Consider the following 144,179-nt stretch of genomic DNA (forward strand, 5'->3'; position numbering starts at 1 on the left):
GCATCGAGATGCTGATGTCGTGCCCCTTATTTGATGAACGATATTGATGATGCCCCCTCGAGAGATGAATCAAAAAAAATTTGAAAATTTTGTTGAGTTGATAATTGTTTTTTATTTGATCGCATTTTGAAATGTTGACTATGTTGAATGCATTGGAATTGATTCATCTCCCAATAATTATGTTGATAGAAATGATGAAGACTAATGTGGGTATAGCACATACATATCCCACACGTCCACCAAGGTCGCATTGATATGAATCCTGATTGTCGATATGGGTCCTGATTCGATATGGGTCCTGATTCGGTATGGGTCCTAATTTGATGCTTACGATATGGATCTTGATGTTGCTTTATTTCTCGATATGGATCTTGATATTGCTTTCGATATGGGTCTTTGATTTGATTTTGATATGGATATTTGATTTGATTGATTTCGATATGGGACTTGGATTGATTGATTTCTCGATATGGTTCTCGATTGATTTTTGATATGATATCTAGGGACTTTGGACATTTATTTGTTCTGATTGATTTCCTTTGGATCAACATGTGGTCACACATGTGCATGACGATATGATATGGATGTAGTGATCTTGATTTTGATGAGCTATATGATATACTTTTAATCTATATGGCTTTTGTAGACGATGATGTAGATCATGGTTGAATTTGATGAATGCAGATGTTTCTAACATGTTTTCGATATGATATGCTCATGTATGGGGATAATGATATGATCGATCATATGGATTAGATTGATAAGATTGATTGGAATTGAGAAGATCGAGATCAAGTCTAGTTTCAAGTATGACACCTCTTGTATAAGACATGGATGATCGAGCGTATGGTTTTAGGAATGATACCGTCTGTATAAGACAAAGATGATCAAAGCGTCTAGTTTTAGGAATGATACCACCTGTATAAGACATGGATGATCGAGCTTCTGGTTTCAGGAATGATATATCATGTATAAGAGTTGATCAAAACATCTGGTTTCAAGAAAGAGACAACCTGTATAAGACATGATAGAAGATAGTTTTGGAAGAATGATGAAGATATGAAAGTGAAGAAAGATTCCACGATGATGCGATAGATATGCATGCGAGGGATGCAATGATGAATGATATGCATTATGTTTCGACATGAGAGTCTATTAAGATGATGTAATGCTTATATAAATGCTCTTGATTTCGATTATGATGTGAATGTATGATTTATGATTTTGATAAGCGAAAATGTGATGATGAATTGCTTTTATTACTTTGATCTATGAGATGTATTTTGAAAACGAGATGTATGATGATGATAATGATGTGAGATGTTATGAAAATGAGATGTATGATAATGATAATGATGTGAGATGTTATGTAACTAATGCAAGATTTAAAATGATATGCAACTAAATGAAAGTTTTTTAAATGATGTGCAACTAAATGCAAGTGTAAAATGATATGCAGTTAATTGATCACCCTAATTTTCTCATTGTCATTCCTGTATAGTCACATGTTTTTGCTTTGTTTTTGTTTTATCATCATTGAGCTTTTGACATGTTGAAAGTTTATACAATCATAATGGTATAATTGAACCATAACGACCTGAGTAAAACTTACATGGATTTTGATATTGCAAGATGGCACAAGAGTCGAGGTATAATTGAACCAAGACGACCCGAGTGTTGCTTGCATGTAAACAGACAAGATTGAACCATTTGTATGCGCAAAGTGAAACAATGTCTTCTGTGATATGTTTATAATCACGTCTCGAGACAAAATTTGCACAGTACAAGTGATCGCCTCGCAGACAGAAAACCAAAAAAATATTAGACTCTCCAGTCATTTCCTCTAGCTCGATGCATCGTTGAGAAATTTTTAGGAGATCCAATGATTCAAAAAGTTCAAGTGCAAAATAATCAAAACCTCGTGCGAGATGTAAACAAATTATATTTCAAAAAATCATCCATCATGTGTGTTGAAGTTTTTAATTGGATCAATGTTTTGTTTTCTCGACTGATGAGCTGTTGTTGACAGGATTTTCTTGGCGTGTTGTGATTCTTGTTTGCTTGTTGTTGGAATGCTTGAAGTCAGAGGAATGATGCCCCTAGCTATAGATACCGATAGATGTGGATATTTACAGTGATTACCAAGCCATGGTGGGATATAATGAACTAATCTTCAGATAAGCAAGGAAGGTGACTATGCTAAGTGTGGCTGAGATAATGTTGCGTGAAAGGTGTTGGGCAATGGTTGTTAGCTTTGACTTCGGATACAAAAGATATGAGTAATGATAGATAGAGGATTTTTTCCCTCACAAATAGCTCCCGTTGCTAGGTTTTCACCACTTGTTTTTATTGCACCTTTTTGTTTTTCTGATTCTTTTGCATTTTTCTAATTTTTTAAATTTTTTGTATTTTTCACTTTTTCTGTGTATTAGACCACTCAAGTATAGAATTTCTTCAGATGGATGTTGTTGGTTGGTTCGTCGAGTACATCACCTTTTGAAGTTGTAAGTTGATAGATGTCGGATCCATAGGTTGATATGATAACGTAAGGACCTAACCAGTTAGGTTCAAACTTCCCCTTCTTTTCTCGATCCTATTGATTTATGGGATTTTCTTTGAGTACGAGATCGTCGACTTTAAAAATCCTAGGGATGAATTCATGGTTGTAGATTCTGCACATGCGTTGCTGGTATGCTTTGAGGTGATTATAAGCATGTTGTCATTTTTTCATCCAGAAGCTCCAGTTCTTGCAATCTATTGACCCGATACTCCTCATCTGGAATGAGGCCTTTTAAAGATACTCTGAGTGATGGAATTTCTACCTCAGAGGTAAAATTGTTTCTAACCCATACACCAATGAATATGGCATAGCTCCCGTAGGTGTCCGGATGCTAGTCCTGTATGCCCAGAGTGTCAGATTGAGTTGCACATGCCAATCCTTTCTTGCACCATTTACTGTCTTCTTTAGGATTTTCAATATTGTTTTATTTGATGCCTCTGCTTGACCATTCCCCTGTGGGTAGTAAGGTGTAGAGAAACGGTGTTGGATTTTGAACCGTTCACATAATTCTCATACATCTTGATTTTTGAAAGGACGACCATTGTTTGTGATGATAAAATTGGGGATGCCATATCTGCAAATTAGATAATTGAGAATAAAAGAGGCAATTTGCTTTCCAGTTACTATGGTCATTGGGACTGCTTTAATCTATTTTGTGAAATACTATGTTGCAGTGATAACGAACTTGTGTCCATTTGAAGAGGAAAGATGTATTTTCCCTACTAAATCAAGTCCCCACTGACAAAAAGGCCAAGATGTTGTAAATGGCTGCAATTCCTATGTTGGTGCATGGATAAGATTGCCATGAATTTGGCACTTAGGACATTTCTTTGCAAATTGATAAGAGTCTTTCTCCATTGTTGGCCAGTAACATCCCATTCTCATAAGTTTTTTAGTGAGAGTAGGACCACTTGAATGTGTGCCACAAATACCCTCGTGAAGCTCGTGTAAAGCAGAGTCAGATTCATTACGATCAAGGAAACGAAGAAGAGTACCATCTAGACCTCGACGGTAAAGGGTATTAGCAGTTAAGGTATAATGGGCGGCTTGCCGAAAAAAGTTACGTTTTTTATTTTGAGATAGGTCAATGGGTAGGATATTGGTTTTAAGGTACTCATAGATTGTCCCGTATAAAGGAGAGTCCGAACTAGTTAAGGCATAGATAACATGGGATGCAAAATTGTCATAGGTTGGGGAAAACAATTGCTCTACCAGAAACTCATAACGACTCTGTTGCTCTGGAATTTGTAGTAGTGAAGCGATAGTAGCCATTGCATTGATCACTCTGTTGTCCAACCTTGGTATTTGCTTGAAGGTGATGTGTACAAAATATTGTTTGAATTCATCCACCATTCTTTTGTATGGCAGTAGCTTGTCATCCTTTGTCTGATATTCATTGTTGATTTGATTTATAACCAGTTGCGAATTTCCATAGACCTTCAATTCCATGATTCTCCATTCCATGACCATTTTGATTCCTGTGACCAGTGCTTCATACTCAGTGATGTGATTGGTGCATGGCAACATGAGTCTATGTGATCTTGGAATGGTGTGCCCTTCAGGAGGGACGAACAAGATGCTAGCACCTGAGCCATGTTGAGTGTAGGAACCATCAAAGTACAAGGTCCATTGCTTGGGTGTAATAGTAAGGACATCCCTATCTGGAAATTTGACCTTCATTGGTTGCTTGTTTGGTAGTGGCGCGTCAGCTAATTGATCTGCAATTACTTGTCCCTTGATAGCCCCATGCTCCGTGTATTGAATATCAAACTCACTGAGAATCATGACCCATTTAGCTAGTCGGCCTATAAGAGTTGCTTTGCTGAGTAAACACTTGAGAGGAACAACTTTTGCTACTAGCTTGATTGTTTGAGCTAGCATGTAATGTCAGAACTTTTGAGAGGCAAATACCACAGCTAAACAAGCCTTCTCAATGAATGTGTAATCCAGCTCATATCCATTTAATGTTTTGTTGATGTAATAGATAGCTCATTCCTTGCCTTCTTGATCTTCTTGTGCTAACAGTGCCCCCAATGATATGTTTGTTGTTGATATGTAGAGAACAAGTGGTTTCCCCGCTATTGGTGGTACCAAAACTGGTGGGTTCATTAGATATTGCTTGATTTGATAGAATGATTATGTGCACTTGGCTTCCCATCTGAATGGTATGTTCTTATGTAGAAAATTATTGAATGGTAAACTTTTATCTGCTAATTGGGCTATGAATCGACTGATAGATTGTAGCCGTCCTTGTAGAGATCTGAGTTGACTAATGTTCTTGGGAGGTGGCATCTCCATGATGGCCTGTACCTTCGCTGGATCTACTTCAATGCCCTTTGCTGACACAATGTAGCCTAATAATTTGCCTGATGTCACCCTGAAGACACACTTCTTAGGGTTTAACCTGACTTGGAATTTCTCCAATCTTTGAAAGATTTTATCTAGTATGCCCAGATGTTCTGCCCAGGTAAATGACTTGGCCAGTAAATCATCCTCATAGTCCTCCATGAAGGTATGCATCATATCATGAAAGATTGTTGTCATTGCTCTTTGATAAGTTGCCCCAACATTCTTCAAGCCAAAAGGCATGACATTCCAACAATACGTTCCCCAAGGACAAGTGAACGTTGTTTTATCTTGATCCTCTGGAGCTATCTTGATTTGATTATAGCCAAATAAACCATCCATTAATAATAACATTGCATGGCCTGTTGTGAGGTCTACAATTATGTCGATGTTGGGCAAAGGAAAGTCATCCTTTGGACAATATTTGTTGACATCTCTAAAATCTGTGCATATCCTGATGTTTCCATTTGGTTTTGAAATTGGCACAATGTTTGAAATCCATTCAACATAGTCTATAGGTCGAACAAATCCGATATCTAATAACTTCTTTAGTTCAACTTTGACAATTAATGCCACATGCAGATTCATCTTTCTTAATTTTTGCTTGACTGGCTTAGCTCCTAGAGCAATAGATAAATGATGCATGATTAAGTTTGGATCTATTCTGGGCATATCTACACAAGACCAAGCAAAATTGATTTGCTTTTCTTTGAAGAATCTGATAAACTCCAGTTTTCTGCTAGGTGTATGTTTTTAACTGCTTCTTTTGTACTAATGTTGATTGATTGAGTGGGCTTAATCAATATGGGTGATCGCTCATGATAGTGTTCAAGAAGAGTGTCAAGTCTCCCATCCTTAGGTGCCTTAAAAGGTTTTCACCCTTAGATACGTCCTTTATTTTGACTTTTTTGTGATCTACTATTGCCATTGACTGGTTTTCAATATTAGATCCTTTGTTTCTTTCATTTTTGCGACTGAGAGACTTGGCACTCTCCCGATTGCAGATATCGTTATTTTGTTCACTGGTAGAGTCTATTTTCGGGTTGATAGTACACAGGTAATGGATTCATCATCTAGGAAAATAGGTATGTCATGGTGTTCAGGTTCATCCCAGTATATGAGATCAGGAAATACGAGCAGTAAAGAGTCATTTGGTGGGTCGAGGTCGGCTGTGGTAAGTGTCATGATAGAGGTATCGTTAGAGTTGTTTGATATATTGGTTAAGTTAACGATATTGTCAAGGTCTTCGATGGTATCATCTTCCGTGTAGACTTGCTCGTAGTGTTGCTGCTCATTTTCATTAGCTTTGTAGATATGTTGTGGACCGAATTCAAGTAATCTAGACTTTGTGCCTTGTCCTTCCTAAGAACGGGGTGTATGAATAGAACCTTCAAGGATATCTTCAACAACATTTGAACAACTGCCCCATTCATAGTCATTAGAATCAGTTTCAGAAGTGTTGTCACAGAGTCTTTCAATGCTGCTGATAGGTATGTTGTGAGGTGAAAAGAGAGCCCTGATAATTGATATTAGTATGGTAGTTTTCTCTGATTCCGTATCAGAACCTTCCTGTACTCTTTGCATCTGTTCATAAATTGTTTGTCCTTGGAGAGTAGTGATTTCTTTAGGAGGTGATTCTGCCTTGTTTTGAATAGGTTCTTGAACACGGTGTACTTCCTCATAAGATGCTTCTTCTCCTTGAATGGCCAACTCCTCTTGTTGTTTCTCTTTTTCTTGGTGTTCTCGCTCTTTCCTTATTGTGTCTGTTGCTTGGTGTAATGCCTCTTTCCATGAGCCATCGTTGTATTTCTTCTTTGCTTTCCACTGAAGTTTTTGATATTTATTTTGTTTTTGCCTTGGGGGTATGTTGCGTCCATATCCCAGTCTTGTTTTGTCTCGAGAAAACTATGAAGGAGGGTCCAATGGTTTTGTAATGCCTTCTCGTCGCTTGCCTATAGGTCCTTTGCCATTGTATCCCATCTGTTGCATGATTAGGAATCCCTTTCCATACTGTTGTGTTGGTATGGCTACCTCCAAAGTAGCAGCTCTAACTTCTTCCTCATCCTTGTATAGCCAACAAAGGATGTCCTTTTCTTCTGATTCATGTGCTAGTGTGCCCAATTGAATAAACTTTCCATCAAACTTGGTGATGGGTTGTGTTGTTGATGTGTCGATGCAAAAGGTTGTCCATGATATTTTGGTGATGCTGGTAATTTGGATAGACACATGGGTTCGAAAGAGTATTCTCCCATGCCTTGCTCTTTGATTTTCATCTTTTGTTTGAAATCTATTGATAAAGATTTGAACTTTTCTTGATGATGATCTAATGCTGAGGAAGTTTGAGCTCCCCTATTATGTGGAACCAAGCTATCTTGGGCCGCTCCCATAGCATTGCAATGTTGAAAGGGATTATTGTCAGCCGATATGGAAATATCCTGCCCATTATATGGGATTTTGACACACTGATGGTAAGTTGACGACACTGCTTGCATTTCATGTATCCAAGGATGACCCAATAAAATATTGTATGTTAAGTCTATGTCTAAGACTTGGCACATAGTGTCCCTTTGTATCGGTTCTACCTGAATAGGTAGTATCATTGTTCCCTTGGATGATCTTTCTTCATCATCATATGCCTTGATGGTGATATTTTTGTATGGATCAATAGATTGCTCAGAAAAGCCCAATGCACAGATAAGTTTTAAGGTACAGATATTGAGACCAACTCCTCCATCTATTAAGACTCTTTTAACTCGATGTTTGTAGACTAAGACTTCAATATGAAGGGGAGTATTATGTGGATGACTCAAAGAGATATTATCATGTTCAGAAAAGGTGAGATTATGAGGCCTTTTCATGTGAGCCACCATGGCTTGAAATTTTTCAATATCCAGATCTTGAGGTACATTTGTTTCATCTAGTGCTTGTTCCAATATATCCTTATGTTTTGGTGAGAGTTTGAGTAATTTGAGTATGAATATCTGAGCAGGAATTTTCCACAGCTGACTTACCAAATCATATCGAGTCTCGGGGATAGTGGTTGATGTTGATGTATGCCCTTTCAAGAAATATTTTTGAGCTCTGGTTGTTACATTGATTGATGTATGGTCTTGTTTGTCTTTGATCCTTATGACATTTATCTGATTATCCTCTGTTGATATGTGATTGATGGTGTTGTTGTACAGGTGATTTATGTGAGCTCCTCGTGTATCTTTTGATGATGAAGCTCCTTCCTTGTTGTAATTTGGAAGAGGATTTTTAAAGGCGCCATGATCACCATTCATTTTGAGATCATCAACCGTTAAATCACCTCTATCAATCATGTCTCAAATAATGTTTTTAAGCCTCATGCAGTCATTCGTGTGATGTCCTTTGTTTTGATGAAAATCACATAAATGTGAGTCATTCCACCAAAGTGGTTTGATCTAGGGTTCGATATTATTTATGGTTGGCAATGTGATAATCTTGTTCGCCAGGAGTTCTTGGAATGTTGATTCTAAGGATTGCCCCAATGGTGTGTAGATACGTCTATTTGGGAAATTGTTGGTGTTACTCCTTGGATTTGGATTAGTTCCTCGATTAATGTTTTTGCCTTGGGTATTGTTGTTGGTGTTGGCATTTGAAGGTCCTTGATTAGTATTTGGTGGATAATTGTTAGTGCCTTGGTTAACACCCTTTTGATTCTTGGTAACTTGAGGATTACCTAATAAAGCCAATACTAGTTGTTTGGACTTCATATCATTAGCATCAGTTCCTCCCTCGTTAATAATGTTTTTGTTTTTGGTCCATAATCTAGATCAATCTAAAGTGTTGTTGTGGTTTTGGTTGTTAAAGTGAGAGTTGGATGAATTAGTTCCTTCTTTGAAAAACTTCAATGTTCCTTTCTTGATGCATGCTTCCTCTACTTGGATTCTGTTTTCGATTAACTTGGCAAAAGATGGTATGCATTGGAGCTTGAGTAAATAACTCATCTCACTATTCATATTGTCGATAAAGATTTCCATCTTTTCTTTTTCAGGCACATCTCGAGGATATCTCAAAACCGTCCATCCCCAATGTTGAAGAAACACCATGAATGTTTCATTGTTTTTCTATTTGGTATTACATACATTCAACATGGTGATTGTGTGTTAAATATCGTAGGAGTATTGTGTGATAAATTTATTTACCAACTCATCAAAGGATCTGATGGGAGGTGTAAGTTTAGACAACCACTCCATTGTTTGCCCTCCCAAACTTCTTGGGAATAGCCTCATCAAATAAGTGTCATCGTGAGAAAATTCAAGGCTCATGGTACAAAACTCCCGAACATGATCATGGGGATCACTCTTACCATCATATTTATTGTATTTGGGTATATCTGAATTCGGGGAAAAAGGTATCATGTTTAATCTCCTGTCAAAGGGGTAAGGACAAATTTCATTTAAGGAGTATCGCACTGTGGTCCCCTGTTGCATGTCCTGCATTTATCTTTACAACATTTGGATTTGTTGTGTAAGAGCAACCATGGGCGCATTTGTTTGCCGAGGGAAAGCTTCTTCTCTTTCATTATCCCTAGTTCAGCCATGGGTATGTTTAGGTATATTATGTTGTTCTGGTATGTTGTGTTGTTCAAGTATGGTATGTTGTTCTTGGTCATGCATTTCTTCTTCTCTCTGTTGTTCTTGATAGACGTAATTTCAAGACCTGGTTCTGATTTTTTTTGTTGTCTATATTCCTTAAGTTTTCAATACCGAAATCTTCAGGAAGTTTAACTCCTTTGCTAGTTAGCATGAGCATATATTTTTCTTTGTCAGCTTTAACGAGTCTTTCCATGAGCTTTTGGAATGAGGTGTTTTCTTGACATTACTGAAGGAGTTCCTCGGTGATTTTAGTATCTCCCAGATTATTATACTCGAAAGGGTTTGATAATCTTTGACCCATACTTGACTCTGGTTGTGGTTCACTTTGCTTGTTTCGTTGAGAGTGAGTGACAATGGACATCTAGTAGAAACTTTCCGTGACAAAGGGGACAAACTCCTCTTCTACTTGTTGTTTGGGGGTTGGTGGTTCAAATCGAGCTATGTTATAAGTGATGTAGACTTCTGGGAAGAAAGCAGGGTTGATCTTTCCTCCACGATTCAAGCGTTGACTGAATGCTGATTTTTGGCAAAAGGCTTTGTTTTTTAATGGTTCTTCATCAAATTCATCTGACTTGTCTTGAAGATACAACAACATATGACGGAGAAAGGTGCGATTTGATTTGAAAAGTTGACAATTTATGTAAAGAAAATTTCTTTGTTTGGCAAGTGTTTTAGAACTAGGTTCTTGTTTCTTCAACTTAGTTTTGTGATGAAGACTTTTTCTTCTCAAAATATGAGGAGTGGTCATACATGAGTGATCAATGGTTTCCTTTGATTTGTTTGGATTGAGATACTTCGTTTGAAAACTTAAGCCTACCTTATCGAGTAGAGGTTTAGATTCACCTCCACGACAAAGTGCGTCAAATGATATGGATAAGAGTTTCCCGATATGGAGACTCGATTTGACTACTTAAGTTTAAACTAGGTATGTTTGGTTGATGGAATTTGTTTAGTTGGCGGACCTTTTGATCAATGTGATGGTGTTACCTGATTTTGATTGGAGAAAGTTTTATCGCTAGCTAGTTTTGGATTTTACAACTATTGTTCTAAGACTGAATTATTTTGATTTGGAAATGCTTTCTCTGGTGTTTTGGATTTAATTTCTTATGGTCGTGTTTGATATTGAACCTAAAAGGGTACTCAGGAAGTTTGATAAACTTTTCCCAAAAAGGGCTTGATTTGTTCTCTGTTTTTCCTAGTTTTGACCATGCGCCAAGCCAGAGACTGGATGTGCTAAAGAATAATCCAGATGTGCTACAGAACGACCCCGATGTGCTAAGCTACCTCTGTACGTGCCAATTTAGACAGTTTGATTTTGACTGGTCTGGTTGGGTTATGCGCTAATATGTCCTGATTACGCGCTAAATTTCAGACTCAACGCGCTAAGGTTTGCCCCCAATGTGCTAGATTGATGCTTGAAAGCGCTAATATGGTCTCCAGAAGTGGTAGTGAAATGTTTATCAGGAAGATAAGTGTTATGCTCTAACTTGACGAACAAAAATGCTAAGGTTGGGCTGGTACGTGCTAGATAATGTTTTCGATGCGCTAAGAAGTTGCTCTTATGCGCGAAACTACCCTGATTGCTCTGTTTTTTGGTCTTTTCCTAATTTTTAACACTTGTTTGATTTTTTATGGATGATTTTATGAGAATATAAAATGAAAACACAATATGAAAAAGACAACCAATTTTGCCTATGCTAAACAGATAGTGTATGTTTTGCGAGGATGTGTTCAAATCCTCAATATTTTCACAGGTTTGGATACAAAGAGTACAAATTAGACAAACTCTTTATTCAAGGGTCATCAATAATATCATAGCCCACTAGTCTCGATACTCTGTCAGCTCAAATAACCATGTCACCCCCTAGGGGGCGCCCATTTTTTTTGCCTTTTGCCAGAAATTAACCCAGAGTGAATTGCTTCGCAATTGGGTAGTTATATTGGGAGATATATGGTGAGTAATCTTGGGGGCGGATTCTTCCCCACCCCTGCACTATGATATTGAGGATGTTTGGATACTGACTCAGCTCAAGGTTTCTATTGCTAAAGTTCGTAATCAAGCTTCATGTTCGGTCTTTAGTGATAAACTCCCTCGGGAGGCTTCCCAGCCTTTAGAACAAAGGCTTTACGTATTGTAAAGATACTGGGGGAAGGATAATCGCCGAACAAAACCGTTGGAGGTACTTTCGTCATCCTCCACTTTTGATTTATAGTGGGTTGGAACACTTGGCGATAAAGTCGTTTCCCACTTAGGTTGTTCCCCTCTCACCGAACATTTAAATGGTGCTCTAAGAGAAACTTGGGAGGGCAGGCTTGCTAAAGGAATTAAGTACTTGAAATGAATAAAGCATAAGAGTGGTTTGGCTTTTTGGTCACCCAGTTAAGGGGGGAGCATATACCTTCCACTTTCGAGACAAGGCCATAAAGTTGTTCTTTTTATCCTTTCAATTCAGTGATTTGCTAAAGTCTATTTGGATATGTTGCTCCAAAAAAAAGGCACGGTGTTCCTTTTAACCTCCAAATCAATGATTTTTTTAATCTAAGTAACGAAATTCTGGTCGACAAAGCAAATTTGCGATATTGGGTCAAACAAAATGTAAATTCGAAAGGGGAAAGATTTCCCTCTTTTTGCTTAAACTTTTGAAAGTGAGGTTCTTTTACTTGCACAAAGAAAAATGGATCCTTTTAAACATCAAAGGATGGTGAGGTTAGTTTTAAACTTTGCAAGAAATAAATGCTGTCTTGTTCTTTTTAGAGCTTCCCAAAACGAAATGTTTTCTCCCTAAGAAAGCAAGAAAATGGTATTTTTGTTGTTCTTTTTACCTTGCCAATATATGATTAATTTTAAACCCAAAGGAAATATTTGATTAATTTTAGGCCCAAAAGAAAAATTTAATTAATTTCAAGCGCAAAACAAAGATGTATTCTTTTTATCCAACTTTTTAAAAGCTTAAAAAAAGTCAAAATTTATAATTCTAACTCCTTTGACTTGCAAGAAACGGTTAAAATCTACAACAAAAGAAGTTAGTGAAAATTTTGAAATCTAAGGTGGGCTTCTACAAGCCTAAAATGATATTCCTCTATTACAAAATCTTTCTTTTGTTCTATCAACCCTATGCGCTAAAGTTCGGCTTGAGTGCGCTACAGAAATGAATGGTTGTGCTGACAAACGAACTAGATGCGCTAAGTTGTTGCTTGAATACGTTGAACTGATGCTTTAATGCACCGAGGTTTATCAAGAAACAACAGAAATGTTATGCATTAAGATGATTGCGGAATGCGCTAAGTTTTGGGTCTTATGCGCTAAACAATGATCAGAATGCGCTGACAAACAACCCGAATGCGCTAACGAAAGGTACCTATGCGCTAATTCAGGTTTTTCGCGTACCTGCAATATTAGTCCTGCATTAAAAATGATGTTATAAATGGGGTTATGCCCCATGGTGGGCGCCAAAAATGCGTGCGGAAAAAGTGGGGGTGAAATGAAAAATGTGATTTTAAACTAGTCCACACACCAATGGGACTCTTGGTGCAAGTTGTGGAGTTATATTGAATAACTCAACTTCCCAAGGGATGTTCCATTGTTCTCTATCTCATAAGACCCCTCAAGCCAATGCCTTTGCTCTCAGATCACTGAGCAAAGTGACTTAAGGATGACAATCATGAAAACGAGGGATATTGATCAATCTAGCATGGATGCATTCCTAATTATTCATGATACTAAGTCTAACATAATTTAAACTAGCATGGATATGATAATAAGATGAAAGGATTAGTAACAAAACTATCCTAGCATGCTATACTAGTCTACCATGATTATTATGTGATAATGCAAATGCTTATTTAAGATGCTATGAAGATTATTTCTATCAAGGAGAGGCTAAATGCATGATTAAAATGGTTTAGATTAGATGCTTAGTAAAATGTCTATAAGTTTGATACTAAATACTTGGATATGAAAATGGAGGAATGAGAGCTCTATTTATAGGAAAAACGGGGCAATGAATGGTCAAATTGGATGATCTTATCAAGGCCCAGGATTGAAAGTTATCAATCCATGTTTACAATTCTCACCAATGAAATGGTGACAATTGTCAACATAAGACTGGTTGAGAGGATATGTAAGAAGCATTAAATGCTTGAGAAGACCTCATGGTTACCTTAGGGGGTAAGGGTTATGGTTAGGATAGGGTTATCCATTGGATAAAGCTTTTACCCAAAGGATAAACTCTTGTGCAAGGGTTAAAGGGATAACCACGGTCAAAGCAATGAATGCTTGATGAGACCCTTGGGTTAGATGAGGGTTGAGTTAGAGAGAAAGTCTCTAATCATGCAAGAAGGTTGAGTAAACAATTAATGGTTTAGAAGACTTTCAAGGTTAACTTGTTGAAGACATAAAGCCATTAATGGTTTTCAAAGACTTTGAAGGTTTGAGAAGTGACTTCCATTTGCTTATGGACGTGACAATATTTAGGAGATGAGTTAGGCTAATTTAGAAGTGATTAGAAGAATCTAGAAGGGGTTTTTAGGGAGGCAAGTAGGAGATGCAGGAGAATACAAGTGGATGGGAGGGTAATTTTAATTAAAATAAATTACTTTATTTCAACTAAAATAGATGCAACTTGCATAAATACAAGTGGGGGATTTAAATAAATAAATTAGATTTATTTATTTGTAATGAACAATTTAATTAAATGTAAATTTAATTAAAGGGGAGAAAAGGGAATTAATTAAATAAAATATTTTATTTAATTAAAGGCTATGAGAGACTTAGGTGAATTTAATTAAATAAATTGAATAACTTATTTAATCAAATTGATGAATGTGAATAATTTAATTAAATAGAAGAATGAGGTTAAAATGAATATTAAATATTCACTTAGGAAAGTGGTCATTTTTATACGTCTATAGACATAAATGAGAATAAATAGGTAGTTGTAGATAAGATATGAAGTTGTAATCACAAAGCAAAGAAGAGGAAGACGAATGAAACATGTGTCTAGAATTTGGACCTAAAAATTCAATACAAAGTAGCTTCAAGCAAATCTATCCCCCAAATGTTAGATGTAGACAAATTTTATTGATCCGAAATCACAATATTGCTCAAAATATACTCTAGAAGTTTTGCGAGAAATTTGTCGAACATTGTAATGCGGGCCGAATTTGTCCTCCACTTTTTGCACTTGCCAAAGTTGTATTCAATTGTCTTTATCTACTCTACTAGATTCCAGATTTGCAGCTCCTAAACACATCACCTGCACATAAATAGAGGAGAAAGATGTTGGGAATAGGGGTTTACCTAACTCAAACCCCGGGTTTGGAAGTAACACTATAATTGAAATTGAAATTGAAGTGTAATGGAAACACAAAGCATTTCTTTTGAGGGCAAAGGCTACATCATAATTGAAATATTGTAATTGAAATGGTATACCTCGATACGTCTTGTTTTGAAGTCTTCGTGCAAGGTTGGTGGTGTCATGTAGGATGTCTTCATAAAATCTTGATCACGGATGCCATCTTGAATGCTTGACCTCTCCTTTAATGTCTTGAAACTGCTTGATTGCTTGAATTAGATATTTCTCTTGAGAAAATTGAATTGTGAACTCAGGGAGATGGATGTTCAAATGATGGGGTAAGACTTACTTTTATACCCCACTACATCAAATGTGTTTGAGATTCGGAGATAAGTCAACACCACAAGGGAATTCCCACCCATATTTTGTGATCATTATTGGGACCAAAATTGGGCCCTTTTTGTCAAGACAATGGTGCCTGTGGTGCCAGTGTCCTAGGACAATGGCGCTTGGAGCACCTCTATCCAACCAATTAGGGCCAAACTTAGGGCCACAAACCAAGTGATAAAGTGAAGCTTGAGAGTGGAAGCCGATGTGAGCATAACCAAATAAGGTCAAGAGCACGAAATGTCAAAATACCAAAGCGAGGCCTAAGTGGGGATAAAAATGTATAGGGATACAATTTATGATGCTAAATTTAACCCCCACTTTAGCAGGAGTATGAACATACACTCATACTCTCAACAAAGTTCATAATAGCATTGAAAGGTATTAAAAAGGAAAGATGCACCAAGCCCTTGGGGACTTAGGATCTTATCAATAATATGGAGATAAAAGGAGCAACACATGAAGAGAAGAGAGACCATGACTATGTTGGGCTGGTAAGGCTTATGCTTACTATGAGTCACATTGAGAGAGAGAAAATATGAATCGAAAAATCGGTGCAAAAGATTACAAAGCAAAAGGCTTAGTTTGTAAAGTAATTCGAATATTGAGTTAACATGTCATGATGTGCGATCAAAGTGTACAAACAAAACTTTGTGGTATGTGCACAAAGTGCAACAAAGAGCAGAGTATATGACCACATGTTAAAGTGATTGCGCGCTTTACTGGGAGAAATTGCTTTAAGGTAGTATACATGCATCCAAAAGACAAGCACACTGTCACAATGATATGCCCCTAATCAAGGATAAAACGAGGACAATGGAGAACATAACAAAAATAAAGAACATAAGGGATCCACTAAATAGGGTCAATATGCGCATATGATAAATCATATAGATCAAGTATGATTGCATAAAATTGACCTCATCCCTCGAAAGTAGTGGAACTACAAGCACAATGGAAGAATAACACATAAGATGAACAACAAAGGCCTTTTTGGGTAAAGATGGTAGAGACCAAAAAGAGAGATCTCAACGCTTTGCATTGTCCCCAAGTAGACAACACAAAGGCACTTCACTTATCAATTCTAAGACAAGAATTAAAGAGCCTCTAAAGTGTTAAACTAATGCTACTTCAAATATGATCATATTGTTTGTTCAGTGACAATAAGAATTTACTAACAATGACTTGAAACAAACTCAAATTAACTGAGTTTCAATTGATCCTACCATTTTCTTAACCACCAACAATTGTACTCATACATTTACTCAATAATCTAACCATTTAAAATAATCTCACAAAATATATAACCAATATTTTTTTTTTCATTTTACATTTATTGACATGCACCCTTAAATTTCACCATTACAAGAACACCAATCATTAATAAACGTTCTCCACGTGAACTCCATAATAAGAGAAGAGTGTTGTTTTCCTCCCGCCAAAATCATTCGGAATATGTGAGACTTGAGAAGCAAGCTTGCATAGCGGTGTAAATATTAAAATACAATTTAAAATGTGTGAATAAAGAGTACGAAGATCGAATTCCAATTTCTCCTGTATCCTCTTAGGGCAAGTTTGGCACCTGAGGACGGTAGAGCGGGAATCAAAATTTTAAAATGTGAAATACCCAGAATATAGGAAAACTGAACAACCAGAACCTTGATAAGAAAGGAAAGCACATTTTTGGTGTTGGTCAATCCGTTTAAATCCGTGGATGACAGAATTTGTTCTGTAGTGTAACCCAAGTAGAACCAGAGCACGCAAGCAATGGTGAAGGGGCGGGAAAGTGAAGAAGGCGAAGAAAGAGAGAGCAGGCGGCAGCCTCAAAGCCTCAACCAGAAGAATGCCCAAGCGCTTCAGACGTTGGCTCGCCTCCGAGCGGAGAGACAAAAACTTCGCCCAATTCAAATCAATTCCGATTTGAAATCCATTCCAGACAAATGTGAATCAAAAGAAACCTCGCCGAAGAATCAGGGTTCGTAGTTCACTCTACTCCTTCCAATGAGTTTTACAATTAAATGCATTTTTCTTTCCAAATTCGAATTCCACAATTATCCACAAGCCATTTTGAATTTCAGATAATGCAAAGAATTTTGCTTCGATTTGGCTTTGCATCGAAAAGGGACTAGAAAAAACGTATGAGATGCTCTGTTCGTGTAGAACACGGTGAGATGATGGGGTCTCAAATAAGAAAAGTGTCTTTTAGGATCCATAATTCTAGGATTAGCTATCCGCAGGTCATGGTTCCATTTAGGGGCCGAAAAATAATCCCATTGATTTTTTGTACTGAAGGTTCTATTACTTTTTGCGATGCTAGACGGTTTAGCAGCCTCCATGCAATTGTAGCCTTTAGATCCTCGCAGTTTCCTGGGACAAAGGAAACACATTGTTTGCATTGTGTTAAAATGTCGAGTTTTTTCTTTTTTATTATAAACTGTTTTAACAAAATATACACCATAACAAGTTTCTCAGGACTATACGAGACCACACAGGCTCAGATATGCATGCTACAGATATACAGGACTGTCACACGTAAGTTACAAATATACAAAATTGAGCAAGCTACACTGAGACTGTCTACTTTTATACAATAGATATATGCCAAACTAAACACTTATCTAAAAAGATTGCTGCGTAGTTAATTAACATTTTTTGCTACTGCTGTAGTCATTTATCCCATTCCAATGCAAAGTCGTCACTCATCAGCCTGGTTGATATGCAATTTAGCCTTTTTTTGCAAACCCAGGTCCTTCTTTAGTGTCTCTGCTGGAACTTGGTTAATACATCTCATCTGGAATTTCAGGTAGCTTTAGAAAGGGGGTGTTCTCAGTTTTGTTGAATGGCTACATTGACCATTGAGATATATAAAATTTGAAGGTAGCCATTGTATTTTAGATATAAGATTTCAAGTAAGTAGAAGAGTACCTGAGTAAGCTTAGCCTGTGGACGCCAAAGGCCATGAGTTCTTTGTGGAGCTTTTAATGGTTGTTATTGCAATCTTACTTTTTGAAGCTTTGAGGTATTAGCTGCTTTTTAATAAAATTTGTTTTTCCTGGTTTAATTCTAATTGCTTTACTTGCCCATTTTTTTATTTCTGTGTAACTTGTGGGGATATTTCTATTTGGATTTGCTATGGGAGTGGTTGGAGAGGAATTAGGAAAGAGTTGCTTTCCGCTGGCATTTGTATACTAATTGGTTTTTTGAATAATCTGGATGGGCAGAAAAGGGCTTGGATAAGGTCAGAATTACTGGAAGACGGAGGCTGTGTAAGGTTTCTGCTAATACTGTTACTTCAAGCTCCCATAGTCTACCGTCTGATGGGTCCCAAGCAGAGGAAGGTAGTGGTGAGAATTATTTTAAAGCATGCGATGAGGAATACCATGGGTTATACAGTCATCCAATGGCCAATAATGTATCTTCCAAGAGCAAAAATGAAAGAAAGATCAGTGTGAATGAAATAAGTTCAAAGCTTCATTCTCTGAACATCAAGAATTGCGAGTCCTTCAATACAGCAGATATTGGTAAAGAAAAGTTTAATGTAGAATGTAGGGCCAGTATTAGTGATACATTTAACTCTCTCAGTGATAGTTCAGTTGATGAGTGCAATGGTGATGATGAATATGAGGTTGAGGACGAAAAAAATGAGTCAAAGGGTTGGCAGGATGAGGAGTCTGCATGTAGTGGCAAGGACACAAAGGATGAAGCCAAAAGCCCCGTTCACAGCTCTGATGCTCCAGATTTTGAGAGTGCACAATCGGCATTGTCTTCATTGTCTCATAAGGGTGACGATGGTGAAGAGAATTATGCTGAATCAACTAGAGATACATCATTCTTTATTGGTGCTGGTTTTGGGGATCAAGAAGATGCTCCTAAGCTGTTAAACACTAAAACGGATCATATGCATGGTATCTTTTGTGCAAATAATGCCAAAGTCATGCCTTCAAAGGTAGTTGAACAAAATAAAAATATGTCTCAAGTTTGTACAGCAGTAGAAGTCTCTTCTTCTGCTTCGGAGCCTGATCCTGTGTGTTCCGAGAATGATAACGATTTACTAGAATCTGCAAAGTCTGTGAAGGTCAGAGCAAATAGTCGTGCATCTCTTGTGAAGGGCAATAATGAGCAAGATGCATATGAAATAAATGCTAGTGACAAGGAAGACACTTCTTCAGCAGCAGCAGAAGATGCTATTGTCTTCACTGATGATAATAAAACTTACACACTCAATGGGAAAATTGCAAAACACTTGTATGCACATCAACGTGAAGGAATCAAGTGGTTTTGGGATCTTCACTGTAAATGTAGAGGAGGCATTCTAGGTGATGACATGGGTTTGGGAAAAACAATGCAGGTATTCTTTGTCTTCATTTGTATTGCAATATGGCTCCTAGTTTGTTTAATTATATATTCGACTATAACTCTCTTATGTATATCAAGGTTTAATTTCTTCTTCAACTGTCAAAAGGATGAAATGCATATGCAAAGTAATATACCATGTATACATTAGCAATATAACTTTTAATATGTTTAGGATGCTTTCTGATTTGATTAATCTCTTATCTGTTCTGAATTGGTGTAATGATTGTTTTGCTCTAGGAGTATGGTAAAATTGCATTTTTAACTAAAGAATGTTGAACTTTGCTTATTTATTTGTGCATAAGTTCAAATGTTTAGCACTCATCAATATTTCGTTATATTAATTGCAATTACAAGTGCTGTACTTACTTGAAATTGATCTTTTGTGTGGCCTTGTTTGAGTGATATACCATTAGTGACAACAATATCACAATAGAATTTCTCTCCTGTTTTACGAATTTCCCCCCTTAATTTTTTTTCATCCTTTTATGACTTGTTTAGAAGAGGGAAGAGACATTCAAAGCTTGCTGTTCAACACTTCTACTTGTTCCAACTCCTATGCTTTTCTCCAGATTGTTGTCAGTAGATCTGTTTTTCTGCCACCACCCTCCCTTGTTGAACTGTTTGAGGAGTTTCATCCTTATGTTGAGCCTTTGTAATGGTATTGTATGCATCGAGTAAAAACTACAAATATTTGCCATTTTTTTAAAGTACTTTCAATTGACATTTACGAATAGGGATTTAGATTCTTGGCTCCATATGTTTTTCATCTGAATATTTTATTCAAAAGTGAGAAAGTTACAAAAGTCTTAACAGGGAACTTAGAATGTTAGGTGAGGTATGATCCATTTTAAGGTCAACAATGTTTGGTGCCTTGCAGGGTGGTTTAAACTTTATGTCATGCAAGACCACCTATAAGGGGCATTGTATGTAACAGTGATACTCTGACACTGGGTGTACATAACCTACCCTCCCTTGGGACTTGAATCCATGGCATCTATTCCTTAATTACAAGTTCAAAGGAACAAAATCAGCAAGACCAAACAATAACTGGATAATGTACAGTATTTCCCAAGGTCAAAACAAAGAAGAAGCAGAAACATGAAGGTCTATGAATCTAGAAACATAGCGAACAAATAGTTTAAAGGCACCAACTACTAGAGGAAGTAACAAATTTGAATATCTTCAATGGAAAAAAAGCCGCTTGGAATAATGTTCACTGTATATTTCCTTGACCTTATGAGTTTGCACTGTTGTCCAATTTACTTGCTTCTTGTTCCTTAAGTGGCTTGTTAGGTTTTTCAAATTTCCACAGGCTGAAATTTTATTTTGCTGGATTTCTCTATGTTCAATTTTCTTCAACTCATGGTTGTCTTCAATTTTATGTATTGGATCTCTTTCTCTTCTATTGGAGGAATTGTGAGAGTTTCATGTCTTTGAGGAGTTACTCCAGATTTTGAGCCTTGATGATAAAATCCTTTGTAGTTCATCAATTGTTAACTTATTAACTAACTTTAATGCCCCACGAAGGAACCCCGGAGGACTAACAGACTAAAATAAGATAGCAATAATTTTTTTTTTAAAACATAATATATTATATTATTTAACACGTCATACAAATATATATTATGATGCACAAGCGGAAGATAACATACATTATAGAACCATGCCCTCTATGGGTTCCCTAACATTGCTACTATGCAACACATCTAAATATAAAAGGGAATACATAAATTATTAATGAAACAATTATAACATTACATAACATAAAGAACATCTATATCTACAATTATGTTCATTTTAAGCACCAAACCAAATGTTCCTACGATAACCTTTAACATGAAATAGGATAGGACATACAATCACATGAGTAGTCGATACCAACACCAATCTATCTAAACACTTTCTATTATTATATTGAGTATTAATTAAATCAATCTAAATTACATCAACCTACTTATGGAGTGTTCAAGAATCAATAACAATACAATTACAATGCTTCTCAATGATACATAACATATATACTGATTACAATTATTGAATAACTTGCAACTTAAATGAAAAGGTACTAGGATGAAGAAGACATGATCTTTCCCAAACCCACACGAACAAGTCACCGGCCCCCAATAGAGGTTGACAACAACCACCCGACCATGTGGAACCCTCAGGTCCACTCCATCATGCTCCGGAGATAGACACAAGGCCCCAAACACACAAGAAAACAAGGAAGGGAAACAAGGTCTACTCTCAAGCACAACACCAACATCTAAGGAAACATAAGGTATACACAAGTATAAAGCACATACAATGACAAGGATCCACTAGAGGCTTCCACTTACAACCAAACAAGATAGGATACTAGAGTACAAGAAAGAAAGAGTGTCATCGTATAGCCTCAAGAGATAGTTCATGCGGAACCAAATAGTCCTTTTGTGAAGACAAGGGGATTCAATTATGCTAGATCAATGCCCCTCAGATAGCCTTGCCTTCCCACCCCCATCCTTAGTCTATACAAGCACTAAGGCCATGGACGGGGCACCATAGTATCTTTTTAATGTGTTTTACCTACCCCAATTCATTAATTAGGTTATCACTTGATTAAGAAACTCTCCAATGAGTTACTTGGCAGTCTCTTTAGGGTCTTGACCCCCATTGGGAGCCACTCTCTCTTAATGCATCTAGTTACCCATACCCTAATTTAAGGAATCATAAAGCACTAAAGCATATACATCTCATATTGGACATCCATGAATCCATTTTCAAAAGATTGAACAAATACTCAGAATTAGGACTTTCACAAGACCTTAATGTTGATTTATAGCTAGGTCGGATCCCTTGCTACCAGTAAATATTTGAGACGAGAAATGAATCCGAATTTTAGGATGACTGATCCTCTTAATCCAGTACATATGATGTCCTTTTCAGGAGCTAGAGGAAGTACATCTCAGGTTCACCAATTAGTAGGTATGAGAGGATTAATGTCATATCCTCGAGGAAAAATTGTTGATCTACCCATTCAAGGGAATTTCCATGGATCCCTTGGTTGGGCCGACCTAGTACACCTAAATGTTAATTGGCCTGTTGGCCTTAGCATTTTGGCAGCTTACTTTGTATGTTAACTCAAATTGGGGCAGGCCCTATTTGGGCGATTGATTTAACTTGTAACTTGTAAGACTCATTGATATGTATCTTGTATATGGGTCCTGACCCATATGTAACTTGTGAATTCAAATTATATTTTGGCGCCAAAATATGCAAGGCTGACCAAGGGATAATGATAAGCATTATATCATATATAAGCAATGTAACCAAGGATCACAAGAGATAACACGAGCGAATTATCTGCACTGGCAAATTCGTCTAAGGTAGCGAATTGGAGTTCTCAAGCTGGGCGATCATCCTCAAGGTTGAGCGAATACCATCTTCGAATTTGTTCAAGGGCTTGTGAAGTACGTCAAGGCTGCCGAATTCTGTCTCAGATTGACAGTGACCTGCATATACACTCTGTCTTCCAGATTCAGATAAGTTTTGCTATAGTTGATGTATGCCCTAGAAGGGTTAAATTGTAATCTGGTTCTGCGCCTATTAGTAATCAGATCTGAGTTATTCTTGCTGGGTTTTTTTACCTCTAAGAGGGAGGTTTTCCCTGGGTATTGCTGTGTTCTTGTGTGTTATGCTGTTATGTGCTTACTTTACCTTGCATTCTTATTTTCTGCTAATTTCTGCTAATCTGATTACCAAAAACTAACACTTAACATTAAGGGGTCAGCCTTGAAACAACATATGAATGCAAAATTAATTGATTTCTTCCACAACAAGACATAGGAAAGAGCATATGATCACCATATCCTCTCAAATTAGATCAATTAGATCCAAAAACACAAGATTGACAAAGTACAGGACCTAATTGAGCCTCTGGGGCGACTTGGGAACCAAACAAGACCAGATAGAAATGTTGCACATTTGATCTAATGTGCTGTGCAATTGTGCCTATTTCTTGTGTACTTGCAGCCCATAATTGCACATTTGCAACCAAGAACTGTGCACGTGGAGCCTAGAATTGTGCACTTGCAGCCTGTTGACGTGTATTTTGTACACAATCATACACAGAATAAAATACCCAAAGGCATCTTATCCTCTCTTGAATAAAGTCTCTAACTGCTGAAGATTCGCATGAAGGATCAGTTAGGATGACTCCAATGTTCTGGTTAGTAGGGTCTCTACGTGTGGATAAACTCCAGTGGTATGATGTGATTTGCTGGAATCACAAGGGGACTTACATCTGATGATTGAACTTCCGATCTGCTTTGCTGGAACACAGGCTCTTACTGGCTTAGATTTGAAAAAATGGAAAAAGGATGAGGGCGAAGAGAAGATCTAATCTTAATACTAAGAATGTAGGAGCAATGATTTGATTTTTGATGAAACTCTAACTAGGTCTTGTTTTGACATCAATGGACCATCTCCACAAGGCTAGTGCGATCTTCTAAGGGAAGCTTTATGATGTTCAAATCATCACTACAGGCATAGACACCATCAAGTTGATGCATATCAATGAAGAAGCGACAAATTGAAATTGAGCTTAAGCTGAATGATTCCAGTTGACTACACAAGGCAAGTCTGCAATCAACAAACTGCTAGTAGTATGGATATACGAATTCCACCATTAATCAATCGCATTTCCTCCATTCATCTAATCATCTACCATCTAGGATTGAAGACTCAACAAGAAACCATGCAAATTGCAAGAAACGACACACTTCACCATTACTTCAATGAAAATGGAGTTTGTTTACAATCAATGGCAACAATTTCTTGCCTTGTCCTCCTATTTTACTCTAATTACTATTCTATCAATTTCTAACTACTCTCTATCTACTAACTGCTTTCTATTATTTACAACTCTCTCTCATTATTTCTAATTAGCCTTTACAAAATGAAATGCCAGGGCTTATATAGTGCCCTCAATACAATTCAATGGCTTAGATCCATTCGAGATCAATGGCCAAGATTTTACAATGAAAACCCTAATTAGGGTTTGTTACAACCATTACATAACATTTAATGCTCAACCAATGATAAAATTGTATTGCTTGGACACATGTCCCCTCTAGAAAATTCGACCAATGGATAGCCGGGGTAGGTACACCGGAGTTTGTGCCACCTTCCATGAGTTAGGTACATTGAACCTGGACATTGTTGAGGTGGACCAGTCCGACTGGATGAGCGATGACTAGGATGCCACCTCATTTGACACTTGGAACTTGGTAGATATTCAACTTGATGTTGTTGAGAAGCTAGCTTTAATTAATTCTTCTGGAACTATCTGCTTCTTCAACGAACCCTTTGCTTTGACTTCTTGTGTCCTTGATTTGCAGGATGATGATGTACCTCGCCTTGGAACGCTGGATTGGAAGAGGCCGCCCTTGTCCTTGCTTGATCGTCCTTTGAGGAGACCGTCCTTGATCTGGCTTGATTTTCCTTGAGAGTCACCATCTTGGTACCTACACAACATTTCAAAATTAGTAATAGATATTGCAATGCATAACATAGATTAGATTAAAGATTAATTTTAGGAAACTTCATGATAAGTCTTTGAGTTATCATTTCCTAAAAACGATTGAGCTACTGGAATTGAAAATTTCAAAATTCAAAATTTGGAGCAATGACGATCAAAACTCAAAATCAAAACAAGGGATCTCATTGCCATACCTCACTTGAGAACTAACTCTAAAAAGATGCAAAATAAGGAAATTCGCCTAGGCAAAATCGAAATTTGAAGCTTTCAATGTGATCCTCCTCTAGCGAACGTCCACTTTAGCAATTCGCCACCTTGGGGGAGGAGTCTTCAATGTCTTGAAGATAACAAATTCGCCTTACTTGAAACAAACACGCACTCCTCTTTGATGATAATTTCGCACCTTTTCTTCTCTAAAATCGCATATGAAAGAGGATAAAATGATGATTTGAAAATGAAATAAACACCTCCCTTTATAGGCGCTCACCTTCACATTGACCCTAGGCCGACTTTGGTGAATAAGGCAAATTTAAAATAAACTTAAAGGCTGACCTTTGTAAAATGAAACAAATTTTAAATCAAGCGCCCCATTTTATTTATAATTAATTAATTTAATGCCTATAATTTTAAATAAACTCGATTTTTAAAAGGCAAAAAATTAATTAATAAAGACCCATGCGCTAATGTTAAATGCTAACTTTAATTGGATTTCAAATTTATCGATTTTTTCCTAGCATTTAATAAAATCTAAAGAATGTTTTAGCGCCAAATTTGGAAGAGGTAAGGACACAAACCTATTGCTCTGGTCCCTGACTAAGGGACAGGAGCGAATTTTGATGTTTAGTCTTGATTCTCTTGCCTTTTATGTTCAAAACCTCCATCCTCACGTTGAGACTGGCATGTTTGCCAAAAAACTTGAGCTTGATCGTCTTGATTTGGTGGATGAATGCCCTCTAAGGTGGATATCGCCCTGGTCCCTTGGTGAGGGACAGGAGCGAACTTCATGCTCTGGCCAACATTTGCTATCGCTCAAGCTTTACTCCTTGTTCATCACCTTGCAAATGATATCCTTGATCTTGCGAACCTTGACTTTGACGTGATCTTGAAGGAAAACGAATGATTTAATGAAAATCGCCCTGGTCCCTTGATGAGGAACAGGAGCGATATAGCTTCCTTGTTCAAATTGATAGTCTTTTGACGTTTGAAACCTTTGCATATCATCATCTTAAGACGCCTTAGACCCTGTGCAACCATGTACAATCTTGACTTGGCATGAATTTTGAATGAATTGGCAAATATGGTGGATATCGCCCTGGTCCTTGACTGAGGGACAGGAGCGAACTTCAATGTCCTGGGCTCATGCTTGCTTTCATCAACTTGCCATTGCTTTCATTGTGTAAAATGAAGTCCCTTGGTCCCCTTTGGACACTTGAAACGTGATCAACATTCAAAATCTAAGCTTTCATGAAGATTTCGCTCTGGTCGCTGCTTGAGGGACAGGAGCGAATTTGTACTTTCAAGCTCAACTACACTTTGCCAACTTCCAAATTTATCTTCAACGGTCTAGTTTCACCCTCCTTTCTGGCCTTCAAACTTAAAACTTGCTTGCTTTTGCCTGAATTTTACCTTATGAAGAATTTCGCTCTGGTCCCTGGGAGAGGGACGGGAGCTACAATGGATTTCGCCCTGGTCCTTGACTAAGGGACAGGAGCGATTTTGCATTTTGGTCTATTTTTCCTCATGTTTGTGCCTTCAAATTATGTTCAACTGGTAAAAAGCACTTCCTTGGTTCTCCTCAAGTCGTCAAATCGTTCAAATCTTTCAAGGACAAGGAAATTTTGGATTTCAAGCTCCGGTCCTTCAGTGAGGGACAGGAGCGATTTTTGCCCTCCAGGCCCAAATGCTTCACTTTTCACCATGAAATGTCTTTGCTAGGGAAGATATCATCCTGCTTCATGCTATGAATAAAAGTTAATGTCCAAAAAAGGTCTAAAATTGTGCATATAAAGAAAATCGCTCTGGTCCTTCAGTGAGGGACAGGAGCGAAATTACCCTTCTAGACAAAACTCCATCATTTCATTGCTTTTGATCAAGTCTGGATGCTCTATCATGCTCATTTTGCCCTTCACTATGCCTTTGATGTCTCAATTCGTCCAAACAAGGTCAGGAATGGCTCAACTAAGCATTTTCGCTCTGGACCCTTGGTGAGGGACAGGAGCGCTTCGCCTTGGTCCTCCTGGGAGGGACAGGAGCGAAATTCGCTCTGGATCCTCAGTGAAGGACAGGAGCGAAATTTGACTTTTCGAACTCTCTATCAGGACAATTTTAATGGAATATAACATTCTTATACTTTAAGTTATATTCCATATATACTTTCAGGATGTTTGAGAGTGGTTTCAGACCTCTAGGAGTTATATTGCAAAATCTAGTTTTTTGAGGTCTTTCAGTTTCCAGACTTAGTCAAATTCAGGATCAGGACTTTCAGACTTAGCCAAATTTCAGGATCAAGACATCACTCAAGCAGGACCTGCTATCCAATTGATCTCCCCGACAACACTCAAAATGCAAAGGCCAGCTAACAAAACCCTAAAGGACCTAGAAAACAAACCCTAAAAAGCAAAAAACATGGGTCCCCATTTGCAATGGGGCGATGTGTGAAAACGTCACAACACAGCCCAAAACTGCACACTTGCTTTGATATCCAATTGGGCAATGAGACGTCTCAGGAGGCAAAATCAGAGCAAGACCCATTTGAGGGGTGCCTAATCACCTCTCAGAAAGTCAATCAAATCATTCCCAAAGCCCATACACAGAAATCAAGAAAGCAATTTGTGCAATAAACCCTACTTTAATCATTGAAAACAAGAGCAATTCCAACCAAAACTTATCAATTTCAGACCAGCAATGAAAACACATTCCAGATTGATACGAATGATATAAAAAACACCACATTGCCATTTCAGAACAAGAAATTCAAATAAACACAAGAAGAAAGCAGATCCCTACCCCAAATTCAAAAATCAAGGGAAATGAAGAAGCCTGCACACCAAAATACTCTAGGCAACACCTCTCAGAACAGCAGCGAATTCCAACAGCAACTCAAATCAATTCCAAGCAAATCAATCTCCAATTCCAAGCCAAAATAGAATCCAAGAATTCACCCTCAAAGATCTCCACAAACTTACGTTCAAAAGTTGTAGGAAGGAATCCCCGAAATTCCCCAAATCAAACAATAAATTGCTTCCCAAAACATGTACGGAAAATCAACCACCAAAACCAACAAAATAACCAAATACAATAACAAGGATGGATTATTTAATAAATAACTTATTAATTTAATCCACCATATAATTAGCTCCCCAAATAGATATTTATATTTATTTAATTACTTTATTCCCTACAAACATAAAAGTACTTACACTTGTAATAGTGCTCACATATATAGATAAATATAATTAAATAAATAATAATCATAAATATATTTACATCACTTAATGTATAAATATCACCTAAAATAATAACATAAATAACATAAAATATCACTTAATAAAATATATCATAAATAACAATAAATATAACTATCATAAATCCACCAAAATCACACAAGCTACAACCCTTGACAATGGGTAATCGGATGTTACCTCCATGACAACCCGAGAAGGTAGACTCAAGACCAAGATAATTGCCCTAATTCAGAATGATTGCTAGGGCTAGGTCAGATGGCCCTTGATGTTATCTCCATGTAAACTGCCATCGAGGATTATATAGGCACATTTAGACCTGTGAAGCTAGGAGGAGTCGATGCCTTGAACTTGCATCAACCAAAACACAAAGCACCTGCACAACATATATATATATATATACTGAATCATGATATATACATAAGAATGTTAGAAATCATAATCAGTTCTCCAATAAGATCACTTGAAACACATGTTAGTACATTGTGATCCATTATAATCATTATACATCATCTTCATGTTAGAGTTATTAAAAAATCATAAGCAATAAACCCTAATATCATCAATATGTCTTCATATGCATAAATCATCAACATCATCATCAAGTCCAGAAATATAGAGTCATCATGAATATTTCACCATCATAGATCAAATGAGTATGTCCACACACACACCGAATAGTATATCACACACATAGAGTCAAGCATAAGTCCAATAGACACAAAAGCAGAAGAAGTCATGGAAGGCATTACACTAACCGAACCAGAAGAATCACATATTTGTCTGAGATATAATATTCTCCCAGTACACTACAATGAATTACTAAGTTTTTGTTGGAAAACTGTGCAATTTTTTTGGATTTCACTTTATGGTCCTTCATTAGGACAATTACATATTTATTAAAGATATGATATTTTCGTGGTTCATTGCAACGAATTAGCAAACTTCTGGTAGAATTTGGGTGCAAGTTTTCGAATTAATTTTTTGGATCAACTATGTGATCCTTCATCAGAATGATTGCATATTTACCAAAGATATGATATTTCAATAGTCCATTGCAATGAATCAGTAGGCTTTGGGTAGAAAACTCTGTAAATTTTTTTTAAAGGATCCCAAAAGGTGGTTCAAAGTGTTGATACAAAAAACTTATCCTGATGAAGGAGCACAAAGTGTGAACTGAAATGTTGATATGAAAATTCGAAAACATGTACACAGTTTTCTACCAGAAGCTTGCTAATCATAAATTTAAATCTCTTTTAAGAAGACAAATAAAGTTTTTGTTTGTTATTTTTTGGTTTCCGATTTTGGAATTGCTTCTTTTCTTTATCAAAAAGTGACCAATAACAGCAGATTGGTTCCATCTAATGCTTTGTTTTGCTGCATGTTTTTTGTACTTTTGTTCTGTGTTTTTTAACTGTTAAGATAGCAATGGGGCTACATGATTGTAGTTTTGTTTTCTTCATTTTAAGCTATCAAAGAAAGCTAAAGGATGATATTAAATCACCACCAAGTGAGGCACCAATTTGGTGTATGAATCTCTCCCACAAAGGGGATTGTTTTTTTGTTTGTTTCTGATTTCCTTATGTACGGCTTATATTCGGTGTACATACTTTGGACCCTCATCAGATTCAAATTTTGCCTCCTTTATGGAATGCACAAGCCTTCATCATTAGGCCCACTAAGGCTGTATGAAGCACATTGGTGTATAAAAACATAATCTATATTAAATGTTTTAATATCTTGAGGGAAAACTGGAATGAAGTATTTCTCATTGTAAATCCATATAGATGAGTGGAGATAATTTGCATTTCCATAAAATTAAAGTATTGGCCAAGAGGATTATTGACAACTTCTAAAGCATCTTCTGTCCAAGAGTGAATAGGCATTTAAAAGGTTTCATCCAAAATAAGATTTTTGTCCTAATGAAATTCAAGCATAAGATTCTCTTGAATGCACATTGTAATGGCCCAAGTCAAACACCTAGGGCATTAGCCAAGCAAACCAATTTTTTTGAAAGAACAACATTGACAATGAAGATAAGGCAATGACATGGTGCATTGGACACTAACGTGCAACAAGTGTTATGTCAAGCACAATGACACACACACACACACAAGACAACATCATCCTTGCCCAAGCAAGGTGGCACATGCAAAATCCTTACCAATAACAAGACAAACCCCCATGAACGAACCATGAGAGAGTGGAATCTCACTATGACGATGATTGAGTTTTAACTTATGATTGCGTGCTCTTGCAAACACATACAAGGATGGAATGAGGGAATTATTTGTATGAATCCATTGGTCACACTTTTTTCAAACACTCTTTAACTATTTATTTTATCCTTTATCTTGATTCCTATGTAGGAAGTCACTCATATCTTTGACCTTGGATAGCTCAACAAGGTATTGGCTTCATCCCCTTTTGTCACTTCGAGAGTGTAGTGTAGTCCTCCCAACTCTAACATCTTGAGACAATAACAAAGTTGGCTCAAATCCTCGGGGTATTAAAGTTGGCCAAAATCTGATGCCTTGAGATGGATGGTACTAGAGTTTGTTAAACTAGGATACCTTGAGAGAGGTAGCATCAAAGTTGGTCCAACTTCGATACCCCAAGAGGGAAGGTATTAGAGTAGACCCAACTTCGATGCCTTAGGAGGGGTGATATTGGAGTTGGTCCTTGAGACGTAGACTAAAGCCAAAAAAAACTAATCACAAAGGAAATAGTGGTAACACAATTTCTAACTTAAATATCCCAGGTCCAGAAGTTAGATTGAGACCATTTCTTTTATACAAGCATAGCGATTATAACACAAAGTACCAAAGCTATTAGAGTCCAAGCAACTTCGATACTTCAACAAGGCATTAGGGCTCAAGGAAATTTTGCCATTATCCAATATAAAACCATTATTGAAAAGGGGGATGTAACAATTTTAATTTTACATGAGGCTCTCTTTCTTATAATTTTTTTATGATATTTTATTATGGATGTTTTGGGTTTATCTTGATTTAATTTTTAAAAGGGGCCATTATAGTCATTAATTTCCTCACGGGCTTGATTTTAAACTATTTATTCTTCTCATCATTTTTTCCATCTAATATGCCACCCGCTTCATTTGACTTCAAGGGCTTTTGTAGTAAGATTCATATAGAGCATCTTGGGATTCATTAAATACCTTATTAAGCTCAACTTGTGTAGTTAATCTTTTTCTTGATAGTTATAAGTCTACATGGATGAACTAATCCATAGCCACTTTCTTTAGTATTTAGATGTGCAGATGATATTTTAAGTAGGATTCACTACCTATGCAAAGTTTTCACTATACTAAAAGCTAGAAGTGTTGATTTTATGTTAATCTTAGCAATCAGATTGACAGTAAATAACAGAAAACACAAGAGAGACGCATAACACAGTGATACCTTGGGAAAACCTCCCTCTTGGAGGAAAAACCCAGCAACAATAAATACAGATCTGATTAGGTTATTCACAGTAGTTTAATACATCTTCACCCAGCTAGGGCACAATACATAACTTATCTGATATATGTCAATCTGCCTTGAAGATCAGATCAGAACCACTGAGAATGGAGTATGCTGTCCCAGAATGAAGTTCGTTCAGACAAGAACTAGTTCGCAGATCTTGGATAATGTTCGCTTGACTAAAGACTCAATTTGCTATGTACATTCGCCAGTCCTCAAGCAGATTCAAAACCTCTAGATGATTCGCCTAATCAGAGGAGATAATTTGCTAATCTCTGCTGGAGTAATTCGCTGCTTGTAATCAGAGATAGTTTGCTGATGATCAGAAGTGATTCACCGAAGATCTTATGTTTGATGGAGAAGTTTGCTGAATGTGTGTGTTGAATGCTCTTAAACAACTCGAATATATAGGTGATCATACATTCTAATTTCCCTTGCGTCGGCCTTGACAATTTTCCTGCCAAGAAGAATAGGTCTAGGTTAAATACAAGTTACATAGTCCGCCCACTTAGGGCCCAAAGCATTTTTTGTCTTCTAAGGCCGATAGGGCAACAAGTACGCTAGGTGTGCTAGGTCGGCCCTAGAAGGGCTCTGACCTAGCTACATACAACAACAAGAAGATTGGGTAGATTTCATTTTTGCATTCAACAAAATAATCCTTTGTGTAATTTTTTCTTTTTGATAGATAAGTTGCTATTAGTGGGGGTAGCTCCCTTTGCATTAAAATCTCAAGCATAAAAATTTACATAGGTCCTTCAATTTTGTGAATGAATCCATAAAAACTACATCCATCACTTAGCTTCCCAAAATACATACCCACAAGTCTGTGCATATTCAAACGATCTTAGGGCCATGAGTGCCATCTACACTATATGCTGTTCTTTCATCAATCAGTAGATGGGCAAGCCTGAACCAATGAGTCTCATAGTCGGAAATTGTGATGGATCAATATTTTTTGGTGTAAATTGTTCATGCTGCATGTTGAGGAAATTCAACAAAATTAAAGCCTATTTTTTCTCTATAAAGACCTCCAAAATTATAGCAAACAACTAGTGAAAACTATGAAGATCCAAATTCATTGAATTTTAATATTTTTCAGGAATCCTTGTTTGGGTGTGATGATTCTTGTGTTTGAGGAATTAATCGTATATGCAAGTGAGGAGGTTGAATAGTTCAAAACAATAGACAAAAATGTGTTGTTTTTGGTATTCTTTGACTTTATTCTAAGTTACCTGGAAATAGGCATGATAAGTGCCAATTTCTTTGGACGTGAGCTTTGGTTTGTCTCAGGAACATTTGTTCTTAATATATCGACTATGTCAAAAGTTGTAAGAAATATAAAGAAAATTAACCATTATATCAATATTACATGCGTAATCACCCATAAAATTATACAAACTAACAAAATGCTACATTATTGATGATTTCAAATAACACTATTATATTCTAAGTTACCGGTTCGGGTTCGGATTTGCAGATTCGGCAATTTTTTTTCTTCTTGGGTACAGGTATGGGTTCGTCCGTACACACACACACACACACACACACACATATATATATATCTATATATATATATATATATATATATATACACACATTATATATATGTTCAATATATACAATCCATACAAAAATAAAATATACAATGTGACTTTCCATACATAAATGATAAATCCATAATTGCCAATGCCAATAAATATTCATATATCGCAAATGTAATCAGTAAACTAATAACTAAAGTCTAACATCATATTCATAATTTGCAAAAAAGATAATATTCAAGTTTCAAGTTTCAAAATGTGAATATGTCATGACACAATAAAAATTCAAATTACAAGCCATCTATGGGATTTAAATTCCATATTCATCTTCATCTGAACCATCCAACCCAAGCCTAAGGTCATCAAGTGGTTCAAATCCAACATCAATTGAACCACTATCGAATGGAATGCCACTCCCACTAGTCATGTCTCTCTCAAGTTCCATAGCTGCCTCATCTATAGAGACTTGGGCAAGTTGTGCAACTGTAGCATCTAAATCAGCACACTCAGGGGCTAGATCCCAATTCCTTGTTGCACCCACATTATATTCAGGGTCCTTATGTGACAATAAATGAAGGTTGGAGTGTACGTAGACCAAATCCACAACTCTCTTTGCAGTGTTGCACCCAAACAATTACTTGTGATTGAGTGGATGAAGGAGTATGTACTCCAATTCCGTTCAACTGAAGAAGAACTTGCAACTTGTTAAAAGTTAAAACATAATTAGAAATTTATAAATTATAAAATAAAAATATGATAGCATCAAATGGAATTGGAAAACTATAAAAATAAAAAGATACATACTTGGGAGAGAAGTTTAATTGTAAGAGGCTGCAAGCAAATGGAGCCTTGACCATGTACATACCACCACTCATCAGCATCCATCCCATATCTAGCATTGAGAGCTACAACATCATGATTTTTTGTGGATTCAAATTGGCCAAACTCCTTCATGACAACATTTCTTGTCTCCTCATCTTGATATATCTTTTTAAAGGCTGCTCTATAGCCAGAAGCAACCTCTACATCTCTATATGGTGGTACCCTCCTTGGTGTTGCAAGCATCTCTGCACTATAAAATTTTGGTGTCAAAGCAAATGCTAAGAGATGTAAGGGATTGGTCATCTTGTTCCAACGGTCAACAATAATATTCTGCACAACTTTGAAAAATGTTTCCGTTGGGTCATTTACTTTTCTTTTTATTACTTCTCTTATTTTCTCCACCATGCAATCCATGCCATCATAAATCTCACCCAAACATGGGCAATCAGTATCAACATACCATGCTCATGATGGGCTCAGTGAAATTCAAAACATATTCCACATTATCCTACCATTTCTCATCAAGGATCAATGCTCTTACTTTTAGAGCTCTTTCTGTGTGGGTCTGCTTCCATACACTCCACAATCCGTTGATGACCATAGAACTCAAGGCCTCTTGCACCTTCACAAGTCGTCTTAAGACGAGCGTGTGAGATGCAAATTGTGTTTCAGCTACCTAACATGACATAAAAAAATACACAACATATATCAATTATAAAAAATAAAAATTAAAAAATTAAAAAATAAAATTTAAATTAGTAATTACCTTCAACAACTCCAACTTGGAGAAGGTCCTAAAAATGGCTTGTGACATATGATGATTAGTCACAAACATTTGAATCTCCTCGCCCTCGTACAGTTTTTTCACCCAATCAATTTGTGTGCCAATCTTTTGCATGATTAAATTGAGTGAGTGGACTGCACATGGTGTCCAAAAGATGTGACTGTATGTAGCCTCCACTATAGTCCCTGCTGCCCTACAATTTTTAGCATTGTCCGTTATGACTTGGACAACATTTTGAGGCCCCACCATGTCAATGCATTCTATGAGGATATTGGCAATGAAACTTGCATCTTTCACTTGTCTCTCACAATCCACCGCTTTCAAAAACATTGTCCCTCTAGGGCACACTGCTGTAACATTGATCAATGGCCTATTTTTACAATCTTTCCATCCATCAGAAACAATGGTCAAACTTGTTTCCGGCCATGTATCTTTGATGACTTTCAACTGTGACTCTACGGATGCTTTCTCCTTTGCCAATAAGGTGGTTGTCACCTTTTCATACCTTGGACAAACATAATTTGAAGGTGTGTTGCAAAGGGTATGTACCATGTCCCAAAAGTAAGGTGATCTAACAAGGTTGAAAGGAAGCCCATTGCCATAAAGGCAACGCCCAATGCTCTGATCTGCAATCTCTCTCATTTCATTTTTGAAGGCAGTATCCAATGGGCCTCTTTTCCGTGAAGCCACAACATTTTGATTCTCTAGTGGAGCAACTGGTGGTTTTGGCATGAAAGGATGCGAACCGGCTGGTCTTGTGGAGCCAATACTACTAGACGGCCTCGTAGTCTTCGAGCTTGACTGGACAAGAGGATGATTAGTCTTTGCTTTGCCACTTCTCCTATCAGCTTCCTCTTGTTCTCTAATATATTATAAAACTAGAGCTTTTGACAGCCCCTTGCCATTTGATCCCTTACAAAATTTTATTCCATGCCCGGGGATGAAACAAAGGTGGCCTTTCACTCGATAGTATGAGCTGGTATACTTAGTGCCACAGTGGTTACACTTCCAAACAAAACCCCCACCACCAGACACTTGCTTGATCATTGTTGTATAATGCCAAAGTGGTGAATCTTGATCAATTTTAAAGGGGTTATTTTCAGTTTTGGTATGGGCAATTAAACTAGAGCTTGCACTTGCACTTCCAGTTTTAGCCATTATGTATGATTATATGAATAATGCACCTAAAATAAAAAGAGAAAACACAACATTATTGAAAAAAATTGATAAAATTTCGGCATTATAACCCCATACTATGCATACAAAGTGTAAAAAAATATACAAGACTTATTTAAAAAATTTTAAAAAAACTTAAAAAAAAATTTAAAAAATTTGAAAATACTTGAAAAATTCTTGAAAACTTGTAAAAAATTCAGATTCACTCACCTTTGATGGCTAAATCTTCCTTCTCCAGTGATTCTTACACCTTTTATGCATGTCTCACATCTTCATAGTCTCCACCTTCGAAGAAAGATGCAAAAACTAAGAAACTTGGCTGCAGAGAAAAAATCTTCAAAAATGCAAATAGAATGAGTTGAATGAATGTTTTGATGCATAAAATGCATCATAAAGGGGCAAATTAGGGTTTTATTATTAAAAAACTATTTTAAAAAGTCTTTTTTTACTATTTTTAATTTTTTTTTGACTCGTGGGCCCTGTTTTTTGGGTTCGACCTGGGTTCCACCCGGGTTCTTCCTAGGTGGCTGGGTTCCTTGTGGGTCCTGGCCACCTGGGAAGGACCCGGGTGGAACCCAGGTTGAACTCGAGCTGAACTAGGATTCAGACCTAGGCCAAAAAGGGAAGAACTGGTAACTTAGGTTATATTAAATCATTGTTCCACGGGGGCACACCCCCCCAAAAAAAACCTTGTGTACCTTGTACTGGGACGTTTCCAAGATTTGGGCAGTTGGGGAAATGTCCTCTCATAGCACTGCCACCTTCACCGGGGATGCCATCAGGTCGCTTGCTATATGGCACATGCCATTACATACTGATTGCAACCTTTAAGTTAATGAAAACTAGTTTGCCTCTCATGGGGCACTCACATAGATTGCATATTTCAGGTTTTGCCTTAAGGATTTCAATTCACCTCAATTTGTATATCAGCACCCCCCCTCCCCCAAGCACACTACTGCTCTACTACTGTCCCCAAATTTAGGCCCTTGGTCCTCGTGCCCCCCCCCGTCAGGAAAATCCGTGGAACCATATATTAAATATAAGTTATATCATTTGTTCAAGATGCATCAATGGTCAATTGTATGAATAAATCATCAAATTGCTTTGCATTGACTATTAAAAACGTCCCTTGGTTCATTAGAGCTAGAGGCAGTAGCAATAGTGCCACACCCACTAGCACCACCGAGTAGTTCCTATGTAGGGGTCCCATTATAGTCTGCACGTCAGAGTAAGTATGTGGCTTTTGATTTTTTTTTGGAGGTTCTATAAGAGTCTGCTTGGAATTGATTTGGAAACACAAGACTTAATATGGCATTACATTTTGTTGCGTTTAACTGATTTATCTTGTTTCATACAAGTTTGTTGACACATTTTTTGATCTCAATTGATTTTGAATGTGTAGTTATCTGGGTTTAATGTCAAATCATGTTGCTATGGTGTTTTGTAGAATAATAATCTGTTAGCAATTTTTTCAAACATGAACTTTTTAACTTTTCTTTAGACTCTTTTGAAACTCATAAATGGCTTAGTAAATACCAAAGTCTTAAGGAAATACTTATTCTTTGTGGCTTATAAATCTTGTCCAACTTTTTGGAATATTGAATTCTAAATTTGTTATGGATTTTTCATAATCTAAAATATGATGCCTTATTACCATAATATTTTATATTTTAGTTTTTAATAAAGGAAGTTAGCATGCTCAGATAAAAACCATTTATCTGAACATATGTAACTATTTATTTTCAAGCAACAAACATTATGTGAAGAAATTGACAATGTAGCTAATTGATGAATATTATTTAGTAGTATTTTTGTTTCACTTCTTTTAAAACAAAAGATAAGTCTAATGACCAACCTTGTAATTTTCCTTCCTGATCGTTGCCATGATCCAAAGTATGTTGCCTTATTTTCTTAAGATATTTTATATATTAATTTTTAACAAGGAAAGGTGGCAAATTGAGATAAAAGTCATTCTTCAGAACGACGTAAATCTTAATTTTCAAGCAGCATGCATTATGTGAAAAAAATGACAAAATAGCAAATTGATGAACATTAGTCATTAGTTTTTTTTTTTTTTTTTTTAGCATTTTTGTAAAACAAAAAGTAAGTCTAATGCCTGCTCTTGTAATTTTTGTTCCCTTTCATTGATATATGAGGCAAGGTGCAAGTCTTTAACATTTGAATGTTTCACAAGAAAAGGTGCAAGTCTTTAACATCTGAATGTTCGATTACTATATTTGCTTGTTAAGATTATTTTATTTATTATTATATTGATCTATTTTGATGTTTCAATTCTTGTATTGTGAATATAGCCTTGAATTGAATCTGTTTGCTTTTTCAAAATTGTTATCGTTTCAATTTTGAAGCTTTTTTTTTTTGAAATATTTTGAAGCTAGTCTCGTTTTTCTTTCATTAGGTGCATTGATAAATGCTTTTTTTGTTGCAGGTGTCTGCATTTCTGCTGGGGCTATTTTCCTCAAATATTATTAAACGTGCTTTGATTGTGGCTCCAAAAACGCTTATTGCACATTGGATGAAAGAGCTATCTTTTGTTGGCCTTGCAAGGAAGACTAGAGAGTGAGTTGTGGCTTATAAAACCAAACTGCATAATGTTTTTATTCCTTGAAGGGTGATATTTGAAGTTGCATGTGCATCTGATTTTGTTTCAGATTAAGTGCTAGATGGGAAATACAAGTTAATTTAATTTACTTCAAAAAAATTATTTATATGTTTCTATAATTTTTCTATGTACTCATATAAGAATGCGATGTTGTAGTTACTCTGGAAGTTCAGGAAGTGCTCGTGAGTATGCTCTTCTGCAGGTTCTTCAGGTGATATTATAAATTTCTTTGCCCATTTTATAATTTATTATATATGGCATATTTTCATACCATTATTAAAGTTGATGAAGATCTGGTAGGAATTCTTTTCATTTCGTGCATTTTCAATAACTTGTTTGACCTCGTATTTTTCTACTGTAATTGTTTGAAGTGCCTTGCAAACAATAAGTTTCTATATAAGTGGAGGCTTGGCCAATAGATCATCTAGATATTTGGCTTCATGTTGCAGTTTTTAGGATTACTAAGGCTAAAGGGTCTCACTAAGCCAATTGATCCTTGCTATTGTTGTAGGTGGATCCTTGCTAGAGTTTGTTATAAATACAGCAGATTTGCCTATGAATATAATTTCTCTGAGCTAAAAACAAATCCATATTAGATAATAAAGATTTTGTATTCAATATAATGGAGAAAATTACAAGGAGTGACACAATATATAGGCCACTTGGATGCATGATTTATTGAAATGGCATTTCCAAGAGGTCATGAGTAAACTCACAATCTCTCCTGTTGAGGATGTAAGTTAATTCAGTATAATCGAGATAAAGGTGGTCTTGACTAAATAGATGTGACATCTAACTATCACTAGTCAAGGATTGATGAGACAATAGCGACAGTCTCAGTCACAGGGTTCGCCGAATTTTGGCCATGAGGTTCAAAATTCGGCGACTTTCAAAATTTGTTTAAATTTGGCTAATATTCGTACAGGCATATAGTGTTGTCTTTTAAAAGAAATGTTTTTAGGGTTTTTTGTGTATTGGTTTTTTTTCCGCTTTCTTTTTTGTGCTAGTCATGTTTTCCCATCTCTCAAACGGGCGGGAAGGACTACCCATAGACAAATGACCCCTCAAGCAAAGAATTCATGTGTTGTGCTGTCAAGCAAAGGATTGACCAGTATTGTGCCATCGAACAAAGGATTCCCAGTGTTGTGCCTGGAGAAAACAGAGTGTTCTACGGTTTATCTATTCATCAAATAATAATTGTCGAGCCGTGTATCACTATTTTATAACTTTGTTATCTTTAATATGTTATTAAGATTATTTATTTGTAGTGTTTTAATATTATTTATTTATATTGTGTTTTAATATATTTAGATACTATTATTTTAAATGGTATATATTATCTTTAATTCTTTATTATTATTTATATATAGTAGATGTTATTTTATTATATATATATATATGAACTGGTCCCTGTATTTGATAATTTTGTACAAATTTATATAAAGCGAATTTAATCACGATTTTTTTTTCAAACTTTTTGCCCTTGCCAAACTTCATCCGGATTTTATTGATGCCGAACACGAACTCGAACTCGAACCTTGTGACTTAGGCAGCAATTATGTACCTTAAGCCAATGCGAACATGCCATTATTAACTAAAGTTAGAAATTTAGAATAATTAAATACTCCATATATCCTAGTAAATGTATTAATATGTACAGTATTACACAAATGCTCCTCTATAAGTGCAACTTGGAAGAGATGAGAAATGAAAAATGAGAAATGGGTCTTGACAAAAAAAGTAATATGAGGTACCCATGTACAATGATAGATCCCCAAAAGAGAGAGAATGAAGATAGAGACTAGGTAGACTCTTGGCATTCTCCTCACCTCTACTTGCCACCCTCCTCAAATGTGACTCAATGTTGAAGGTGATCTATCTTCGGAAGAAAGAAATCCAAAGGGAAACGTGAAAGGTTTTTCCATTTTGTAAAGGTTTTGAGTTATAGGATTGGATAAGATTTTTTTCATAGGTTTAGTGTTAAAATTGTTGGAAAATAGTTCAAGTGGTTCAAGTTATTCTATTTGGCATTTCACTTTTAATTTTTTAAATGATAAAGTGAGAGTCTTTTTTTTAGATAGATAATTGCTGTCATGTGCGGACAGGTCCCTTTATTTTATAGTAAGAAGATTACATAAAGTGTAGTAAACATGGTGAGGAAAAGCCTTTCCTTCACCAATAGCTATAATCTTCACAAAGAGTGCTGGGTCAAGAAGATTTGGCTCAGTAGCGACATAAAACCTGAAATCATTCAGATTATTTTCCTTTTCAACACACCTCCTAAATATGCCCCTAGCTGTCTGATATTTCGTTTTCTTCCCTTTTTCATTCAGGTTCCAGACTCCCATAACCACCCCATCTTTTACTGTGGCAGGGAGCTTACCAATTTCTTGCTGAACAACTTCCAGGTTCTCTTTTTTCACTATCTTTTCAACCAACCGTATCTTTTCAACATATGCAGTAAAGAACTTCTCATAGATAGCCCCATCATGAAGGTGTCCTAAATCACACACCACCGCATCCATATTCTTGTCAAAAGCATCAATTGCTTCTCGTTCACCCTTGAGCACAAACAGATCTGCAATCTGTTGCTTATATTGGTTAACATCACTGAATTTTCCACACCTGCATTTACTCCAAAATTAACTGCCATCTCTGCATTCACCAATTAAACTGATTGCCACTGGACACAACTATTTCCATCACCTCTCCTTATTTATAGATGCAGAAGCCAGTGTGAAAGGATCAACGGGGGAAGGAAATCCATATGAAGATCTTCACTGATAACAAGGTTTTCTGTTCATCAGACAAAATAGGCCTTTCTCATGCTTGTGAAGATCTAAACTTTCAAATAATGTTGTTGTTTACCCATTTGATAAGGGCAAGTTGATTCTCATCTGTCAATCTCAGACTACGAATGAGATAGCAATCTAATGTTCTAACTTCACCCGACCCTGTTATAGTGGACATCTGGCAATTTACTATTACTAACATACATCTAATTCTGCGAAGGCTGAGGTGGATCTTATCTTTATCCACCTCAAGCAATTCATAGTTATACCTTTCTATTTTTTCATATCTTGATCGGTACATCCTATCAAACAGGATCTGTACCAGGCTTCCCTTTAATCAAAACACCCATCATAGACAAACAAATAATGTCTTTGCCAAGTTCAGAGATCCACATAAATCTTATACAGATATTACATATTATCTCTGCACAGTCTTGTCAATATACTCTTGGTATATTGGGTATGCACCTCAAAATATTGTATTAAGCATTCGCCTTACTATTTCTGTCTTTTAGACTACCGAGCAAAGATTTATCTTATATAATTGGGCTCTGTCCCCAATGAACCCCATTCTGTTGCTCAAGTCCAGAAGAGCCTTAGTTACTAGATTTCCTGTTTATCCTTGTTGATCTCCATTAATCCCTCCCAGTTATTAGGATCCAAATTAATAATAATCTGATCAGATTGAACTACAACATGATTAGCCAGATTATTGGCAGCCCTGTTCGCCTCCCTGTTCACATGTGAGATGGTACAATCATCTACATCCTTCAGTAGCTCGCTAGGCATGTCCACCCATCTTTTGAGCTTCCAATTAGGGGCATTTTTCTTAATTAATGTCTGTATACAAATCTGGTAATCTCCTTCAATGTTGATATCTTTCAACTTTCTCAATTTGCAAAGATTCAAACCAATGACTAACACTTCAACTCTGCCAGTCTCTCCAATATTTTTTGAGAGAGCCTAGACACATCTTCCATTATTGTCCTGGATGATGCTTCCTGCTCCAGCTCTTCTCGGATTCCCTTTGGCAGCCCCATCGAAATTCAATTTCCACCTGGCTATGCTGGGAGCCATCCATTTTGCCTCTGCCCTTTTCTGAATCTTAGCATTGGGTAATATGGGTGGTTAGTTCCCCCTATTTCTTCTGCATCTCTTCATCCCAACTTGAAAATTTTGTGTTTGATTTAAATCTGCATTTGGCATTTCCAACCTCTATGATGTTTCTTTTAATGATATTAATAACCTCTCCAACATCCTTAACTTCTTCCCTACGATTTCTCTCTTTCCATAACTGCCACGTCAAGAGAGATGGGGTGGTCAGCCATAGATTGGCGCAAAGAGCTTTGCATTTGATCTTTGGACAAGTGGTAATAAACTCCACAATATCCTCTCGTCGAGGACTAATCTATCCAAATTCTTTTTGTAGCCAATCCCAACAAGTAGCGGTATATGGGCAAGATAATAAATAGTAAGTGATTAATGGTCTCTTCATTCCTGAAGCAAAGTGGGCATCTAGATGGCTCTCATATACCAATCTTGTTCAGCTGATCACTTGTAGGGATGCGCTTGTGTAAGACTGTCCACAGGAAAGCACTGCCTTTGGTAGAATCACAGAATTCCAACACAATGCAGAGGGCCATGTCTGGTTGGCATGGATCACATTTTGGACAGCGTAGCCAGTTTTAGCAGTATATTCCCCTATTTTTGAAGCACACCAAATCATTTCTTCTTCTTGTCCTCCGATCGTAATTTGCCTTTGTTTTAATACCGCTTTCAATTCTTGTTGTAGATCATACAGGATCGGCAAAGACAACGTGTCTATCCATCTATGAGTGACGCCTGCAGCTTCAAGAGTAGTCTCTACATAGTTAATCACTTTGAACCCTTTCAACACTCTTATTTCCTCTACAAATTCAGCAATGTTCACGAGGTCAATAATTGGTTTATGGCCATTCAATGAATCGGTCCAAAAATCAGCTTTTTGACCATTATTAATTCTAAATGTTAAATGTTCTGTAATCAAGTGCTTGCTTTCCCACAAGAATCTCCATGTTTCTGATCCCTTAAATGTGTTTTCAATAGTTAGTATATGGTTAGGGTCAAGAGTATCTAAGAACTTCCTTTGAAAAATCTTGCACCATAGCCTATGAGGCTGTCTATACATTCTCCATGAAAGTTTAGCACCCAAAGCAAAATTTTGTGTGTTCGTTCTTCTAAGACCTGCTCCTCTTGCCCGTCTTGGTAGACAAGCTGTCTCCCAACTAACTAATGGAACCTTTTCTCCTCTTTTGCACCTTCCCAAAGAAACTCTTTCAGAAGGCCCTCCAAATTAGCTTCAACTTTGTGCGTGATCTAATAGCATGACATCAAATAAATCTAATAAAAGTGTAGGATAAACACTAACGACTTAGTGTTATCTTTGAACTTAAATATCTTGTCGGAGATAAGGAGCTTTTTGAAGATTATATTTTTTTCTAAATAGTATGAAGATAGGAGCTGTTTACCTTGTGGGGTGTGTTATTAATATTGCATATCAACAGTCAGATGATAACCATAGGATAGAATAGTAACCAGAAACTCAAAGCAATGCTTTCATTAATGCCAAAATGTCTAGTACAATAATCATTCTCTGCATCAGTGTATCCAACAACAAGTACAAGAGCATATATAAAGACACGGTCGAGGGTTGCGGTTACCACCCGTGGGGAACCGTCGTGCAACAGACAACTACCCTCAACAACACTAACATACTTAACCAACGTAGCTTAACAAGTAGTACAAAGCCCATTTTACGACCAACATGAGCAAGATGAAGAATGTAATATACAATGAATTCCCATGCAGCTATGAGATGTACAACTCGTGGAGGTTTCCTTATAATTTTTTTGAAGGAATGAAAGATTAATTTGAAGGTGTAATTATTTGTATATTTATTTTATGGTTTGCACATGTAGAGTTTTAGCTACTTTGTGTGATTGTTTTTGATTATGGGAAAAACAGGTTTTGAGGGGACCCGAAACCCCTTACAACAGGTTTTGGAGGGACCCGAAACCCTCAAATTTTACCAGGATTTGGAACCCAAAGAACAACGCTGCCAAAGAAAATTAACCAAGAAAACCAGCAGCCCAAACAAAGCTGAGCCGACAAAAGCCAGCAAAAGCCAGCAAACACCAGCAGGAAGAACCAGCCAAACACTTAAGATATAAACAATATAAATCAAGTTGGCTACACCAACTAGGCTAAAGATTCAAACTATGATGAGGGTTAGCATGCACCCTCTTCCAAACAATAGGGATGTTTCCGACTCCCTTGACCTGAGACAAAGACTTCAGACACCAAAAATCATGACTAGCCCATAACCAAAAACAACCACAATCTGGACTGGGCCCTTGAAAACTATCAACAACCAGCCAGATAAGAAAAGACAAGGTAAATAAAACAAGATGCCTAGAGATAAAGGGATTTTGAAAGGCTTCCCTAACCTTAAAACTAGCTTTTGAAATGGCTCCCAGAACCACTTCAAAGGGTTTTGAAGTGGTACCCTCAACCACCTTGAGCTGAAACAGAGACCCGATCAGGGAAGCATCCATCCAAACAAGCACCGCCGCACTCTCCACCTCAATAGGAGAAGACAGAAAAGAGCTTGAGAGAAAAGATCCAACAACCAAATAATCACCAACCTCAAGAGAAAGGTCCTCCAAACCAGGGGAGGAAGCAACAAAAATCCCCTTAACCACCCAAACACCAAGCAGCCACTCCACCTCCATAGGAGGGCACAATGCCTCAAGAAGAGATCCATGGGACTGAGTAGTAAGAGAAAAAATCCTCGAAAGGAAACCAATAGTGGAAGCATCGAGGGCCCGCATAGAAGAAACAGGACCACCAAAAGTGTAACCAAACTCCAACAGCAAAGAAACACCCCCCACCTCAATAGGGAGAGAACATAATTTCTTCAGATGGACAAACCACACCAATTGCAGCCCAAAACCAAAACAACCTCTGCCCAGCAAAGCCGCCTCAGAACAAGAGCATCCAACTCCTTCCGTGAAAGATATCTCCACCTCTATAGGAGATAAAACCTTCTTAACAGGCACATAGAGAGAAGAAGGGTGCCGAGAAACTGCCCAAAACCTAGGTATTTCCACCCAAAGGGCATCAAAAGAGCTCCACAAATCCCAGCCCGAGAGGAGGAAAACGAAAAAAGAAGCACTGCAAGCACAAAATCCTCCAACCCAACAGGGGAACGGGAGCAAAGAAGGGACACAAGCCAAAGCAGAGCAAAACGGCCTAACAAGACCGACCCAGCAGATAGGAGAGGAAGAGAGAGCCGCCAGAAGAAATCCCCATTGGCTCCGAACCACAAAGCCCGCAGTAGCAACAACCCAAACAGCCGCCTCAGCGAGAGACCCTAGAAGCCGATCCACCAGAAAGAGGGAGCAAAGGGGGCATCACGAATCATCCAGGTCAAGCCAGGCAGCGATACCTATAGCCAAGGCTCCCAAGCAATCATCCTCATCATCGTCTGATTCCTCCCCTTCCTCAGCAACAACCGAAACCCTAGCTCCCGCACTCCCGCTCCCGCTCATGTTTTTTTGTTTTTCCTGATAAAAGAGATTACTTTGTGTGATTGTTGCAATGTTTAGAAATTTATATTTTGTTGTTAAATAGTTTTTGATCTGAGTTATCTAATGAGAGACATTAGGACAATAGTCATAGGGTTGGAAATTCTTCTTAGTATTTGGGGGTTTCTTATTGAAAATTGTGCTAGATGGTTTATAAAAATCATGTGGAGATCTAGATGGAAAAGCACATTTTGTTTCTATAAAATTTAATATGTTTTTTTCTTGTGAAAGCACAAATTCTTATTAGCAAAATTCATGTAGGAAGATTGTGGAAGGTTATGGATGAGTTGTAGGGATTTTATGAGTAAAATATTGCGACAAAATGTAAGGAGATAACAAGGTCTGCTATCAAAACAGGGTTCTTGCCCAAAGTAATGATTGAGAAGTTGTGATAGAACATAGTTGTTTACCACCATGGATATTGTAAGAACAATCAAATCCGCCTTATAAAATGTTGACTTTGTTTGCTTAGGTGGGAAAACCACCCTTGAGAGGGTTGTGATTTCAAAATGAGCAATGAATGATGGCCAAGCCATGCAAAGAGGTAGGTGAGGTGAACAAAACAAAAAGGTGAGAAAGTTGGAGTTTGGAGATGGAGGAGGCATGGAGGCTCATATTGGTAGGGAAAAGCTTGAAACTTTGATAAGGGAAAAATGAGTGTGATTCAATAGAAAGGTATGCTTGAAGAGCTAAGTCTGAAACTCCAACAAAGGTTCATGTATATAAACGCAAACACAAAATCCTCAATGCTTAGAGAAAATGTGAACAAAGGGATTGGAAGTGATCAGATTTGGCTTATCAAAAGAAATGGAATGGACTTCAATGTGTTACATAAATTTATTGAAGAGGAGATTGATATTCATCAAAGTAGCTATTAATGATATGTGTTCACCTTGCGTAGAAGTGCACAATTGCTAGCATTATCTCATCAATTCTTGATTGATGCTACTGAGGTGCCATCTTTGTTTAGTTAAGGCCATCATTATTTTAGTTATATTGAGTTAACTAATTCATTGTTTAACAATTCCTCTTGACATTTTTAACTTAAATTAAGTTAACTCACCATTTGACTAGGAGTGAATGTGAGTTTACTCTTAATCTTTGGACTGTTATCTCTTTGAGTCATGCGGCCAAAGGCCTATGTGTATTAGTATTTAATTCTTTGTATCATATTTTTTTAGCATCCTTGATATTGGAATATGATTTTATTTACATTTTGCATATAGCTTGTGTAACTAGTCTTAATTAATTTTAATCTAAGATTTGTTCAAATTCTTGTTGAATCTTATAGTGAGCTCTCCTTCAATTTCACATAGTATACAAATTTCCTCAAATTCTTTGTTTATATATTATTTTCTATTATCTCCCCTTATATTTTTTTAACTTTAGGTTAGATTGGTTTCAACTAGGGCTTTAAATTCCTTGAATTTGGAAGAGACTGCATTTTTTGCTTTAGATAATATGACCATATCATCTTGTTATAATTTTCAATAAAAGTTAGAGCTTAAAGAGAACTAATAATAGATGCAACTTGTAGTAGTCCGATAAAGTCACTATGGACTAGCTCCAGTGGGGTAGAGCTGGCAAGATGGTACCATTAAAGATTTGAAGACTATTCTTTTAAAAGCATTGAGCAAGAACAGAATCATCTTGTTCTTTGATACACCATTATGTTTAAGATGGAGAACTTTGAAATTTTCCCGAGTAAGTTGTGAATGGAAAAGCAATTTTTTTTATTGGTATGGAACAAGACAGTCAAATCCAGAAATTATCTAGACAACTTAGGAACAAATAAGGCATCTCAAATGAAATTATTGCAGATCTTAGCTTTTCTTTGACTTTGGGCTTTAATGATACAATTGTCTCCTAGATAGACCTTTTCATTTAAATGATATAGGTCATGTGTTGTGAAGCACCACTATCAAGAATCCATTCACTATCCTTTGAAGTGAAAAGTGTAGAGTTTTGATTTTGGTATTGAAATTTAGAATTGAAATAAAATTTTGAAAATTTTCCTATATATTTGTTTAAATAATAATGTAAAGCAAATTATCTTGAATAAGATTACAATTACTACCATCTAAATGGGACTTAATGTTTTTCATGTTGGTAAGATTACAATTTTCTCATCTCCCTTTATAGGATTGATGAAAAGTGCAAGTTTGAGTTTGATGATTTTTGAGAGTCTCATACTTTTGTGCTATGATTCTAGGAGTTTGCATGCTGCAGTAGGGGAGGCATGGTTTTCGATGGAGGGATGGAATAATCTCCAAAAATTTGAAAAATGATATATATCGTTTCTTCAATTCTTCGGTGGGATGGTGAATGAGTTTTATTGGCCATGAATTTGGCTCTAAGCTAGATTTTCCATATATTATAATCGTTTTCATTAAGCACATGCATTTTATCAATAGTAAAATTGCTGTGGGAAGCCATAATAGGTTCAGTGAAATTACAATTTGGGTACATATTACTTGTAAGCTATGTACCTTAGGGAAGTGTCCCATATATTTTTTGACATTGTCCCCCATTAAGGATGTTTTGGGGACATGGGATGGGTTGGAAACATCAACTTGTAATCCTCGACCCCCAAGAAAATTAGGAAATGTCCTTAGAATTGCATTTTATTTTTGTGAAATGTTAGGAATGACTAGCATTCCTTGGGATGGCTAGGGGATCCTAATTGGTCCACCAAATGTCTAAGGACTTCTAGCTGTTCCCTATGGCACAAGCTTGTAAAAACATGACTATGCATACTAGAGATAATTATTTATATACTAGTCATACTTGCCCCAATTCAATTAGATGATTGCCAATTTGATTGAAAAACATGATTATAAAATTTATCGTTTTCTAGTGCAATTGAGTTCGTGATATGCCCTAATTTCAATTGGTGTTTCCTTCTACCCATGACTAAGAAATAGGCTTTTGCATTTTGTTAATCAACAATTGTATGCCATTGTGAAATGTGACTAAAATGCTTTTCATTGGGTTGTGATGTTCCTTTCATGATCTTTCCTTGGATGAGATTTGGTGTTACTTTCATTTGTAAACATTTTTGTGTCTTTGAGTTTGGGTGTTGGCTTCTTCCACACAGTTCTTTCTTTGCATGACAAGTAGTTTGTAACAGCCTCCACATGAGTCTTCATTTGATTGGTTGATGCCAGTTTATGTTGAGCATTAGATTTTTTCTTTTTGTTTTGTTAGTAGCATTGGTCCTTAACTTTTAATTTCTCTTGACAAACGTGTGTTATATTAGTATTTAGTATTTACTAATTTTAACATGCACCTTTTATGGATAGTGGGCAATTCAGAAAATATTTACCTTTTGTTTTGTTTTGTGTGCAATTTGATAACAAAAAATTAAATTATTAGATATTGAAATGTTTTTAGTTTGTATGTTGAATTGTGAATTCTCAATTCAGCTCTAATGTTTCATAATGTAGCTATATGATGATTATGGTTAATGCCTTACAATATGAATGTTCGAAAGTTCCTATAATTTAAAATATTTCTTATTTTTTTTAATATTGCCTTCTGCTGTCCCCTAAAATGTGGTTTCCTTATTAAGAGGAAAAGGAATTCTCTTAGACTACAAGCCTACTTGTAACTATGATTATGTTATTATGTAATGTAAATGGTCTCTTCTAAGGTAATCTGTTCACATTGGGTTTCTCCTTGGTAAAGTTATAACTTATAGCTGTGTAAAAATTGCATTATGTTTTAAAAAAAAGAAAAAGAAAATAATGAAGCTTTACAATTTATAAAAGCATGAAATGAATTGACATGGTATATGTTTAGAATTTTGAGTTATTTTTGTGAATACAACACACAAAAAAAGCTAAACTATTGTATAGAAAGAAAGAAAGAAATAAATTATTTTAACGTCCACGAGGCTAAGTATAGCCTATGGGACAGACCCCTTCAGAAATCAACTTCTGCATTACACCTCTTTTCTTGTGTAGCGTAATGATGAGAGCCCCTAGATTCTCCACACACCCCTCATTGAATAAATTATCCCAAGAGCAGTCCGCAAGAGTGGTTTCATAACTGTCCCTGCTGTCCTTGAAAGCGTCACATTCCAGAATGAAGTGTTTTTCTGTTTCAACCTTACCCGAAGTGCAGAAAATGCACACTCTTTCCTCCCAATTTTCTTTTGGTCTTTTCCAACGCCCAGTTTCGCATTGGAGCTGATGGGAGTTAGTTCTTAATTGAGCAATGAGGATTTTGGCTTTCCACGATAAATTGGCCCCTATATACACTTTTTGTTGATGGTTACACGAAGGGTTAAACTCTTCAATATAATACTTTTTCTTTCTCCCTAGTTCCTTACCTCAAGTGTGCTTGTGGAACTTATCTATAACATACGCCTTCATTTCCTTGCTATTCGTGGGGCACATGTTCAAGTATATATCCCATTTTCTAAGCCATTTGCTAATTTGTTGCATCCAAGTCTTCTTTCTTTTGCATAATGTGTCACTGAAGACGACCTTAGGCCATCTACCCTCATCCGTTTGCTCTATTCTTTTCAAATAACAAATGAGCCTCGCCAAAGCAATTGCCTCCATATATCATACGAGACTGAGCTTTTGAGTTTGAACTTGTTTGTAATCAACCGCTTTTGGATCTGCTCAATTTGTTTCCACTGTAAATCAGAGGTGCTGCTGGCCCACACTTCGTAGTAGCCATAAAGTGTAACCAGAAGCACTAAAAGCCCAAAGAGAGTTTGGGTAGTCTTCCAATCCCATAACTCTGCCTCTCTGCACCTATTTTGAAAAGCATATAATACTTTCCAACCTCCCATCATTCTCTTCTTTCTGCAACCTTCCCAACTTAGATTTTTGTTGAAATCAATTTCGAGGTACTTGTAGTCTGCCATTTCTTCCAAAACACTGCCTTCAAAGAAGAACTTATGCTGGTTATTCTTTCTTTTGTTGGAGAAAACCATCACTTTCGTCTTGCTAATGTTGACTTGCATACCAACTGTTCTACAAAATTGCTTGAGAGAGTGTAAGTGCTCTTGTAAGCCAAGAGCAGACCTAGCAATCAAAATAATGTCATCTGCATACAAAAGGAGCCTTATCACAAACTCACCCAACTGAAACACATGTGATGCAAACTGCTTGATCAATCTACAAGGCTTGGAATCTCCACGATACAACTCTAAGATGCATTCAATGATCGATCTAGAATTTGATGAACCAAACCCAAGGATTGGTGAAGATTACAAAATGACGAAGCATTGAACGAAAGGGGAGGCGGCTCAAGTTCATTGCTTTTAATCGGTGCCTTGTGTTGATTCGACAAATTTATATATTAAGTGGAATTGTTCTGAGGGTTGTACTACTTGGTTAGGATATCAGACACATGCAAACATACAAATATAGAGGAAGGGGGCTGGTCAGATCACACATATTGAGACTAATGATTTCAACATGTCTTTTAATGAACCTCAGCTTGCTAAAGTGGTAGGAGGACAAGGATAGCCATTGACAAATTTGTGTTGGTAGGGCTGTAGAAATCCCCAGCCAATATGACTTAAAATTTTAAATTTTAAATGAAGAAAATGCGAATTGCAGAATATTGATAATGCTTGTCAAGTGTTTGACTGAATGTTTGTTTGAGTTTAAGTTTCTTTTAATCACGTGATTGCTGGATACATGTGCAATGTTTGTGTTGTGACCTTTTTCACACATTGCCCCATTGCTACCGGGGACCCTCTGATTTTCCTGCTTTCTAGGGTTTTGTTATCGTCCTGTGACCTTTTGGTACAGTTTCACCAAGCCTTGTCCAGTTCAGAGCATTTCAGGCCCTAACGATTGAAAGTTAGTTTTTGCAATTTATGTGATTCCGGAGTGTGAACACCACTAGAGTGCTTAGAGAGGCCAAAGGATGAAGATCGCAATTGATTTGGACGAATTTGGACAACTTTCTATTTTTAGAAAGTTTGCTTTTTTCCTATTTTTTAGGAAGTTTCGTTTTTGGCATTTTTAGCCCGATCCTCGGTATGGCTATTTTTAGAAAGGTTTTCCTATTTTTTAGGGATGTCTGCTTTTTGCTTTTTCGGGATGCAAACCTAGGGTTTACACTTGTGCAACTGACCAGCTTCGACCGGAACTCGAAAATTCCAAGTTTTGACCTAAAAAGATGAATCCCTAGATTTTAGGCTTTTTGCTTTTTCCGGGATGCAAACCTAGGGTTTACACTTGTGCCACTGACCTGCTTCGACTGGAACTCGAAAATTCCAAGTTTTGACCTAAAAAAGATGAATCCCTAGATTTTAGGCTTTTTGCTTTTTCCGAGATGCAAACCTAGGGTTTACACTTGTACTACTGACTAGCTTCGACCGGAACTTGAAAATTCCAAGTTTCGATCTAAAAAGTTGAATCCCTAGATTTTAGGCTTTTTGCTTTTTCCGGGATGCAAACCTAGGGTTTACACTTGTGCCACTGACCAGCTTCGACCGGAACTCGAAAATTCCAAGTTTTGACCTAAAAGGCTAAATCCCTAGATTTTAGGCTTTTTGCTTTTTCCGGGATGCAAACCTAGGGTTTACACTTGTGCTACTGACCAGCTTCGACTGGAACTTGAAAATTCCAAGTTTCGATCTAAAAAGCTAAATCCCTAGATTTTAGGCTTTTTGCTGCTTCAAATGATCCACCTAAGCATGGATTTCAAATTTCAAGTTAATCCGGTTAAATTAGATTAAACTGTGAAATTTTGAAGTTTCTCTGAAAATTATGCTAAGTTTGGCTAACAAAGGTTTTTGAAGTATTTTTGCTGGTTCAAACCCCACCACGATGCAAGAGAGGCCATGAAGGAGCCTTGCCTGAAGTCCGCCATGCCTTAAAAGGCTGTGCGGGTGCTCAGTCTAAAGTCTGCCATGCCTTTGGGAGGTCACATGGGTGCCAAGCCAAAAGTCCGCCATGCATTTGGAGGTCATGTGGGAGACACCTTCAAAGTCCGCCCAAGCATGTGGAGAGATAGAAGAGCCAAGTCCGCCAAGGTTAGGAGGGTCAAGGTGAAGGAGCCTCCACCAAAGTCCGCCATAGGTTAGGGAGCCATGTAGGGGACACCACCAAAGTTCACTCAAGCAAGAGGAGCTAAGGCCAAAGTCCGCCATGCCTTGGGAGAGTCATGAGGAGGGACCTTCAAAGTCTGCCCCATGCCTTAGCCAAAATTTTGCCTTGAAGAGAGCTATGAGGGGAGCCTTCCAAAGTCTGCCCAATGTGGAGAGCCTTCCAAAGTCCACCCAAGCAAGAAGAGGGATGCCTAAAGTCCGCCCAAGTGATGAAGGAGCACACCTCAAAGTCCGCCAAGGCTAGAGGGGCCATGAAGGACCTAACACCAAAGTCCGCCCAAGGTGGAGCACTCTCCAAGGTCCGCCCCATGCCTTTGGGAGGTCACATGAGTGCCAAGTCCCAAGTCCGCCAAAGTTAAAGGAGGTCATGAAGGTCCTTACTCCAAAGTCCGCCCCACCTAGAGAGGCCATGGAGGAGTCAACACGAAAGTCTGCCAAGGCGAAGGAGGCCATGTGGGAGCAAGGTTCAAAGTCCGCCCCAATGCCTTAGCCAAATTTTCACTTTAATGGAGGCCATGAAGGAGTTCTAGCCAAAGTCCGCCACACCTTGGAGAGGTTGGCAAAGTGCGCCAAAACTTGAAAATGGAAATTCAAAATTTGAAAAATCCACCTACACATTGAAAAGTCAAACAAAGATGCCAGTGATGTCACTAAATCCATTGGGATTTCAAAATTAAATCCAAAATGAAGAAATATCTAAATAAAAAAAAATCCTCAAAATAAATCCAAAATGGAAAGTTTTTTTTGAGAATATTGAGAGAATATTAAAAAATTATTGAGATATTAATTCAAAATGGAAAGTTTTTTTTGAAAGGGAATATTGGAGGATTGATGAATATCTTCAAACTTAAAATGGAAAGTTTTTTTTAGAATTAGAAGTATGAGTTGGATGATTTTAGGGGTTTTGCTTAACCTTGTCTACAAATACTTCATTATCAAATTCATTATTACACCAAGAAGTTCAAAATTACTAAGGAGAGCTTAGTAAAGTATGTCAGTTTGAAGATCATTTGGAGAAAATTCTAGATATTGTTGGAAGTGGGATAATATTTTTGGCAAAAGGCTTATAGATTTTTGGAGAAAGGCATCTTTTCTGAATTTTCTGAATATTTTGGAGAAAAGTTTAGCCTTACTCCTATCCAAGTCAGAGGTGAAATTAAAATTGTGAATTTTTTGAATATTTTCCAAAATTTAATAAATGATTTTTTTTCAAAAAAAAATTTGGAGGAAGAAAATCATTTTTTTTTGGCTAAGAGTGAATTTTTTTTTTTTTTGAAAGTTTTGACACTTGGTGGTAACCACAACCAGCTTTAAGACTGAGGGTTTCAAGGTGAAAATTCGATTTTTATGACTAAGTATGAGAATAAAAAAAAATTGGAAATTTTTTCAACACTTAGCCATTTCGCAGCCCCGTTATTTTCAAAACTTTGCAAATCATTTTCTAACTTTAAAATTTCCATCGTTTGCCTACAGGCCCTAGACATTATGAAATTCCAGGTAGACAAAGATGCTCCTCCAGAGTCGAGGATGACTTCCAAGTGGAAGAACATCAGCGACACCAACTTCGGACACATCAATCTGAGGCAGTTTAAGAAGCGAATGTTTGGTCTGGACAACCTTGTGCCTACCACCATTGCGTGAAAAATGATGAAGAGTGGTATCGTGCACGTTGCCGGCTTCCTCCCCACCATGCAGTGCAATGAACTAGTAGTTGAATGTGCCAAACACTACAACCCCATCAGTAAGGATATTGTTGCACCTGATGGAAGAGTGTTGGCGAATGTCAGCGATGAGGCCATCAGAGAGGCCTTCAGGATCCCTGAGTACCACAATGCAGTATATATGACCAAGGACGAAGTTGACAGTCTGTACCGCGACCACTCGGAAGAATATGATGCCATAGTTAATCATTCCTGGTTAGACAAGCCGAGGAAGGGTGCCTCCAAACTCCAGAGAAAGAGCCTAGTGCGAGCATACTTCAAGGAGGACATTGGAGACATGATTGTCTTGCTCAATAGAATAATAGGAAATCCTCAGGGAGCTCCATTCAAACCTTGGATGTATTATTTCATTAATGAAATAATCAATGGAGTAAAAATGATAGACTGGGCTCGTATGATCAGCGACAACCTAGATAGCCAGCTAAGGAATATGGAGGCGAATAGGACTTTCTTCATGAGTTCTTACTTGTTTTATTCTTTAGCCAGGACCTATAGGTACAGAGGTCTCACTTGTAGAGGAGAAGTTGGGAACAAGGAGAACCAATTTCCGGTATATGATTGCTATCCCCAGCTCCATATGGAGGAGAAGTTCCATTTCAAAAGGGTGAATGATACCTTCCTGATGCACATTACCCAGACCCTTCAAGGTGGCCTGCACCAGAGGCTCTCTCAAGAGTTTATGGACTTCATCGGTCGGTTCGGGTGTTGGTACATCCAATATTCAAAGTTCACGTACCTCCGAATTCAGGGATTCTCTGGGCCCTCATACAAGCTTCCAGCTTACCCTACCAACCGAGTGGTGTTGCTCGAGGTTGTGAGACAATTGGAGGAGTATATAGTGATTCAAAGGGATAAGCAGAAGAAGGCAGGGACATCCTCACTTACAATTGGTAATGGGCTGGAAACATGTCCATCATCACAGGCTGCAGCTACCGTTGAGAAAGAACTGGCCTGGTATCCCTTCTACCGATACAAGGCAAGAAAAGATTTCGATCCATTCCATAGGATAAAGAAGATCGAAGGGACAACATTTGAGCACAGACTGGATCTAGAAGACTACTGGGCTAATGCAGCCGATAGTTTCGAGATCTGGAAGAGGTTCTGGTCAAGAATTCCTTTGAGTATGGTGAGAGCAACGGAAGTATTCAAAGTTGCCGATCAGGTAGAAGAAAGCCTAGAACTTCAACAACCGGGTTTTGAGAAGATGAAGAATGAACCCTTAGTCTTGATAGATTGGACAGAGGGAGAAAAATCAGATCTAGCAGACCTCATGAGGTCGGTGGTTGAGTACTCAAGGTGGTGGGCGTTTGAAAAGACAAAATAGTTGAAGGCCAAAGGTGTGGTTTTAACTTATGAATTAATGGGAGTAGATGATACTCTGTCCGTCCATCCTTGTACCTCCGCCGGTGATGCTCGGAATCCAGAAAGTGTTGGATCTCGAAAGAGAAAGGAGTTGGGTGGAAGCTCCACAAAGGTCACAGGGAAAAGGGCTGTAGGTGAGAGAAGAGAATCCAGCGAAAGTCACTCCATCCTAAGTGCTGCTTCCATTGCGCCTGATCAGAATACAATTGGGGAGCAAGAGATGAACATCTATGTGATTGATGATGAAGTAAGAGTGCTTTCCTAGCCAGTTGAGGAAGTGGTGGAGAAGGTCTTCCGAACTCCAGACAGGGGGCAGATTGAAGCCCCTACAATCTTCTTGGATGGCATACCAGCGAACCCAGGAGAAGCAGATGATGACTTGGATCAGAACACTGTAGAACAATCAACCATTCCTGATTGGCTGAGAGCAAGGATAAAGGCCAAGGTTCCCAAGGATGCCCACTCAACCGAGGAGGTTATCGCAACATTCTTGGAGAAGGTGAATGAACCCGCTATAGCTAAACTGCCCAAACCAGCCAGGAAGTTTTCCTTGATTCAGAGAGACAGTGCCGGATTCAGGACAGTCCAGATAGCAGTGCCCAAAGAAGGGAAGACTAGGGACAATGTTACCATGGATGATTACAAGATTACCACCATAGAGATGGGTAAGCTTACCTAGGACCAGGAGATCCAATATTTTGATGACTCCTGCAACGTTCTAAAGACGAGGCTGGCTCATGAAAAAGAAAAGAGGAAGAAAGTGGAAGAAGAGAACCAGTAGTGGAAGAAGTATGCTCTCCATCTTACCAGCCCGCTCAACCATGAAGTCCCGGCTACTCCACCACAGCGTCTTCAGCAGGGATCAATGAAGGACTATGATGATATGAAGGGATCATACACTCAAGAAAAGGAGTGGATTTCAGACACTGTGATACGTGCTGACACCCTGGTAGAAAACTTAGTATTAGCACATGAGGCAACTTCTTTGTTGATTGATCGTATCCAGGATCTAGCATCCAATTGGGAAGAAGTGGATGAAATTCAGAATGAAATACTCCCTCACCTGAAGGTTATCCGAGGCATGTCAAAGAAGAGCTTAGTGGATGCAGGCATCATACAGATAGGAGACAGGTACAACTTCGGCACGTGGTACTATGCTCTGGTCACTCGGATTGAGGTTCTGAAGAAATCCGAGACCAAGTGTTTTGAGACAGAGGCAAGGGTTAGAGAGATCTTGGGCAAGGTATTCCGTGTGGCGTCAGAGATCTGGAAGAAGGAAAGCCTAAGGGAGAAGCATTTACAAGCAGAGAACCTGCGAGCCAGGATTCAGGCAAGCTTCTTCCGAGATTCAGGGATGATTAACAAAGGCGATCTTTCGAAGATTGCAAACTTCCTCTCCATCGATGACAACTTCCTCACCCATGCAGTGGAGTGGGAAGGCATCCTTGCCACATGCGCCGACGATGTGGATCTCATCGACTTCCAGATTGGCGGTTTGCCAAGTGTCACCATGGAGGAGGTCAAGCTCGTGGTGTCCAGATACGTTGAATCTCTGAAAGAGGAAAGTGGCCACTCACCTCAGTAAAATTAGCAGCTACGCCACTTGTCACTCTTTCATTTGCTTGAACTGATAGTATTTCGGGAAACCCTAATTAGGGTTTAGGACTTTCAATCTTGGCCCTTGATCGCTGTTTGATCTCGGCCATTCATTTATTTTTGAGAAACTATATAAGGTTGCCTCCTCATTTGAAAAGTATGAGGTTTTTGATGTATTGTTGCTTAAGGTCATTTCCAGATAATATATTGCATGTGCGTTGCTTTGTAATCTCTATTATTTGAATGATTTGCATGGTTTCAATTGCCTCAACACTTAGTTAGAATTAATTTAGATTTGCTTTCATTGTTGTTAATTTGAATGAAGGATTTGATAAGTGTTAATTAATGGTGTATCTCCGCTCACACTTTTGGTAAATGGATGATTTCCATCTTGCCGTGTAAAGTTAGTCTGAGCCCATCCCCTGTGCATCCCAACATCTCGATCATAAGCAGGACCCATTGAAGATTGCACCAACCTTGTGTGGCGAAGCAAGGTTTGGTTCCTCGAGAGCACCCAGTTGATACCGTCTCCCGAATTCGTAGGATTAGATTAGCCTTCTTGAACCCTATCTCTTTTTCCCTTTCTTTTGAAACTCTAAATCCCAAAAAATCCCAAAAAACAGAAGAGCCTAAATTGCTAAATCCATCTAAGTCCAGCAGTTCAAAATACTTGTCAAACGTAAGACCCCCTTGAAAATTTCAGCATACACTACCCAAGAAGCTATTCCCCTAAAGTCGCTTGTTCGCACATATAGACCTTGGAATCAGTAGTGATTTTTCAAGAGAGGATAGAATACCTTCGGGTATCCTATCCTAATGTTTGGTAGATGATAAAACAGACACCAACAGTTTGCATCCAAGAGGCTATAGAATCCAAATGCAAGAGACAAGAATATAACCCACACAATTTATAATAGGCATTATGTCAAACATATCATTTGGACACCATAGTTGAATCCATAATCTAGGAAACAATTTTCTAAAACACTCGTTCATTTGCCCAAGCATGGCAACATTTACAATAGAGATTGCAATGTCTCAACTCTAACCGATGGCTAACAATTATATAACTTTTTTATGTTTAATTAAACTCATTTTATGGAAAAATTTAAAAGGGTAGTAAAAATACATGTAACTGCCCTTTCCTGCAACTCAATGCTTCCCCTTTATCTGTACGAAAAAGCGTAGCACAACCTAAACAGGCTATGGTACCATGCTACAATATGAGGATCTTTAGGTTTAACCCATGGCAATTGTTTTACTAGTAACATAAATAATGTTATGTGAATATATTTGCAGAAATAACTGTGGAAGAATAATTGACATGGTAGACAATATTTAATGTGGGGAAAATCTTATGGTTAAAAACTCCACAAAACACCATTCAATAGTGAGAAAACTTATGTCAAGTTCGCAAAATTATAAACACAAGAAACTTGGTTTCTCACAATCTTCTCCCTCTCTTTCTTCCCCAAAATGCTTCACAATTACCCTTTGCACATATGTCATTCCATGGATGCAAATCATTCACAATGCAAAATTAGGAACACAAGGTTTAAGTCATGACAATCATTTGACGAGAAATGTTAATATTGCAATGAATATGAACTTGCACAAATAATTGTAGAAGAAAGTGACATAGTACATAGTATTTACCATGGAGAAAACCATATGGTAATCACACAAAGCATCATTTGATTGTTAGGGAACTCACATCAAATCTGTACAACTACAAGCACAAGAAACTTTGCTTTACACAGTGTGCTTTCTCCTTCCCACAAATGTTTCACAAATACCTCTTGCAGTTATGCCAATCTGTGAATGCAGTGATTATTTACACAAACATATCATAATTGATATATCACACAATTTCCACATAGGGCTCCTTTAACTATATAGGCGGTGGATGCAATTCTTCCACACATAGGGGTGTTTGCAACCTTCTACCAAATAGTATGTGATACTTACTAACAAATTAATTAATAATCACTCTCCTATATTATGGCCAAGCCATATTTATTCGTAAGGCTAAATCTTATATCAAATAGAGCCTATTTTAATGTTATTTAGGACCATTAATTTGAAGTGTAACCACCTAATGAACATTATGCTCTAACAGACTATAGTGGTAGCTACTCAAAATAACAAGCTCCGATGATTGCTTTAGCAAGACTAATGCAAGAAGATGTTTTTACTAAGTGAAAAATTTAACCAACAAATATGTCGATTGATCCCCCTCTTAATCTTGAGGAAAGGGGTGTAAAGCTTTTGCAAACTTTGGCTTCCTCTTTATGCTTAAGAGAAAGATGAAGGATGCAATAGTGACAACCACAACAAAATCGAATGCTCTAAACTCATCAAGAAGAAATGAAGATGGAGTAGACTGAAGTGGAAGCCGTACAAAACAAGAAGCAACCTTCACTTAGCAAGATTGATTTGAGAAGCAGCATATGTTTGCAAGTGCAAAAGTTATCCAATAAATAGAAATGTGATTGATTGGATTGCAATTGCAAAAATAATTACCAGTTTTAATTCTTTGTCATAAGGAAAGTTGTGTTAAGATTATGTCCACTTTTGTTCCCCAGTCTCCTTCTGTGGAGGTGAAGTTGATATACAGAATAGTGAAAACACAAAATGGAAAGGCACAACCTCATCTAAGGAGGAGTAAAGGTGAAGGACACAGAAGTAGTAGCCACACAAAATACGAAACTGCGTCTCTGCTTTAGCAAGCTTAGTTTGAGAAGTGATATTTGTTTGCAAGGGCAGAAACTACCTAACAAGCAGAAACCATGTAATTGACTGGGTTACACAAGCATGGTCCTGGATTTTCATCTGCAAGGACTGATTCATTATGATGTATAGGAGATTAAATTGTCATTCTTGTTTTTCTGGTAGATACTCTTTTTTCTTATTGATTTTTTTAGTAATTTAAGTAGAGCTTCTTTTTAAGAAAAAAGTGAAAAAGTTATTGTTGAATTGCAGGCTGGAGGCATTCTCCTAACAACATATGATATTGTGAGGAATAATCGGAAAGCAATAAGAGGCGAGTATGAAGGCAATGATGGATTTGAGGATGCTAGTGAAGATAATTTTACATGGGATTATGTCATATTGGATGAGGTTAGTAGTATCTGTGTACAATGCTTTTGTGACTAATACCTTTAATTTTGCAAATATGACACATTGCTTACGCTGCAAGGCAAAGTAAAAGGAAATGTTCATGCATATTGTCTTACAATTGTTGAGAAAAGTAATGTTATTTCCTGTTATGTTTCGTTATTGATTTCAGTTGTTTATTGTACGTGTGATATTGTTTCTGGTTTGCCTCTAGATTCGCATGGAATATTTTTAATGCTAATTTTTTTGGTAGTTTGAAATGTTTTATGTAAAGCAGTATGGAAGATGTTGGTTATAATATTTGATAAGGCCTTGACATATTTATGTATTTGATTTGACAGGGTCACATCATAAAAAACCCTAGTACACAGCGTGCCAAAAGCCTTCGAGAGATACCAAGTAAACATCGCATTATTATTAGTGGTACACCAATTCAAAATAACCTAAGGGTAAAGGGTAATTCAATTGTTGTTTTATTTCTTTGATCTGACTTAGTGTGATTTGTGTGGTAGGCTAATTGAAGGACAATAGTCCTAATTATCTAAGTTGGTAGTCTCTTGACATTGTCAAACATTTAGTGTCAGTTCTTGCAATTGCTTTTGATAGATATGCTCTCGAAGGGTTTAATCACTAACTTGTTATTTCAATGGCAGGAAATGTGGGCTTTATTTGACTTCTGTGTTCCAGGACTTCTTGGAGACAAAAGAGAGTAAGTTGTCATTGCCAATGTTGTAGGCAGGTTTGTGAATAAATTGTATTGACATTTTATGTGATGGTTTTTGACTTTCTATTTTTGTGGGCCTTCAACTAGTTTTAAGGGAAAATATGAGGAGCCTATTTTGCGATCAAATGATAAGAAAGCATCTCAAAGACAAAAATGGATAGGATCCAAAGTTGCAGAGGTAAGTGGAATATAATGCTTACAGTACATATGATAACCTACAGTGTAATGGTAGCCAACCTTGATTATCTTTTGGAAATCCAATAGCATTTTCACCTCGATTTCCATTAATTATAAGTTGAAGCTTTGAAATATACATTGGCCCAATTTGTAAGGTAACCTTCATATTCTGTAAGGCCTTGTTTGACACAATGAATCTGCGACGCCATGATGCATGCTTGACCAATTAACAGATTATAACTACTCATTTACATCGAGTATAAACCTACCATATAATAATCATTAACAATAAAGAATAAAAGACATGGCTTAGTTTTAGTTCTGTTTGTTTGCTCAATCTTTGTCTTGCAACATCTTTGATAGCTTCCATGGTCAGTTACAGATTTTGTGTTGGAACCTGGCAGCTTAGAAACAACAACTGACTAAGATTTAGACTTATGATACATCGCAATATATAGGTAAATAATAATTCCACCAGTCTCAGAAGGCCTTGTCCTCATCACAAAGGAAGAGTTGTTAAATTTACAACTTTTTGTTTTCTTTGAAAGCATCTTCACTTGTCATTATTTTCTTATAGATTAATTTTGTAGTATTTTTTTTTGGATTTTAGTGTTTTTGTAATGGCATTGGAAATTTTTTTTAGGTTGCATTGGAAATTCTTTTTAGGTTGTAATAGTGCTTTTCTTTATTCCAACCAGTACCTTCAAGTGAAGGTTGTGCTCCTGGAACATTGTGTGGAACACAAAAATTGGGTGATGATGAAGGAATCTGGCTAGCAATAGAAAAAGAACCCTCAGGATTCTCACAAATAGATGAAATTGGATGACGAATGCTTGGGCCAAGGCCACAAAGGAATCTGATGGTGTAGAACTAGATACATTTTGATTCATCACTGTTGCTAGTGCTTCCTTTGACTTTTGCTTTTCTGTTTTTTACAATTCATACTCACCAAGAAGGGCTTTTATCTCTCTAACAGTCTACGGGGTTGTTTTAGGGCATATCTTCACATTTTGACCAGGTATTTTAGTCTATTAATTCCACCCATCATCGGATGACTGCATTCAGTTAAAGTGACTTGGCCCTTTTCTTCTACTGGTATCCCATGCTTTCATGCAGGGTCTTTTCTATTTGGCCTTGTTCCAACCTTGAACATTGCTGTTTTAACATGGAAAAAATAATCAGTTGGGTTTTGCAAAAGATCAGCAAAAAAAATGATAAGCATTCATTTCAAAAAAAAAGAATCCAAAAATAAGCTAAAAAATGCTAGGAAATAGGTTATGAACGGAATTTTTATTTTATTTTTTTTGCTAGCATTTACCCTAGTTTTTCAATTTTTTTTCTGATTTACTTGCTTGTGTCTTCTTTGATCTCAAATGATCATCTTCTCCTCCCCTTCCCTTCCTATTTCCCTCTTCAGACCTGTATTAACAAGTCAGAGCAAAAAAAAAAGTGAAAAAAGAATGAGTTTTTTAATATTTTTATCCTCCCTGCCACGCCCCATGCAGACCTGAGAGTCTTTCTCTAAAATTCGGGAGTCCTGACCTAAAACTTGGAGAGTTTGGACAGTTTTGGCAAGTACTCGCAGAGTCCGTAAACTTTGCTCACGTATTTTATAATTTATTTACTTTATTTAATCTGAAATTGGTTTATTACTGTTGTCTTTTTGAAAAATCAAATTAACAAGTAGATTAATACACTTTATAATTAAATTTAAATACTTGATTAAATAGTTTATTTTTTATTATAACATATGTGCATGTCTTTCTTGTTAGAATTTGATTTTAGGTAAGTTTTGCTCATGGTTGATTGGTTCCTCCATAAACTCCAAGCAATGTTACTAGTCTCCATAATGGTTCTTATAAAACCTTTTAACCTTGGGTCTTCTAGATTCTCAATTTAGATTTTGTTTTTTCTTGGTATATTTTGGTTGAGGTTATAGACCATACCTTCAAAATGGTATGTGATGAGCTTGGACAACATTTTTAAAATTTGTGAATGTGGTGTTGATGTTTGCTTTATGCACATGCAAGCATCATAATAAAATACCAAAGTACTGTAACGTCATAAATTGTACGCACTTGCTAAAGCAGTACAATTTAACACCTAGTTTAGCACCCGCCTTGGCGCAGTTGCATTTTGCATTGCATTTCCCCTTTAGCGCTTAATTAATCAAATTAATTAGGTCTAAAGGTTCTATTTCATCATCTTCCACATCACAAAGTCGGGCCCTTTCATTAAAGCGTGCCCCTTTCATTTTATTCCTCCAATACATCACTTAATCAAAAACCCTAATTAGGCCCTATTCTGAGCTTGGGGGCTTGATTTCGGGGGTCAAAACATCTCGAAATCACCTGTAACTTCGGGATTCTCTCTAAAATCATCATATCTGACGGCCCTGAAAATTTGGTGAAAAGTTGTTGGGACCGTGGCGCCCGGAGTGCACACGGTCCCGGACATTTTTCCCGAAATTTTAGGAGCGCGATCCAATCATAAAATAAAGCTTAACCCCAAGAAATTGGCGGGATATTCAATCTCTAGGTCGGCCAAAAGACGAAATTGCGACCTAGGGTTTCATACATAAGAGCTCTCTTTCTTCATTTGAAAGGATCGGATTTTTGTTTCCAGGAACCTCATATGCAGCGAAAGAGCAGATCTTTGAAGACTTCAACATCTTACAACATCCCTCTATCAAGCATTTATCAATTCCATTCGTCCATTTAGGGCTTGGAAGACATTGAAGAACAATAGGAGATTACCGACTGAAGATTGGCTTGTACCTCTCCCTTGAGGGTTGGGTATGATTTCATGTTGTTTTCATGTCTTTGCATAAAGCTTCAATATATCCTTCACTCATGCTTTAGATCACTTTGCATCTTGATTTAGAGCATTTACATTATCATTTACAAGCAATTAGGGTTTACTTTCTAGGTTGCTCTAGTTTGCTTTCTTGCATTTTAGGACCTTGCACACACACTAGGTCTGCACACACAATACATTTTACAAAACAACTTGGCTATTCGTGGAGGTGGAAATCACCGAAGCGGGGGTTTGACTAAGGCAAAACCCTATATAGCCGCCCATACCCCCTTTTTCAGATATAAGTGCAGGTTTCGGGACTCGGACGACGCCGCAGGATACAGATCCGGAGAGAACAGGTCGAGACAACACTCTGTATCAAATTGCAGAGCAGAAGACTGGGACAGGGACGCTGGGCGCCCTGGTCCTGCCAGGACAGGGGTGCTGGGCGCCCTGGTCCCTGGGACAGAGGCGCTGGGCGCCCTGGTCCTCCGGACAGACAGCTTTCAGACAGCTTCCCGACAGTGTTTCAGAGTGCAGAACGACAGTTTCCGGTGCAGTTTTTAGGACAGTGGCGCCCGCGCCCCCGTCCCGCACATTTTCAGTCCGATTTTGACTCCGGGTACACATCTGCATTCTTATTTCATCCTTGTATTTACAGCTTTCCATTGTTTAAGTTCAATTCTGTAATCTTGTTGTTAGCTCATACTTGCATTTTAGGGTTAGGAATTGAACTTGCATAATCTTACCTTTCAATTACAACAAAGGAATAGAAACCCTAATAGGTAGCCCGTGGCTCTCTCTTTCACAAAAAGAAGTAGCCAATTGTGCGATACCTCTAGGCTCTTTCGTATTCCGTAGTGTGTGACAAGAGGTAGGATTAGGGCATGATAACCTAGTCTTGCTTTTTCCCCCACACAAGTACTTTACCCTCTCTTGAACAAAATCACCTCAGATGCTAAGGGTAAGATCAACTAAAATGATTCCAAGGTTTCTACAGTCAGGTCTTGACAAGTGGGTAACTCAATGGTTGATGTGAATTGCTGTTTTCACTTGGGGACTTACACAATTGTTCAAATCAACTTCGCTTATCATGAATATGGAATAGGTGTGCTGATAACTTAGGATTTGACAATGAAGCTCTTGACCTAATTCTAACAAGACTTTCTAAAAGAAACAGGGAAAAGGGAATAGGGTTCAGGAATTCTATTCTAAAGCCTAGAATGCAAGAAATGATGAACAAATTCAGTGGAATCAAACTAGGCAAGGTCTTACCATCAAGTCAGACAACTTGACACAAGCTTAGTGCAATCATCTAAGGTGTATGTTGTAGATTTTCAAATTACTACCATCGAACATTGATACCATTCAGGTTAGTGCATAACAATGGACGTATAATAATTGAAGTTAAGCTTGCATAAACTTCCAGTTGACCACGCAAGGCACACTTACAATCAACAAGAGGCTAGTGGTATGGATAAATGGATTCCACACAAATACATTCAACAAATTCTTTCATTCAATCTAACAAACTTGAAAGCAAATCCTAATCTAAAATTCTAATCTAACTTGGAGGAATTGAGAACCTTGAATGCAAGACAACACTTAAACAAAAATCACCATCAATTCGAACAATGATTTATATAGAGTCTCAAACAAAATGGATGGCCAAGATTAAATCAAAATCAAGGGCCAAGATCATGCCAACACAACCCTAAAGTTGCTCTAATTAGGGTTTACATAAAAATGGAGCCACCAACATATGGCCCAATAGAAAGACACCTATTCATCAAATAGGGAATCTTCTAGAAGATTTTGTCCTGCATTTCTTTCTCTCACAACATAATCCAAGAATCTATCTAATACAAAATCTAATTCTTCCATGGAAATGCTGGGTAAGGTATTCTGTTGCAAATCAATCACGTCCAATGCATCCGAGCAAGCATTCAAGGTGTTCTCCCAATCTGGCATGAGCTTCTGTGAATTGTGGACATGAATCAATAAAGAAACTAAATCATCCATTTGACTCTTCTTCAAAGAGTCCAATTGATTGAAGTACATCTTGTCTCTTAATTCCACTAAGTGTAAACCATTGGCTTCACTGACATCAACTCCCAATAATTCCTCAATTGAGGCAAGGATTTTCGACTGGATCTCATGAATTGATCCCTCCATCTCTGCACAATTCCTTTGTGCGTGCTCATAAGTTGATTTCTTCATGGCCAATGAATAATACCAGCCCTGGAAATCATATCTATCTCCATTATGGACAATATTCTCCTTGATCAATGTGGACATAGGAATTCTCTTCAAAACTTTGAGGCGTGGAATGGTTTTCTCCTGAATAGGTCGGAATTTCCTCCCAAACTCCCTCCAAATACTCTATCCTGAATATAAGTGCTATTGTCTTGTCAAAAGTGTGGACAAAGTGAGTAAGGAAATCATTCGCTTGTCTCTTCATATCTTCAATCCATTTATCCAATTCCGAGAGTGTATCTCTCGCTGCCTCATAATCTGTATGTAGCCCATGATCAATTGTAATAGGGGAAATAAGGTGGGATTCTCACGCCTTATCCCTGCAATATACTCTCTAAGTCTGATATTTTCTTCCTTATATTCCTCTTTCTTCGCTATCTCCTTGTCCAATCTCACACTGATTGCCTTGAGGGTATCACCAATTTCTTGGAATTCCTATTCCTTTGTAGTACGACCAAGGGCAACTGAAGTAATCTAGAAATCCATGGGAGTAGCAACATCCTTCGTCACATCTCCAATAGGAACAACTACCTGTGCAATTTGCATTCCTGTCTCACCTCTAGCTATATGTGATAAAATCTTAGCCTTCTTTGGTTCTTTTTCCTTGTTACTCCTGGCTAAGTAGTCATCAATGTCGTCAATTGGTTGTGCCTCTACCATCTTCTTACTTTTCTCCATACTCTTCATCGACCAATAAGGAATAGCAGCCATCTCAATACCATCATCAAGACACATCTCTTGATCAAGCTCTCTCAGTGTTGAGATAACATCATCATCATCATCATCATCATCATCATCATCATCATCAAGATTATCCTTGGTCAAATCATATACATTCTTCCCCAAACTAACCTCCAAAAGGATAGTAGGAGATCTCAGCTGATCATCATCTTCATTAGGTGGAGCAGGTGTAGTTGTGGCATATAAGTTCTGAACATTCTCTGGTAATATCATTGTGTTGGAACATTGTTCAATCTCTTTGTTCTGTTCTGGCACTTCAATTTCCTTGATTGATGAGACACCGAGGGAAGGTGAAGGAATGATAAACTTTTGGTTCTTCTTCTTAACCTCCTCAATCTTCTTTCCTCTAGCCTTGACTTCTCCTAGTGTGTTCTTCCTTCGCTTGGAGGCTTGACTTTCCTCATCCTCATGAATCCTTATGTCGTTGATAGTCCTTTGATCATCTTCGGAAGAGGATTCCTCCTATTTCATCTTTTCATATGTGAAGATAACACTCATATCAACTAACTTGTTCATCTGATTGTCTACCCATCCTTGGGAGAAACTCAAGACTTCTCCCATTAATACACTCAAATCTGTCACTTCTTGTTTTGACCAATTAGGCAATAGAATCGCCTTCTTCATTTCATTCTCATATTGTGGATGTGTATGATCCTTGTCATCCAATATTTGATCAAGAATGAGGAAAAGTCCACACTTCCTCATGAAATCCATAGACATTCTATACCACATTCTTCTTTTTACTGCTTGCTCGTCCATTAGGTTGGCCCAATAATCTTCTATGTCCACCTTGTGTATGAACTTATCCCCCTTGATCCTTCCAACTTTCTTATGCAGATCAAATCTTTCTCTTTTCTTGTATGTCGCAAGGCGATAAAATGCAAGTTTTTCAATAACTGTGTTAGCTGCAGTGGTGGAATGACAAACCTACAATGCCTTCCCTATCGAAATAGGAAATGTTATCTCCATTCTGTGTTTGCCCTTCTGGATAGAATCAAACTCCAGAAGCTGTCTCACCACCTCAAGTAATATCATTCTGTCTGTAGGATACCTAGGAAGCCTGTAAGGTTCAGATTGAAATCCATGAATCCTTAGGTATGTGAAAGTGGGAAACTGGATATACCACGATCCATATTGCTCAATCAACTCTGTTGTCTCCTTGGACGAACTCTTATGTATTCCGCCCTGCAACATTCGAGTGATATACATGGTGAATGCATCATTCATTTTCTTATAATCTTTAATTTGATACATGTTCAGCTGTGGATAGCATTCATAACTTCTGTACTGCCCTTGTCCATTCCCGACTTCACCTCTGCATATCAACCTTTTATAAGTAACAAATCGTGCAAGTATATACACGAGGTAGTAAGTCATGACAAATGATTTAGATCTCTCCACATTCTTCAACTGAAAATCCAGATTGTCACTTATGATTTTTGACCAATTGATCAATTTTCCCTTTAGACAATCTTGGATAAAATAGAACATCCATCCATGATATAATGCACCTTGTGACATTCCCATCACTCGATTAAGCATGATTACCAAGTCGTTATATTCCTCTTTCAAATTTGTGCACAACAGTGTCTTGGGAGCTTTGGAATGATGAGCCCTAGGTTCAGTCATCCATTCCTTGTTTACTATGGTTTTACATGCATCCATCCTCTTCTTGTATTTTTCTTCATATTCATCGTTTGTCCTATCTTTCATGTCTGCTCCATGTGGAATTCCAAACACCTCAACAATCGCATCCTCAACCAAGAAAGCAATGATAACACCCTTAGGAGTCTTGATCATTCGGGAGCGAGGATCATAACATTGCGCACACTCCAGGACTAGCTCGCTGCACTATATGGGCTGTGGAAATCCGGCGGCCTGATAACTACTGCTCTTCATAATGTTTGCATAAGTAGGGGAAGGAATCTAATTTCCAATTTCGAACATCTGCTAACGCATCTGGTCCATGTTCAGGAAATGCATATTCGTGTTTGTAATCTCCTTCTATCTGGATGACATCTTGGATTCTAGATAGAATCCCGTCTCAACTATCTTTTGTTGTTCCTTCCGAATGTTAATCCCGGACTTCGACATTGCACCTATACAAAGTTGGAAGTTAGAAACTTCGGAAAATTTTCCTGATAACTAATTTTAGAATTGAATAAGTTCTGATTTCTTAATGATTTAGACAATTTTAGGGATGGAAATCAAGAACTTTATACACATTCTCAACGAATTCCGAAAATAGAATGTAAATATGACAAGGGTAGGGTATGAAACCCTCATGATATTCATCACAATCATAAATTTTCGGACTTAACAAAGTCTGAAGACACCTCCTTATACTTAGAAATTTCATCAAAATTATAGTGCAAAGGAGTGTGCCGGATTGGGAAATGAACTAGGAAAGGTGTGAAAAGTAGAATTTTCACTCAAAAATTGTTTGAGGATACCTTCCCAAGATCAACAATGGCTGCCAGTAAGTCTGAAGACAACCTGCAACACTAAGAATTAGTCACTAAAAACATGTTGCAGTCGCGTGAAATGCAAATGTGGAATAAAAACAATTTTCCCAAGGCAAAAATGGGTAAATCTAAACACAAATATAGGGCTGGAAATGAATTTTCAGTCTGAAGACAAGTCTGAAAATGTGTGTTTCAGATTTACCAGCACCTCTAACAATGGTGGCAAACTCAGAAAATGGCCACAAAATGATGCAAAAATGTCCCCCAAGTGAAATCGCCAAAGTTGGGGAGTGGCTGGAAATGAAAGTTTTCTGAGGACAGCCTGCAACAATGGCATCCCAGACCTGCGACAGCAATAAAAAGCTCTGAAAATGTGCTAAAAACTCCTCCAAACAGCCCTTAGAGGAAATCGCCTAAGGTAGAAATGAGCTGGTAATGAAGATGTAGTCTGAAAATTGAACTCCCAGCCAACAATGGAGGTAAAAAAACTTTAGCAATGGAGAAAATATACAGGTCTGAAGACAATCACAGCAACCCTCAGCAATGGCGCCACCAAAGATGGAAGAAATACACCAAAAATGGAGGGAATAAACCCCTCCAAACAAAATCGCCCTTTCTCCAATAATGGCGCCACACAAGAAAATCCCCTAAGGCAGCAATGTAGCACTCCTAACACACTCAAATGGGCCTCTAAAAATATCGCCTGGGGCTGGAAATGCAGAAAATAATCATCAAATATCAACTTCAGCCTCAAAGGTGTCAAGTTGACACTTCACCAAATTCGCCCAGTTGGAGAAATTCGCCCAAATCAGCAATTGAGTACTTACAGTTGGCAAATATAATAATAAAATATTGCTGGCCTCCCTTTTTTAAACTAGTTTTCACCTTGATTTTTCACCACACAAGCAATGTGGGATAAAACTTTGCTCTTTATACTTGCTTGGAGAAAATCGATTTGCTTCTAGAAGTTAAAAATCATTTAATGTTTATTCCAAATCATTTATTAATTATTTTTGTTTTTAAAATAATCGTTAATGATCACAAAATAATTAAATTTGGGGTCATTTATTTAAAAAAATTTAAAATTTGGATCAAAATTGACCTCCAGGGGAAAATCGCCCCATATTGGGATAAAAAAATCCCAATGGAAAATTCATTAAAGTCATCAAAATGTCATTTGGGGGAAAATCGACCCCTATTGGGATAAAAATCCCAATAAAATTTCCATCAATTTGCACAAAAATGCCTTCAAGGGAAAATCGACCCTTGTCTGGAATGAAAAATTCCAACTTAAATTCCCCATTCAGCTCAAAAAATCACTTTGGGGAAAATCGACTTCTGTCAGGATAATTTTCCGGTTCAAAAATCATCAAAGTCATCATTGGTGGAAATTCGCCTCATGTTTGGAATCACTATCCGCATTAAAATCCTTGAAATTGTGTCATAAAAGGTCTGCTGGAAAATCGATTAGCACCAGGAATCATCATTTTAGTCATCATCAAATTCATCCGCAGTTCTGGTGGAAAAACGTGGGTCATCAGGAGGATTTCCCAACACTTAGTCAAATTTTACCTCTCTGGTCGAAAATTGCCCCATGTCTGGATAATGAGTAGGGGAAAAAAGAGGTCCATCAGGAATCCAGTGGAAATTCACGTCCCATCGGGATTTTGAGTGGGGGAAAATCATGGGTCATCGGAGATGTGGGGGGAAAAGCACGTCCCATCAAGAGTTTTAACATTTTGACTCTTAGAATATGGATTTTCATCAGGAATTTAACAATTTAACCACTCAAATCATTTGGACACTTAGAATTTTCAATAAAATGCATAGAGACTTAGGCAAATTTACTAAAATTCGAGCGAAACAAAAGGAAATCTATCAAGATAAAGTGCAAAATCAACTTGAATAACTTCCTAGGAGCAAGAAAACAACTCCTAAAGGTTCTAAATCACCTAGGCACTTAAAAATCACGGACGAGGACATTGAAAGACACATTTATGTTCAAAAGGTCTACACTTAGACAAAAAGAGGATCATTTAAAATCTCATCTTTTACGCACTTGATCCTATAACTTCAAAACCCTAATGACAATTAGGCATGATCAAAATTCCGAGACTCAGGCACGGGAACTCAAAATTGCCCACTATGCTGCCAAAACCCTAAACTAACCAACGCAGAAAGCAAGAAAGAGGGGGTCCCCATTTGCAATGGGGCGATTTGTGAAAATGTCACAACACGTGGGTTAAACTCAAATGGAACACACTTGCCACCAATTTCTTTTAGAGCTTCGGACTGCCTTTTTTAGTGAGGTGATTCAAAACTGAGACTGAGTCATGCTCTTACAAGTGTTCCCGTTTTTTTTACACTGCATGCCCTTGAACAGATTCTACTCTAGATTTCATTGTTTGTTTTCCTTCATCTTATTGATAGATTATTTGTCTTCATTTATTTCCTTTCGTTCTATGGCAAAAATTTGAGACATCTTTGAAAGCTTGGGAAGCACATAACCTACATGGTAGAATTAAATTTCTTATATACCAATGGTTGAAGTGCCACAATTCAAAAGTAAACATAAGCTTGACTTTCTTTTTCTTTGCTTTGGAAGATAACCTGATGTATTGGAAAAGAAGTATATATGCTGAGAACTGCAGACCTTTTTGATAACATACAGCTTCAACTGCTTGAAAAAGATTTTTCATGTTGGTCTCGGGGGAAATGCCCACGAAGGGTTTGAGGACTTCATTTGATGATTGGTTCATGTACGAATTGAAGTCTGGGAATCTTCATGTTTTGTCTAAATGCATGATTTATTTAGAGTGGCAAGGATGTCTTAGAATCCAGTGAGGTAAAATTACTTGTTTGTTATACAAACTCGTTGGGAATTTGGGGTCTCAAGGAAGTGGAAATGTGTCTTGATGAAATTGAATTAGCAGTTCAGATGAGTTTCATTATTTAGGCATGTTAGATACAAACGTAAGTTCTCTATATTATTAACTAGTACCACTATATCATTTATAATACTTAGCAATGGTGTGACTTTTGGTTGAGGACATCATCAAGATGCTTTCTAAAAGCTCCAGACTATGTTGACAAGTAAATCTATGATGGTGCCTTGAATCTTGCTAGCATCTGTATGCTTTTAATTTAGCTTTCATGTGTATTTCAGCCTAGGGATGGGTAAAAGCTTGAACATCCTTTTTCTGCTAGCAGGCCTCCAATGAGAGCTAATGCCTCTGTAATCTGCATATATCATCAAACTTTGTTGTATGGTATTTAAGTTACATATTCATCTTGTGCCTGAGCTTCAGCTTTGCTGCTCTTAAGTTTATTGTGCCTAAAAATTTCCAGGTGGTGATTTAGTTGTGACTAGTGTTTTGACACTGTCTAAATGTTCAGGACTTGAGACACAAAATTCAGCCATATTTTTTGCGTCGTATGAAGACTCAAGTCTTTCCAGAATCCGGCGATTCTACAAGTACAAAACTAGCTAAAAAGGATGATATAATTGTTTGGTTGAAATTGACAGGTTACCAGGTAACACTCTTTGTTGCACATTTCTAGTTACTTTCTTTTCCTTTCCCTTGGGAACCTTCGAGTTTGTCTGTGGGATTAACTTATTGATTGAATTGGAATTGTCACTTGTCTGTTCTCCAGCGGCAAGTTTACACAGCTTATCTTAAAAGTGAAGCGGCTACTAAAGCCTATGAGCCGTCATCTAAGGGAAGGGCCTTGGCTGCTCTAACTGTGAGTGGTCATATAATGCTTCTGTTGCCTACATATTCATACCCTTTTTAAGCTTTATTGGTGGTGTAGAGTGAAGAATGTGTCATGATGATGATATTTTCATGGTGAAAGTGGTGCATAGTAATTCAACATGCAATGTGCTATTCTGCTCATCTATATCTTACTTCTTGTATAGCTGACATAATGAATGTGCATTTGTTTGTTTAGTTTGCTTAGATTTTTCTTTCATTTTATCAAGATCTGGGATTGTTTTTCAGTGCGCTGCTATATTCTTCCATACATGCACCAGGTATTGAAAAAAATTTGTGACCATCCTGGACTTTTGACCAAAAGAGCAACTGATGACATAGCTGAAGGAATGGAGTCCATGTTTGAAGGAGAGGAGGATGATGTGTTAGAAGAGATGCAGGAAGAAGTTTCTTTTGCAGAGGAGATAGCGAAATCCATAGGAAATAATGATGCCTTGGAATGTGGCCAGAGGAGAAACAGAAGCATGTCCTGCAAGATAGCTTTTTTGATGGTCTTATTGGTTAGTCTATGCATAATTTTGACTGATATTTAAGGCATACCATGTTCATTCATTATAAAATTATAAATTAAAATAATGTTCCTAATATTCAAGTTATCCTGCAGCATAATCTCATTTCAGAGGAACATCGAGTCCTAATTTTTGCTCAGACTCGGAAAATGCTAGATATTATTCAGGTTTGTCATATATATCTCTCCCTGTTTTTAGTTAGCTATTTTCTTTAAAGCTTATTACCATCAATATCAGTCTTTTTATTTCTTAAGAAAATTGAGTCCATGGAATATGTAATATATTCAAATATAGAGTTTTCTATAAAACAGATAAATATTCTTAGTAAATTGCTTGAAATTGGATATAAAGACAGAAAAAATATTAGAATGAGAAGGTGTGGTTATTGTATATCGCAGGTCTCTATTTTTATCCTTGTCCTGATGATTGTGTTAGGCTACTCTTTTTTGTGGAGTTGTTGAAATTAATTTAGAACCCTACTACAGGATAATCGGGCTGTCAAACGGCAGCTTTCATAAACAAAAGTATATGCGGTTTATCACCTAAGCAAATGAGTGTGTTATGAACAAAGTAGCATTCTGGAGAAAGTGAAATTAACAAAAAGTATAATTAATTGAAATAACTGAAGTGAAAAGAAAGATAACATCATAACTGAGAAAAAATCGAAGGAAAAGATTAAAAGCTGGCTGATGCAGTTGGATATCTCAATTGCTTTAAAATTAAAGGTTACTCCTTGTTGAAATTTATTTTCATAGACATAAATTCTCATACATACAAACTAAAAGGTAATGTGGAAGTCGCTGTTAAGGGCATGGTGTGATGGTTAAGTTTTTGTTCATGCTTTGTATCCTTGTGCTTGTGGGTTTGAACAATGCGTCCTTGCTGGGGATGGGGTCCCCAATTTGTGGCCTTGGCATTTGGGCTTTTTTAATGCCAAGATTCAGGAATTAAAAAAAAATAACATAATTTTGGAAGTTGTTGACCATTTTGAATTTGTGGATTGTATTGCTAAATTTAATAGGATAACCAATTCGTTGTATCGAATTTAGATGATGAATCAGTCTGGGTTTCCTTATGTATCTTTTTAATCTGATATTGTCATTGCATTTTGTTGGAGGTAAGTTCTAGTTTTTGCTTGCAATTCTTTGTTTGAGTCCCATTGCAAGGCTCGTAACAGTAGCATAAAAAAACCTGAAATACCTCATCATTAATGGAATCCAAAGTGCCAAGCTTATTTGTATATGTTTTTAAGAAAGTACAAAGACTGTTTGTTGATGTGTTTTTTATGACACCTTCAAACACAGAATAAAATACTAAGTATCTTATCCTCTCTTGAATAAAAACCTCTCGGATGCTAAACTATGTGATCAAACGAGACGACTCCATGGTTCCGATAGTCAGGTTTTGACTTTATGTTGGATATAGACTCAGTGATATGATGTAATTTTGCTGGAATCACAAGGGGACTTACATTGTACATGAATGTTGCTGGAACATGAAGACTTAACTTAGAAAACAAAAGGCAAAAGAGATAGAGTTTAGGGAGTCTAATCTAATTCCTAGAATGTAAGAGACTATGGATGACTTAGTGAAACTCAACCATGCTTTCTTTCACCATGCAAGGAACAACTAGGCAAAGCTGGTGCAATCTTCTAAGGAAAGCTAATGATGTTCAAATCACTACTAACTATCATCAACACTATTGAAGGTATGCATATCAATGAGTAAGTAGTAATTGAACTTAAGCTTATTGTAAGAGTTCAGGCCAACCATAGACCACAAATTATGATCAACAAATTGCAAATGGTATGAATTTTAGAGTTTCACCATGAATCGTCCACAATAACTTCCATCTATCTAATCAACATTAAAACAAATGAGAAGAAGAGACCATGCAAAATGTTGAATCAACACATGAAATTCACCATATCTTCAATGAAAATAATATGTTTCTTGCAACAAATTCTTGGCAACAACCTTCTTTCTCCCTACTCTACTCTAACTACTTGGCTATTATCTATCGATGAACTAATAACTATGAACTTTTACAAATGAGAGGTTTGAGCCTTATATAGTGCTCTCGATACAACTCAATGGCTTAGATGAATTTGAGATCAATGGTCGAGATTACAAAATGAAACCCTATTTAGGGTTTGTTACAACAAACTCTGATCTGGCCAATGAGATAATTACAAGATTTTGGACACATCCTTCTTTGAATGCAGACCAATGAGTGATGAGGTTAGGTACATGAAACAATATTTAATGTAGTGGCATGTGTCATTTGCTCTTTCCTTAGATGAGTCAGGTTCAATGTATCTCCGGACGCATTGACTTGGAAGAACTTGATTTGTTGGTGATGAATAGGACACCACATTGGCTACATCATCACAAAGTGCTTGAGGTCGAGCAATATCTCTTGATACTCAACATTATCCAATTTGCTCAACATGACGAAGGTAATGGGACTTATTCCCAAATTGTATCATCTTTGGGGATCAAGCCTTCTAATTTTGATTAACTCTTTTGGAACTATCTCAATGATCTCCTTTCACAATTTCGCCTCCTAACTTGGGGATTCCTTGCTTTATCCTTGATGATGTTTGATGTAGACTTAGTGGTGTCTATGCTTGATGTAGAATGTTCATGGTGTACTTGACCTTGATCACCACCCTGTACTGGCTCTGAAAATTCATTTTTACCCTAGCAATTTAGTCCCTATGAATTGCTCAATGCTTGCTACATACTTTGTTTAGTGGAAATCTGACTTCTATAGGGACAAATTTAGTCCCTATGAAAATTCATTCTCATGTGTTGAGTGGAGAATTGATATGTATAGGGACTAATTGATCCTCATTTTTATCTCTACTTTTGACATGACTTGCCATAGGTAATTTGATTTTTATGGGTTGAGTGGAAATTCCTTATGTGTAGGGACTTTTTGATCCATGACTTTTTTTACTTATTTTTTCAATGCCTTGAAGAGTGGAAATTTGACCTCCATAGGGACAAATTGATCCCTATTTTTATCCTTATTTTTGTTGCAATCTCTCTTAGGAAAGTTGAATTTTGTGCTTTGATTGGAAATTCGAACCTCGTAGGGACTTTTGTTCCCAACTTTTGGTGTAACACTCCTTAGGTAAGTTGATCTTTGTGAGGGTGGAAAATTACTTGTAACATTTTCACACATCGTCCCATTGCAAATGGGGACCCCTTTCTTCTAGATTTCTGTGTTTTGTTAGTTTAGGGTTTTTGGCAATCAGGTGGCAGTTTTGAGTTCTTGAGTCTCATTTTTGATGCATTTGGATTCTCCATTGAGTTTCAAGTGTTTTTTGGGAAAATCTTGATGCATTTGGATTCTCCATAGAGGTTGTCCCGATGGAGGTCTTGTTTCCACTAGGCCATTGTGAGCGAAATTGTACAAGGAAAGTGAGTCCAGATGACCCACGTTTTTCCACCAGGAGGTAAATGACCAAGATGAGTGCAATTATTTGTTGGCGTCCAGATGAGATTCGAATCTCCACCAGAGAGGAAAATGAGCAAGACAGAGTGAAGTGTGGACAAAACTGCGTTGTCCCGATTAGGTGCGTTTTTCCACTAGAGGTGGTGTGATGAATTCTGGTTGATTTTAGTTGTCCAAATGGAGTTCGATTTTCCTTTGGAGACCATTTTGATGAAGTTTGACAAGTTTTAATGAGATTTTTTTGAGTCCAGATGAAGGACGTTTTTCCACTAGGGATATTTTTGCATGAAATGATGAAACTAAGTTGTTTGGATGAGGGTTGATTTTCCCCTTAGGGCTTTAAGTGACGAATGGAGAAGAATTTAAGTGAAATTATTTGTCCAGATGGGGTTCGATTTTCCCCCAGGTGGCTGGAATTGAATTCAAATAAAGTTTAAATGGTAAAGTGTGCCCCAAATGGTATTAATTTTGCCTTACCACCAACATATAATGATCAAGTGAAATAAATTTAATGCAAAGTGTGGACTCCCTATGTAAATAGTTTTTCCATAAGGCTGATATGAGGAGAAATTTTACCTCACATTGCTTGTGTGGTGTATTCTCAAGTCGAAAACAAGAATAAAAGAACCCAGCCCAGCACTTAATATTATTATATTGCCATTGATGTGACAGTTAGTGGGCTGATTGAAGGCAAATTTGGCCCAAGTGTTTGTGGCACCATTGTTGTGGGGCTGCCATTTTGAGGTATGGCTGATTGCACCACCTTTGGAGAGGATTTGTGACATTATTGGTGTTGGCGCCATTGCTGATAGAGGGGCAATTTTGTTTAAATATTTGTTTGGTGCCATTGTTGGGTGAGCTTGTGACACCATTTGGAGGGCAATATAGCTAGTTCAAATCTGAAGTATCATTTCAAACATCATTTGCAACTCCATTGATGCAATATTGATTTATTCTTAGTCAATGCTTGCTGGTCCAGTGATCATTCCCAGCCACCATTTGTGCCAAGGCGTGGTCATTTTCAGACTTTTGAGAGGCAAATAGCCTTGTGTGTGGGGGTGTGCCATGGCTGTGACCACTTTCAGCCATTGAAGTGTGAATTACACCTACATTCTCAGACCTCAAAAGAGTGTATTCGGACTTGAGACTTGTTGAAGACATCAAGACTTTACATTTTTCAGACCTTAGAGGGGCATATTAAGATTTTGTCCTCATAAAATCAGACTTGACATAACATTTTAGCATTCAAAATTAGTCATTTTCTGAGCATTGGCAAGTGTATTCTGGTGGTTGAAAATTTTGTACACCTGGGAAGGCGTGCAAAATTATGGTTTCAGCCACAGTGTGAGTTAAAAACTCTCCTAATTCTAAACAGAAGGCTCCCCCTTTTCTAATTCTTTTAACTATTACAAATTAACTATAATCTATAAACACTAATTTAACTTGGGTGAGAGAACATCCTTTTTCCTTTTCAAAAAGATGATATTCTTTTCTCTTTTTTTTTCTCAGAAAAGAAACTGACTTATAGTAATAAATACATGAACTTTTAAGAAATTTCAACAATTACAAAGATGCTTATACAAAAAAGAAGCAAAGTTTCCATAAAAGCGCAAAGTCTTTCGTCGCTTCCTCAGCACGAGAATGTAGAAACAAAAGCTCAAGGTCTCCACTCTTCTATTGTCCTATCAACCTTCCAAAATGATTAGTATAATAACAATATACAACATACAACATCTCAAAGTATGTCAATATGATGCACCTATAGATTGCTATTGAATAAGAACAATTACAAGCACAAAGTCTTGTAGTCTCTTCCTATCATGAACACTTAACTATGCTAATTTAACCCTCAATATTTGCAGCACAAAGTCTGCAAGAAATCAGATTAAATCTCTTCCCGACAACCTTACTGGAATCTCAAGTATATGCAGAAAAATATATCACTGTGACATAAGAACACAATGAATATATGAACAAAGTATCAACACAAAGTCTGAAAACTCAAGTGTTCTCCTTATATTGCTTGAGAGTCAAATTTACAAGTATAAAACATAGTTTTTATTGCTGTAAATTTATGCAGAGTTTTCTTGCTTGCTAAAAAGATAGATGATACATTAAGTTGCCGGTTCGAGATCGAAGAACTAGTATGCCGGTACGACAAAATTTTGAAAAGGGTTTGGGTTCGTTAGTACAAAAACAATATATATATATGAAGCTTAGAAGCATGAATTAAGATTATAATGTCACGTAGCACCATATAAACAATAAAATCGCCATAAACTTGTAATCATAGCATCATGATCATACCATCATATACATCAAGTTCAATATCAAAATAATAATATCGAGTTCAATTATCATTGTTTCAACAATTAAATATCTGCTCTAAGCTGCAATTAATAATGTTTATATTAGAGGAAGACCTAATAAATTGGAGCTCTTACAGGAAATCACTGCTACTTGCCAAATGGTTGATTAACTTGTGTTGACACCTCCTATGCCTTGTGTTACAGCCTTTTCTATGGTCATCTAGCACTATCATTCTGATTTGAGCTTTCTTCACCCCAATGTTGTTTTCTGATCATTAAACCAGCAGATCTGATGCCCATTCACATTGATTAATAATGCTCCAATTTGGGATCTTGAGGATATTTTGAAGCCCTTGGTGGTACTCTTTTAACATTTTGGAGGCTCCTCTGTCACTTTTTGGTTTATAGCAAGGCAAAACCAAACTTTTGGAGGATTGAGGGTTTACAAGATTAACTGTAAACCCTGTGGTAAGGAGCAATAAGGTTGTTTTTATATAAGAGTGCATGTTGGTGGTATTCAACACCTTGATCAAACTGGGTGTGTTTTGTAACTTGAAAATGGGTCCTTTGCACTTGAACTTGGGCCATCGAGACAAGCAGGTCCTGTGTGTCTTAAGCCACTTGGAATTGATGTGCCTTATGCAATCTCCCCTTTTTTGGTTATAGTGATCAAGAGCACTCTTCATGGTGATGTCTGCATACATTGGAGTAGCAAGAACTTTAAAGATCTTGTCAATGGTTTCTGCATCAAGTCTGATGATAACATTGCCATCATCATCCTTGATCGTCCTTGATCCCTTATCAAAGTGAGCAGCACAAGCAAAGACCGTTCACTGGGAAAGTGGAAACCAAGTGAACATGACCGTTCAGAAGTAGTTGCATGCTATGATTTGTTGACTCTTCTACTCTCTCAAGGAACTCATACATATCAACATGTCCAATTTCTGTATCTTTGATTTCATCGATAGAAGAATTCACTTGAGGAGAAATCTCATTCAGGTACTTGTCATATTTGTACTTCATCCTCTTGTTTGAAGGGGATGTCGTTTCTTCTATCATTGAGCAAGAATTTTTAACGTTTTGATGAAAATCTCAAAGAGTTAAGACATCATCACAAGCTATTGGAGAAGCCATGATACCTTTTTCAAATGAAAAAGCTTGTAAAACAATGCCCAACTCTTGACCTATCATGATATTTATCATGGGAAAGGGAAGATGAGTGGACAAGCTTGAATGATATGTTATGAACAAGGCACCAATGGTGACAAAGGCAAATTTCGGATTGTGGGAGGCAGAAAGCAAGTGAATCCTTGTGACTTGAAATGCGGAAATGGAAGAACGCAAGTTGGGGAAAAGCGTTGACACTTACACTTGCAATCAAGTCTTGAAGACCCAAATGCAAGTAAGAAAGCTTAAATGATTGGCATTAGCTTGCAATTGGGTCTTCAAGACCCGATTGCAAGTGAACATAATTGCAAGGGCGATGGGATAAAATACTCGCAATTGGGTCTTGAAACCCCAATTGCAAGTGGAAGAGGTTAGCAAGGCAGGGACAAACTGGCAATCGGGGTTTCAAGATCCGATTGCAAGTAAGCACATTGAAATGCTCATACAATGGTGGCTTGCAATCGGGTCTTGGAAGCTTGATTGCAAGTGCAATCAAACAAAGAAAGCAACAAACTTGGAAGGAATACTTGCAATGAAAGAAATCGATACTTGCAATTGGGATTTTGAAACCCAATTGCAAGTGAAGAGCAAAGATGAAACAAAGACTTCAATTGGGTTTCAAAATCCCGATTGCAAGTAAGAACATTGAAACTTGCAATCGAAAACGTGCATCAATATGCGCTTGGCAACTGGAATACATGAACCCGATTGCAATCAAACAATGAATGCGACAAAGGGAGGAGCACAAGGGAAAGGCGTGTTCTCTACAACAAAATGAATGGGAGGAATAAGGGGAAAACACAAATCAAAGGAAAGATCAAAAACAAGAATGCAAAAATTGCACTTACCTCAAAAGGAAACCCCAAAGAGATGAGAAAAAATTCGTCCAAATCTTGATGTAGCTCCAAATGAAGAAGATAAAATGATTTGCAAATCTTCACACAAGGGCTCTAATAGGTATGTGAAGAGGAACACTCCTATTGCAAATAAAAAATGTCTTAATGAGGCTCCTCATTAATCACAAGATTCAAGAGGAACACTCCTATTGCAAATAAAAAATGTCTTAATGAGGCTCCTCATTAATCACAAGATTCAAGAGGAACACTCCTATTGCAAATAAAAAATGTCTTAATGAGGCTCCTCATTAATCACAAGATTCAAGAGGGAAAAAACCGAAAGCAAATCAAGTTCTAAGGAGCTTGGTGCAAGTGTAAAATGCATTTCACTTTGCTTTTGTAAAACATACTTGTAATCGGGTCCTAGAAACCCGATTACAAGTAAAGCAAACTTTATAATAATGAGTTGACTTGTAATTGGGTTTCTAAAACCCGATTACAAGTTAGGTTCGTTCACTTGCAGTGACCTCCAAAAGTTCCTACTTGCAATGACTGACTCAAAACTTGAAATTGCACAAAAAGGAAGGAAAAAGAAAACAAAAACCAACCTAAACTTGGACAAAGACGACAAACACACCTACAAATGACTAGACACAAACAAATACGAGTTTTGAACCTTGTAAAACATGCCTTAGAGAAAAGAACTACGAATCTTAAATAAAAATTTGTAGCGGTTGTCAATTTTTGAAAATTCAAAAATTAAGACAACATGTTTAGGCTTGGAAAAGCGTTTCAAATAGCGAAATCCTTCTTTTTATGAGTTTATTGGGGAGTCTTCAGACTTTACCAGCTGTAATCAGACTTTTTTTAGGTCTGAAAATCAGATTCTAAGGTAGTCAATATCCTTTGATTAAAATTCATCTAATTTTCAGAATTTATGGTATTCATTGTTGAAATTTCTGATTTTGAACTCATAAATGTGACAATCTTTAAAAATCAGAACTTAGGGAATTCTCAAAATTAGTTTTTAGAGTTGTTTTACCATGATATTAACTTCTAGCTTTGTATAGGTGCCATGTCTAAGGCAGGGATATCAGCAAGGAAGAATCAATTGAAGATTGTGCAAGAGGGCTTCTATCCAGAGTTGCAGATATCATCTTGATGGAAGAAGGTTACAGGCATGGACATGGAGTACCTAGACATGAAGTGGATAAGGTAGAGAATGTTTGGAGCAAAGAATCATCTTCCGTCCACCTTATTGGCTAATATCATGAAGAGTGGAATCTACCAAGCAGCCAGTTTTCCACCATCCATTCAAAGCTATGAGCTTGTGGTCGAGTGTGCAAAGCATTATGATCCACAAACCAAAATGATCAAGTCACCTAAGGGGACAGTGCTTGTGTACCTAGCCGAGGAATCCATTAGGGAAGTATTTGCAATCCCTAGGTGTACAAACATGCAAGAAAGAATCAAGGAAGAGGCCCGAGCTAAATTTGATAGAAGAGCAGAACCATGTATGATAGTTATTAACAACGAGTGGGCCCTTGAGAAAGGGTGTCACCACTCCAGGTTACTCAAGAGGCTCTTAAGTTCGGACTTCAAAGAGGAGTACAGTGATCTAATATTTCTACTCAACCGAGTCATGGGAGCACCTCAAGAGGCACTATTTGGAACATGGGTGTACTACTTTATTGAAGAGATAGTCGGAGGAACGATGATCAACTGAGTGAAGATAATTAGTGATAACCTTGACATCCAGTTGAGAGGTTTGGAGAAAACAAAGGCATTCAATATGACCTCCTACCTTGTCTACGTACTTGCTAGATATGTTGTGTACAAAGGATTGATACGCGAGGGCGAAGTCAGGAATGGTCTAGGACAATACATAGTTTACGAGTGCTATCCGCAATTCCACCTGCACGAGATTGAACATTACAGAAGGGTGAACGTTTCACTATGTAAATCACGAGACTGTTGCAAGGCAGGATACATAAGTGATTGTCCAAGGAGGCAACCATACTTATAGAGAAGTACAAATTGTGGTATATCCAGTTTGCTACCTTCACATACTTAAGGATTTAGGGATTCACATTGGAACCATACAAGCTTCCTAGGTATCCGACAAACAGGATGGTTCTACTTGAAGTAGTGAGACAACTTTTGGAATATGATTTCCTCTAGAAGAATTACAAAATGGGGATAACTTTTCCTATCACCCTTGGAAAGATGATGGAGGTATGCCACATCGCGGCCACAATAGATTACGTCAATGAGGAATTGGAGTTATATCATCTTGGGATCTATAAAGGTAGGGATCGATTCTATCCATTTCAAAGAATTGTAAAGATTAAAGTAGGGAAGTTCATACACAAAATCGACATCGAGGACTATTGGGCCAATCTCATGGACGAACTCACAGTTAGAAGGAAGATGTGGTCTTGTATGTCAGTGGACTTCATGAGGAAATGTAACCTCTTCTCCATTTTAGATCAGGTGCAAGATGATGGGGATCACATCCATCTGCAATATGTAAATGAGAAAGACAAGCCTATCATGTTGCCTAGTTGGACGCAACTTAAGCTGGTAGATTTGAATATTTTGATGAGAGAAGTAAACGATTACTCCAGGGAATGGGTGGACAAGTATGTCAATGAGTTGAGCTAACTAAATGTCACCTTTACCTATGATAAGATGAGAAATGAGGAGTCCTCTCTCAATGATGATGAAAGGACGATCAACAATATTAGAACGCACAATGATGAGGAGAGTTAGGCTCCCTAAAGGAGAAAAGGTATGCTTGGAGAATCGCAAGCTGAAGGCAAGGAGATTGCTAGCCAAGAGTCAAGGCAAAAGAAACATAAGTCTAATACTCCTCAATCTACCATGAGTTCCTCATCTGTGAAGGAGAATGATATGACAAAGAAAGACAAAGAGTCCAAATGGGATTCCGACACGGAGATCCTACTGGAGAATAACCAGGATTTACATGCTACAACACAATCGACACCACATGATGACGATGAAGAACAACTAGGATCTCCCACAGTTCAGTTGGAGGTCGATTTGGGCAACAATGTGGTAGATTTGACAGATGATGATGTTATTTCGGCCTTGAGAGGACTTGATGAAGATCAACACTTTGAAGACGAGATGGAATTCTCTACCATTCCCGATTGGTTGTTGAGTAGCATGCAGAAGAAGAAAATGATAGAGGCGCAGCCTGCATAAGATATTGATGACTTCCTAGCCAGGGTTGGCAAGGAAAAGGAGCAGAAGAAAGCGAAGATATTCTCTTGGATTACTAGAGATGATACAGAAGCACGCGTTGCATGAGTGGCTCGTATGGATTATCAGGTTACCGCAATTGACCTTGGACCTACTATGAAGAAGCAAGAGTTCTAGGAGTTGGATGATACAATCAAGGCAATTGAGGCGCAATTGGATAGGACTATTGAAAAGAAAGAGATGCTTGAGAGTGAGAACATGAGACTCAAGGAGTATATTGAAGGGATGAATTCCCCAAGGCATGAGGATCCTACTTTTGTCTCACCCATTGCAATTGCTCATGGATCCCCCTTTGATCATGAGGCCATGAGGAATACATATCAGGAGGTTGGAAAATGGATAGAGGATGTTTTGAAACAAGCAAATGATTTCCTAGCTCAGTTTGTCCAAGCATTTGACAAGATAGTGATGCTTATATTCAAGATGTAGTACTTGGGAGGAGTTTGGGAAGATTTCCAACCAATGCAGGAGAAGACTATTCCTCACCTCAAAGTGTTGAAGTGAATTCCTATGTCCACATTTATCCAGGAGGGAGTTGTTCAGTTGGGCAATGTTTATGATTTCCATGGTTGGTATTAATCCTTGGCCATGCGAAAGATAGCGTATGATCATGCGAAGCAAGAATGCATGGAGATGCAAAGATCTGTTTAGGAGATACAATCCAAGATTCTCGTATCCATTGAAGAGATATTGGGACTTGATGTCCACGCTTTCAACAGTTTGAACTTGGAAGAATTGAAAGAGAAAATGAGGTTTATTTACTTAAAGCAGTTGGAATCTTTGAGTAAGAATCAACTAGATGAATTGCAAGTTACAAGAATAATTTACAACATCTTGAATTTCCTTTGGAAATCCAAGATCAAAAGTCAGATGGAAAAGACTCAAGGAATGACAATTGTCGACAAGGAAAGATATTCCAAGAAGGTGAATTCCCAAACTCAAGTACGTGGAAAGAAGAAAATGATCAAGGAAGGATAATTTCAAAAGAGTTGATCAAAGTTAGAACCTTGGTCCAGATGATGTAGTTTGGGAGTACACTCCATCACAATTAGTAAAAATGGAATATTCTTCGTGATGAGCTACAAGCTCATATAGTGTCCAATATGCTGAGGTGGCACCTTGTCACCTTTGGCTAATCACGCATTTCCAAACCATCATGACCAGATTCATTGCATTTGTTACCAAGGAGAGGGATAGTGGGTGTGCTATTTTGGGCGATGAGCTATTAATTGCTTAGTGGGTGTACTATTCTAAGTGATGGGCTACTAAATGCTTAGTGGGCATGTTGTCTCATTAATGATTAAGACCCACTACTTGGCGCCACAAAGGGTTCATTTTGGTCAAAACCTTAATTAGGGTTTTGCATGGTGTAATCTTGGTCCTTGATTTCAAATCAATCTTGGCTGTTCATTTGTGGGAGGATCTCTATAAAAGGCCTTGCCATCTCATTTTGTTATTCATTAGGTAGTTAGCTCATTAGAAGTGAAGAGGTCTTGCTCCTTAGAGTAGAAGTCGATTAGGAGAAGAAGACATTGTTGTAAGACTTGGAGAAATAAAATTTGATTTCATTGAGAAGATATGGTGGATTCATTTTTATTTCAACCGGTTGCATGGTGTTCCTTTGATTTCTCAAATTGTTAGAAGTGCATTAATGTTAATGGAGAATGTGACTATGTTTGATGAATTTCAATGGCTCATACTTTTTGCACTTAGATGATTTCTATTTGCAGTGTAAAGTTAGCCCGAGCCTTTTTATATGGATGCTTAACTTCGATCATTGAATGTACATTGTTCATTATGATATGAAAATTCTTTGCATAACCCTTGGAAGACTGCACTAGTTCTTGTGGAGTTGTAGTTGATCTTGGCGAAGCAGAACTTGGTTTATGTGGAATTCATCCATTGAAGCATCACAAGATTGTAATATCCAATGAAGAAGCTCCAACCAACATCAAGCCAAATGAGCTCGTATCCAACATAAAGTCGCATGTTTGTAGTAGGAACATTGGAGTCACTTGTATGATCTTTCACAGTCTTAACATACACGAGATTTTTCTCATAAGAGGATAGAGTGTCCTTCGGAAACTTTATCATGTGTTGGTGTGGTCACAAAAATACCCATCAACAAGACCTTCATGCCGTCCAAAAGATTCATTCAACCATTGAATATGTGCATTCATCTTCAAGTTTGAGAATTTGCTCAAGTTGAGGTAGGGTTTTATTGATTTCTCCCAAATTACTCATTCTTTTCAATTCAAATTGGTTTTGTTTGGTTAGTAATATGATTTAGAACAATTTCTATGATTAAACCAAGTGGATTCATGCTTTATATTACTTGTTTTGTTTGAAAATCCAAAGTAATGCCCTAGGTAGGGTTATGATGTCAAAATTTGTGTAGAATGATTGAATAGTGAATTTTATTGTTGGAATGTGATGTTGTTTATATTTGAACCAATGGGTGTTGATTACTTTTTAAATTTTTGAACTTCGATTTTTGAAGCTTTTTTGGAGGTTTTTAATAGTGGCAAGGCCATGGGCATGGTTTTGTGCCAATTTTGTAATGTGATTTAAAAGAGGAATTTGATGGATATTATATGATATTATTATGTGGAATACTGGTTCATATGTATGGAATTTGTCGATTCAGAATTATCCTCATGAGATTGTGGCCAATTGGGCATTTATGTGTATATGTGAATGGTGATGTGATAATGAGCTATTGTGCTTTGAGTTGGAAATGGAAATTGATATGACATTCATTGTGGATGGAATTTGATATGCATTGTACTTCGTTCATGTGGAACGGGATGAGCCTAGGATTAGGTATTAGAGTGGGTCTAGGGAGTGGCTTCCACTTGTTTTCCCAACCCGTAAGTGGTGCATTGACAATCATGTTTGGGGAGTCTCTTAATCAAGTGATAACCTAATTAAAACCTGGGATGGGATAAAATATCAATTAAGATAATTGGTTCCTAAGCATGCCTTGCTCTCTTAATCAAGTGATAACCTAGTTAAAACCTGGGATGGGATAAAATATCAATTAAGATAATTGGTTCCCAAGCATGCCTTGAGCATTAGTAATTTAGTACGAGGCTAAGGGTGACTTGGGAAGGCATGCCCGCACATGCAAGTGTTGGATTTACACAGAGTTGGGATTTACACAGAGTTGTATGCCCACAAATGTAGCGTTGAGACTTGCATGATCGTCATTCTCGTCCGTATGAGAGAATGCTTAGTTTTGTGTGGTGCATCCTCACGAGCACACATGATGACACTCTCTACACTTAGCACTCTAGTATCTAAGTCCTGATAGTTTGAGTAGCACTCGAGAGATTAATGTTGTGGATCATTTCAGTTATTGCATTGTGATATTGTGGCTTATGACAAATTAGGTGTTTTTGATTGAATGTGCCTCCTTGTCTTTAGTGTTGCCATTGAGCATGCACCCTCTTCTCTTGATTTTGGCTTATTGATGATTTGGCACCTTTCTTATTAGATGTTGCTCTATGATGATGGTGATGTATTGTGGTTGGCATCTCTTATTGGTGTTGCATTATGATTCATGTTTGCTTAGTGTGGTTCATGTTGAATGTTTACTCCTTGTTGGCATTTGTGTATACCTTGCCCCTTGCACTTTCTATGGCTTGAGTGTTTGGGTTGTGTGTCTATCTCCACGAACATGGGGGTTGGATCTAAGTGTTCCACATGGTTGGGTGGCGTTGCAAACCATTGTTGGGGACCGAAGGACTTGGCTTGGAGGATCGACATCAAGAGTTGTTCTCTCCTATTCATTCTCTTTCTTGCTCTTCTTTTCTTGTAATTGTAAACTATGTAATGGATTCAAAGCAATGTAATGGATTAGAGTTGTTTATGTGTGTCGGTGTTGGTATTAGAGACAATCTATAACATTGTATCTTTAACTTTTTTGGATGTGTCTCGGTAATGTTCATAGGAACACTTTGTTTGGTGCTTAAAACGAATCATAGAGGTGTCATGTGGTTTCATGAAGGCGTTTTCGAGTTAGTCTCCTCTCATCATTTTTTTGCGAATTTGATTGGGAATCTGGGTTAGGATTCAAGCGTACAAAAGACTTGTCTGCATATTTGTCTCCACATCTTTTTGTTGATTTCTCTTGATTCAGGTATCAACCATGCATTTTGTCTTCACCAATGTGTTCGAGGTTTTCGGGGAACCAAACTTTCCAATCAAGAAGCTCACTGGTTTGGACAGATGCATGTCTTAGACGATGACAATGTGGGTTACTAGTCATAGAGGATGCCGGCATGGAAATTGGAGACGTGCAAGAAGAGGGCACTTGCGTGAGTGTAGGACTAAGGCGTGCAACGCTAGTGTCATGATCGAAGGTTTCGAACCTTTGATGGCACCCTTGATTAGCTTGCTTGCCCGATAGTGTTTTGTGGTGTTCGGAGGGTTAGTTTGACCAAGTCAAGGTGTGTTTCGAGGCTCACAATGTTGGGGGAACCTCTGAGGTGTTTCTTGAGTGTTTAGAGAAAGTTTGGGTGGTGCTGGTGGCATTCGGGTGCGAGTTAGTGCTTGTTGGAGCCCGCTAATGACACCTAGAACCTAGTAGGTCATGTTTGTAGAATCAAGTCTTGTAACTTCAAGGAGGTACCTGTATGGGTCCAATCACCTTGTTAACTTTGCCTTAAGTGGCTGGAGGCCTTTTCCTATGTGCAGTTGATATTTCTTGAGTCTAGTCTTCCACGTTTGTAGTGTTGTATGTTAGACATGTTAACCTAATCTTTAGGTTTGAGCTGTAGTAGTTGAGTATGATGCATGTGTTACACTTAATTACTTCAAAAAAATTAAAAAATCCATGCATTCTTATGCCTATTTAGCTCTTATCCTCAAGGTTTCCTTGGCGGGGCATTAAATTGGTGCTTAATGACTAATTGTATCCACCACCTCCTTCATACAAACAACCTCATAAAACCTTAGAATCGTTTTTAGGACAATCCTTGCTAATAGAGAATTGGTTACTAGCAGCACTTTTCTCCATCATTTTCTCCTTTCCATTCTTTTTCGTATGCTTTCCTTTATATCCATAGTTAGCATTATGTTTTGGCTAATCAAAAGGAAAATAGTTAAAATTTTGTAGTCAATAATTTGTCTTCCTCATCCTCCTAAAAATTGTCCTCCATCAACTAATCAACCACTATGCAAGATAGTGCTAAATCATCTATGTGAAAGTTGGAGGAGGGTTTATTAATCCCTAATTGTGCTCGGCAAGAAAATGATCATGATTCCTCTAGATAAAGTTCAAGGAACAAATTTGGATAAAATGAGTGGGAATGTCAACCATAATAGAAACTCTCATATGGGTGTTTTGGAAATTGCCTTGTTACTGTTGAGACATGGACCAGCTAGGACTCGAACCTAGGACCTTCCATACGCTGCTGGAGTGCTCTACCACTGAGCTACTGGCCCCTCTTGGACCAGTCCATCGTCGGTCCGGGTGTGGCTTATTTCCAACACCAACACCCCCCCTTAAGCCACACCTCTCGTGTGCTTGGGGCTCCTAGCCTGGACCTGGCTCTGATACCATGTTGAGACATGGACCAGCTAGGACTCGAACCTAGGACCTTCCATACGCTGCTGGAGTGCTCTACCACTGAGCTACTGGCCCCTCTTGGACCAGTCCATCGTCGGTCCGGGTGTGGCTTATTTCCAACACCAACAGTTACTTGTCTAATCTAACAAAATTGGCCATTTTTTTGCCATTAGCTTAATCAAGTCTAAACCTCTTGTGACCAAGGGAAGATTAAGTAGATCAGCTGTGATAGGAATCTTAGTTATAGGAGTCATTGCAGAATCAATGACAAGCTTTCAAAGGTATAATGAAACTACAACTCTTTTTAAGAACCAAGGACCATTTTTCCAAATTTGGTTGTTATTCTTAGCCAATCGAAACTGACCAAGGAAGAAGCCCCTACCTAGAAAAGACAAGGAAGTATCCTCAATATTTCTTGGGTTGACCTGATCCATTGAATAGTCTCCTCAAACATAGGCCTCTTGTGCATACATTTGCAAACAAGGGACCTGTTGCCTATATCTTTTGAGATTGTGTTGATACGATCATCTGAAAGAAGCATATCGTGAACATTTTCTGCCATACTAATTGGAATGTTAGCCAGGGATGGAGAAAGGGAAATTGGTTCCCCTTCCCCAATTTGATGAGTAGTTTTGAAATTGAACTCATTAGCAAATTTCTTTTTCTATACATCTCTTTAGTTTGTGCTTCATCTTCAACAAAAACTTTTTCTTGATAGTTTTTTGAGGAAGGTAGAATCTCCACAAGAATTTAAGAAGAGATTCATTTTTATTTAGTAATACATGCAAAAATCATTCCACATATGAAATGGATTCAAAGAAATTATTAGTCTTGAAAAAACTTTTCAATTATTGGAACTTCCACTCTCATTGCACAAAATATGATGGTTAGAGTTTTGTGTTGGTTGGGATAAAAAATCCTTGCCCAAAAGTGGGGGTTTTAAGCACCTTCAACTTGCCTTTACTCACAAACTCCTTACCTCCTCTTTTGTTGATGTCCAAGAAGAGTATTCTTGTTATTAGATGAAATTTGGTGGTAACAATTCTATTACTCTCTTTTGCGCCATCATTGGCTATTGCTTCTTCATTCATTGTTTCAACATTTAACTCTTCACTTGTTTAGTTGGTTCTTAATTCCATATAATCCAAAACATTCTCGATTTTGTAACAATTAATGATATTTGTAATTTTTATATTTTCAAACATATTATTACATCTGTATTATGCTGTAAGTGTTTGCCTTTAAAAGAGAAGTAACACTTATATAATCACATCATCTTCTTCTGTGGTTCTATCATCCTAGTTTACCCTTCATTATTAATCAAGCTCTACTTCAATGGTTTTGATTGATGATTTTTTTTATAATATTCCTAATATGATGGTAATTAGAAATAAACATCGAAGTTTTCCAATTGAATTATTAATTGTAAAACTGTACTTATAAACCATTTTGTTTGTTTGCAATAGAAGTTTATGGACCATATATTAGCCATTTTTAAAAAAATGTGAGTGCAGGAGGAAATAAAGTGCAAAGGCTATGATTTTCGCCGTATTGATGGCACATTGAAGGCATGCGATAGAGCAAAACTTGTAAATGTATGTACTTTGGGTGTACTATGACTAATGTTTTGAAGACAGCTTAAATGTTTTGAAGGTTCTAATGACTATATTAATGTTCAATTATTAGTTTTTACTAAGAGTTTGTATTACATTTCACGCAGGAGTTCCAATCTAGTGACACAATTTCCATCTTTTTGTTGACATCACAAGTAGGCGGTCTAGGGCTTACACTTACTGGAGCTGATCGAGTAGTAGTTGTAGATCCAGCTTGGAACCCCAGGTAACTACTAATAGATTTTATATGCACCTTAACAAGGAATGAAGGCCAATCAATAAGACTATTTGAATACAGAATTAATATTAACTCATTCAAATTTTGGCATTTGTGTAAAATATTAGTGACTTGTAACAACACTAGGAGTGAAATTTATTGTAATGTTTATCTTTGATTATAGATTTTTATTTTGTGCAACAGTGTTGGAATATGGTCAATTTGTATTAGTTATCTTGGTCCAAATTATTAGAGGCTGCTAACCAATTCTATATGAAAGAAAATTTGAATAAGACATTAAAAACATGGATAATGTAACTCAATGCATAAAATGTAAGACTTTCAAAAAGGAGAGAACATTTTGTCTTAAACTTATAATGGTGTACTATAGCATTCTTCCAAATCATTCAAGTTGTTTAACCTTTTAAGCAATGCTTTTCATTGACCTTTATAGCTTTTTGCTCGTTCTATTGTTATTGTGAATAATTGATAGTTATAGATGTTCAAAAGTAAAAAAAAAGTTCATAGATGTTTGAAACTCCAAGTGTGACTCATGTACCGTGGCAAAAATTTCACCATCCGTCACATGTTACATAAAATGTAGCTTCCTAATGTAAAGTATAATATTTTATAACATAGATTGGAAAAATTTACAACACCAAATTGAAGTACTCATGACTACTAAAGTTGTTGACCTTATGGAAGATGATTTCAATCCCCAAATATAAATCCTTTTCTAATGTTTGTTCTCTCATCTGTATTGATCTAATTATATGCTGTCACCATTTCATTTGAAAACCAGATTCTTCTGGTTATCTGTATCAATATCAAACTGCAAATTTATATGTGAATTGTTTTTTGCCAGTGTCATAGTTTATCATTAATTATATTAAACAAAAAAGAAAATAAAAAATCATCACCTGCAGGAAAATGAACAGAATAACCAGCAAATAAAAAATGCCCTCCTGTCACATTTTGCAAAGTCAATGTGCTGGATTGTGTGAATATTTTTCACGTAAAACCTACTGTGTATGTAAAATGTACTGTGCAATTTTTTTTTTGGTTGAAATCCGTTGACCATGTGTTGAAATTGGTTTTAATCGTGAGAAAATTGTGAAAAATTAGGTCAAAAAACGACAGTCAATGATATTTTGGAAAATCACAATTTTAGCAGAGAAAATCAGGAAAAATAAGATTAAAAAACAACAGTCAATGATACTCTGGCAAAACACAATTTTAGCAGAGAAAAATTGGGATATCTGGCAATCTGTGATTAATCACATATAATTGTAATTTTTTTGCATTATTTGCTTCTTTGCTCAATATGACTATAATTTGTAATTCAACAAATCCATTTTGTGCAACTGCATATCCTGCAATCTTTGCAGTCCACAAGGACACACCAATTTGAGGCATTCTGTCAAATGGTTCACACGCCTTGTCTATGCTTCCAAACTTTGTATTGGTGTTTACCAAGGCAGTTGCAACTATAATGTTTGACAAAATGCCCTGTTCATATATGCTTTGATTGATGCCCATATCCTGTTCCCAAGCTCCCATTTCAGCACCAGTAGGGAGGATGCTGACAAAAGTTGTGGAATTTGGCTTTAAACCTGCCAATTGTATTTGCTTGAAAGTTTCTAATGCCTTTTCAACAAATCCATTGTGTATATTTTGCAGCCATTACATTCCATGAGATGACATCTCTTTGAGCTATTATGTCAAACACTTTATGTGCCTTGTCTATGGTTCCACATTTTGTATACATGTCTCTGAGGGTAGTGGCAATGATAACATATGATTTTGATCATGGAATCGTCATAAATGCACTAGGCGTCATGCATAAGTGTCATAAATACACTAGGCACATTTTAGGACACTACAACTTTGATGGATGTCCAAACTATGTTCCGAATCTCCTATTTTAGCACATGTTTCTGATGTAATAGTGAGGAGTTAGATGACCATACACTGTCCCAGAGCTATCATTGTGGCACAGTTTTGTCGTGTAAGACACAGGAGTTAGATGTTCATGCCTTGTTCTAAATGCTTTTTTCAATTCTTGTTTAAAAAAAAAAAGGAAAAGTTGTGACATTAATTTTTTTTTGTTTCTGTGGGTACATGTGTCCTTAGAGGTATGGCCTAGGTTTGCCCAGGGTCTGCCCTGGGCACCCTTGTTAACCTATGTCCTTGGTGTCTAGGGTGGACCTTGGGCAAATGCTAGGGTGTCCCAGCCTCAAATTGGGACTAGAATAGGATCAGATGGGTAGAGGGAGTCTTCTGGAGAACCTGGTAACATATTAAATATATAATGTTGACACATTGCAAAAACGAAGATAAAATATTAGAAATTCCAAAATTATAAAATAAAGCAATTAAGCACATCCAAAGCTATATATGACTTGCAGAAGTCAAAAAATTAGAAAACACTTTAAGAAATCCAGTTTCAGATTTGTTTTCTTTCATCAAATACAAAATACAAAATTGAATGATAGAAGAATGGAGAAGACTATGCATCTGAAAGCAGAAGCACAGGGTCAAATCTCTAGCTAGGAGATGCCCAAAATTAGCAGCAAGAAGGGTATTTGTCAGGGAGCAGCAGCAGCTCTGCTCCAAATTTCCTGTTTGAAGACATCAAATCATTTGAAATAATTTGCTAAATGAAGAATGCTGCAGCAGCTAATAAGAGGGAATGGTACATGATATGAGAACATTATGCATAGATGTTTCCTATGGACTTTACTTTGCCTGCCACTTGGTAGTCACTTTTGTTGCAACTGACAACTTTTGTAGCAACATGGTTTCACCTTGTCTTCACCTTGTCAGCTACTTGCAAGTCGAATCTCCAGCAATTACAACATGGTTTCATTCCATCAGCCACTTGCAAGTCAGTTTTGCATCCACTAACATTGTTGTCTGTAAGATGTACATAACTTAACAACCTTGTGGATTTCAGTTCATCAGCACTAGAAGTTCAACAGCATCATGGACTTCAATTGTTAGTTTCTGTGGGAGTGATCCTTGCCATCAACTAATGCTGATGCCAATTGTTGTTTCATCCGCACAATCTATGCCCAATTTTGAGATATAATCGATCACTATGTTGCCCTCTCAGTAATGGTGTCGTGTAGAGAAATGCTTTAAGTGTATCAAGAATATTCGAGGTCTCCATTAGTATATAGAGTTGGTTTTCCAATCTGATGAATGCCTTTTTTTTGAAGCCAAGGATGCTGGCTATAGAGTACCCTTCAACGATCACTGAATTGATCTTGTGTTATTGAACTAGTTTGAGACCATGGAGAGTCGATTCGTTATTAGTCAGCTATGTGAGCCTTTTGGATGCCACCATTTGAGTCCCCAATCACACTTCTAGAGGCACCATTGAAGCTCATCTTGAGCATTCTTGTTGGTGGTGGATTCCAACTGATTTGATCTCCTTCAGAGGGTGGGCAGTTGAACTCGGAAACCCCCTTAACAGGGATTTGTCATTGTATTATTATACAATATATATGAACAATATAACCTATCTACATAATTATGTATTTTGAAATCTTGGTTAATTTTTTAAATATCATTGATTGACTTGATCACTATTTTATATTCTTATATAATCAACATACATTTTTTAAAATAATAAGTTATTATGATCTCAGATTATAACCTTTTATTCTTTTATATTATTTTGTTTTAACAATTTTAATTGCTTCAAGATTATATAATTTTCATTATAAATCTGTGATTAATACACTTACTAAGTGTTTTTCCATTTGATTAATTTTGAAGCTGCTGATTATTCCCCTCCTTGCCATCCCCTTCACCATTCTCCTTCGTTTTTGGTGTCTCCTTCCATCTCTTGGCTCTATATTTTTGCTCTCATCTTGATGATGGATCAGGAAGTGGTATGAAACACCGATGTAAACGGAATACACACAAGCTTGTTCCAGAAGCTCTTCCTATCGGTTGGGAAATAAACTAATTACATTTAATTTAGGTGGTCTAATCTAATGATTAAATACTCAATTAATTAAATGAGCTGAGATTGATTAATTTATATGGATTGAGTGATGTAAGACTGAAATATGGTGAAGTGACAGATGAATTAGTGCTTATCTAGAGTTTGGCATGACATTGCCTTTCGATTATTGAGATGTTTTGACAAAGAGCTACAAACTAAAATCTAGAATTGAATTAGTGATTAGAGGTTTGTGAAGAATGAATCCTGAGTTTTTTAGAGATTACACAACAATTAGGTCCAAATGGCACAATTTTTTCCAATGCAGAATTTTAGCTACAAACCCTGTTCGCTGAAGAGTTTACCTGCATATGAGAAATTGTGGTGCTAAAGAGTGTCATTGAGGGCCTATTATGGACAAAGGGAAGAGAGTCCGACATTCTTGACGTAGTCAAGCCCTGAGGTTCATTTAACAAGATCGAAATGCAAAATGTTGGATGCCAAGTAAACTACGAGTGATTCAAATTGAGACTGATGCTAGCTGATTTTGTGTGTGATTGGATATGTGAATGCGAGATGCTACCAATCGATTGTGCAAATGACCTAGGATATTGTATTTAAATACATAGCCCTAGACACATAATTTGAGACTTTTTGGTGTGCATGTTGACAAGTAATGGCTATATCACGAGCTTGTCAGCCTTGAAAGTTGGAAAATTTAACTTTGAAACTGAAGGATGGGAATGTGTGCATGGCAATCCAGTCTAGGAAGGCAAAAGTCCTGAGAATTGAGCTAGTGATGTTCTGAGATAGATATTTCAGGATAACAGAGTACTGGAAGAGCCAAAATGAGTGGTAGAACCATGCATTTATGACATCTACACTGGCATACAGAGGTTAAGTGTGAAGTATGAACTTTCCTCTGCACCATCAATCATTTTTATTGGTCGTTCCTGGTAATGAGGGGAGTCTAGCAACAGACTAATCAGTAACATCTCCCTTTCCTATCTCATGGCTATTTTGACTGCTATCTTGCTGCTACCAACCATTCATGAATGAATTCAGCTAGAAAATATGCCACCTTTATCTCTTGTAATAAGGAATTTCAGGACATGTTTTGTGGAAAGCACAACAAAATAGGAGAAGACTTATGGGTGCAGATAGAAGGCCCATAAGTCTTTTCCACTGTGAAGGGATTTTTGTTTTGGCAATATATCAAATGCCAACATTGAAATTGTTGTCTAATGTTTTGAAAGTTTTTGAACCGACTTATGTATAATAATTGAAAGTGTTTTGCTCTTACAGCACAGACAATCAAAGTGTTGATCGTGCTTACCGCATTGGGCAGCTAAGAAATGTTCTTGTCTATCGTCTAATGACATGTGGGACAATTGAAGAAAAGATTTATCGAAAACAGGTTTTAATTTTTATAGTTTTTGAAAATAATTTACATATGATCATTATTGGCATCTCCTTATGCAGTTACATATATTATTCTCAATATTGGGTCTTTTAACTAATCCTTTCAGGTATTCAAAGGAGGTCTGTTCAAAACTGCAACAGAACACAAACAGCAAACTCGATATTTCTCTGAACAGGTGATTGCTGAAAAGGTCACTGTGTATATACTTTGTTCAGGTTTTTGCCTTCTACTACTTTTATCAAATTATTGTGGCAGCTTTCAAGGTAATGGAATCGATTTATTTTTTCTATACATGTAAATGCAGGAACTTCGTGATCTCTTCACCATACCAGAAAGTGGATTTGATGTTTCCTTGACTCAGAAACAACTCCATGAGGAGCATGACAGTCAACATGAAATGTATGATATTTATATTTTACCGTTTTATCTATGATTCTAAAACTTTTACTATATTATCATGATATATTGTTTTATGCTTTTGATATAAATTGCATGGCCAATCTAATCTATCATTATGTTTTAGTTATCTTTGAGTTTCTGTACACTTTGAGATAATGTCTTCAAATAAGGCTCTTTAAGACTTTGACATCATATGAACACCAGATTGTTGGAAGTCATGCCAATATGATAGATCATAAATTGGTCATAAGCTCAATTTCATTTGCCAACGTGGACATGTATTCTTTCTCTTAAATGAGATTTAATTACAGAATGTATTTTTTTGCTACTTTCTGGAGACGTAAAATTTTATTTTCTTGTTGAGGCATCTTTTCTGTTCTATGATGCAATATGTGCTCTGTTTATACTTTATAATATGTTGGTCTGTAGTTTCTGATAAATTATTGATATGCATGATAAAATTACAAATAGTGCACCGGTATTGTTTGTTAAGGCTCAGAACAATAATTTGGAATTACAATAAATGCTTACAGTTTTTTTCCCTGATTAAATTTGAACATATATTGTGCTCATTGATAATTGCAGTGATGGTTCTTTAACAATTGTTTTGCCTTCTTAGAAGGCATAACTATGTGATTTACGATAATTTATTGATATAGATGGCAAAACTGTGAGGAAGTGCATTGGTATTGTTTTTACGGATCAGAACTTTAGATTGTCATTCTATTAAAGTCCTTAAACTCATATTGTGTTCATTTATGATTGCAGTCATGATTCTTTAAAGAAACATCTTACTTTCCTAGAAGGCCAGGGGATTGCTGGAGTAAGTCATCATAGCATGTTGTATTCTAAGACAGAAACAGTGCAAGCACCACCACCTGGAGATGAAGATTCATTCAAGTGGGATATGAGGTATAAATAATAGCTAATGAAAATTATTTATGATCTCAATTTTCATTGTATAGATTGGTCAATTACTTGTTGAGTACATACTATTATTTTGAGATGTAGGAGTTGACTAGTGTTTTACTGTCTGTGTTTATCTTGACTATGGGTGTAGGAGAAAAGAGTTCACAGCGCCCCTTTATGGATATTCTATTTCAAAATCGGCAAAGGATGATGTTGTGCTTGGGTATGGCAGATATGATGTTTGTTAGCAACAAAAATGCTCCACATAATGATTGAAATATTCATTTAAAAATTTTATCAAATTAATTTTATGCTTTGAAGACAAAATATGTAAAGCTGCCATTAATGGACTAGGTGTGTTGATATAGATCTTGCTCTGCTTGCAGACATGAATTTGCATTCAGGCCAAAGGATCTAAATGCTGGAGATCATAGACCTATTATACGTGACACTCTACATATACATAACAATGAAGCAAAGAAAATTGGCATCAAGGAGAATATCATCCGTCTTGAGAAAACTCTTGCAAATAAGGTATGCTGATTGTATTCCCTTAGTAATTCACAAATTGACTATTATATAAGTGGTTGAGAAGCGAGCACTTGTCTTCTTTTTAAAAATGGTTTCTGAATTTTAAATGCCGTTTGGCTGCATTGTATACATGATTATTTCTTACTGTTAAACATCATTTATTCAACTGTTTTTCTAATGATTTGTTATACTGCTTGTTGCCTGAACAAAAATTCCTATTTATTCTCAGGCTTTATTGGCCAGACTCCCAGACAAAGGGGAAAACTTACAAAAGAAAGTGAGGGATTTAACAAATCAACTCATTAACCTGCAAAGCATTTCTTCTGAAAGCGTTGTAGAACTTGTACCTGAGAGTTCATCTGATTCAGTTCTTTCCATTGAAAAGGCTAATGCCTCATCATCATGTATTGAATCTGAACGAAGCAATCAATTGATTGCAACATCTCATAAAGAGAATATACACAGAGAAAGAGAGGATTCTGTTTGGAATGGTGACAAGGTTATTAACCTTGAAGACATTTCTTCAGATTTTCAAAAATTATCTGTTCAGGTTATAAAGGACTAAGAAGTAGGATGTTGACACTCAGATGCCAGCTGTGTACTTTGACAAAGCTGCATAGCTTGTGTTATTTTGAGGGTGAATTGCTATTGTATATTTTTGTATGGGCTTACCAATTTTGCATACGTCGATTGATCCCTTTTAGTGGGAATATGGATTTCTAGTTGTCCAATGTAGTTGAGTACAATTGATGTGCAAGTGATTTTTTTATTAATTTTCTACATCGATTGTATATTGAATGGACATATTTAAATCGACATCTGACTGAATTGATGTGAAACATTCAGTGGTGTCATTTCATATGAATTACCCTTTATTGTAATATTTTTTGATTGGTCTTTATGCTTGTGCAGAATGCAATATACCTTATCTAAATTCATGGACAAATATACTGTTAAAAGTGTATCAGTACTTCTCTAGCCCCCAAATTCTCTCATTAAACCAAGCTTGCAATTGTGGTAGAGCCAAATCATCTTATTGAAGGCAGCCGAAGGTTAACCAGTGCTCTGTGGTGAACCATTATAAAAGAGTTAATGTTTCTGTATCAAATTCCCATATTTAAATATAACGAGTAATTGATAATAAAGAGCTTAATCTAATTAAGCTGCTTTTACTCTTAGAATTCATGTTCCATACTGGGAATTAATGAACTTTAGAATGAAATTTGTGCTGTGTTGAAGAGGAAATACTACCCATCAGCCAAGCATTTCTACGATGGCATCTGGAAGGTGTGAAGGGCTCTAACGATGTCTGTAGTTACGTGATGTAATGAACAATAAAATATATGGCTTACCAAAGCCGACCAAGCACTGCAGATTAAGTTAATTGAATACTTGAAAACAATTTTCTTCAATGTAAACATCATATGATGTTTTCTTGAATATACCTGCAAGGCACCGTAGCAAGGCAGTGCAACTGTTAACAAGTTGTCCTCCTTCCTGGTGGACTTTTAATGGTATTTTAGAGCATGTATAAATAACTCCATGTGACTCCTATCCTCATTATTTTCCCAGATGTGCGGGGAACTGAGATGTTTCAAACGTACTGGATTTTGGTACAATTTTATTTTTTTATCTCAGATTATTTGATTTGATAAAACCAAAAAATAACCGTACCATTCACATGTGGATGAATGTACAAGAATATTATCATGAGTACCAAAATCTTGTTACATCATGTGGATGAATGTACAAGAATATTATCATGAGTACCAAAATCTTGTTACATGCTCATGCTGTTGCATGTTGCAAATTACCAGCCATGGCGATCACTGAGGATGCAGCAGCAATAGTGTTTTATCATTTATCGATCATACTTAAATGACGTTGAGATGTTATCTACATAGAGGAGAATGTCTTTGTGATCATTTATGGACATTAACCACACCAATGGAAGGGAAATACATATTATTATATTGATTATATTACAATCATGTTGAGACTACATCTTGAGATAGGAAAATGTCTGTCATTAAGCACACAAAAAATGTTGAGGATTTGGGACACAAATGCCTCTATTAATAGATGGATTTCCTTATGTAGGTATGATGCAAGTGAAGTTATTGTGGCAATAGTTCACACCGGTTATTACACAACGTAAGGCATTTAGACAAGAAGCTTGAAGTGTCAAACAAGTATTTTGGCAACTTCTAATGAATTCAAGAAATGCTCATATGACCATTGAAGATTGTTAGTTGTTTGCAACAAGTAAGAATGTACAAAACATGATAGGAGCAAATTGTGTGCAATGATCAACGTGTGCAGGTTAACCTGTTGTTTCCGTTTGTTTGGTGCCGTAGCCAGATTCTCTGAGACAAAAATGTACCCGTAATTCATTTAGAATGTGATTTTCCATTGCACAAACTCTAGTCTAGAGAAAATAATTTTGCTTCAAAACTTGCTAAATATTTTGTATTTTTTTCTGCATTTGATATGAGAGCTTACCCTTTGTGTCTTGCTGGCGATCTCCTTATTTCAACACTTTTACTATCGAGGAGTGAATAGAGGAAATCACCTCCATGGTACTCAAATTTTGTAGACCACAAGAATTTTTAAACCTTGAGAAATTTTAACTCGTGAATTCGTGACAATATTAATGATCAACTCAAGATATAATCTAATAAACATCCTTTGCAAAACGAGTACAATGTTACATCGTGTATCATTCACAAAGAAGTGTAACATCAATGACCTCATAGTGCAAATAAATCTAATAATATATTTGTTGAATGATATACAACTCAATAGGCAATATGCCCAAATACTTCCATGTATGCAAGTGGTCGAATTATCCATAACAAATGCAATTTAATATACTCATTTCAGGTATTCATTAACAATGTTTAAAGAACCCCAACTTGCTCGAATGTTTTGGTTGCATGCATGGAAGGTGATATGAACACACACATTGGGGGAACCCTATGCTCCCCAAATATCAACTTGGCTTTAATAAGGGAATGTGGCTATCCTCCCTACAAAATAGCATGTGATGCATACAAAACAACATAAAAAGTGCCATACCTAACAAAATTGTGATCGGATGTAAGCATTGACTTGCAAGAGGATGAGATGAAAAAGTAAGCCTATGTTTGTCAAATGGAAGTCCGAGCACGGATGGTGATGACGACATGTAGGTTGCTTGGTATAGAAACTATATTTTGGCCTGAAAATGCGTTGGAAATTGATGTTCTCTTTGCTTGCAGAGGATATATATAGAAGATCAAATCCATTGCAAGGTGGGTGAATTGTGAGATGCAAAATTGAGGTAGGAAAAGTGTGGTGAAAGTGTTGGAGCCGAATTACTTAATGGTTGTTGAGGTAGCATGTCAAGAGCATCTACATTTTGAGGAGATTGTTGGAAGTTGTGAGTTGAAGGGTGTTGGTAGTTTGGTTTCATTAATGACTAAATGTTGTCATTGATGTCAACCCTCAACTTGTGTGATGGTATGTTGATGATGAGTTGAATGTTGTTATGATAGATATGGATAGTTGATTGTGTTGAATAAGAAGTGTAGAGGCATTGCTAATGAAGTCCTTAGTTAGATTCCTTAATAATGTTGATAAGATATGTTGTTATTGGTCAGATGTCCACCTCAATTTGGTGTTGATCCCTTGCCACGAATAAAGATGAAGATGACATGTGACAATAAAGATTGCTCTTGTATGTTGGTACTTATAACTATATTGGTGTTGATGTCAAGATGACAGTGAGGGTATCGTGATGATATCATATTAAGGTGAGGATTATATGCATTGAGATAGGCATCAAAAGTATTGAAATGAGGATTAGAAGCATTAAGACGAGGGTTAGAAACATGATAAAATGGATTTGTTGTTGATGATCTTGTACTTATTATAAGGTGTTGTGATGTCCCTCTTGTTGCTCTTGAGCGAGCAAAAGTTGCTACATGACTAATTTGGTTGTTTGCAAAATAATGGATTTAAAGTTGCAGGAAGGTATGTTAAAGATTGTTCGGAAGAATGCTTCACATTCCTCCACATTCCTCCACACTTGCAAATAAGAACTTGTGGTCGTGGGTATAGTGCTCATGTTTTGTGGATATTGTACATTTATCTTTTTAGGTCCTTTGTTGCAATTGATGTTTTTGATAATTGTAGTTTGTTGACAATTTGGTTGTCTGTCAAGACTAGTTCGGAGAATGCTCCACATTGCTTCACATTGATGTTTTTGTTGTTGTGGCTTGGAGCATATGCTTAGATGTTTGTATGGTGTCTTAGTTCAACTTTCAGGTGATGAATTTTTCTGGAGGTGTGTCTGGTGATGCCTTTTATCCTAATTGCATTTCCTAGCACTTTGGTAAAGAATAATTCTTTGTTAGTTTGATGTTGCCAGTTGGCTTTGGCTTGATAGTAAGAAAGAAGTATTTGGGAATGATGTTGGATGTTCAAGGAACATATCTATGTGGTTTGCATATCAAAAGTTGATTGTTTTGGTGTTGCATTTTGTCTGGCATTGGTTTTAAGGGTGATTTGTAACTTTCTAGCCAATAGGGCTTGTTCTATTGCTTGCTATGTATCTTTGGGGGTTTCTGCCTACATCAAAAGTTTTGTTGAGTTTGATTTGGGTCCTACTATGGCTTGTGGGGATCCACATTATGATATTTCATTTAAAGGAAGTGCTTTTGGGTAGATTGGTTATGTGTCACACGTTTTGCCTACAGGTTACCATGTTGTTGACCTTGGAGGATGTGCGCCAACTTGTTTGATGTTTGAGATCACTTTGGATGATGTGTTATGAACTTTCAGGTCCTTTCTATCTCTTGGATTGGATCACTTTCACCACAATTATATTTTGGTGGCTGAATTGTTGGGATCACTCATTGTCCCTTGTTCTGATTGACCTAATTGATGTTTTGTGATGATCTGAATGGTATATATAAGATCAAATCGGTGTGGATTTGGGTAGAGTGTGGAAGGTGCGAATTGTAGGTAACAGATGTGTGTGGTGAAAGTATTGGAGCATACTTCTAAAGTGGTTGCTTGAGGTAGTATGTTAAGAGTAGCTATATTCGAGATAGACTATTAGATGCCGTGTTGTTGAAGGCCTATACTTTGTAATTCAATATTTCATGTATTTTGCCCTAGGGTAGTGTGTCTCAACATGTAGGTACTTTCGTATCTTTCCCCAAGGAAGTGATCCTCAACATGCAAGTCCTTCTAGGAGCAATTAGCTTCGTTTGACAGTGAGCCCTATAACAATTTTTGTAATATTTTTTTATATACTATGAGTTGACTCTCATTGTGGTTTTTCTGTTCTTAGGTTTTCCATGTAAATCTGGTGTTTTTTTTGTGCATGGGAGTTCATTGCTTTATCTTTATTGTTGCAGATATCAATTTAAGATTTTAAATTGCAATTGATCCGTGCTCTAAAGTTTTAAGATCTCTTCAAGACCGATTGACCCCCCTTCTCTCAGTCTTGGGGTGTGAACAACAAAGGCTTATTCATTGTAATTCATATTTTCATGTATCCTACTCTGAGATAGTGAATTTCCTCACCAGGGCCTTGTATCTTGCTCTAAGATGGTGAATCTCTTTGCAAGAAGTCCTTCTGGGAGCAGTGTGATTCCTTAGGTAGTGAGCCTTAAAACAAATTGTAATACTTATCCATATATTATGAGATTTCTCATTGTGGTTTTTCCCTTGTTAGGGGTTTCCATGTAAATTTGGTGTTCAATGCATTGGTGTTCATTGTTTTATCTTTCTTTGTTGCTTACCAATTTAAAGGTTGTTTTGAAATTGAATTAAACGGTTCAAGTATTTTTAGAGACTAAGTCACCCCCCTCTTAGTTAGTGAAATAGTGAAGTAAATCTAGTTTTTTTGGTAACATTGGTCGGCAAGGGCTTTGAAAGCAAGAAAGGGAGAAAGTAAAGAAGTGCTATTTTGTGGACAAGTCAGTGAAATAGTGAAGTAAATCTAGTTTTTTTGGTAACATTGGTCGGCAAGGGTTTTTAAGTATAAAGGGACAAATGAAAATGATGTTGGAAATGCTTGTTGCAAAAACAATGTATTTTCAACCTAAAATTTGTTAATTTTTGAGAAAATATATACAAATTGAATGCATGTTGTAAAATATGATGGATTTGTAAAAGGTGGAGTAGACAATAAATAATTACTATTAATGACACATGTTAGTGAAGTTGTCAACCAATTTTAACCTTGTTATACATTTATCACTTTGGCATTGTTTTAAATAAGAAAATAATAAATCAAGTAATTATTGTAATTTGATACCATAATTCCACATAAGCAATTGGCTTTGTAATTGTAGTCTGTAGCAAAAATAATGTATTTTCAACTTGGAATTTAAGAAATTTTTAAAAATTGAATACAAGTTGAAAGAGATAGACGTTTTTTGGAAAAGGTGGAGCAGACAATGAAAAATTAATATTAACAGGACAAGTTAGTGAAGTTGTCAACCAATTCTAATTTTGTTATACATTTTTCACTTTGATATTGTTTTAAATAAGAAAATAATAAAGCAAGTAATTATTGTAATATGATACCATAATTTCACAATGTTCTTGGAGGTTCTAACATGGTCAATTTGATTGTGTTGCAAAAGCAATGTATTTTCAACTTGAAATTTGTTAATTTTTAAGAAAAAAAGCACAAATTGAATGTAGGGTGAAAAATATAGTGGGTTTTGTAAAAGATGGAACACATAGTAAATAATTAATATTAATAGGTTAGGTTAGTGAAGTTGTCAACCATTTCTAATTTTGTTATACATTTCACTTTGGTACTGTTTTAAGTAAGAAAACGATAAAATAAGTGATTATTATAATATGATACCATAATTCCACAATGTTTATCAAGGTTCCAACATAAGCATTTTGCTTGTAACATAAAGAGGGACAAAAAGAAACACAAAACACAACACTAAAATCAGCACCATTATATGTGAGGAGAAAGTTACTTCCCATGATGGGCAATAAGCTCTCTCTAATCCTTACACATGACCTTCTGTTTATCCTCCCATGGAGTTGCAATATTTACTTGCAATCCTTTTCATTTTAGAACTAGTTTTATCACTATGCACCTATTTGTATTTTTTGACCCCTATGTGCAAAACTAAAATACCATTAGCAACATGTCTCATCATATCATCATTACCATTCACAATCTCATCATTCAAAGCCTCTTCAATCCTTTGGAGCTTGTTTTTTAGAAAATGTTTATCTTGTCATGCATCTCTATCCACTTTTCATTTGAAACCTCGTAGTTGTGAATTTTGTTAGCAGTATCTTCGACTTTCTCATCCTTCTGTGGAAAGTATTCAACTCGTCATCCATCTCAATCAATTTTTCAGTACAATTATTGTAGTTGTGATCTTTATCCACACTATTGTCCTCATTAACACTTTCATAGGAGAGTTATACACTTTCTAATTTTACTCATTAATAGGGGAATCATAGATTAGCTCCTTACAGTAAACACAATAGAATTAAGGCTTCAAGTTGTCACGCCTAAATAAGTTTATTGCACCTTGTATTAGTGAAATAGACTTATGTGTTTTCTAAATGCATTAATTTATGACTTTGGTGTGATTATGCTTCTTCTTTTTGGGAAGTCTTTGTTGAGACCCAAGTCCATGTTGAGTTCGAGTTTTCAAACTATGGTTTGCTTTCACAAAAATATCCATACAATTAGATTCAATATGAAAGCATCATGCATGGCATGCACGTCTATATTAGAAATGTTTCGACAATTTGATATCAATATGACAAAAAAGGGAAAAAATATATTTTAGAATAGGTAAAATATCATATAACTATGTTCATAGGCAATTCTAATGACCTCTAATCATTAACACTAGGTCAACTCACCAATGATAGGTCAAGACACAAGGTCCAAAAAAAAAAAGACAATGAAACATACTTTAATTTAAAATTGCATCATAAAACTTTGAGCATCCCATCCACATATACCTAAGGAATCAGGGAACCTTCAGAGGCATCAAGGATTATTAGTAGTAGTGAATGACATTAATTGGACTGGTCTGCTAGCAAGCAAACCCATCAAAATGGAAATGTATGCATTTAAGATTTGGCCACCTAAAAGTTTACATTACTCATTCCATTACCAAGATTGATTTTGCATTCGAGTTTCCATTGCTCAAGAAGCATAAATCAATAGATTGGTTTTAAAATATTTATACTTGTATAAATTTATTTCAATCTTATCTACTAGTAATTGCATATTTGTTTGAGTTTCCGTTTAAGTATGAATACAATCATGCAAGTTGAAATATAGATTGTGTTTTTCAACCTACACAAGCCAAGTAGATTGACCCTATGATATGTTATTTATGCTAACTTGACACTAGTCTAGATGAACGATTCAATTTAACAACCCTCCTCACCAAGTAAACGAGGTTTGTGTACCCCATCACAATTCTATTCTTTATTTTATGTTGAGACATTGAAGAACACATTGTGTATTTCAACCTATAAAAGTTAATTTCATGGTTTCAATGACATGTAATTTTTGCTCATTTCACATTGCTTCAAAGGAATGCTTCAATTTAACATCATTAGTGCTAGGGTAAAAGAGGTTTGTGCACTCTAGTAAATATGTATTTTTCAGTTTATGTGATTGTAGGGATGCAAATATCCCTTCATTTTTTAGGTTTACTTCTAGCTTGTAGAACACTGTGTGCTATACAACCTACATAATCCATTGTTACAGTTCAAAGGATGTAACACATTGTTAAACTTTGCCTTTTTCTCTCAAATACTAATATTACATTTCTTGAATAGATGTGACACAATGTACTTGTTATATGAGGTTGGTGGCAACAATGGAATGATATATCTAATTTTTGGAGGTTTCCAAGTAACATGTTTAAACATGCACAAAAATGACCTTCTCTTCTTATATTCTCTTCTAATTCATTCATCTCTACAATGTATCACATTTTCTTTTTGTTATTCCTAAAGTAAGTTAGGATAGAAATTTGTAGTTTGAACAATACATTATGTTTTCCAACCTATACAAGTTAAGTTCATGGTTTGTATGATGTGTAATGTATGTTCACTTCACATATCTCAAAAGGATTGACACAATTTGATAACATCAAACCTCGAGTTAATGAGGTTTGTGCACATCATAAAAAATCATGCTTCAGTTTATTTTACATTAGGGCTGCGATCTTTCATTCATTTACCACATATACTTCAATTTGTAGTCAATGGGCAAATTAGGTTTGCGTACCCAATTAAACAATGTATTCTTCATTTTATGTTGTCGTGGGTCTACAAATTTCCCTTACTTTTATATGTCATCTTCTAGTTTCTAGAACATTGCATGCTATTCAACATGCACAATTTGTAGCCGCATTTTGTAGGAAGTCATTCATTTCTATGCTTTGGTAAATTCTCTCAAATACTCATGTTTTGTACATATGCAACAATATTTTTGTTATTTGATGTTGGTTGCAACAACAAAATGGTATATCTAGTTGTTGGAGGTTACCACTTGGCTTTTTTTGGACTTTGTAATCATTTTTTCTTCATAATGCATGTAAACGTGCATTGTAATACCCCTTTAACCCTCACATGTTAAGACATGTATTATGATACTGAACCTACATTATGATGGAAATGATGTACGCAATATAGTAATAATCAGCGCATGTAGAGATGTTTGTTATTTCTAATAGTCATTGCGATGATTAATTTCCTACTAATATAGTTAAATCATGAAGGTAGTATGGTTATATTTTATGGATGATGGATGGAAATGGATGACATCACATCATATGAATAAATGAGAATGCATGTGATATTATTATTCCCTTCTAATGAATTTAACTTTTGGTTACTTGATGTATTTGAGGGTGCTTAGGTATAATGTATATATATATCCTGATTATGATTCTTTTGGACTTATGTTGATTTTAGCGACATCCTGTTTGTTAGATGTTGATAGACTAAGTTGATTTATGTATAACGGAACCATGTTTTAGGACATGACTATGGGATGATGATTTATAAGATCTATTGGCGATATTAGGGCTTATGATTACACCTATGATATCCTAGTGGTGTTGATATGTTGAGGGTATAATAATGAAATAATAGGGTTTAATACTTAGGGCCACTTGATGATTACATATGAGATGTAGTATTATGATTACGATGTTTTATGATCATGGGGTCTTATGATGTTGTTAGGGATTTATGTTATAATCTCTTGATGGTTGTCATCGTCTAGGGTTCTTTAGTGGTGTGCTACATCTGATATCAGAGCCCAGGTTTCTACACTGGGATCTTTAATTAATGTTATTGCCCTAGTTTTGTATGATGTGATGATGTGGCAAGTTAGTCATAGTGATTCTTGTCTACGGGTTGGTTCTCCTAGATGCATGCATTAGAAAAAGGTCATGAATAAACTAGAGTTTGTTTGATTGTGTTTGCTGTGTTGAATATTCCGAACAATCGAGAGGGGGGTGAATTAGTTGTCAATTAGAATTTATCTAACTTTTCATAGAAATATGTCAAACAAAAATAGATTTCAGATTGCGTAACCATGAACACATGATAACATGAAAATAGCACACACAAGAGACACCAAATATGATGTGGAAAACCCAAGAAGGGAAAAGCCACAGAGAATGTTAGTTCTCAGATTAAAATTACTTGTTAGGGTGACACCGGTTAAGGTGATTTTTACAAGATGACTCACTGCCAGAATTTCTCATTGCAGGTGGGCTCACTACTTGGCTAAAACCACTAGAAAAAGGAGGGCTCATTGTCCAAAGGAAGAAAAAAAATCCACCACAAAAGGCACAACTGCCACTTTGCTGTAATACCGAAAGAAACCTTAGGCTCACTGCCACTAGTACCAAACAACATCAGCACACAAACACACTCATCAATCACTTCACATCACTAAGGATAGATCTTCCTTTTACAATCAACTTCCTTCTGCAAAAAATTTCTTTCTTGATTCTTCATTACAAGCGATCTTTATATATATTGATCTTTAGAATAGTTTTTTCAAGTCGGCCAAGGAGATGATAACACATTAACTCAAAAAGTAGGTCTTCACTAAGAATTCCTGTGGTGGAGAGGAATGAAAAGTGGACCACACCACAATGCAACAACACATTATCCAAATACTACAATCATCAGACCAAGAAGATAGAACATCCGGGGTTAAATTGGACCAGGAAAGAAGACTTCCAGAGAAAAACAACATGTGTTGAATAAGAATAATGAAGATACATGCACTAGAAGCATAAATCCAGAAATGTAACAAAAAAAATTGAAGAGGCAAAGCTCTGCAAACTTTATCAGACAAGCATCATCAGCATAGCATAGAATTCCAGAGAACACCTTCCGAACCACCAAACCACAAAAGAAGAATCTCAAAACAATAGTCAACAATGTGCCAACATATCATGAATATATCCACAATAAGTCTAAACATTTGGAACAAAAACCAAGCACATAAACATAATCAATGTTGGGAAAATGGTGTTGTACACCTTGCATAATAAAGTTATATTGTTGTATTATTTTATTATTTTGTGAGGTGGACATGAAATTATATTGTAATATCATATTGTATTGTTGCACCTAGGAGCACTTAGATGGACATGCAACATGTAGAGATTCCCTTGGAATATTCTTCTAACCACTTGATGAGTTGTATTGATACATTGGTATTATTATATCGTATTTATTTAATATTGGTGAATGTAATTGTGATGAAGTACCCAATATTAAATGTGGGTCAAGGGTAGGTAGGAAAAATAATATATTTTATTGTCACATGGTTTTGATGTAATGCCACTTGGTGGTTTTGCGGGAGCTTGTGTCTATAAAAGCAACCACAAGGGTAGTTGTTTGGGTTGGTTAGTTAGCTAGGTTAGCATTTGTGGATGTTGGAAGCATGGCATGGGATGTGTGGTTACATGCTTGTTCACATGGAGTGCTTGTTGATGGCTTATGATGGCTGGGTTTCATAAGCTTTCCATAGTTGCATTGTAATAGACACATTGCTGATAATACATGGTGGATGATGCTTTTAGAGGCTGGGATTTTCCCTCATGAGGGTTTTCCTAGGGTATATCTTGTGTCACATTTTCATGGGTATGTTGTCTATTCTTTGTTTGTGGATTCTATGCATTGGTTTGATTAAGATCTAAATTAGGTTATGTGGAAATTGTCATATAATTGGCTGCAAGTTTCCTTACAATCAATACATTGACATCAATGACAACCATACTGGGACATCAATTCAACTTCATATTTGTAACAATCTCCTCCTTTGTCATTGATGACAACATTCATCAACGAAAAATAATTTCTCCAACAACATCTTCACAACATTTCTCAAAAGAAACTTCTCCCCCTTAGAAAGAAAAAAACTATATATCAAGCTTCTCAAACACAAACTTACCTAAAATTATGCCCCTTTGACATCAAGGAAAAAGGTAGATGGAAACACAAATCACAAACCACTATGTCCCCCCTAAGAGGAAGCCTCAAACATTAGCCCATATATAAATATGCATGAATTATCCTGGACTAGTGCATTGCCAAAATGCATCTAGTTCAAACTGGGAAGAGGAATAACCCCTAACAACTGCTTGAGATACGCAAAAGTATCTTTGCACAACGCTTTTGTAAATATATCTACAACATATTCAAGTTTCACTTCATTATCCATTACTTTTTCTCTCAAGAAATGATACCGAATAAAAATATGCTTTGTTCTGGAATGCAAAATCGAGTTCTTAGAAATATTGATTGCACTTGTATTATCACACATTATTGAGACAGGTTCATCAAACAATACACCAATATCCTTCAATGTCTATTTCATTCAAAGTACTCAAGTGCAACATGAAGCAATTGCAATGTACTTAGCTTATGCAGTTGATAAAGATACATAATCCCGTTTCTTACTTAGCCATACCACTAATTGAGAGGCAAGGAAAAATGCTCCACTACTTGTACTCTTTCTGTCATCAACACTTCCTGCATAATCTTCATCAGTATAAGTTTTTAGAGTAAAGTCTAATCCTTTGGGATACCATAGTCCAAAATCTTGTGTTCCTTTCAAGTATTTGAATATCCTTCTTATTGCAACAACATGTGACTCTTTTGGTTCTTGTTGAAATATAGTTACAAGACAAACAACATACATGATATCTGGTCTTGTAGCAGTCAAATATAACAATATTCCAATCATTGATCTGCACTTGCTTGCATCAGTCTTAGGAGATTTATCATCATTAGTCAACTTGCATTTGATAGTCATGGAAGTACATATAGATTTGGAATTCTCCAATCCAAACTTCAACAATTATTTAACATATTTTGATTGAGAAATGAAAATGCCTTTACTGTTTTGATTTACTTGCAATCCAAAACAGAAATTCAAGTCACCAATCATAGATATTTCAAATTCCTTTTGCATTTCACTAGCAAATTCCTTACACATATCATCATTTCCACCAAAGATTATGTCATCCACATAAACAACAACAATTAAGATCTTACTTGATTCAACTTTGAAGTAGAGATTGTTGTCAGCAGGCGCTTTTTGAAATCCTTGATTCAGTAGATACTTATCTAACCTTCCATACCAAGCTCTATGTGCTTGCTTCAATCCATACAATGCCTTCCTCAATTTGCAAACAACATCCAGATTATTTGATAAGTTGAACCCTTCCAATTGTTCAATGTAGACTTCTTTTAATTCTCCATTCAGATTTGCTAACTTCACATCCATTTGATAAACTTTTAAATCATTACATGCTGCAAAAGCCAAAAACATCATAATAGCCTCCATTCTAGCAACATGCGCATAAGTTTCTTCAAAATCAATTCCTTCAACCCGTGTGTAGCCTTTTCATACTAGTTTTGCTTTGTTTCTTACAACCTGACCATCCTCATCCAGTTATTTCAGAATACCCACTTTGTTCCAATAACATTCTCATCTACTAGTCTAGGTACCAATTCCCAAGTCTGATTTTTCTCAATTTAATCCAGCTCTTCCTTCATAAATTTCATCCAATCCAGATCTTTGTAAAATTATTCAACTATCTTAGGTTTGGTCTCAGAAACCAAACACAAAAGAACTTGTTCTTTAACAACTTTGCTTCTTGTAATTACTCCTATTTTTATCTCTTATGATTTGATTCTTAGAATGCTTTTTCTGCACATACCTTAAGGTTTTTGATATAGTTTTGATTAAGTAAAAATATGTTTTTGAAAGGAACCCGAACCTTTTACATATTAGGAAATAGAAAAAGCATAAGAGCATAAAATATCCATGCCTAATCACCCCAGCAAAAAAGCTGGTCCCACCTAAACCAAAAAGGGATCACGAAACACATAGAGCCACACAAAGACATCAAAAAGATAGCAAAAGGACAACACAAAGACAAAGACCAAGACTGAGACAGTTAGATATTTTTCATAATATCTTCTGCGTGAACCACCATTTGCTTCATGTTGTTCGCAGAGGTCTTCAAATCATCCAGCTCTCGTCCCTTGATGTCACCCTGATTCCTGGTGTTGTCTCTAGTCCTCTTCTCATGACCTTTTTTCTCCAACTAGTCCTTGTCGCCCTCTTTATCTTTAATGTTATCAAATCTGTTAATCAAAATGTTCATATTGTCCACAAAAGGCTTTAAGAATCTAGAAATTCTGTTCAACTATCCTCTTCACAGTTAGTTCCATCTTGTCCACTCTATTGCCTAGATTATTCATGGTAATTTCCAGCCCATTCGCCTCCATTTCCTTAACCTTCGTTTCAGTTTCAAGAATTTTACCAACTATATTTTCAATAGCTTCAACATTGTTGATTGCCACTGCCAATTCTTTAACATTTTCAGAAAGAGGTTTGTCGCCTATCGTGGCATTTTTGATAACATTCATATCATTCTTCAGGTGGCCGATATCTTTCACAATTCTGCTGATAGTATCACAAAATTCCTTTATACTATCAATACCCCCAAGACAATCACTAGGATTTCCCCTTTTATTGTCATGGCCATCATTCTGCAATCCTTGAGTATTCAAATCCTCATCATGACCCACATCCGGGATCTCATCCCCCTCCTTACCCTGCACATTGTCATTTTTTTCCTCCTCTGCATCCTCATCAAAATCTATCAAAATCTGTTTTTTTTTTAATCTTTGTTAACTCCCCTGCTGGTCTTCTTTTTCTTCTGGGTTTGTTTTCCCGTTCCTTTATCTTTCTTGCTTTTGATGAATTTTTCCTCAAAGGACTCATCCTCGGAGTCCAAGATATCAGAATCAACCACAATCCTCTTTCTCTTCCCCTTGTTCCTCCCCTTTTTGCTAAGCTCCTCCGACTCACCTTCAGTTTCCGAGTCAAAGTTGAAACCAATATCCTCACTTTTTGTTTCCTCATCCCTAGTATTTTTACCTCTAGTTGGTTTCTCAATGCATTTCCCTTTCAATAATTTATACACTAAAACCATAAGACCCTGATGAAGAGCATGGTCACCCTGAGGGTCTTTTTGCATTTCTTTAATTGTGTGATCCATGGAACAAGCAAGATATTAGGGCAAGCTTACCTTTCCAGCATGGTGAAAGTGGTTGAGCAACACAAAATGGTGCCCGTAAGCTCTCGTAAATCTCCCATCTAGCGTAATGTAGGTTATGGTAGCAAACAACACGAACCTCCATTGCCTATAGATGCATTTTGGGGAGTGATAGGAGTTATCCACCTTCACCATTTTCTGCTTTTCACCATCCGTGACAGGAAATCTGTCCGTTGCCTTATGAGAGATGCTATGGTCTCTATAGAACTTAATACCCTCTGTCACCATCCCCGTGGATTTTGCAATAATATCTTCATCCACCGTCATCATCTGGGTGCCCACCAAAACTTTGCCATTCTTCCAATTCTTTATAAAGTGCTTGGTGACTGTTGGGTCTTTACCACAGAGCCTCTCCATGAACACACTTAAGCCCCCCTCATGTAGAATCTTCCAAACCTCTCTGTTCTCCTTCCAATCTGAACATGAGGTTGGTTCAAACCTTTTTTTGTTCCCTCCCATTTTTCCTTCACAATCTCTAGAATTCCTAATCACTGCTCTGATTTTTCTTCTCTGGTTTCTATTATTGCTCTGAAAAACAACCCTGAATCCATGCCCAGTTAATATGATAAGACAATTAAATAAATGCTCATCAGCGCTGCTGTAAGTCTTCATCGAAAAAAGTGGGAAAAGCATTAGGAATTATGATTGATGATGCCACATTGTCTCATCTGGATACAGTCCAGATCGAACAAGGATTTCGCCTCACACACAAGTTTTCTCTCTCCATTAATAGTAATGATTTCCTCCATTCGGCAGGCCAAGTTGGCTGCCTAGTCAACACACAAGTTAGCTTCCCTGTACACATGTGTGAAAACACACATATCAAAGGTGTCACTTATTTTCTTCACTGCTTTAATTGCATTGTTTATTGACCAAGAAGGTGGGAACACCTTATTCAAATAGTTTATGATATTCAAAGAGTCACCTTCACACCAAAATCTGGTACAATTGGCTTCCTTTGCTAGCACCATCCCATGATAAGCCGCCATAGCCTCAACAACATGATTAGTTTGGTTTCCAATAGGGATACATTTAATGATTTTGCATTTGCCCCATTCATCCCTTAAAACCACTCCACATCCCGCATTGCCAGGGTTACCCTTTGAAGCGCCATCAAAGTTGATTTTCATCTAGCCATGGGGAGGGCTTTCCCATTTCACACCTTCTCTAGGATTAGCCTGAAAGAAGTCTCTTCCCTTTAATCTCTAGTTCTTGAAGATAATATGATCATCCTTATCTTGGGGATTGGCTATTCCACCTATGATGTTAATATTCTCCACTATATTTTGTTTAATTTTCTCAAAAGTTATTTGAGCCTTAGAAGCCTTCTCTCTAAACACTTTTTCATTTATCTCTTTCCATATTCCCTAGCAAATATGGGGTAAAGCCAGTCTCCATAACAAAATTATAATCTTATTCCTTGAGGGATGATGCCAATAATTAAAAACCTCTTGGACTAATTCTGGGAAAAACCAACTGATATTGAAGTAATCCAGACATCTAGCCCAGATATCAGCAAAGAAGGGACAATGAAAGAACAAGTGTTTAATGGTTTCCTCATTTCGCATACAAAGAAAACAAACACTAGGCATACACATTCCTCTTTTTCTAAGGTTATCAATAGTCAAAATTTTATCTTCAAGGGCAGTTCAGAACAAAATATTAATTTTAGGAATTAGGCCTTTCACCCAAGCCTTAGCCCAGCAAGGACTCTCCATCTTAGAAAACTACTGATTATAGAGGGAGGCCACAAAGAATTTACCATTTGCTATAAGTTTCCAGATTAGTTGATCATCATCATCCACCACCACCATGGAATTCATAATTTTGTTCAGATTACCAAGGGAGGGATCTACTTGGGATAATTCCTTCCACTTTCCATTATTCCAGTAGTCACTCACCATAGAGCCATATTTTTCCTTGCACTGATTCTGAAACTTACCCCAATCAGGGCTTTCACTCAATGGGGAATCAAGCAGCCAAGAATCTTCCCAGAATTTAATGAAGTTTCCTTTCCCCACCTTCCATTTCACACCTTTGGCAATTAGATCTCTTGTTCTTTAAACATTTTTCCAAATATTAGAGCCAATTGGGATATCTTCAGCATTGAGGAAACTTAGAAGGGTAGGATATTGTCTTTTATACTTGTTGTCCCATATCAATTTCCATTCTCCCTGGGTGTTATAACCTCTCTAAATCTGCTTGGCCATAAGAAACTCATTCATGTCTCTTATTCTTTTAAGGCCAAGACCTCCCTTTCTTATAGGTTTACAAACCTTATCCCACACAATCAGATTCATTCTCTTCTTATCCTCAACCCATGTCCATAGAAAATTTCTTTGAATTTTTTCAATAGCCTCCGCAAACTTGGCAGGAATTCTGGAAAGGTTGATGGCATAAAGAGGGATACTCTAAAGAGTAGATTTCAAAAGCTGAACCTTACCAGCTTGGCTGAGAAGAGAGCCTTTGCAACCAGCTAACTTCCTATGAAATTTATCCACAAGAGAGCCCTAGAAAGTATCAGGAGGGACTTGACATAGAGGGAGCCCAAGATAGGAAGCAGGAAGATTCCCCAATTGACACCCCAAAATGTTGCTTATTTTTATCTGTCTTCTTTCTAGAGTGTTGATGAAATAAACAAAGCTTTTAGACCAATTTATTAGTTGACTGGTAGCTGTCCCATAACTATCCAATGCTTTCTTTAAACTCCTAGAATCTTTCATTGAAGCCTTCCCTATAATAATAGAGTCATCCACAAATTGCTGATGGGAGCATACTTGATCCGCTGAAGAAGGTTTCAACCCACAAAACTCTCCCTTCTCAACAAGCTTTCCAATGAATCTTCCCAGACATTCCACCATGATAATGAAAAGAATCCGGGATAGAGGATCCCCTTGTCTGAGACCCCTTGAGGAATTGAATAAGGGGGAAGGAGACCTATTGATTAAGACAGAAAAAGAAGCAGAAGAAACCAATTGCAGAGTAAGACAAATACTTCTAGAGAAGAAACCAAAAGAAGAGAGAACATCCATCATAAATCCCCAGTCCACTCTATCATAGGCTTTAGATAAGTCAATCTTCAAAAGAAAGCCTTCTTTTTTAGCACTACATAGTGAGTGAATATTTTCATGAACCGATATTATCGAATCCAAGATTTGTCTCCTAGGAACAAAGCCACTTTGCTGGGGAGAAATGATAGAGGGGAGCAGAATCAAGATTCTAGAAGTCAAAACCTTAGAGATGATCTTGTACAAAGAATTGCAAAGGCTAATAGGTCTAAAAAGATCCATGGAATCAACTCCCATCTTTTTGGGAATAAGGGCAATGAAAGTGCCATTCAATTCTTTCAAAATTCTTCTTGCACCAAAAAATTCTTTCACAACACTGGAAACATCACCTCCAACAATATGCCAGTACATTTGAAAAAAGAACATGGGAAAACCATCCAAGCTCGGAGCCTTGTTACCTTCAAAGGAATTGACAGCTTTCAGAATCTCATCGTTGGATGGAATAGAAGTGAGATATGAATTTAGACCCACATCCAAGATAGAGGGGATACAATCCATAAGGTCCTTTTGAGCTTGCAAGTCCAAATTTTGATCCTTAGTTAGGAGGTTGGAGAAAAACTCCATGGCTGCCTTCCTCATAGATTCTTCATCTTCAACAGTTCTACCATTAACTTTAAGCTATGATATCCTATTGATGGCCATGTGTTTCAAAGTGGACATATGAAAGTATTTAGTATTTCTATCCCCTTCCTTCAGCCAAATATTTCTTGACCTCTGTTTCCAAAAAGTTTCTTCTTTTGCTATTATGCCATGTTATTTCATAAGAATCTCATCTTCTACATCTCTCGAGACCTTTGTATATCCATTATTCTGAATCTCATCCTAAGTATCTTTCAGATCTAAGAGAATGGTGGCTTTAGAAGCAATGATGTTCCCATCCTTGTTCCATCTTTTGACATTATCTTTCACAAACTTCAACTTTTTGACCACCTTATTGTAAAGCGGAAAAATCGAACCCTAGTTGTTCTCCCCTCCCCAATCTCCAAGGAGAGAGAAGGGAGAGTCACTAGGGTTGATGGTTTTCACTTAGGAGAGACTTTACATTCAAAAGAGGGGTTGAAACCCACAAGATCCAATCCCACACAATGCAAGATTGGATTCTAAATGAGTTTCAAGGGTTGTGACATCAAGGATACCCTCTTTCGTAAAGAATGTAGATAGAAAGATTGAACTAGGAATGCATGTAAAGTAGGAAAGATTCTCTTATAAACAGAGATAGGGATATGGGATGAAGCTACGGACCTGGAATTAGCAGTAAAATGTCGAGACGGTGCTGTTCTGCAAATTTGAGCGAAAGTTGACAGGACGATGGCACCCGACGTACACACGGTCCTCCAAAAAATCCGCGAAACGAAGGGGGATCTGTTCGTCTCTGCACAAGGATTCCAGATCTTCAATTACAGCTGCGTACCTAAAACCTACACACAGAAAAGAGAGGATGATTGGGGGGTTAGGGATGAGGGGTTTGTCTTTAGGTCAAACCCCGGTTTTGGAATTAACCAAGAAATGAGAATGCTGTAAATGTAAATGTTTGTAATGTAAACAAGTACTGATACCTTGTTGTAAGAATGTTTGTATTCTTACATGTGAAGGTGTAATGTATGTAGTATGTTGTATGTTGTATGTGATCTCCTCTTCAATGGTTGAATCCTTGTCTTGAATGCAACACTTAGCCTTGAATGGAGACTTAGAATGCTCAATTGCTTGAAGGAATGCTTGAATGCTTGGATGTTTGAATATCGCTTCCGCGTCTTGCTCACATATGTTTTCCTCCTCCCTTTCTAGGAGAGGAAAAGTAGTTTATATACTTGTCAATTAGGGCTGATAGACTGATTTTCCCGACCTTAGGCCGACCATGAAACATTATTTTCCAATTTGCAAACTTAAAGACCCGAAGCCCCATAAGAGACCGGGCCCAAAATAGGGCCAGGGACCAGGGCGTTGGGTGCCATGGTCCTGGGGGACCAGGGCGCTAGGCACCCTAGTCCTGAAGGAGCAGGGCGCTGGGCGCCATGGTCCCACCTCCAGGGACAACAGGGTGCAAGGAGGATCAGGCCAGGGTGCTGAAAAATGTAGTTTTTGATGTCATGAACAAGTTTCAGGGTCTCCATTCAGGTTCAACATTGCGTCGCCATTGTGAAGACCCAAATGCGGTCGAAATTGCAAGTGTCGCAATTTTAGGACGCTACATTTAGCCCCCACTTTAGCGGGAGTATAAGCGTACGCTCATACTTCCGGTAAAGTACAAGGAAACAACATTGAAAAACTTTCACCACGTCAAGGAGGCAAGATACACCAAGCCCCCAGTGGACTAAGGATCTTATGACTTCGATTGACAAAGTAAAAGGGAAGATCACGAGGGAGAACCATGACTGTCAGTAGTAAAGTTCCCTCACTATGAGTCATGCAAGAAAGATATCAAAAATTTTCAAGGCAAAGCTAAATTTGTCAAGAAATTTTCAAGTATCTTGAAAAGATATGAACGGGATGTATGCCCCCCTACGTTAAAGCGATCGCACACGCCTCACCGAGGGTGATTTCTTTAAGGTAGTGATACATATAAGAAATGAGAAAGGAGCACGTTATCACAAGGATTTAGCCCCCAAGTGTGAGATAAGCCCAAGGATAATAGACACAAAACACAAAGCACGAGGTGACTTTGCTTTCCTCGGGGTCAGTATGCTGTATGATAATTCATGTATATCATATGTATGTATGCATAATTGTTCTTCATTCCCCAATCAAGGAAGGTCACCTAGAAGAAGGGAACACATGTGTCTTTTGAGTCAACATGAGAGAGACCAAAAGAGATCTCAATGTTTTGCATCATCCTCAAGTAGACAACACTAAGGACAACAAATAGAAGAATGAGAATAACACATAGAAGAAGTAACAAAAGAGATCAAGAGAGGAGGAGAGAGTCTGCTATGCTAATGAACTAGTCTAGCACGTCATCTACCCCCCGATCTTGCTGATCAATATTTTGGGAAGGTAGGAAACACGCTAGAGGTGGAACATCCAACACAGCAGATGGAGCTATCACAAGATCCAAACAAGGGCTATGTTCATATCCCAAGCCATGGTGTTCTTGTCTAGGAGCTAGGATAAGTGCTTTAGAAAATTTGTTAGATAGATGGTTATCAACATCAACATATTCATATTCACTATCAGAATGAACAAGAGTAACATTTTGATCTATATCATCATCAAGATTTATAAAAATAGGATCTTTAACTCGCACCGGATCAAGACCATCATGCATCTTATGTGTAGGAGATTTCGTCTCAATCGTCGGCTGAGGAGAAAATGGGATAATACTGGCTGAAGGTGTTTTTGGGGATTGCAAAGTTTGACAAGCAGCTACCTGAGCTCTAAGACGACGCTTTCGTCGGCGTTCACGTGCAGAACGATTTCGTCTAGTCTTAGTAGGAAGTTGAGAAGATTGAGGAGGAGGAATGTTCTCATCCTTATCACTTGGGTGTTTAGGTTGTGGTCTCTTAGGTTGAACAATAGGAGAAGAGGAAGGTCTCTTCTCTCCATAAGAGGAAGGAGGAGGAACTGCTGCATATAAGGGAGGAATATTTGGTTTAGGAAGGAGACCAAGTCCATCATGACGAGGAGGGATAGGTCTACTTTTAGGAAGTTTATTAGTCATAGACATAGTCACATCTATAGGGATGGGTTGGGAATCTTCTTGAGGAAAGACATTAGTTTTATCTTTCAAAGGAAGAACTTCCTTCTCAAGAATGATAGGAATGTCAAGTTTGGGTGTTCTAGGTTCACTTAGAGATAGGATCATATCTTTTTTCCACTTTTGATAAGATTTAAAAAGATGATCACTTCGCGGAGGAAGAGATTGGAATTGTTTAGGCCAAAAGTAATCAATAGGAACGCTAGAAGTTCTTTCAGCTGGTTTAAAGAGACTATGATTGACAGTAACAACTTCACCATTATGGGGAAATTTCAAACACTTGTGAATAGGAGAAGCAATAGCTTTCATGGAAGATAGCCAAGGATAGCCTAGCTTCACACGAAATTGTTCGGATGATGGAATAATAGCAAAGTCCACATCAAGGGATTTGTTATGGACCTCAATAGGTAATGTAATAGAACCAATTGCAGGAGAAGAAAATGCATCAAATAGTTTCACAACCACATTTGTTTCATCATAGATCACTTGATTCAATTGCAAAGTAAAAAGAAATTCTTCAGTAATGATATTAACCATACAAGAAGGATCAATAAGCACTCCACGACAAGGTGTATTCTTGACTTTTGCAACTATATATAAAGGACCATCAGGTGCCCTGATAGTTTCACTAGAATCAAAGGTGATGGAAGGTTCTTTAGGGATTTTCTGCTGCTCTAAAAAGTTAATCACATTCGGAGTCATAGACACAAGATCATCAGGTGAGACAGAGGAATCATTAGTATCAATTGCATTAGAGGTATGAGACGACAATGGATCAGTAAAAATCTTAAGATTTTGGTTAGGAGGGGCTACAGATGTATTGCCTTTATCATTCACACCAGAAACAGAGATAGTATTATTATCAATCAAATCTTGAATTTTACCTTTTAAAGCAAAACATTTTTCAGTATCATGCCCAGGATGACGATGAAATTGACAAAAAGATTTGTTATCAAAATAGGGTGAATTAATCTTTGCAGGATCTATTTTCTTTATAGGAGGAAGAGTAAGCACATTTTATTCCAATAACTTATTCATAATACTATGCAATGATTCATTCAAAGGAGTAAACTTTCTTTTTTTCTTGAAAAACTTAGAAATAGGAGGCACACCTGATGCCGCATTCACATTGTTTTTGATGATGTTTTCATTGAATTTAATGGACTCTCTATTTGGTTTAAACTTCCCAAATGGTTGTTGACTACTATCACCCTTATCACTCGGAGCCATAGGATTTGCTTGTTCCATTTGACTCACAGTCAGTTGATAATTGTGAAGAGTTGCGCACAACTGTTGGAAAGAAGTAAACTTAGAAAATAGGAGTTTTTCTCTAATATCTTTTTGTAAATTAGAAATAAAGATTCTTTGAATATCATTGTCAGGCACTGGAAAAGAAATTTGAGAATACAAATGCTTATATCTACTAATGAAATCAGTCACTTTTTCTTTAACACCTTGTTTACAATGCATTAAATCAATCAAAGTAACTTTAGGACTTATATTGTTTTGAAATTGTTGAATAAAAGCATTTGCAAGTTGTTCGAAAGAAGTAATAGAATAAGAAGGCAACGAGCAATACCATTGTAGAGCTTTATCTCTTAATGTTCTAGTAAACAGTTTTGCAAGCAACCTTTGGTCATAAGCAAAATCAGTACATATTGTTTGAAAGGTCTTAACATGTGTTAGAGGATCACCCTTACCATTATAAAGCTCCAAATGCGGAATTTCAACATGTTTAGGGGGGATAGCTCGAACAATGTCAAGAGAAAGTGGGCTCGCAACATCAAATGTGGGCACACTAAACTTAGATTGATTCATAGAGGCAATTTGTTGCTGTAAAGAAGAGACAGTTTGTGCAAGATTGTTAATGGTCGCTTCAGTCGAAGAGTTCATATTAGACGTGTTAGATTGTAATGGATGTGTTATGTTATTGAAAGAAGGTAGAGAGTAAGGTGGTGGGACACTATGATAGTTAGTCATAGGAGATGATTGGAAAGGAGGAACACTACAAGGAGGAATGGAAGGGTTAAATGAATTGCCCCCTTGCGTTATGTTCATTTGTGGAGATATAATAGGAACACTCATTGAAGGAATGAATGAAGAAGTTGGATTGAATGAAGGAAGAGGATTGATTGAAGAAGAAGGATTGCCCCCATGACTAGTGATCATAGGAGGAATGTTTTGTATTGAAGTAGTCATTATGTTTGATGTGAAAGTAGGTATACTAGCAATAGGAGTTGTCAAAGGAATAGAATGATTAACTTGAGTAGGAGGTTGTGTATAACCTAAAGTTTCGGCACAACTCTTCATAGGCATCACATTCGAATCCACAATGTGTGCAATACGACACAAAATATCAATTCCATTCTTATCACTTTGAACCATACGTTTTAGACCCTCAATTAATGAAAGAGCTTGACTATCAGGGTATTCTTGAGACATCCATTGTCGAAAATCATCAAATTGGTTATCCAATTTTGAAAGTTGTTCTACAGAAACCTCATGGAGAGCTTCTTCATCATTAAGAGGATTAGAGGAATTACCCATGTCCTCGTTAAAAAGGCCATTCAAATTAGGTTCCATCTCCTCAGTAATTAAACCTTGGAAGGACTTAATTCTAAGGCTTCGTCTAACGGGAATAGTGTAAGTAGGACTTATTGTTGTAAAACTCATGCACTAAAGAGAGAGAGAAGATTTTGAATTTTTAGAGGTAGCAAATTTCAATAAAATCAGCCAATCTCCTAGATTTAAGCTGTTAAATGCAATCAGGACAATCTCCCGAAATTTCAGAAAAAATGTCCGGGACCGTGGCGAACGAAGTGCACACGGTCCTCGCAACTTTTTTCGAAATTTTCAGGGATGAAAGTTATGATGATTTTAAAGCTAATCTGAAAAAATTGAGTGATTTTATGATCTGTAGATAGGCCAAATTAAAGTTGCAATCTCAAAATTGAACCCTACCAAGATTGTTGAAAAATGTAAAATTTGAATTTTGAAAAAGAGAGGGAAACTGAAATTTTGAATTTTATGATTTTAGAAGGAATACTGAAAGCAATGCAAGTTTTGAAATTTAAAAGTTGACTCGATTTCATGCAAAATTCGAATTTTGAAAGTGGAAATCAAGGTTGTTGCAATTAAACACTTAATTTCAAAAGTCACAAACTGCAAAAATTTGAATAAAGCGCTGAAATTTCGAATGAATGCTAACACACTTTTTAGATTTAGGACAGTAAGAAACACAATTTTGATATGAATTTCAATTTCAACAATTTTTGAATGATTAGAAGCCTCAATCCTTGCAATCGCTAGACCAACTTTGACTTTAATTTTGAAAGTGTTAAAATTGATAAAATCGGCCAAAATTCTGGATTTTAGCAGAAAAATACAGTAAGATCTAGCTCCCGAAATTTCAGAAAAAATGTCGGCGACGATGGCGCTCGAGGTGCACACGGTCCTCGCAACTTTTTTCCAAATTTTCAGGGATGAAAGATATTGTGATTTTATTGCGGAATCCAAAGTTACAGCCGATTTGGAGGTGTTTTGATCAGTGAAATTATCAGTCAAAGGTTGAATCAAGAAGGTCTTAAAAATTAGGGTTTTGACATTTCACCACTTAATTTTCAGAATTAAAGCACAAATATGAATTGACAATTTGCAATAGAAGGGTAGATCTGAAACAAGCATTAACAATTAAACATTTCACAAGCTTAATTACTAAAAAGAAAATTTTAGGGTTTTTATGCAATTAGCCTCTAAAATTTGCAAAAGATCAAACATGGAAATGTAATTAAGGAAGCAAAATTTTCAGATCTAACCATGAATAATTAGAATGAGGATGTTCACGTCGGGTTCACCAAAATGTAAAGCGGAAAAATCGAACCCTAGTTGTTCTCCCCTCTCCAACTCCAAGGGGAGAGAAGGGAGAGTCACTAGGGTTGATGGTTTTCACTTAGGAGAGACTTTACATTCAAAAGAGGGGTTGAAACCCACAAGATCCGAACCCACGCAATGCAAGATTGGATTCTAAATGAGTTTCAAGGGTTGTGACATCAAGGATACCCTCTTTTGTAAAGAATGTAGATAGAAAGATTGAACGAGGAATGCATGTAAAGTAGGAAAGATTCGCTTATAAACAGAGATAGGGATATGGGATGAAGCTGCGGACCTGGAATTAGCAGTAAAATGTCGAGACGGTGCTGTTCTGCAAATTTGAGCGAAAGTTGACGGGACGACGGCGCCCGGCGTGCACACGGTCCTCCGAAAAATCCGCGAAACGAAGGGGGATCTGTTCGTGTCTGCACAAGGATTCCAGATCTTCAATTACAGCTGTGTACCTGCAACCTACACACAGAAAAGAGAGGACGATTGGGGGGTTAGGGATGAGGGGTTTGCCTTTAGGTCAAACCCCAGTTTTGGAATTAACCAAGAAATGAGAATGCTGTAAATGTAAATGTTTGTAATGTAAACAAGTACTGATACCTTGTTGTAAGAATGTTTGTATTCTTACATGCGAAGGTGTAATGTATGTAGTATGTTGTATGTTGTATGTGATCTCCTCTTCAATGGTTGAATCCTTATCTTGAATGCAACACTTAGCCTTGAATGGAGACTTAGAATGCTCAATTGCTTGAAGGAATTCTTGAATGCTTGGATGTTTGAATATCGCTTCCGCGTCTTGCACACATATGTTTTCCTCCTCCCTTTCTAGGAGAGGAAAATTAGTTTATATACTTGTCAATTAGGGCTGATAGACTGATTTTCCCGACCTTAGGCCGACCAGGAAACATTATTTTCCAATTTGCAAACTTAAAGACCCGAAGCCCCATAAGAGACCGGGCCCAAAATAGGGCTAGGGACCAGGGCGTTGGGCGCCATGGTCCCACCTCCAGGGACAACAGGGTGCAAGGAGGATCAGGCCAGGGTGCTGAAAAATGCAGTTTTTGATGTCATGAACAAGTTTCGGGGTCTCCATTCAGGTTCAACGTTGCGCCGCCATCGTGAAGACCCAAATGCGGTCGAAATTGCATCTTCTACATCTCTCGAGACCTTTGTATATCCATTATTCTGAATCTCATCCTAAGTATCTTTCAGATCTAAGAGAATGGTGGCTTTAGAAGCAATGATGTTCCCAAAGGACTCCTTGTTCCATCTTTTAACATTATCTTTCACAAACTTCAACTTTTTGACCACCTTATACATAGCATTTCCCTCAATTCTAACCTGCCACTGTAGACACCTAAAATTAATATTTAATTAATTTAAGCCTATCAACATAATTAATTAACTTAATTGTGTTATCCTTATTCCTCTCAGAATCAATTAAATCTAATTAATCCTGTCACTATTGTCCAAAAATTAATTTATCAAATAAATTAATTATTCCCTTATTCTTCTAAAAATCCCCTCCAATAATCATTTCCTCTTAACCCACTCAGTTAATTAATTTTAATTAATTAACCTAGTCACGTGATTCCTACAAATCACTTTTCCTAATCCCACTTAGCCTAATTAATCCTTCTAGAATCTCTCATAATCATGATTATCATTATCGCTCAATTTTTTTAATTCCCACTCATGTCACATCAACATTGAGTCTCTCAAAGAAAATTAAATTTCTTTGAATCCCTCAATGCATCCTTATTTTGGAATTTTTAATTCCTCAAGTTTGAAATTCAAATTTCTCCCCCCTTTTTTCAAAGGAATTTTATATTCCTTTTTATATTCCCAAGGCACCCTTGATCCATGCCTTTTATCTCAAATCAATCTCAACCCTTCATAATCAAATCAATCTTGGCCCTCCATTGGCCTTCTCCAATCTATAAATTGGAGCCAATTCTCTTCACACAACAGATCCACTTCTCATGCATTGTCATGCTGCCTATTTCTTCTCTCACCCTCTTCTAATCCTCCCTCAAATCTATCAAATCCTTAATCCATCATTCAAATCCAATCCTATCAAATCCTTCAATCCACCTTGTTGAGAACAAAGGAGAGCATTCCACATCCAAAATCAATCAAAGGAGCACATCAAGTGGAGCATTCATCAAGGGGCGCCTTCACTTCATCAAGCTCAATCTGAAGGAGAAGGTAAAATAGAAAAGGTATCAAATGATATTTTGATGTTTTATGATTTTCATGCTTATTTCATTATCATTTTGGTCATTTGACCTTCTAATCCGTTTCCCCCTCTTCAGCCACCATTCCTTGATTATTCTTTCCATATCCGAGTGTTTTGTCCACATTCTCTCAAATCTATAATGAAAGTGTCTTCTTCCCTTCTTGGCATCAGCCATAAAGGATATAGGATAATGATCCAATCTTGCCCTTATATGAGCTGATAAGGAACAAAAGTAAGAATTAAACCAATCCAGTGAAATTAAAGCTCTATCAAGCCTGACCTGAATTAAGTCTTCACCACTCCTTCTATTAGTCCATGTATATTTAACTCCTTCCAAATCCAGGTCATGGAGAGCATTATTATTTATGAATTCTATTAAATCCAATCTGGTGTCCAGATTGGTTTGGCTCCCTCCCTTTTTCTCATTTTGCTTCAAAGGGGTATTGAAGTCCCCCATAATAATCCACCTATCTTCAGCAAAATTATTTCTAAACAAGGATAAGCTTTTCCAGAAATCACTTCTGCCAGTCTTGGTGTTTGGGGCATACACATTAGTTAAGACCCATGAAGTACCCTCTTTCAAATGCTTAAATCTAATACAAGCCAGATTGTTGTCTTGAATCAACACTTCACCTTTTACATTATTTTTATTCCAGAAAGTAACAATACCTCTCGATGCTCCTTCTGAACTACCACCACTAACTCCTCCATTACTAAACATTTTCAAACATTCAACCTTATCCTTATGCATTTTGGTTTCCTGAATCAAAAAAATATCTCGGTTTTTGTCTCTAATCATACTTTTAATTAAATCATGTTTGTGAGGATTATTCAATCCTCGAATGTTCTAGGAGATAATCTTCATGGCTTTTTAGAAATACCTGCCTCAAAGATGGTTCTTTGAGTCCCATCTACTATATTCTTGCTTGTTTCCATGGTCCTCTTCTTTGCATTTGAATGTCTTCCAGGTGAAGTATGCTGAGCTCCCACATCCCCTAGCCTGCTTCTGGTATTTCTGGTGGATGTGTTATTGTTGTTGCTATTATTGTTCTTTCTTTTATCCTCCATTACTTCTTCTTCCTCCTGCTTTGACTTACTCTTTCCCAATGCCTTTTTTAATCTTCCTCATCTCCCCATCTTGGTTCATTTTCCTCCAAGAAAGTCAATTTGACCTAAGTTGGGGAGGCTAATGAAATCTCCGATAGCCCTTGTTCAAAGATATTGTCAGGTTGTGCATCTTGGATCCAACTTGCTCTATTTTCTGACTTGGATAATTTTTTTACCGAGTTAAAATTGTCTCCCTCTTCCTCATTATCTTTGGATTGACTAACACCCTTATCCATCTCACAACTATTCCTTTTCTCATTCTGAGCTAAATTTTGTTCTGTCTTATCCTTTTCCTTGTTTTGACTGCTGACTTATGAGTCTCTTTCTCCATCGTTTGAATCCTTTCCACTATTTTCCTTCTCCTTTTCTTGATGGGAGATCTTATCATTCTCTCCTTTCTTCGTTTCATTTCCCGATTCTCTGACTAACACCTCCTCTTTCCTTCCTACCTGGGACTATTTCTCTTGATCTGAACAATCAGAAGGAGAAACTTTCAAAGAGTTGTCCACCTTTTACCACACTTTAGTAGTTTGGGATTGAGATTTGACCACATTGCTTGGGCATTTTTTAGCCCAGTGCCCAACTTTCTTCCAATGAAAGAAAGCAAAAGGGATTGATTCATAAACAATATTCTGCATCCATTTGCCTAGTTTTGATTATATCTCTATTTCCTTTGGCATATCCATTTCGGGCCCAACTCCTACACAAATTCTAGCATAAATAAGTCTTCTTCTGGATTCCGTTACCGAATCGATGGCGATAAGCTCCCCGAAAGCATTGGCTATCCCATAAAACACATCTTCCTCCCAATATTCCATAGGAAGCCTAGGTAACTTTATCCAGATTGGAACTTGGACCACAAACTTATCCTCTCTTCCCGCATTAGGATACCATTTCTGGATATACATTAAATATTTGCCTATTGCCCAGGTATCATTGCAGAGGATATTTTTGCGATCCTCCTCACAAGAGAAAGAAAAGGAAAGACATCCTTTATTCATCACGACCACATCAACCCGACCTTTCAAATTCCATTTTCTCTTTACAAATCCACAGACAACCTCAATGTTCGGTCTCGTCCCAAAGAATTTGCCTATCAAATTAGTTTCCAATCGAGAAATGTTTTAATCTATAATTTGATCTGGAATGGAAATGACAAACTTTCCCTGAGAAGCATTCGAAGTATTTTTAACTGGGGGCAAAGACGACTTACCTTTGGGTTTGATACCAAATAGAAAGGATTATTTACCAATGTGTCCAATCGATCTGGGGCCCTCCTCTAGGCCCCACGAGTTCTAAGGGGTCTCGAGATCCTTCCCATTAGATTCTTTTCCCTTCATTGGATCCCCTGAACCGCTTGCCGCCTGCCGTCCTGAAACTACTTCAGGTTTTTCGCCTCCCAAATTTGAATTTTGAACCTGACCTTTCACCTTGTCTGCTACTATCTGCTCCTCTCATGATCTAGGACCCCCACCTGGGTCCCCTGAATCCAAATGAGCATCAAAATCCTTACCATCTGAACTCTCCCCTTCCAAAGGGCTCCCTGAATCTCCCGCTGCATGCTATCCTATTTTTGATATAGTTGTTAGAGCAACTTGACTTGAGTTTATTTATGCTTCTCTTCATCTTTGTTCTTTTCTTCTCCTTCTTTAGATTCATACTCTTCTTGAATAACAACTTCTTTTGAAATGTTCTCATCAACCTTCACATTTGCACTTCGAAAATTTTTGTTCAATCTCTTGTTGTAATATATTTAAATTTTTCTCTTTGTAGAATAACTAAGAAATATACCTTCATCTGCTCCACTATCAAACTTTCCAAGGTTTCCTTCATCTCTTCAGATATAGCAAGTGCTTCCAAATGCTTTGAAGTACTTCACAAATGGGATCCTTCCATACCATAATTCATATGATGTTTTTCCAAACTTCTTTCTGAATAAAACTTAGAATTAAGGGTATACACAATAATGTGTATAGCTTCTCTCCAGTAAAATTCTTGTAGTTTTGCTTCCTTGATCATAGTTCTTGTTGCCTCTTGAATAGTCTTGTTTATCCTTTCAACTACACCATTTTGTTGAGGTGTCCTAGGAGATAATAATTGCCTTCTAATTCCATATTTCTCACATAAAGTATCAGATTCATTAGAAATAAATTCTCCTCCTCTATTAGATCTCAGACACTTAATTCCTCTATTTGCTTTATTCTCAACTCTAGCTTTGAATATATTGAACTATTCTAGTGCTTTTGATTTTTCTCTTAGAGATGCAACCCAAGTCATTCTAGAATGATCATCAATTAAGAGCATGAAATACCTCTCACCTTGTAAACTCCTTGTTCTGTTCAAACCGCATAGGTCTGTGTGTATCAGATCTAGCAATCTGGTAGAATTTGTTCCTTTTCTCCGAATGTTCCTTTTCTCTGCTTTCCTCCTTGGCATTCTTTGCAAATACTGTCATCTGGTTTAGTCAATCTTGGTAAATCTCTCACAACTTTTATCATACTAAACTTCACCAAATTGTCAAAATTGATATGGCACATCCTTCGATGGAAAATCCAACTCTCATTGATCTATGATAATAAGCAATGTCTTGTAGCAACTTCCAATTGATACATGTTTCTACCAGTCTTCTTCCCTGCAACAATAATAGTTCTGGATCTCTTCCATATCTCACACCCACCATCCTAAAAGACAACATTGTAAGCATTCTCGCACATTTGTCCAACACTCAAAAGATTATGATGCAATCCTTTTACACAGTAAACATTGTCACTGTTGTGCTTTCCATCAAATGTAATAGAACCAATTCCAACAATTTGATTATTCTGATCATCTCCAAATCTATCAGAACCACCACCATATTTCTCAAGCTTTACAAATTTACTTTTGTCACTAGTCATATGATTTGAACATCCACTATAAATCAACCATTCATTTCTATCTCTCTTAACATGCAATGCTGAAGCAACCACCTCAACAATCTTAGAGTTATTAGGTTTATGTCCATCTTTCTCTACCATGAACAAACAATCACCATCCTCATAATTTGACTCATCATTTGAAATACTAGCATCATCTCTAACATAGTAGGATTTATTATTGAACTTTCCTTTGTTATCCTTACACATTTGCTTTGATCCTCTTTCTGGAAATCTAGATGCATAATGACCAATCTTTCCACATTCAAAACATTTAAGAGGTAAGATACGTTTATACTTGTAGATTCCTCTCTTCAGTTTTCTCATAAAGTTTGCTTCCATCTCCTCCAGGCTCTCATCATCTAAATCTTCATTTGCAACTTTTGATGCTTTAAGGACTGTTTTTGATTTTTCTTTGTCTTTGCCAAACTTCCTTATCTCAAATGCAATCAAGGTGCCAAACGACTATTCTCTAGTGTTTTTTTTTAGATCATAGGTTTATTCAATAACTAATATTTGTCATTGTAACTCTCTGGTAAGGTTCTCATGATTTTCTGTATCATATCCTTCTCATCCAAAACACCACCAAGATCTCCCATTTCATTCAGAGCATTGTCAACCTTTTGAAAATAGCTCGCAACTCATTCACCTTCTTCCATTCTCAAATTATCATAAGTGCCCTTAGCAGTATACATCCTAGATAGATCGACTCTTTCATTTCCTTCATAAATACTTTTCAACCTGTAAAGTGGAAAATTGAACCTAGTGACTCCCCACCTAGGAGAGAGAAAGGAAGTCACTAGGATGGTTTTTCACTTGGGAGAGCTTTACATTCAAAAGAGGGGCTTGAATCCACTAGATCCAAATCCAAGAGAGACAAGGATGTGAATTTCAAGTGGATTGCAAGGGTTGAAGTGTGATTTACCCTCTTTTGTAAATTGGAAAGTTGACTTGTTGATTATGTGGAAAAAAGAGAGAGATTGAGTGCAATGAGGAACTACTGGTTCGGGATCACGTTGTAAATTTGGATCTGAGCTAATTAGATTGATATGGATCTGCCTTGCAAATTTGCAGAAAGTCATCGAGACCATGGCGACAGTGTACATGGTCCTCCACAAAATCCGTGAAACGAAAAGGGTTCTTCCATCTCTACAAATGAAGCCCAAACCTACAATTACAATTGCACACCTGCAACCTTCACATAGAAAAGAGAGGAAAAGGGGTTGTGGATAGAGTTTTGCCTCAGTCAAACCTCAGTTGAGGAGCCAACTTTGAAAGAAAGTAATTGCAAATAATTGAATGCAAACAATGGAAATGTATACCTTGTAGATTTGAAACTTGTTGATGATGATTGCTTTGCTTCTTGAATGTAATTATAAGTGTTGCATGAAATGGCATGTAACATGACAAAACCCTAACACACACACATGCTTGCAAATGAATGTTGTAATGTTTCTCCAATGGATGCATGAAGAAGACACATGAAGAAGAGAACTTGATGGATTCTTGAAGACTTGAATGCTTGATGAAGATTTTTTTTCTTGGATTTCTCTTATTATCATCCTTCTCCCAAATGAGAGGACTAGATCCCCTTTTATACTTGCCTAGGAGAATTAATTATATCTCACTGAAGCTCGACATTGAAGGATTTAAGTCCCCAAGAAGTAAATTAGGTCCAAGGGTCAGATGGACCCATTTTGGGGCCACACAAAGAGGGAGGACAAGGGCATGGCACTCCTATCCAAGGTGCCATGCCATAGTCCTAAGGAGGACTAGGGCACCACGCCATGGTCTTGCTCATTTTCGAGGCCCAAAATAGGGTCTAAAAAAGTTGCAAAGTGTAGAAATGAGGCCCAATTCCATGGTGGAGGCATAGATGGGTCCCGATCAAGCTTAGGAGATTATTTCTCCAAGGAAAAGGGCCTAAAACGTGGTCAAAATTGCAATGGGTGTAATTTTATGACACTACATTTAGCCCCCACTTTAGCGGGAGTATGACTTATGCGAATACTGCTAGTAAAGTAGAAGAAAGAGAGAGATGAAGATGAGACATGCAGAGCAAGATCACAAGGAGTATAATATGTCACTAATCTTGAGGAACCAAGCCCCCAATCTTAGGATATTAACTCACTCAAATATATGCAAGTGCACGTAAAAGGCATGCAATAAAAGCTAATATCTTAAGACCTCAAGTCAACTAGTCGAAGAGATCTCGATATGAAAAAATGTCTCAATCAACTAATATCATTATTGAAACATAAAATGCCACCTCATGAACACATATAATCACATAAAAGAGAAAATTTGTCATCATCCATAAACCATCAATAGTAAAACTATGGGTTCATGAAAGGAAGGAGAGAGAGGAAACAAATACACACTCTGGTGATCCATGAAAAGAAAGGCGAAGAAGAGAGAAACCGTGGACATATCGCCTATAGAACTAGGTGATCCATGGAGAGAAGGACATGGAACTCTAGCCCCCAAAGTCTGTCTGGGTGATCCATGCAAGGGAGGAGAGTGAGAACACCGTTAGATCAACCCAATCTCATGTGTGTGTGTGCCAGTGAGGTTCGAAGCACCTCATAGGAGTCTATGCTCGAGTACGCTACAACCTATATAAAAGTGTCATGAAAGGTGTGACATCCCGCTCTAAGAGTCAGTGCTCTGGTTCCGAGAATAATCACCCCGCATAATAGAAAAGTGACGTCATCTCGCTCTAAGAGTCAGTGCTCTGGTTCTGAGAATTACCCACTATACAAAAGAAAAGTGATGACATCTTTCTCTAAGAGTTTGTGATCTGGTTCCAAGAATCTCCCATTGTACAATGCACAAGAGAAGTATAGTACAAAGGAGCAGTGTGGGTGCCCCCACCTTAAGATGTCAACATAGGTTGATGTTGATATCTTAAGGAAAGTAGAACAAGGATACCTACCTTCATCACAAAGAAGATATCCGCTATGCAACAATGTCATAAATCCAAGCAAAAGAGGGAATACTCTTCAAGAAAGGATAAGATAGTTGAAAAGAGATATCTTGCTGTAAGTGTAAAGGAGATCCTTGGAGGAGAAGAGATCTTTGTTCAGAAGGTATCTTCCTCCAAGAGAAGTTGTCTTAGACAAATATAACGTCTTATAGAACAAAGAAAAGGAGAGAACATGAATTTGATCCTTGAGCCTATTGCTAGGGTAACAAGATTCTTGATGAAGGATGAAACACTTTTATCCCTATGGGGGATGGGTGGATTTATTATAGATTTGCATTACCAAGTGTGAAAGAGGTTGTAGTCAAAGACTTACACCTATTGTATAAGAGAGAATCCTTGAGAAAACAACCAATAATTACGCACAAGGAGTGACATCAAGTAATAAAACTCACACCATCCACACAATAGGAAAAAGTGGATCCTATAGAGAAAGAGAGAGGGAGAGAGATCATTGCCCCCCAAGTGTAGGAAAATGAGAAGAACTACACAACTTCTAGAGAGATATTACTCATAAAGGACATACTGTCTCAGGCAAGGAATATATCCTAACCAAGGAACAAACATGCGTTCCTATGAAGGATAACTCCATTCAAGAAAGGAAATCAAGTTATGAATAACACAATAGAAGAGGTAATTTTCAAAGAGAGAGAAAGGGGAAGAAGAAGGTTCACAAAATTTCTTCAAGGAGAGATTGTTCATAATAGACGTACCATTTCAAGCAAGGAGAAGATCCCACTCATGGAATAGACATGCGCTCGCGTGAAGGAAAACTCCATGCAAGAAAGGACATCAAGTTTATGAATAATGCACTCCATAAAGAAAATAGTGAAACTCGAGAAAGAAGAAAGGGAATATTCTTGCCCCCCAAGCATAGAGGCAAGAATAAATAGACTAATACGTTGCTCACTAAGTATGATTGCACCTGAAATTGTACTACCATGAATGACAAAGAGCCCCCAAGAAGTAGGCTAACAATGTCACATAGTGAGGAGAAACATAATAGGAACTTGAATGTTATTTTAAATGATCATAATGAACATGCCATTCATTGTTAGATGTTATTTCTATGATGCCTAAATCAATGAAATGTTGTATTTTTATTTTCAAAGCTTGACACTCATTAGCAGAATGGCCATGGATTTGATGCTATTTATAAAAAAGAAGAATTTTGAGAATGTTGTTTATGTTTTCTTCTTCGTTTAGGATAAAGAGGAGATATTAAGTTGGAATTTAGAAGATCGGTCAAAACATTCTCCTGTTTTAACTCAAAATTAGAATGAGAAGGTGTGGATTTACAAGAAAATGGAGAAGAAGATGTTGACAAGGGAAAATGTGATTTCTCATGACTTTCAAGACTTTGTTGCACACATCTTAGAATGTGTCCATTGCATTTTCTCTTATCAATACATGTGTTAGGATAAGTGAAAATTGGTTTAGAAGCTTGGATAAAAGACACAAAAAGCTTCGCGAAGGCTTCAATCTTAGATTGAGGGGTCATGTATCCATTGGAGGAGGGTGTAAAGTCTCTTGTACCCCAATTTATTTTTTTAGAAGCATCGTTGATAGGAGATGGCGTTGCTAAAGGAATCATAGTACTAAAGGGGGGAATATATCCCACTTCATCATAAGTGAAATTATAAGGACTAAAATCAACCTTTATTGAGTGAAGTTTATTGTTATATATGAATTTGATTGTGCGATGAAGGGTATAAGGGACTCTTTTCATAGCATGAATCCACAGTCTACCTAGAAGAAGGTTATAATTAAGATGGTTGGGCATGACATGAATAGGAGTAGGCAAAGTCACGAGCCCTACTTTAATAGGTAATATGACTATACCAAGCGACTCTCTAGGAACATTATCAAAGCCATGCACACAAAGATGATCGGGTTGAATAGAAGAATAATCCCAATTTATCTTATCTAATAAGTCAACACAAAAAATGTTAAGAGATGACCCATCATCAACTAAAGTAACTCTTATCTTTTGTTCATAAATTCAAGAAGTATTCATAAGGGGATCATCTCTATTTTTAACCTCTATAAAAGGCAATTCATCTTGTGAGAATGTGATATCATTTGGTTTAGAAGAATGATGAAGAACCATTTTATCAAAGGCTTCTTGGATCAACATATGGTATGAAGGGGAAGTTTTAACCAAGTCCCAAAGGGAGATCTTTTCTAAGATACGATGAAGATTCTCAACAAGTTTCTTATCAGTGTCATTCATAGGCTGAGAGGGGGAAGAAAGAGAAGTGAGAAGAATATTAGCATCTTTCTTTTCGTTAGAAGCATTTAATGTTTGATTTATTTTGGACCCATAATTTTGTTCTAGTTGTCTCTCCATAACATCTCTTTCACATATATATTTTTTAACTTTTAGGATATTAAGAGGTTTGTTAGGTCTAGGCATCTCATAACTATAAGCATGAATGGTATTGACTTGACTAGGTTCTTTTTTCTCTAAGGATACATCTTGAGAAAGAAGAGAATTAAGAAAATTGTTAATAATTTAATCTTCTTGTTCTAAGGCATCTTTATGATTAGGAGAGAGATTATCATATGTAATGAATGATTCATCACTAGAGGGAAGATCATGAAAAGAAGGTATGGTATCACTAGGATAAGTAGCCATAATATCATCCTCCTGCACCAAATAATCCTTATGAGGGAGGTACTTTTTAGGAGAAGAAGAAACACAATTCTCCAAAGATTCATCTTTTGGAGGGAGATCTTTGAAAAAAGTGTCCATATTCCCTTTTGCACCACTGTGCCCTCATTAATGAGATCAATTTTGGGAGGGGGTAAATCATAGCTATGAATGAAAGGGAGAACTAAATTATCATCATATGCGTGAAAGGGAACATCATGAACATCTTTAATGGAATTCAAAATTGAATTAGCAAAATAAGATAAGAACTCCATACAAACTTATGATCAAACAAGAAACACATATGTCATTTAATAATGTTTACCCCATGCATGCATAAAAAAATGAATTAAGGAGGAAAAATGGAATTTGAATTGCAAATTTGAAATTTGAAATTTGAATTATGGGAACAAAGCTTACAAAAATTGAATAATGCAAAATTTAATAAAATACTGATTAAACAATTTGAACTTTATCGGAGGGAGAAAATGACATAATTTCCAAATATAATTTTATAATAAATCAAAGGAAATTGGAATTTTAAAATTAGGGCCAAGGGGATACCACTTAATTTTAAAATTAACAAAAATAAATTTTTTAAAATCAGGGCAGATTATAATTAATCTCTTAATTTTAAAACTTTTCTTGAAATTTGAAGTTTTGAATTTTGGAGGTATTTTCGAGTTTAGAGGGATAAAAAAATCAATGAAATCAACCAATCTTCTGGATTTAGGTTATTAAATACAGTCATAACAATCTCTCGAAATTTCGGGAAAAAAGTCGAGGACCATGGCGAAAGTGCACACGGTCCGACCAACTTTTTTTAGAAATTTCAAGGATGATAGGTATTATGATATTATTACAAAATCTAAAAAAAAAGCTGATTTGGGGATGTCTAGATCGGTCAAATTTACAGTCAAAGGTTGAAAATATAAAGATCTTAAAAATTAGGGTTTTATTATTTAACCACTAAATTTTCAGAATAAAAAGGCATATTTGAATTGCAATTTTTAGATGAAAAACATATCTGAAACAAACAATTAAAAAGTTGCACTTCACAAGCTTAATTTACTCAAAATGAAAAATTAGGGTTTTTATGCAATTAACCTCTAAAATTGGCAGATAGATGAAACTTGGAAATGAAAATTTGAAATCCAAATTGCAATTAATCAGATCTAATAATGAGAACTCAGAATTAATGTGTAGGACGTCGGGTTCACCAAAATGTAAAGTGGAAAATTGAACCCTAGTGACTCCCCACCTAGGAGAGAGAAAGGAAGTCACTAGGATGGTTTTTCACTTGGGAGAACTTTACATTCAAAAGAGGGGCTTGAATCCACTAGATCCAAATTCAACAGAGACAAGGATGTGAATTCCAAGTGGATTACAAGGGTTGAAGTGTGATTTACCCTCTTTTGTAAATTGGAAAGTTGACTTGTTGATTATGTGGAACAAAGAGAGAGATTGAGTGAAATGAGGAGCTACTAGTTCGGGGTCGCGTTGTAACTTCCGATATGAGCTAATTAGACCGATACGGATCTGCCTTGCAAATTTGGAGAAAAGTCGTTAGGATCGTGGTGACAGTGTACATGGTCCTCCACAAAATCCGTGAAACAAAAAGGGTTCTTCCGTCTCTACAAATGAAGCCCAAATCTACAATTACAACTGTGCACCTACAACCTGCACATAGAAAAGAGAGGAAAATGGGTTGTGGATAGGGGTTTGCCTCAGTGAAACCATGGTCGAGGAATCAACCTTGAAAAAAAGTAACTGCAAATACTTGAATGTAAACAAAGGAAATGTATACCTTGTAGATCTGCAACTTGTTGATGATGATTTCTTTGCTTCTTGAATGTAATTGCAAGTGTTGCATGAAATGGCATGTAACATGACAAAACCCTTACACACACACATACTTGCAAATGAATGTTGTAATGTTGCTCCAATGGATGAATGAAGAAGACACATGAAGAAGAGAAATTGATGGATTCTTGAAGACTTGAATGCTTGATGAAGACTTTTTGCTTGGATTTCGCTTATTATCCTCCTTCTCCCAAATGAGAGGACTAGATCCCCTTTTATACTTGCCTAGGAGAATTAATTTTATCTCACTAAAGGCCGATATCGAAGGATTTAAGTCCCCAAGAAGCAAATTAGGTCCAAGTGTCAGATGGACCCATTTTGGGGCCACACAAAGAGGGAGGACAAGGGCATGGCACCCTTGTCTAGCGTGCTACGCCATGGTCCTAAGGAAGACGAGGGCGCCAGGCCATGGTCTTACCCATTTTTGGGGCCCAAAATAGGTTCTAAACAAGTTTCAAAGTGTGGAAATGAGGCCCAGTTCCATGGTGGAGGCATAGATGGGTCTCGATCAAGCATAGGAGATGATTCTGCCAAGGTAAAGGGCCTAAAACGTGGGCAAAATTGCAAGGGGTGCAATTTTATGACACTACACAACCTTTCCCAAACTTCATTAGCAATGTCTTAAGCAACAACCTTTGCCAATTTAGTTTTAGATAAAGCACTAAAGATAGGATACCTTGCTCGCTCATTTTCTTCATAAGCTTCAATCTCATATGGTGTAATAGGTCCATTTAAATTGCTGAATACTTAGTCTCTACAACCTTCAAGGTCTTGTAACTCAGAAAATTAAAATATCCTCACATCTTTACTGCATCCATCAAAGGTAGGGATAGTCAATTTATGTGCCATCAGATCTCCTTGAGTGTTTAGTCTCACTTTCTAGGAACCAAAGCTCTGATACCAATTGTTGAATGTTCCAGATTACTGAGAAAGGGGGTGAACCAATTGTTAATTAAAATTTATCTAACTTTTCACAGAAACATATCCGACAAAAATAGATTTAAGATTGTATAACCATGAACATATGATAACATGAAAAAAGAACACACCAGAGACACCATATATGACGTGGAAAATCCAATAAGGGAAAAACCATGAATAATGTTAGTTCTTAGATTAAAAACACCTGTTTGGGTGGCACCGATTATGGTGATTTTTATAAGATAGCTCACTACTAGAATTGCTCACTGCCTGGCTAAAACTGCTAGAAAAAGGAGGGCTCACTACCTAGAGGAAGAAAGAAAGAATCCACCACAAAAAGGCACAACTGCCACTCTGCTGCAATGCCAGAAAAAACCTTAGGCTCACTGTAATTGGTACCAAACAACATTAACACACAAACACACTCATCAATCACTTTACATTACCAAGGATAGATCTTCCTTTTACAATCAATTTATGCGAAAACCTTCTTTCTTGATTTTTCTTTACAAGAGATCTTTATATATATTGATCTCTAAAATAGATTTTTCAAGTCGGTGAAAGAGATGATAAAACATAATTCAAAAAATAAGTCGTACTAAGAATTTCCGTAGTGGAGAGGAATGAAAAGTGGACCACACCATAATACAATAACATGCTATCCAAATGCCGCAATCATCAGACCAAGAAGATAGAACATCCGAGGTCAACCAGACCAAGTAAGAACACTTCTGGAGTACAACAACACGTGCCGAATCAAAATAACAAATATGCATGCACTAGAAGCATAAATCAAGAAATGCAACAAAAGAACTGAAGATGAAAAGCTCTGCAAACTCTGTTAGACAAACATCATCAACACAATATAAAATTCCAGAGAACACCTTCCAGACCACCAAACCATGAAAGAAGAATCTCAGAACAATATTCAACAATGTACCAACATATCATGAATAAATCTGCAATAAGTCTAAACATTCAGAACAAAAACCAAGCATAGAAACAAAATCAATACGTTTATATCAATGACAACCATATTGGAACATCAATCAAACTTCACATTTGGAACATGTTGATGCTATCTCTTCTTGGATTATAGTTGTTTACTAACATCATATGTATATGTTTGTTGTGTATGCTCTTAATGAAAGTAATTGCTGATATTGTTATGTAGCCTTGCATTGTTCCCGTGATTTCAAGTGTTCTCTTGGAGACAAAATATTGTATTAGATATATGGATGATCATGTTTATATAACTCAATGAAAAAGTATTTACCCCTCTTTATTGACGATTATATGCATATAAAAGATGATGTGTTGTGATATGATCATATTCAATAGCTTTATTATGTTGAAAAGATGAATTGTTTCTCCATGTTTAATAAAATGTAGCATTGGAATGCCTAAGGAATGTATCGTGATGTTTATAGGATGGACTTGATTTGATATAAATCTTGCTTGGTTGGAATCTCTTTCTCTCTCTCTCTCCCTCTTTCTCTCCCCCTCTTCTCTCTATCTAAATATATGAATTAATAAGGATACTACTTGGTAGTATAGTTTATATCAATTAGAATCTTTGAATGTTTACTTATAGATATGATTTGACATGTATAAAAGAACTGTGTGATTTAAGAAAGTTTCCAGTTGAGAACCTAAGTTTCTTATTGCATTAGAGGAATTAGAGGAATTATTTTTCATACTAATGTTAAAAAATCTTTTGAGTAATTGGATTAGTAGTTTAGGTATAGAATAAATGTTGTATATAGAGTATGAAAGATGCATTGCATGTTAAAGTTGTACATATGTAGTGGAAACCATCCTTTCATGTTTTTGTATGATTTGGAAAGATGAATGCCTTAAACATCACAAGAAATCTACATGCTTTCGATGAAATATGGATGTTGTGTTTTATCAAGGAAATGAGCAGGAAAAGATGATACTATCTTCTTGCAATTGGACCTTGGAGAGGTGCTCTTATTTAATGAATATTAGTAAAATGGATAATAGATAACATGTGCATTAATGATCAATTTCCTTACAAGTTGTTGAATGTTATTGTGATATGTTGGAAAAGAGATATAATGCGATATGGATATGTTACCTTGTATGAAATAGTGCGATGTCTCGCTAGTCTTGGGTGTTTATTTTCTTATTATGTAAAGTGAATTGTTAGAAATATTATTTTGGAAATAAAATTATCATGGATGCTAAGAATATTTGTAATTGGAAAAGTGTTATTAAATTTGTTATTCATGTGTAAAGTAATGATCTTTCTCTTCTAGCAATGATATTTTGTTGGTAGAGTACTCCTTGTAAATGTTACTATCTAGTACCAGTGCTTTGTTGGGTATTGTGAATTAGTAGTACTTTCTTTGTGTACCATGAGATGGTGAAGTATGTAATCATCCATGAAGTTTATGCCATTGCTTATGGGTATGAGAATACCGTACCATTTATATGTTGTTTTCTTGATTGTTATCCCCTGAGTATCAACCCATGGGTTGTTAAGTCAACTTATGAAGGGATGGTAGTGGTAACCAATTCCTGGGGTTGCATGGAGCAACGTACGAGTAAGGGCGACATGAAGTGACTTTAGCTTCCACATCTAGAGGAAAGTACTCACTACTTCCCTTTATGTTCAAGATCCCTTGGTGTGGCTTGTATGTTCTTAACTCTTTCCCCCTCAGTTTGAGTGTGATGTGAGCAGAACTCGATGTTGTGAGGATTCTTGTGTATTTTTTTAGATGTGGTGTTTTCCTTCTCGTCAGAGAGATTTTTGGTAACGTTGTTCCCTCCTTCCCTATTTGGTGGCTAA

General features: G+C 36.9%; 1 protein-coding gene across 1 annotated transcript; it reads left to right on the plus strand.

The window, feature by feature from the left end:
• Positions 1 to 16,714: 16,714 nt before the first annotated feature.
• Positions 16,715 to 101,274, plus strand: LOC131049114 (SNF2 domain-containing protein ENL1). The gene is made up of 21 exons (XM_057983141.2): positions 16,715 to 17,184; positions 18,431 to 19,557; positions 38,793 to 38,923; positions 39,123 to 39,177; positions 61,126 to 61,263; positions 61,602 to 61,709; positions 61,914 to 61,969; positions 62,072 to 62,162; positions 73,816 to 73,953; positions 74,074 to 74,163; positions 74,453 to 74,692; positions 74,797 to 74,868; positions 92,848 to 92,928; positions 93,054 to 93,172; positions 98,421 to 98,532; positions 98,645 to 98,713; positions 98,843 to 98,937; positions 99,706 to 99,849; positions 99,998 to 100,069; positions 100,233 to 100,380; positions 100,607 to 101,274. The coding sequence occupies exons 1-21, from the start codon at positions 16,977 to 16,979 to the stop codon at positions 100,940 to 100,942; spliced, it is 3,630 nt and encodes a 1,209-aa protein (XP_057839124.2). The 5' UTR covers positions 16,715 to 16,976; the 3' UTR covers positions 100,943 to 101,274.
• The last annotated feature ends 42,905 nt before the right edge of the window (positions 101,275 to 144,179 follow it).

The sequence above is a fragment of the Cryptomeria japonica genome, chromosome 7 (genome assembly GCF_030272615.1).
Source record: "Cryptomeria japonica chromosome 7, Sugi_1.0, whole genome shotgun sequence".
NCBI classification, from domain to species: domain Eukaryota; kingdom Viridiplantae; phylum Streptophyta; class Pinopsida; order Cupressales; family Cupressaceae; genus Cryptomeria; species Cryptomeria japonica.

Bases quoted from the DNA above. Each gene is read 5' to 3' on its own strand.
- LOC131049114 (XM_057983141.2), top strand. From the start codon at position 16,977: ATGGTGAAGGGGCGGGAAAGTGAAGAAGGCGAAGAAAGAGAGAGCAGG. The intron at 98,533-98,644 runs GTTTTAATTTTT...TAATCCTTTCAG, and splicing joins AAAAGATTTATCGAAAACAG to GTATTCAAAGGAGGTCTGTT. The intron at 99,850-99,997 runs GTATAAATAATA...CTATGGGTGTAG, and splicing joins TCATTCAAGTGGGATATGAG to GAGAAAAGAGTTCACAGCGC.